The 142,141-nt window shown below is 39.1% G+C and overlaps 14 protein-coding genes and 1 pseudogene across 21 annotated transcripts in view; 9 read left to right on the top strand and 6 right to left on the bottom strand.

The window, feature by feature from the left end:
* Window positions 1-12,363: 12,363 nt before the first annotated feature.
* On the bottom strand, window positions 12,364-14,313 carry LOC113036183 (spastin pseudogene; annotated as a pseudogene). Its single transcript, XR_013901385.1, has one exon. The product of XR_013901385.1 is annotated as a spastin pseudogene (transcript).
* Window positions 14,314-26,771: 12,458 nt separating this feature from the next.
* Window positions 26,772-33,733, top strand: LOC113036797 (cytochrome P450 2G1-like). The gene is made up of 9 exons (XM_026193296.2): window positions 26,772-26,960; window positions 27,089-27,251; window positions 27,393-27,542; window positions 30,419-30,579; window positions 31,413-31,589; window positions 31,790-31,931; window positions 32,076-32,263; window positions 32,390-32,531; window positions 32,704-33,733. The coding sequence occupies exons 1-9, from the start codon at window positions 26,793-26,795 to the stop codon at window positions 32,883-32,885; spliced, it is 1,473 nt and encodes a 490-aa protein (XP_026049081.2). The 5' UTR covers window positions 26,772-26,792; the 3' UTR covers window positions 32,886-33,733.
* Window positions 33,734-34,867: 1,134 nt separating this feature from the next.
* Window positions 34,868-38,439, top strand: LOC113036184 (cytochrome P450 2A9-like). The gene is made up of 5 exons (XM_080289080.1): window positions 34,868-34,891; window positions 35,813-35,975; window positions 36,116-36,265; window positions 37,637-37,797; window positions 37,972-38,439. Exons 1-5 carry the CDS (start codon window positions 34,868-34,870, stop codon window positions 38,161-38,163), a joined length of 690 nt encoding a protein of 229 aa, XP_080145206.1. The 3' UTR covers window positions 38,164-38,439.
* A 3,191-nt stretch (window positions 38,440-41,630) lies between these two features.
* LOC113036673 (cytochrome P450 2F2-like) lies at window positions 41,631-45,500 on the top strand. Its single transcript, XM_026193098.2, is given in 9 exon segments — window positions 41,631-41,801; window positions 42,118-42,280; window positions 42,367-42,516; window positions 43,341-43,501; window positions 43,644-43,820; window positions 44,048-44,183; window positions 44,432-44,616; window positions 44,707-44,848; window positions 45,076-45,500. Coding segments are annotated over 9 exon segments (1,467 nt in total). The 3' UTR covers window positions 45,258-45,500.
* A 6-nt stretch (window positions 45,501-45,506) lies between these two features.
* On the bottom strand, window positions 45,507-51,016 carry LOC113036675 (cyclin-dependent kinase-like 1). Of its 6 annotated transcripts, none has more exons than XM_080288845.1 (11): window positions 50,682-51,016; window positions 50,520-50,597; window positions 50,160-50,349; window positions 49,875-49,996; window positions 49,065-49,137; window positions 48,055-48,145; window positions 47,535-47,735; window positions 47,125-47,207; window positions 46,976-47,032; window positions 46,645-46,797; window positions 45,507-46,475 (listed from the first exon to the last, which is right to left on the bottom strand). In XM_080288845.1, exons 3-11 carry the CDS (start codon window positions 50,325-50,327, stop codon window positions 46,380-46,382), a joined length of 1,044 nt encoding a protein of 347 aa, XP_080144971.1. In that variant the 5' UTR covers window positions 50,328-50,349; window positions 50,520-50,597; window positions 50,682-51,016; the 3' UTR covers window positions 45,507-46,379. The 6 variants fall into 6 exon arrangements, with proteins under 6 accessions (XP_080144971.1, XP_080144972.1, XP_080144969.1 ...); XM_080288846.1 differs by having other exon boundaries at window positions 50,870-51,013; XM_080288843.1 differs by having other exon boundaries at window positions 50,509-50,597; window positions 50,682-51,012.
* Window positions 51,017-54,704: 3,688 nt separating this feature from the next.
* tgfb1a (transforming growth factor, beta 1a) lies at window positions 54,705-65,230 on the top strand. Of its 2 annotated transcripts, none has more exons than XM_080288441.1 (7): window positions 54,705-55,041; window positions 56,266-56,684; window positions 61,960-62,244; window positions 62,379-62,610; window positions 63,016-63,166; window positions 63,852-63,962; window positions 64,062-65,230. In XM_080288441.1, exons 2-7 carry the CDS (start codon window positions 56,360-56,362, stop codon window positions 64,107-64,109), a joined length of 1,152 nt encoding a protein of 383 aa, XP_080144567.1. In that variant the 5' UTR covers window positions 54,705-55,041; window positions 56,266-56,359; the 3' UTR covers window positions 64,110-65,230. The 2 variants fall into 2 exon arrangements, with proteins under 2 accessions (XP_080144567.1, XP_080144566.1); XM_080288440.1 differs by having other exon boundaries at window positions 55,979-56,684.
* A 14,494-nt stretch (window positions 65,231-79,724) lies between these two features.
* LOC113024804 (uncharacterized) lies at window positions 79,725-86,392 on the bottom strand. The gene is made up of 11 exons (XM_026172148.2): window positions 86,209-86,392; window positions 85,142-85,228; window positions 84,661-84,801; window positions 84,377-84,516; window positions 84,124-84,260; window positions 83,925-84,018; window positions 83,682-83,781; window positions 83,305-83,564; window positions 83,028-83,214; window positions 82,726-82,853; window positions 79,725-82,639 (listed from the first exon to the last, which is right to left on the bottom strand). The coding sequence occupies exons 1-11, from the start codon at window positions 86,327-86,329 to the stop codon at window positions 82,322-82,324; spliced, it is 1,713 nt and encodes a 570-aa protein (XP_026027933.2). The 5' UTR covers window positions 86,330-86,392; the 3' UTR covers window positions 79,725-82,321.
* A 603-nt stretch (window positions 86,393-86,995) lies between these two features.
* Window positions 86,996-94,431, top strand: ppp5c (protein phosphatase 5, catalytic subunit). The gene is made up of 13 exons (XM_026192722.2): window positions 86,996-87,125; window positions 88,846-89,087; window positions 89,710-89,857; window positions 89,972-90,093; window positions 90,203-90,268; window positions 90,476-90,574; window positions 90,721-90,826; window positions 91,435-91,577; window positions 91,891-91,978; window positions 92,083-92,123; window positions 92,241-92,419; window positions 92,507-92,588; window positions 93,298-94,431. Exons 1-13 carry the CDS (start codon window positions 87,029-87,031, stop codon window positions 93,358-93,360), a joined length of 1,476 nt encoding a protein of 491 aa, XP_026048507.1. The 5' UTR covers window positions 86,996-87,028; the 3' UTR covers window positions 93,361-94,431.
* Window positions 94,432-95,554: 1,123 nt separating this feature from the next.
* On the top strand, window positions 95,555-99,872 carry LOC113036392 (THAP domain-containing protein 5-like). The gene is made up of 5 exons (XM_026192723.2): window positions 95,555-95,807; window positions 97,675-97,858; window positions 98,257-99,074; window positions 99,189-99,375; window positions 99,490-99,872. The coding sequence occupies exons 1-5, from the start codon at window positions 95,734-95,736 to the stop codon at window positions 99,607-99,609; spliced, it is 1,383 nt and encodes a 460-aa protein (XP_026048508.2). The 5' UTR covers window positions 95,555-95,733; the 3' UTR covers window positions 99,610-99,872.
* A 678-nt stretch (window positions 99,873-100,550) lies between these two features.
* On the bottom strand, window positions 100,551-109,796 carry gipr (gastric inhibitory polypeptide receptor). The gene is made up of 14 exons (XM_026192836.2): window positions 109,680-109,796; window positions 108,990-109,086; window positions 108,677-108,784; window positions 107,063-107,181; window positions 106,687-106,793; window positions 106,224-106,377; window positions 105,725-105,884; window positions 105,516-105,576; window positions 105,129-105,198; window positions 104,812-104,900; window positions 103,820-103,958; window positions 103,674-103,715; window positions 103,086-103,178; window positions 100,551-102,271 (listed from the first exon to the last, which is right to left on the bottom strand). The coding sequence occupies exons 1-14, from the start codon at window positions 109,731-109,733 to the stop codon at window positions 102,086-102,088; spliced, it is 1,479 nt and encodes a 492-aa protein (XP_026048621.2). The 5' UTR covers window positions 109,734-109,796; the 3' UTR covers window positions 100,551-102,085.
* An 11,296-nt stretch (window positions 109,797-121,092) lies between these two features.
* On the bottom strand, window positions 121,093-129,890 carry LOC113036893 (claudin-3-like). Its single transcript, XM_080288715.1, has 2 exons — window positions 128,304-129,890; window positions 121,093-122,425 (listed from the first exon to the last, which is right to left on the bottom strand). Exons 1-2 carry the CDS (start codon window positions 128,777-128,779, stop codon window positions 121,768-121,770), a joined length of 1,134 nt encoding a protein of 377 aa, XP_080144841.1. The 5' UTR covers window positions 128,780-129,890; the 3' UTR covers window positions 121,093-121,767.
* On the bottom strand, window positions 123,817-125,346 carry LOC113036279 (claudin-4-like). The gene has a single exon (XM_026192505.2). The coding sequence runs from the start codon at window positions 125,235-125,237 to the stop codon at window positions 124,587-124,589; it is 651 nt and encodes a 216-aa protein (XP_026048290.2). The 5' UTR covers window positions 125,238-125,346; the 3' UTR covers window positions 123,817-124,586.
* A 4,962-nt stretch (window positions 129,891-134,852) lies between the features above and the next one.
* The window catches only part of cldnj (claudin j), an 18,441-nt gene continuing 11,152 nt past the window's right edge, over window positions 134,853-142,141 (top strand). Inside the window, exon 1 of the mRNA XM_026191804.2 lies at window positions 134,853-135,047. The gene's annotated coding sequence lies outside the window, so the exon portion shown is untranslated. The remainder of the gene's footprint in view (window positions 135,048-142,141) is intronic.
* LOC113035928 (claudin-4-like) lies at window positions 135,733-136,983 on the top strand. The gene has a single exon (XM_026191806.2). It carries the CDS (start codon window positions 135,961-135,963, stop codon window positions 136,591-136,593), a length of 633 nt encoding a protein of 210 aa, XP_026047591.1. The 5' UTR covers window positions 135,733-135,960; the 3' UTR covers window positions 136,594-136,983.
* Window positions 139,158-139,966, top strand: LOC113035927 (claudin-4-like). Its single transcript, XM_026191805.2, has one exon. It carries the CDS (start codon window positions 139,251-139,253, stop codon window positions 139,884-139,886), a length of 636 nt encoding a protein of 211 aa, XP_026047590.1. The 5' UTR covers window positions 139,158-139,250; the 3' UTR covers window positions 139,887-139,966.

The raw sequence follows: 142,141 nt of genomic DNA, 5'->3' as shown, positions 1-142,141 counted from the left end.
AAGAAATGCACAAGTAACTATGTAGCACGTACGTAATCCAATTCCACAACACGGTGTGATGGGGAATCAGCTGTTTTCCTGCCCATGTTATTTCGAATCTGGCGCGAACCGATGAACCAGTCCCTGAATCAGTCACGTGGTACGGACTGCCCGCGAGGCCTCGAACGTCACTGCATACGTAATCAAAGCAAGCCTCGATACGCGCTTCAGAAAAACGCCCCCGCGATTACCCGACGCACGATTCGAAGCTTCGACACACAGGACACATCACTAATAAATACCAAAACCCCAAAACATAGAAAACCAAGGAACAATAAACAATAACAACCCAAACTAAAGACAGATAGGAATCAATCAATGAATGCATTTATTGAAGAAGGACCACCAAAATCTTTGTTCTATTTGGTGTACATATTAAGAGTTGCTGGACTAACAGTTGGTTTGATTTGCTTCAGAGAATCCTCAAAGCCTTTCATCTTAATGTTGCGCACCTCAGCAGCAGTTATAATACGGACTTGTTCTGGTCCCAACTCTCTTATTGGGCCAAGTGCAGCATCTTTGGCTAATGCTGTCAAATCGCTCCCTGAATATCCTACAGTCACTTTTGCAAGACAGGACAGTTCGTTTTTGTCACGGCTGCACAGCAGTCGTGTGGTGAATTGAGAAAAGGATCCAAGATGCAGGCACTGACTGGGGTGCGAGTGAAAATTTATTTGCAGAGGTGATAAAGTGACAAAACAGGAAGAGCAGAGCGGGGAGTAAACAAACCTAAACTGGGAAAACTAAAGAACAAAACTTAAACCAGACACTCACGGGAGGAGGAGCGAAATGCACAAAGAGAGATGGCAGAGAGACGCAGAATGAATACCAGGTAACAGAATAATGCAGACTGACATGGAGTTAAACAGACGACGCGACAGAGAGCACAGGAAAACACAGGGCTTAAATACACGGGGAGTAATCAGGGAATGGGCCACAGGAGGGAGACACAGCTGGGAGCAATAAGGCTAACGAGACAGGGGAGAGGTAAAACTGAACACACTGACATGAGACATGAACTTTCAGAATAAAACAGGAAACTAACAGACACAGAGAACCAGACCGGACACTGAACTAGACAGGCAGACTCATGAGCAGACACAATAACACAGACAGAGGGAACACAGAGAAGTGGAAGCAGGCAGGCAAAGAACAGAAACCTAACAAATGGCAAAATCACAACAGAATACACACTCTGAATGAACAAAAGCACAAGGAACACAAAACACTGAGTCCTCAGACTCAGGACCATGACAGTTTTGGCTCAGAATTTGCTTCAGAGAATCCTCAAAGTCTTTCATCTTAATGTTGCGCACCTCAGCAGCAGTTATAATACGGACTTGTTCTGGTCCCAACTCTCTTATTGGGCCAAGTGCAGCATCTTTGGCTAATGCTGTCAAATCGCTCCCTGAATATCCTACAGTCACTTTTGCAAGACAGGACAGTTCGTTTTGGCTCAGTGGACTCTGGTGCATTCCCAAAAGATTTTTCAGCAGTGTAAATCTTGTCTAAAGGTCACAGGAAACCAAAGCAAACTGACAAAAACACTAAGAGAGGGACTGAGACCAAAAAACTATAACTATAACTGTGGTGGAAAATAACAGGCAAAGACTAAGACTACCGTAGAATAACAGACGAAAACCATGACTGTGACTGAGGTCAAATAAACAGACGAACCGACAATGATAAGCAGAAAACAGAAGGCTTAAATACACACATGAGGTGATCAGTGGAAGTGGAGACACATGGGGGAACAGCTGACAGACATAACCCTAATGACAGGACCAAGAAAGGAAAGCTAACTATAATGAACAAGGTACACAAGACACTGTCAAAATAAAACAGGAACACTAAAACTAAGCATGGCAACACAAACTTAACAGACCTAAATACATGATGATAAATACCAAAACCCCAAAACATAGAAAACCAAGGAACAATAAACAATAACAACCCAAACTAAAGACAGATAGGAACTGACACAAAAACTAATAACATATCAAAAATGAAACAAATACAAAAGAGAGGCTCAGAGCGATGGGTCAGAGACCCAGCCTGTGAGAGCTCCACTGTAAACAATTTCATTCATAATTAAGCTGGCCAGTTTACTGTCCACATTCTTTTTCATATCCCTCTTCGGGGGCTGTTTCACAGCTGCCGGTCTTCCATTCTGAGTTTTTCCCACCCGAGTGGTTTTCTTTGCATCAGTTAGTCTTAATGGAGGTACAGAACTGGAGGGTCTGATGGTGGTGGAAACACCTGCGGGTTGACTTTTAGGAACTGACTTTGGCTGTGAAAGAGCATGACGTGATGTCCCTTGGGGGTCATTTCTCCTTTTAGAGGCTAGTGTCGTCTCTAAAAGGGTAAGCTCTTTTTAGAGATCCGGCTCTTTCGGTTCGGCTCACTAAAAAGAGGCTCCAAACCGGCTCTTCAGGTTGTTTTGTTTCTTTAATTAATTTATTATTAACAATAATGTAAAATTATGCACAAAAGGAATTACTAACGTTAAAAAAAAGTGGTTTTATTTATATATGTTTATATATAAATATATGCGGTGGCCCCTGGAGACAAAACACGTACAAACTCCAAAACACATTTCTAGCATGAACTGAACTCCCAAAGCAGAGCTACTAGATCACTTAAATTACACAATTGAAAGCATGTGTGTATTGTTTGTGTATTTATACACAGGCACACATATATATTCAAATAATTTTAAAAAAAAGTTCATTTACCTGTTACTACCACACACCAAATCCGATGGTTGGTACTTGCTGGCTTGTGTAGCCACAAGATAACAAAAGCTCAACACTGCGCCCAGCATCCTGGAGCACTTCTGTTGTCTTTTATACGTGTTTTGAGTTTCTATGTGCTTCTGAGTTTTAATGTGCTTCGGAGTTTGTACGTGTTTTTACGTGTTTTAGAGTTTTTACGTGTTTTGGAGTTTGTACATGCTTCCGAGTTCGTACGTGATTTGAAGTTTGTATGTGCTTTATCTCTAGGGGCCACCGTAAATATACTTTTATTTATTCACTCCACATAAAATGTAATAAATAAATTATATAATACAAAAATCAACTATTCACATTTCAACTTTTAACTATTTAAATTTTCAGCTTTTTCCTTTTACAAATTTAAAGTGAAAACAACACAAAACACTGCAAACCACAACACAATTAAATATAAATCATATATATATATATAAACTAGTCATAAGCGAAAACGTTTAGGCTATATATCGCATTTAAAGGTCTTTCTTTGGGATGTAAAAAGAAAAATACACTCTATAGGGAATTCCTAAAACAAAGAACAATAGATGCTGAAGATAAATATAAAAAATACAAAAATAAGTTGACCAATAGTATACGTGTATGTAGAAAGGAGTATTATAGTAAAATATTGAACAACAATAAACATAATATGAAGGGAATATGGGATGTTTTAAACGGTATCATTAAAAAAAATTCTGGACAACAAAGTTATCCTCAATACTTTATCGACAATGGCAATATTATGGAAAACACTGCTGATAAGGTCAACAGCTTTAATCATTATTTTGTATTTTTTTTTAATATATTTTTTGGTCCTTTTACAACATCCTGCCATGCGATTACATTTGTTCCTGACCACCGAGAACACTCACATTTACTTTTATCGAGTGGAAAAAAAGTTAGCTTGTATATATTATGCTAACATAGCTGTGTCGCTAGCGGTCACGTAGCACATCATTATATACCAGCTAGCCCAACTTCAGTAACCCTACAAACGTCACTGCTGTTTAGTTTTCGGTCTTCATTTATGCTGGAAGTGATAGCAGAGCTGTACGTTTTAATTTGTTTCCAAAACCCCGCAGTCAGGACATGCTATATTGTATTTAGATAGAAGCTAGCGAGCTAACTCCCTGCTAACTTCTAACTCCGTTAAATGTCATAAATTCCGTTTTCATGGATGCCTGGATGTTAAACTCAATTGTTACACCTGGTAGAGCAGAACGCTGATCATTTTATTAAAGATGAAAGACTTTAGACAGTTTTTCAACTCTCAGTAATCCCATAGTGATCGTTTGATATATGGACCTGCAGCGGAGTTTAGACCCAGACACGGCTAGTGACGTCAGACTGAACAACCGGATTACTAACGTTAAAAAAAAGTGGTTTTATTTATATATGTTTATATATAAATATATGCGGTGGCCCCTGGAGACAAAACACGTACAAACTCCAAAACACATTTCTAGCATGAACTGAACTCCCAAAGCAGAGCTACTAGATCACTTAAATTACACAATTGAAAGCATGTGTGTATTGTTTGTGTATTTATAAACAGGCACTCATATATATTCAAATAATTTAAAAAAAAGTTCATTTACCTGTTACTACCACACACCAAATCCGATGGTTGGTACTTGCTGGCTTGTGTAGCCACAAGATAACAAAAGCTCAACACTGCGCCCAGCATCCTGGAGCACTTCTGTTGTCTTTTATACGTGTTTTGAGTTTTTATGTGCTTCTGAGTTTTAATGTGCTTCGGAGTTTGTACGTGTTTTAGAGTTTTTACGTGTTTTGGAGTTTGTACATGCTTCCGAGTTCGTACGTGATTTGAAGTTTGTATGTGCTTTATCTCTAGGGGCCACCGTAAATATACTTTTATTTATTCACTCCACATAAAATGTAATAAATAAATTATATAATACAAAAATCAACTATTCACATTTCAACTTTTAACTATTTAAATTTTCAGCTTTTTCCTTTTACAAATTTAAAGTGAAAACAACACAAAACACTGCAAACCACAACACAATTAAATATAAATTATAATATGAAAACAAAAAGAACATGCATATTCTCTGTCATATGGACCTGCATGAATAAACTTTCTCAATCCTTTATCTTCCACTACTGAAAATAGTTGTGGATGATTATTATACCTTTCTAATGTGATTCATGTAGAGTGTGTGGAAATTGAAAGAGTACTTGAACATAAGTTTCTTGGTGTGATTAAAGATGATAAATTAAACTGGAAGTCTCATATAAATCATATACATAACAAAATTTCAAGAAGCGTCTCAATCTTGAGTAAAGTAAAACACATTCTGGACCACAAATCACTCCACATTCTCTATTGTTCCCTGATTGCACCGTATTTGAATTACTGTGCAGAGGTTTGGGGCAATACTTAAAAATGTTCGCTATCATCAATCTTTATATTACAAAAAAGGGCCATAAGGATAATCCATAAAACTGGTTACAGAGATCATACAAATCCACTATTCTTAAAATCAAAAATTCTAAAATTCACATATCTGGTTCATTTTCTCACAGCACAAATTATATATAAAGCAATAAATAACCTGCTTCCTGACAATATTCTAAAATGTTTTCTAAAAGGGAACAGGGATACAATTTGAGGGGGGAATTAAATTTAAAACATCCTCGTATCCGTACAACATTAAAAAGTTTTTGCATCTCTGTGTGTGGAGTGAAGCTGTGGAACAGACTAAGTAAAGATATGAAGCAATGTCCAAGCATGGCGCAGTTTAAAAAGCGGTTTAAGGATATGGTTTTTACAGGGTACAGGGAAAAGGTAGAGATTTGATAGGGTGTTCTTGTCCAATATTTTCATGTGTGTGCGCGTGCACGGGTATGTTGGTATGGAGATATATATATATATATATATACATACATGAGGTTGTGTATCCTTGAGGTGTTAATGGGGTTATTGAAAATGTGTATATGTGTGTATATACGTATGTATGGATAGATAGAAACATATGTGTGTGTGTATATATATACATATATATATATATATATATATATATATATATATATATATATATAAAAATTACACATAACATATAATGTAATTGCAAGGAGGTATTTCTGTAGTCTATTGATACTAGATAGTGGAGAAGGGGTGGGATTAAATAAGCTTATGCTTCTTCCTGCTCCTTTTTGAACATGAACGTTATTTGGAGTTGTGGTTGCTCATTTTCCTTTTGTTTTGCTTTGTTCATTTGTCTCTTTTAATTCTATTTTGTTGTACTTTTTCAACATGTTCAAAATAAAGATTCAATCAATCAATCAATGAATGCATTTATTGAAGAAGGACCACCAAAATCTTTGTTCTATTTGGTGTACATATTAAGAGTTGCTGGACTAACAGTTGGTTTGATTTGCTTCAGAGAATCCTCAAAGTCTTTCATCTTAATGTTGCACACCTCAGCAGCAGCTATAATACGGACTTGTTCTGGTCCTGTTGTGTGGTGTTAGTTCGCAGGCATTACACACTGTTGGGATTCAGAGATTCTTTTAAGTTTCAGCTTTGCAACCATACTCCCCCCGGAACCCAAAGACTTTGGTTTCCCGGACGCTGCCCGGCGGGTCATGGGAATAACGCCGCCGGATCGCTAGTTGGCATCGTTTATGGTCGGAACTACGACGGTATCTGATCGTCTTCGAACCTCCGACTTTCGCTCTTGATTAATGAAAACATTCTTGGCAAATGCTTTCGCTTTCGTCCGTCTTGCGCCGGTCCAAGAATTTCACCTCTAGCGGCACAATACGAATGCCCCCGGCCGTCCCTCTTAATCATGGCCCCAGTTCAGAGAGAAAACCCACAAAATAGAACCGGAGTCCTATTCCATTATTCCTAGCTGCGGTATTCAGGCAACCGGGCCTGCTTTGAACACTCTAATTTTTTCAAAGTAAACGCTTCGGACCCCGCGGGACACTCAGCTAAGAGCATCGAGGGGGCGCCGAGAGGCAGGGGCTGGGACAGACGGTAGCTCGCCTCGCGGCGGACCGTAAGCTCGATCCCGAGATCCAACTACGAGCTTTTTCGCCAGAGAGAAAAGAAAGGAAAAAGAGACTTTTAAAAAGCCTCACACAGCCAGCCTGCAGGCGCCTGGCACTTTAAATTATTTCAGACAGTTTCCTACGTCACAACCTCAGTTCAGTTCAAGGCGGATATGCACACTGCCGCTCGTCTTTCAGACGCCAACAAGGATAACAACAAAAACACAGCTTTTCACGGACCACGGCGGGCCCAAAAATGCACAGGTAATAGCTCACAGTATTTTATTATCAGACTTCTCACTTTTAATAATCAGCTCACTTCACTACAAAACCTCAAGCTCACGGCTTGGCCTGAGTTTCTCTTCAATCACATATCAACACCTCGGACCTTCTTGTCCGGTATTTATTCTCAACACATGTCACAATTCCTCGGAGCTTCTGTCCGGTATTTACTCTTAAAACATGTATTTATTAAGTGTCTCTCAAGATGATCCTCTGCGATCACCAGGGCTATATCTGAGGCCACAAAGTCTCAGTGGGGCCCCACCCCTAGTTTAATACCCAGGAAACGTCTTTCCCGGGGGTGGAATCCTTCGGTTCCGTGACTTTAGACACTTCTGAATCCCTTTATTCCTTACACACAAATCAGTCTCTCTTCTCTATTTCTTTACCAGCGACGTCTCAAGTTACTTTTAGCTCAGTACTGCTTTTTTCCTAGTGAACCGTGAATGCAACAATTCTCTCAAGTTTCACTTTCGTTGCAAATAAAGATTTCTATTTTAAACAAAACTCAAAACAGAGATCAACGGATGACCACTTGACTACTTGTTTTAGAATTATAATCCAATACAGCACAATTTCTGTTTAAGAGGTTTGTGCCTTACCTTTTTATTCTGTGGGCCCACAGTAGTCAAGAAATCACCCGAGACGTCTGCCCGTCTGACCACTAAATCCGGCCTCAACATCCGCCGACATCAAACACCTGAACCTCGTTCTACTGATCTTCAGTTGCCCGCATCCTCCACCAAATGCTGCGAGATCGATCAACTTTAGACCAGACAACAAACTACGGAGCCTCCGGAAAAGTGCAATCAAACGATGAGTTTTATTATCACAGGAGAACAACCAACCATCAGCATACGGAATGTGTTGCTCTGACAAGAATACATTGGGTTCTGGTTTTATAGGATAAAATATCACACCTACGTCAATACAGTTCAAAAATACATGGTGACAGATGGGCAAAAGTTCAACCCATGCAGACAAGGGTACATCACGTACATATAACCTTACACCGACATATAACTTCTCCTTTCTACATTACTTGCCTTTTAAGGTAATAACTTCAGGTCTTAGCATCTCTGAGAGCTAATAATGGACCCTCGTCATTAATCACTAAGTAGAGTACTTTGCAGCCAGTCTTAAACTGAAGCAGAAGACGCTTAGGCCTTTGCTCAGACCTGCTACTAGATTAATATGTGTATCGTAAGCGTGCATGCAATTAACCTGCTATGTTCTCATCTCCCCTCAGCATGTATCATCTGGACACTCTCACCAGTGAAGCTTAAAACCTTCTAGAATGGAACATCAACTCTAACCAAGCACATTTATGCATTCTGTATAAAATGAACTCAACCTATAAAAATAGAAAGGTCAATGTGAAGACAGACATATTCAATGCAATATAAACCCTGTAGGAAATATTACTGATAAATGATACTGTGAAACATGTTATTAATACATTCTTCATAAGGCAAATTATATGGTAGCAATAAAAGAATCTCTGAATCCCAACAACACACATGCAGGTAGGAACAGAGGATTACCGGAGATGACTCCTTTCTTTATTTTTCTTTTTTCTTCTTCACAACCAGAACAACATACTCACTAGCGCCCTCTAGCGCTTCTGGTAAATGCATCTACAGAAGCAATAGTATGTGTGGACACAACATCTCCCCCTTTGAACAAGGATTTCTTATGTGAACCTGACTTCATCATTCTGATGTATGTCACCTAATACACGTTTAACATATTTCACATTACTCAGTAACATTCACTTTCCCATGACAAAGTCTTGGGTCCAGCAAGGTGGGTTCCTCATCCTGGTGGGCCTAAGCCTACTATCAGACTCAGAGTTAGATGCTAGATCAGTTCCTGGTTTATGACAGTCCATTGTTGTGTCAGAATCAGTACCTGCGTTCAGCTCTGACAGAGCCGATAAGTGTGAGGCGTTCCAGGTCCGTCCATCATCCAGCAAATAAGTGTTTGGTCCTTTCCTTGTCATGACAGTCCTTGGTTTGGAAAACTTTAACTCGCCTTTCTTTACCTTCCACGGCTTCCTAACCCGTACCTTGTCACCAGGCTGAAAGTTGGATGGTTTGGCGTGTCTGCGAGCATCAGTGTATTCTTTCATTTTCATTTGCTTATTCTTAACTCTTTCGCACATGGTATGCCTCTCTGTCTGAGGAACAGGCATATCCATTACCTGTAACTTTGTTCTCATTCGTCGTCCATGGAGCAGTTCTGAAGGGGAAACTCCAGTTGTTGAATGAGGGGTTGCTCTGTAGTCCATCAGGTAAGTTCTCAGGAATGATTTCCAGGGTTGTCCTTGAATCGAGGCAGTCTGTAGGCAGTCTTTAACGCATCTATTGAATCTCTCAACTTCCCCATTAGCTCTTGGGTAATACACTGAGGATCTCAGGTGTTGGATTCCCCTGCTTTTCAGGAAGTCAGCGAACTCAGCAGAGAGAAATTGAGAGCCATTGTCACTTATCAGTGTCTTTGGATTCCCTTCACGAGAGAAAACTACCGAAAGGAATTGAATGATAGTAGCCGCATCAGCTCGGGGAGCAAAAGCTACTTCAGGCCACTTACTAAAGTAGTCTACCAATGTGATGGCAAATCTACAGTCAGAAGGGGCTATTTCAAAAGGGCCTATGATGTCCACAGACACCTTTTCCCAAGCAGCAGCTGGTAAAGGAATGGGTTGGAGTGGAGCATCATGGGTGACAGTGGACTTGTCATTCTGTCTGCACGTTGCACAGTTCTTTATCAGTGTCTCTATGTGACAATCCATTTTGGGCCACCAGTACAATTCCCTCAGGCGTTGTTTGGTACGTACAATGCCTTGGTGAGTTTCATGAGCTATATCAGTGAGTTTTTTCTGCAACGACTCAGGCACTAGCAAGCGATGTGTACCTCTGACAATGCACTCGTTCAAGACCGCGAGTTCATGGCGGATTGGGAAGTACGGCTGTAAGTCAGGTTCCAGTGACGTCTTCCTTGCAGGCCAGCCTTTCTGTATCTGCACACGGAGCTTTGTGAACACTGGACAGGCTTTGCACTCTGACTGGAAATCATCCTCAGACACAGCACTCAGATCAGTGAGGATGGCTGCAACTGACTCCACATCCTCTGCACATGCCATGTCTGTCTCGGAAAGTGGGAGCCTAGAAAGACAATCAGCAACATGGTTCAATGACCCAGTTCTATATTCCACTTCATAGTCAAACTCCAACAGGCGAGCTGACCATCTGGCTATGCGTAGACCAGCTCTGTTATTGCCCTTAGTAGTCAGCAGTGTTGTAAGTGCTTGGTGATCTGTTCGTAGGAGGAATTTTCTGCCCCAGAGCCATGTGCGCCATTTTTCAGCAGCCAAGACGCAAGCTAGAGCTTCCTTCTCAACGATTGAGTATTTCCTCTCTGCATCAGACAAGCTGCGAGATGCAAATGCAACAGTATGTTCTGCATCATTACTGTCAAGTTGAGTCAAAACAGCACCTACACCGTAGTCTGAGGCATCTGTTGAGACTATGGTTGGCTTACTGGGGTCGAACATCACCAGGGCAGGGCTGTGCACGATTAACCACTTGACTTGATCAAACACTGCTTGAGCTGCTTCGTTCCAGTGGAATGAACAGTCCTTACGCAGAAGAGCTCTCATAGGTTCAACAACAGTCGCGTAATTTGGCACAAACTTGCTGTACCATGCACTCAAGCCAAGAATTGAGCGCAGGGTTGCAGGATCAGTAGGGGGCGGAGCATGCAGGATGGCAGTGACATGAGAGTCATCTGGCAGCAGACCTTCTGGACCAATCTTTTGACCCAAAAAGCTCAGAGTAGTTTGACGGAGTTGACATTTGTCAACATTGAGTTTCAGTCCTGCATTGTTGATTCTGTGTAACACAGCACGCAAGTTGGCCTCATGTTCAGCTTCTGACATTCCGTATATGATGACATCATCAAGGTAGCATTGCACCCCTTTCTGGCCGCGTAGGATTTGTGTCATCATCTTTTGGAAGGCTGCAGGTGCTGAACTCAACCCATAGGGAACTCTGCAGTACTGGTACAGTCCTTCATGTGTAATGAAAGCAGTGAGCCCTCTACTCTCTTCATGTAGTTTCAGCTGATGGTAGGCGGATTTAAGATCCAGGGTGGAGAACATGACAGCCCCACGCAGCTCAGACAGTATGTCCTCTATCAGTGGCAAGGGATGACTGTCAGCGACCACCGCTTTGTTAGGTTCTCTCAAATCAACGCACATGCGTATGCCACCAGTCTTCCTTCTAGTGACTACAATCGGGGAGACCCATTCAGATGCATCGATTTTCTCTATGATGCCATGTTCCTCAAGATTCTTGAGTTCTGCGGAAACAGCATCACGGACTGACAGGGGTAAGCGTCGAAGTTTCTGCTGTATTGGCTTCACTTCAGGTTGCACCTTCACTTTATGTACAAAATCCTTTGCACATCCGAATGCAACTGGAGACTCACATTCCTGTTTACATTGAGTGGGCAGAGCAGAGGTTTGCTGAAGTGTAGCACAGACCTTGGGACTGTCAAGAACTAATTGTCCCCCTTTTATGTGTAGCTGGAGGGCAGTCACCAAGTCCATTCCCAGTATGGGTGTTCCTGTTCTCACAATGTAGAGATCAGTGGAGGCACACTTGCCATTGTAAGTAATGTCAGCTCTAAGACACCCTAATACATCCAGTTTCTCTTTTGAATATGTAATAAGCTGAACAGCTGGATTACTTAACTGAGCCAAAATTTGTGCTGTAAACATGTTCAGGCAGTATGGAAACACCAGACCCTGTGTCTACTAGTAGCTTAACAGTACATGCCTGCGCAGTATTTGGTACAGTGACAGCAACAGTGCACATCAATTTAGCCGGATCACCACTGACACAATTGTCAACAGTTAAAACACACATTTCAGGAACAGTCACTTCATTAACAAGCTTATGAGAAGATTTACACACTCTCGAAAAATGTCCGATTTTCCCACACGTATTACATTTGCAGTCTTTTGCGGGGCAGGATTTATCATTGGTTTTGTGATCAGCTGAACCACAACGGTAGCACGTCGGAGCTGTATCCGTCTTTTTAGCTGCTTTGTATTTTGGCTTGCGCATCTTCTTTTGTACTTGAACAGCGGCAACAGGCTTCGTTTCACCAACAGCAATGGCCTTTGCATCAGCTATTGCAGCCTCTGTACACCTAGCAATTTCCAAAGCTCGATCGAGCGTCAAATCCTCCTCCGTTAGCAGTCTTTCACGTATACGAGCATTATTTGTCTTCTCTACAAGTTGATCCCGCAACATTTCATTCTCCATAGCCCCGAACTTACATTGTTTCACGAGCTCACGCAGTGCTGCAACGTAGTGATCTGTAGACTCACCGACAGCTTGGGCTCGTTGCCTGAAACGGTATCTCTCGGCGACAACATTGACTTTAGGATGAAAGTACGTTTCCAAAGCCTTTACGGATCCCTCGTAATCATCCGTAGCGAGTGATAAGGCGCTGTAGATTCGTTGTCCCTCCATTCCCAAGCAGTGAATGAGCAGGGCCCTCTTCCTCTCTGTAGCAAAGTCATTACCCCCGATCGCCAGCAAGTAGTTATCAAACAACTTTTTCCACGCAGCAAATGGAATTTTCGGTTCGCCCGGGCAATCCAGGAACACAGCCGGGGGTTGCAAAGAGAGCAGAGCCATAACTTAATCACCACTACTCTCGTCGCCACTTGTTGTGTGGTGTTAGTTCGCAGGCATTACACACACATGCAGGTAGGAACAGAGGATTACCGGAGATGACTCCTTTCTTTATTTTTCTTTTTTCTTCTTCAAAACCACAACCAGAACAACATACTCACTAGCGCCCTCTAGCGCTTCTGGTAAATGCATCTACAGAACAAATGTAATAGTATGTGTGGACACAACAGGTCCCAACTCTCTTATTGGGCCAAGTGCAGCATCTTTGGCTAATGCTGTCAAATCGCTCCCTGAATATCCTGCAGTCACTTTTGCAAGACAGGACAGTTCGTTTTGGCTCAGTGGACTCCCGTGCGTTCCCAAAAGATTTTTCAGCAGCGTAAATCTTGTCTAAAGGTCACATATACTCTTTTTGCAAAGTGCCTTAATATTGCTTCATCGAGCTCCTGGGGCCTGTTAGTTGCTCCCATTACAAGTACCCTGTCATCCCTTCCTGACTGCAACCCGTCAAACTCAATGAGGAACTCAGTTTTTAAACGGCGAGAGGCGTCGTGCTCCCCCTCCCTCCTTTCACAGAGCAAGCCGTCCACTTCATCGATGAAGATTACTGAGGGCTGTAACTCTCTCGCAACTGCAAAGAGTGCTCGTACGAGCTTCTCGCCTTCTCCCACATATTTGGAGGTCAAACTAGCAGCACTGATGTTGAAGAATGTTGCATTAGACTCTGCAGCAACTGCTTTGGCGAGCATGGTCTTCCCATTTCCTGGTGGGCCAAATAAAAGCAAGCCACGTGCAGGAGCTCTCAGACCAGTAAAGAGATCAGGTCTTAAGGCAGGAAGGATGACAATTTCTTGAAGTGCTTGCTTTGCCAGATCCTGCCCTGCGATGTCATCAAATGACACAGTCGCTCCACTGTATACAATTTCATTCATAATTAAGCTGGCCAGTTTACTGTCCACATTCTTTTTCATATCCCTCTTCGGGGGCTGTTTCACAGCTGCCGGTCTTCCATTCTGAGTTTTTCCCACCCGAGCGGTTTTCTTTGCATCAGTTATTCCTAATGGAGGTCTTACAGAAGTGGAGGGTCTGATGGTGGTGGAAACACCTGCGGGTTGACTTTTAGGAACTGACTTTGGCTGTGAAGGAGCATGATGTGATGTCCCTTGGGGGTCATTTCTCCTTTTAGAGGCTAGTGTCGTCTCTAAAAGGGTAAGCTTGTCTTTTGCCATGGTGAGTTTGGTGACCATTTTATCCTGAAGTCTCTCTGCTCGGTCATACTGCTCTCCAGCTTGCCCAGTGAGCTCTATTGCAATACCCCTTTCAAGCTCAGAAATCCCTTTCTTGTACCACTGCACAGCCTCCTTCTTCTCACCTGTGTCGTCCTTGTCGATCTTCAGTGCCTTGAATATATACTCAAGCGCCTGCTTGTGGATGTTTTTTATAACTTCAGCGCTGTCTTTGGGCTTACTTGCGTTTGTTTTGGTCGACATTTCTCTTGCGCGACTTCCCCCCTGTTCTCAGTAAACTAGTCATAAACGAAAACGTTTAGGCTATATATCGCATTTAAAGGTCTTTCTTTGGGACAACATCACAGAACACAGAAACATCACAGGGCTTTGGAGCGTGATGTTACAGGAGGCGGGCCACGGCCCCCGCCGCCATCACAGTAGGCCAGACAAAGGATACAGCTTCAGCTATGGTACGTGTTGTGTAGTCGGTTGCAACGTTAGAGCTCACGATCGTGAAGGCAAGAAACTGGATTAATCTTTTAATCGTTTTCCATCCTGGCGGCAACGTGAGGGATCCCATGTATCCCATATCACCAAACAAAGACGCCAGGCATGGATTGCAGACGAGCGGATATCGAGTTCCGTGCAATCCCCAGCTTTTTGTTGGTTTGCTCGCGGCATTTTCTCTCCGGTGAGTTCTAAATTAATTCATATCACTATCCGATTGTTCAGTCTGATGTCACTAGCCGTGTCTGGGCCTAAACTCTGCTGCAGGTCCATATATCAAATGATCACTGTGGCATTACTGAGAGTTAAAACACTGTCTTAAGTCTTTCATCTTTAATAAAATTATCAGCGTTCTGCTCTACCAGGTGTAACAACTGAGTTTAACATCCAGGCATCCATGAAAATGGAATTTATGACATTTAACGGAGTTAGAAGTTAGCAGCAAGTTAGCTCGCTAGCTTCTATCTAAATACAATATAGCATGTCCTGACTGCGGGGTTTTGGAAACAAATTAAAACGTACAGCTTTCTTATCACTTCCAACATAAATGAAGACAGAAAACTAAACAGCAGTGATGTTTGTAGGGTTACTGAAGTTGGGCTAGCTGGTATATAATGATGTGCTACGTGACACAACTATGTTAGCATAATATAAACACGCTAACTTTTTTTCCACTCGATAAAAGTTAACGTGAGTGTTCTCGGTGGTCAGGAACAAATGGAATCGCATGGCAGGATGCTGTAAAGGGACCAAACTAAAAGGCTTTTAGTGGTTTTTTTCATAGATAACGAGATAAAACATGCTAATGTGTGATGCTGCAGAACCACGTCATGTCGACTGAGTAGCTTTTGATTTGGCATTATTGCAGGCAACCCAGCATATGAAATGGATATAACAAATCCAGACTGGGCACCAACACTGCACATGGGGCACGACGACAAACCTGTGTCAGACTCGGACCGGCACGCAAGGCGTATGCAACGGAAGCGAAAAAGAGCACCCATTGCAGGTAAACACCCCCCCTCTGAAAACATACTAAATTGCTCTTATGGTACACTAATCTACGGAGCCCCGCAGGGAACATGGGAGAAAAAAAAATTAAGACGGACTTTTGCGAGATCTCGCAAAACAAACTCGGGATCTCGCAAAACTTTTAGCCTCATTCTTCGGATGCCGGCTCGAAGCCAACCGGGAGGTCGAGGCACGATGTGACGGGAAAGCGGTGTTCCACCCGGCTGTAGTAGGTCTCGACCTCCCGTTAGCTTCGAGCTAACGGGAAGAATGCGGCTAAAACTTACAAAAGACCATCTATACACAGTTGTTATCACCAGCTTTGATTCCTATCCCCAGGGCTAGTTTAATCGCCAGGGTTCAGTTCACCAACACTATTAACAGACCAGATCTCCACATTGAAGCACGAGCAGGCTTCAGTTCAGCTGACTGAGCCAACAGGCCCTTTCAGAAGCGACTGGAGTAGAAGGCTATAACAACCCACAACAGAAAACAAAATGTCAAGTTCAAACTTACATGAAATACACTGCACTAAAATTAGGTGTTAAAACATTTATACACAGTGTTAACTGTATATGCTTTGGAGTATAACGAACATTTACCTTTACATAATATTCATAACCCAGAAATAAAGTAAACAGAGCAGAGCACAGAGGTTCGTTTTGCGTCCCTGTACCGTATGTCTGTCTTCACTGATCCACAAAGTGCCCTTTAGTTGTTTTCCTTGACTATATGGTTTAAAAACATCAAAATAGACTAAACAACTAGTCTAAAACTAAGAGACACAGGATAAAGTTGGTGTGAAGGTTTCAGTCTGTGAATGAATCTAAGCACCATCACCTTAACTTTAAATTCATCTCTGTTACCTTCTTTGTGACTGAACTCTGACCGTGAGCACCACAGCCACTGCGCACCAATCACACGCACTTTAAATCCATCACAGTAAACCAGTTAGTTTACCTCAGTTTGTTTTGCAGCACATTTCACAACATGCAAAAGCATAATGTGCCATGTACAGACTCAAAATCTGATTTAAAAACATGAGGACTGACCTGTAAGCTTTACATTTACAGTTTATCACATACCACTGAGCACTTCTTACCTGTAATTCTAAGCCCTCTTCTTCCTTTTCTGGTTTAAAACATCAAATTAGACTAAACAACTAGTCTAAAACCAAGAGACACTTAAATATTAAGTTAAACCTCTGGGGTCGCCGGACGCGCCGGTGCGTCAAAATCACATGACCAATTTAAGACGACACAGCTACAAGATGCAGCGATTCAGAGGCTGTATCCCAATTCAGGGCCTGCAGCCTTAAAGGCCATTTTAAGGCCGATTACGTCACAGCGACACGACGAAGGCCTAAAAATAAATGTTTGTTTCAGTTCTATGAAGCTTTGAGTATTTTGGATTAGTAGCACTGCTGTGTTTGTTGCATCATATTGCTGTAATTGTTTATATGCTTTATATATTCTGAGGTAAGTTGATCTATAGTGTTACATCATATTCTATAAGGATGTTATGTGTTTGTGTACTTTCTGCCCAGTTTGACCCATTTAGCAGAAGTCAGCTTGGTTCCACTTGCCTCTTACCCGTGATTTCAGTGGAAATTTCAAATTCAGGATCTGACACACACTGATTCATGTCCTACACAGTTCTTGCAAGTTCATAGAAATTTCTGTTCAATTAGAACCAAATATTTGAGTTGATGGTTGAAATTGTTGTTTTGTTGTTGTTTTAATATCGGTCTAGCTGCACGCAGCACGCAATTGAACCACATATTTTAGAAGCCAAAGGTTCAAAATAGTTGGGAGCACCTTCACTTAATTATAACAGTGGCTCTGTTAGGAAAACAGTTCTGTATACCGATACTAAATTGCGTTAAAAAGGGCGACTTGTGGTATTCTCACACTAGACACTAGATAGCTGCTACTACAGTCACACACATATACTGTTGCCTCAGTAGTCAGAGTGGCACAAAGAAAAAGTTTGTGAAATCTTTAGAGTTGGCAAAACTTCTGTTTTACTTATTTAAAATAATAGTGCAATATATACATGCAGTAATTACTCTGCAGTAATTACTAGAGATGGACCGATCCGATATTACGTATCGGTATCGGTCCGATACTGACCTAAATTACTGGATCGGATATCGGAGAAAAATAAAAAATGTAATCCGATCCATTAAATATCACGAAAGCACCTCGCAAAACTTGCAACACGCCGTAACTCACCTCAGAACGTTAGCACGTCGGAGCAGTATGCATCACGTGATAGAGCGGCTGTGGCATGCGGGACCTGTCGGTGGTCTGGATAGCATTTGGAGCTTCGCTAGCAACCCGGCATTTCATCTCCCATAAAGTTATCCCCGAGAGAAGTAAAGCAAGTGTGTAAGTCCATCTCTGAATGTTTGTAAAGCATTCCTGCGTTAAGCTTAACAAGCGACTGCCTCTTCTTGCTGTTACTTCAATCATGAAACTGCTTAACGATCAGCTGATCGGCTTTTCTGTCGCGAGTCCGTCTCTCTTGTTTGTTTTTGGCCCACTTTGCACCAGAAAGAGGAAACCAGCGGCTGAACAACAGCAGCACGTTTAAGCTTGATAAGCTGTTGTTAGAATGTATTTAATATTACTTTCTACACCAGGATCTTTTTCTACGTAGCTGACGCTGGTAACTGTGCAGGGGCGGATCTTGCAAAGTTTAGCCAGGGGGGCTGATAGGGCATGAACAGGGAAAAGGGGGCACAAAGACATACTTTTCTTTCTTATTCTCATTTAAAATGTCTAGCTTTTAATAAATAATTATCTGACACCCAAAGTTTTAATTTGATGTAAAATGAATAGAAGTCAATTACTGTATATAGAGATACGTGGAAGCAATTACATTACATATTAATATTCTTATGATAACTTTTATTTTATTTTAATTTATTTACATTGATCGGTAGAGAGTTAATACCATACAGCTTATGACAAAATTTGATCCGAAGTGATTGATGGCCCTAATCACGACCTTTTGACCTCCCCCCCTCCCCCCCGGAAGTGTGTAATGAGCGTGACGAATCGCATCCAGAGAAGGGGGGTGGGAAACCTCCGGAAGCGCGCCATCTGTTGCTAACCGTGTCGAATTGCATCCTGAGAAGGGAGGGGGGAAACCTCCGGAAGCGCGTCATCTGTTGTTGGGAAAAAAAGTTTTTAGAGGGAGGGGGAAACCTCCGGAAGCGCGCCATCTGTTGGAGGGGAATAAAAAAGCAGAGAGGTGGAGTCCGTCACAATTTCTAAGGCACAGACACAAGATGGATTTCCTTCTGCAGCCCAGCAGCGTTCCTGTGTCCGATGAGATCTGCTCTCCCAAAGAAGAAGGCTTTGAATATGACATATTCAAATACAGCATATTTACTATGGAAGGCCTCGATCCGGACCTTATGACCCTACCGGAAATACTCCGGAAGTGTCTAGTCATTTTCAGACCTGATGCGTCATGTTCCCTAAGCACAGCGGTGATGCAGCAGATGATTCTGTGATGTATAGAGAGACAGAGCGGATGTAATTTTACTTTCTTAAGCTGCACCGGCGTTTGTAATGGAAATAAAGAGTGACTTCCTGTAGAGATTTCAATAGTATTTTATTTTCCTATAATACAGACGCTGTAAAAAAACCTTTAAGATACACCATAGCTTGTGATGAAAAGAAGAACTTTCTATCCGCTTGTAACCTACAGGCTGCCTATGTGTAAAAAACGAATAACTATCCCTTAGTGAATACTACTTTTCCTTTTGAGAGACTGAAAAACAAACCATAATTGCAGCGACAGGCGATCTTGTTTCACACACACACACACACACACACACACACACACACACACACACACACACACACACACCCCGCGGGCCAAGGAGGAGTTTTTTTCTTCAATACTTTAACAATAAGTTTTCTCAATAGATAGAAAATGATGACGCTGAGGAGTCAACATCCGATATTATCATTGCTTGTAACCCGGTAAATAATTTCGTACATCTCCCCATAAAACAAGTCTTAGTGGAAAAAAGCTCATATTCGAATAAGTTTATTCCCCTCTGTGGGAAAGAGTTTTTTTCTCAGAGTCAAGTTTTGTCAACAGCAATTGTCCATTTGGTAAAACAAATATCCGCCTCTAAGTCGTATTTTACCGTTGCAGAATGTGGAAAACAGACAGCCCTCACCGGAGGCACCATAGTTAAAATATTTAAATTTCAACTAAATTTGTAGTAATGATCGGATTTCCTCACTTATCTACACCACACTCCTTGTCCAAATGGGCAACAGTTGTCTGACCTTGTTCTTGCTGTTGACAAAACTCGCCTCATGGTTGACTCTTTCCCACAGAGGGGAATAAACTTATTCGAATATGAGCTTTTTTCCACTAAGACTTGTTTTATGGGGAGATGTACGAAATTATTTACCGGGTTACAAGCAATGATAATATCGGATGTTGACTCCTCAGCGTCATCATTTTCTATCTATTGAGAAATCCCATTGTAAAAGTAATGAAGAAAAAAACTCCTCCTTGGCCCGCGGGGTGTGTGTGTGTGTGTGTGTGTGTGTGTGTGTGTGTGTGAAACAAGATCGCCTGTCGCTGCAATTATGGTTTGTTTTTCAGTCTCTCAAAAGGAAAAGTAGTATTCACTAAGGGATAGTTATTCGTTTTTTACACATAGGCAGCCTGTAGGTTACAAGCGGATAGAAAGTTCTTCTTTTCATCACAAGCTATGGTGTATCTTAAAGGTTTTTTTACAGCGTCTGTATTATAGGAAAATAAAATACTATTGAAATCTCTACAGGAAGTCACTCTTTATTTCCATTACAAACGCCGGTGCAGCTTAAGAAAGTAAAATTACATCCGCTCTGTCTCTCTATACATCACAGAATCATCTGCTGCATCACCGCTGTGCTTAGGGAACATGACGCATCAGGTCTGAAAATGACTAGACACTTCCGGAGTATTTCCGGTAGGGTCATAAGGTCCGGATCGAGGCCTTTCATAGTAAATATGCTGTATTTGAATATGTCATATTCAAAGCCTTCTTCTTTGGGAGAGCAGATCTCATCGGACACAGGAACGCTGCTGGGCTGCAGAAGGAAATCCATCTTGTGTCTGTGCCTTAGAAATTGTGACGGACTCCACCTCTCTGCTTTTTTATTCCCCTCCAACAGATGGCGCGCTTCCGGAGGTTTCCCCCTCCCTCTAAAAACTTTTTTTCCCAACAACAGATGACGCGCTTCCGGAGGTTTCCCCCCTCCCTTCTCAGGATGCAATTCGACACGGTTAGCAACAGATGGCGCGCTTCCGGGGTTCACCCCCCCTTCTCAGGATGCAATTCGACACGCGGGGGGTTTCCCACCCCCCTTCTCCGGATGCGATTCGTCACGCTCATTACACACTTCCGGGGGGGAGGTCAAAAGGTCGTGATTAGGGCCATCAATCACTTCGGATCAAATTTTGTCATAAGCTGTATGGTATTAACTCTCTATCGGTATCTTACACCAAATACAAATAAAATATATGTTACCTTGTGAATTTAAATTCTCATCTAGTAAGTATTGGCAAATTTAACTTAAATAATCCTCTGGATATGTTAACAGTGTGTAGAATAAAAATAAATTTCCCAAGGAGCTTCTTGCAATTGCACACATTTTTTTGACAAAACAACTCACCTGCATCATTATATATACTGTAACAAAGGCAGGTTCAGGTTGAGTGGAGTCGGGTATGGTAGTAGGACCCCTAAGCCTTAGCCAGAGGTTTGATCTTCTTGGTCAGGCACCAGGTTGTCAGATACGTCTATATACAGTGGCTTGCAAAAGTATTCGGCCCCTTGAACTTTTCCACACTTTGTCGTATTACAGCCACAAACATGAATCAATTTTATTGGAATTCCACGTGAAAGACCAATACAAAGTGAGACGTGGAACGAAAATCATACATGATTCCAAACATTTTTTACAAATAAATAACTGCAAAGTGGGGTGTGCGTAATTATTCAGCCCCCTGAGTCAATACTTTGTAGAACCACCTTTTGCTGCAATTACAGCTGCCAGTCTTTTAGGGTTTGTCTCTACCAGCTTTGCACATCTAGAGACTGAAATTCTTGCCCATTCTTCTTTGCAAAACAGCTCCAGCTCAGTCAGATTAGATGGACAGCGTTTGTGAACAGCAGTTTTCAAATCTTGCCACAGACTCTTGATTGGATTTAGATCTGGACTTTGACTGGGCCATTCTAACACATGGATATATCTTGTTTTAACCCACTCCATTGTTGCCCTGGCTTTATGTTTAGGGTCGTTGTCCTGCTGGAAGGTGAACCTCTGCCCCAGTCTCAAGTCTTTTGCAGACTCCAAGAGGTTTTCTTCGAAGATTGCCCTGTATTTGGCTCCATCCATCTGCCCATCAACTCTGACCAGCTTCCCTGTCCTTGCTGAAGAGAAGCACCCCCAGAGCATGATGCTGGCACCCCCATATCTGACAGTGGGGATGGTGTGTTCAGTGTGATGTGCAGTGTTAGTTTTCCACCACACATAGCGTTTTGCATTTTGGCCAAAAATTTCCATTTTGGTCTCATCTGACCAGAGCACCTTCTTCCACATGTTTGCTGTGTCCCCCACATGGCTTGTGGCAAACTGCAAACGGGACTTCTTATGGTTTTCTGTTAACAATGGCTTTCTTCTTGCCACTCTTCCATAAAGGCCAACTTTGTGCAGTGCACGACTAATAGTTGTCCTATGGACAGATTCCCCCACCTGAGCTGTAGATCTCTGCAGCTCGTCCAGAGTCACCATGGGCCTCTTGGCTGCATTTCCGATCAGCGCTCTCCTTGTTCGGCCTGTGAATTTAGGTGGACGGCCTTGTCTTGATAGGTTTACAGTTGTACCATACTCCTTCCATTTCTGAATGATGGCTTGAACAGTGCTCCGTGGGATGTTCAAGTCTTGGGAAATCTTTTTGTAGCCTAAGCCTGCTTTAAATTTCTCAATAACTTTATCATCTATCTATCTATCTATCTATCTATCTATCTATCTATCTATCTATCTATCTATCTATCTATCTATCTATCTATCTATCTATCTATCTATCTATATTTGTTCGTGTTTTGGAGTTTGTAATTGCTTTGTCTCTAGCTGCCACCTTAAATATTAAACTTTTATTTATTCACTCCACATAAAATTTAATAAATAAATTATAAAATTCAAAAACCAATTATTTACATTTCAGCTTTTAACTATTTAAATTTTCAGCTTTTTCCTTTTAAACAAATGTAAAGTGAAACAACATAAAACACTGCAAACCACAATACAATCAAATATAAATTAAAATATGCAAAACAAAATGAAGATGCACACTCTCTGTCATTTAGGCCTGGGATGCTTTTTTGGGAGTGTTTTCCTGCTTGGAATTGCATAGGATTCACTGCATGAATAAACTTTCTGAATCCTTTATCATCCGCAACTGAAAACAGTTGTGGACAATTACTGTACCTTTCTAATGTGATCGTGTTGTCTCTTGTTGTCCCTGGCTCTCTTTCTCTCTCTTTCACTCTGTTCCTGTGCTACTGCGAGTGTAACTACCACCCCACCCCCCTCTGCCCAGCGCAAGCACAAGGCTCACGTGCGGAGTGAAGTGAAAAAAAGTGCGAGAAAGTCGGTGAGAGAAAGAAAAAAAAAACGTGTCGTTCACGTCAAAGAGCCAGCTCTAAGAGCCGTTTCGTTCGCGACCGACACATCACTACTGGTTTCCTCTTTCTGGCGCGGAGTGGGCGATAAACAAACAATAGAGAAAAGCCGATAATCGGTTTCATGATTGAAGTAGCAACAAGAGAGGGAGGGTCAATCATGACCAATTGGCCAATCCACCACCTTTCATTGTTTATACCGCCACAAAAAGAAACATAAAAACAAAAAATCTTTCCTGCTTGGCTCTGCGTCTTTCTCTAGTCTCGTCTTCTGGGCGATGCGATGGGCAAGGCCATGAGTACTCGGACTGTGCTTATTGAACGCAATATGGATAAGATCTTGGAGAAGCTCAAGACTCTGCAACAGGGAATCAATAGGTCTGGGGACCAGTGATGGACATTAGATCAGCTGCGAAATTGGATGCAGTTTGTTTGCACTAAACCTAACCCATCCATCCATCCATCCATCCATCTTCATCCGCTTTATCCGGAGCCGGGTCGCGGGGGCAGCAGCCTAAGCAAAGAGGCCCAGACCTCCCTCTCCCCAGCCACCTCCTCCAGCTTATCCGGGGGAACACCAAGGCGTTCCCAGGCCAGCCGAGAGATATAATCTCTCCAGCGTGTCCTGGGTCTGCCCCGGGGCCTCCTCCCGGTGGGACATGCCTGGAACACCTCACCCAGGAGGCGCCCAGGGGGCATCCTTGTCAGATGCCCGAACCACCTCAGCTGGCTCCTTTCGATGTGGAGCAGCAGCTGCTCTACTCTGAGCCCCTCCCGGATGACCGAACTTCTCACCCTATCTCTAAGGGAGAGGCCAGCCACCCTTCGGAGGAAGCTCATTTCCGCCGCTTGTATCCGCGATCTCATTCTTTCGGTCACTACCCACAGCTCGTGGCCATAGGTGAGGGTAGGGACGTAGATCGACCGGTAAATTGAGAGCTTCGCTTTTACACTCAGCTCCCTCTTCACCACGACGGACCGGTGCAGCGTCCGCATTACTGCAGCTGCAGCCCCAATCCGTCTGTCGATCTCCGGCTCCCTTCTCCCATCACTCGCGAACAATACCCCGAGATACTTGAACTCCTCCACTTGGAGCAGGAACTCATCCCCGACCCGGAGTGGGCACTCCACCCTTTTCCGGCTGAGAACCATGGCCTCAGATTTGGAGGTGCTGATCCTCATTCCCGCTGCTTCACACTCGGCTGCGAACCGTTCCAGTGCGAGCTGGAGGCCCTCACCCGATGAAGCCAACAGAACCACATCATCTGCAAAAATCAGAGATGAGATTCTGACCCTAACCCAAACAACCATTATCTTCATGTGGCTGCCCGGGGCCAGCCAGAAGGCTCCAAGGGCAAATGGCTCCAAGACCGAATGACTGGCTGGCACAACAATTTCTCCCAGATTACAAGACTGTGTTTTGACTCTCTGACCCTATCCTTCAAGCCTCAAGGCCACCTACATCGGCTGGAGGACTGTTGACTTTTTGCTTAACCAGGTGAAAGGACGGTCTCTCTCAGTTGAACATGGGACACACACACACATGCATACATATGCATGTGCACTGAAACAGACACACACTCACCCCCCTCCCTGCTTCCAAACACTTGCGATGCTTACTTCCACCCGATGAAGACGATGGGTCTGCGTCCCATACTGGAGCATAGCTGCAGGACAGGCTGTTGTATACACAGGTTCACTCCATGAAATTAAATTCCTTGCCAGTGCTAGTACATCAACCTTCAGAAAACCAAGAAGCCTATTACATATTACTTGTGAACAAGAGCAAGATATTTAAACTCTTCCACTTGGCTGTAATGCATCCCTTGGAGGGATTCCTTCTGAAAGCAATAGTTTCAAACTTGAAGGTGTTTATTCTAAGGAAGTTATAAGGAGTAAAACAAAGACAGAGCTATATATACACAGGGGCCTGGGGAATAGGGAAAAGATGGGAACATGTGGAACTAGTCACTGATAATGACAAAAGGAGGTAAAACAGCCACAAGACACAAAGAACAAAAGACTACCAAAATAAAACAGGAAGTAACATGATAAGGAAAAATGAGAGACAGAGAAAAAGTCTTGACATAATTCAAGAGAACACAGGAGAGGCACAAAACACTGAAAAACAAAGAATTAAATATGAACCACAAGCAGAAAGTAGATTCCAAAGGGTAACAAAACTATAAGACAAACTGAGAACATAATCATAAAGAAACCAACCAGACGTTTTCTGCTGACTGCAAAGAATACAATACTGTAAATGTGGGCACAGAACACAGTGTCCATGACATTGAATGGTTTAGTTTGCAAAAATCAAGTTCTTTCTAAATATTATTCACTGTTAATAATTATAAATTGCAGTTGCAAGGATTTTATTTAATGATAATTCAGTTATACCTGTCTTTAACAGTCATAATGATTATATAACTTTATATGAATGTTTAAGAATGTTATAATCATTTCCACTTTAAAAAAACATATTTAAATCATTAATCAGCGTTATCCTTTCATATAAAATAGAACATCAGATTGTGTCATAATTTATATAAATACATTCTCTCTGCTCTCTGAACTTAATGGATTATTAATTAATTATCCATTTACTAAATTCAGGTAACTTGTTACTGGTTTCTAAATGGATACATAGTTCAACATTTACTATAGACACATTATTAGGGAATTTTTGACTCGGGTCAAAATTGAACCAAACCAATAAGCACAGGCATGAAATATAAACAGTATGTGTTCCAGTTATAAGTTAACTAACAGCTAGTACAAATTACTTTAGACGTGTCAACAAAGCATAAAGGTTTTTTGAACATCAAATTGTAATTGCTGTTTAAACTTAACAAAACTATGTTTCTCCTTAGTGCTGAGCAGGTAACCCCAGTTTCATATGAAAAAGAAAATAAACAATCCAAATAAAGTCTGAAAAAGACTTGATATTGAATAATTTTGTGAAATGCTGCTTTTAGATCATGAGTATTTGCTACTTAAACAGCATTCACTATTAGTTTATATGTGCCTATGCTGTTACAGACAGCATATAACTGTTCAAACAGGTGTCAGAGCAGTTTGTGGGTCAAATCTTGATTCCAGTAGGGGGCAGTGTAGACTGTCAAATAACTGTCGTTCATGTGAGATTTTATTATCAGTTGTTCTTATCAACAAGGTCTGGTTATATTTTGTGTTAGTTGGCATCATTATCAAGTTTGTAGTGCAGCAAATTTACATTATTGCCAATTATTGTTATGGATATTTTACACCAATTTTCTATTTAAATCTAGCAAAGTTTTTATCTTTATTATTCAAATCAAGTATTGCAAAGGATTTTGTCAATGAGAATCATTAATGAGGTAAAAGTGTGATAAGGTGCACAAGATTACAGCATCATATTGGTCATGTGTGTCCAACCAGCCAAACCTCTGTTAAATATAAACTAGCTACAGGAGCCAATCACAGAGAGAAAGTAGGTATATAAGGAAGGGCAAAAATAAAAAAATGATACAACATTATGGAGTTTTCTGCCACAGTGATCTTGGCAGGGCTAATCTTAGCTCTGCTGTGGCTGTTTAGTGTAAAAAGAAGGAAGTATCGCCTGCCTCCAGGACCTGCTCCACTTCCTCTTCTAGGAAACCTGCCACAAATAGACAAAAAAGTACCTTTTAAAAGCATACTTAAGGTGAGTTTGGAATTTTTAATTGTTCAGTAAGAATAAACAAGAGCACCCTCCATTACTGTTCTGGATTTTTATTTTAGCTGCATGTTGACGTTGCATAAATATAAACAAGGCTTTTTACTTTGTCTTAGTTCAGTGAAACCTATGGTCCTGTGATGACACTGTACATGGTCTGGCAGCGGACAGTGGTTCTGGTGGGGTATGATGCTGTGAAAGAAGCCTTGGTGGATCAGGCAGATGACTTCACAGGCAGAATGCCCATACCATTTCTGTTCAAAGCTACCAAGGGCTATGGTAACAAGACACCATATATCATTTTTCAAGACGAGTGATTTCTTTGGCATGACTCTAAGTCAACTTTACATGAAAATAAAGAAATTTCAAATAATAGTTAGTGTAAAAGTTTTTCCTAATCTTGACATTTCATCTTCTCAGGTTTAGTAATCAGTAATGGGAAGCGCTGGCGCCAGCTGCGACGCTTCACACTCACAACCCTGAGAGACTTTGGGATGGGACGCAAGGGGATGGAAGAATGGATCCAAGAAGTCAGCGAACACTTGAGGGTTCACATACGTACATTTAAAGGTGCGTTTTTAGCTATTGTATGGGCACATATTACATACAGGGTGGATTTGAAAAATCATTCATTGCTCAATCATTGCTTCTCTCTCTCTTTTTCCAGTACAGTAGCTTGACTATGACAAAAAAGATTTCAATTCAATATTTACCTCAGAATTGACTGGCAGTTTAAGAAATAAAACATAATAACAAGAACATTTCTAAAACTCTTAATTTGTGCCTGCACAAGAAATAGGCTGTAGTAAGAAGCAAAAATAAATATGTAACAAAATGCACCAAATACACATAAAAGTGTTGATAAAATATGTCAAATAATTCAGTAACATTTGAAGTCTATCAGATTTTGCAATTAACATGCAAATCCTGCTTTGTCTGAACTCTTTAACGTTTGAACAGAAGACATGGAATATTGCATAACATGCTAAAACACTAAAGTATCGTTTATAGCGTCTGCTTGCTGTGACATGAGTGATGCACTTGGAAAGGATAAACTTATCCATGCCAATTTACAGTTATATGTTTTAATAAAATTATTTACTTTCAATTGTCATATCCACCTGAAAACTGAGGAAAAATGGATTTTTCAGTCAAACTTTTTTTGTGATTTGTGTGTCAGCTGCAGAGGACTTAACTGAATAGGCTAGGTCTCAGGAGAATATTATCAATAAAAGTTAATGATCTAACCACAAGTTTGGAGCAAAATCAGTTTATACAGAGTGGCCTATATAACAGAGAGTAAGTAGGCGTGAACACAGATAATTTTGTGCCATGCCTAGGAACTATGCTGCTGTTAATACTTAAAGTGTAATTACACTATAATGGAGTAATGCTGCTCTCTGGTTAGTCTGGGCCTTTATGTGAAGAGTTTGCAGCCTCAGAGTCCTCTCACAGTACAAACAAATGGGTTTCAGTGTATTTGTTCATCCTAACCTGGCTGTAGGTGTGTGTTTGTCTGCCTCTTTGTGTTAGCTTTGTGTTAACCTCGTGACTACTGGGGTACATGCTAGAAACAAACAATCCAAAAAAATACTTAAGTATTTACTCCATAGCAGACAGTGAAGTACAACAAAGTATTTGGCAAGTAGATTCCAATGAAGCAACATAGAAGGGTGGAAATTCAGCAATGGCAGGAGATAGCACATGCTGGTGGTAATAATAACACAGCTGGAGACTTGGATGAGCAACAATGATAAAGTGGACATGGCTGAGGGAGATTTTGAAAGGTAGAATGACAGAAAAACACTGAGATTTACACAGAGCAGAGATTTTTTTGTTATGAAAATCAAATCAAATTAGAGAATCAGCGTGATGATGAAAGAATTCGATTTAAAAAGAGGAAAGCAGAAGTGAGAAAAAGAAAAGAATTGCAATCCAAAAGCCCAAAAATCCAGACAAATGATTTCATTATTGAACTTCATGATATCATCATATGATAATTAACCTTAGTGGACTTCAGTTGATTAATGTGAAGAACTTTTTTTGTTTATCATAATGCTCTCTTTTGTCGGTTGTTGTGAAAGTGTAAACAGCCGAATGGCCAGTATATTTGTGGAGCAGACAAAGAAGCAGAATAACAAGAAACAAGACTGGAGTACAACAAAAAGCGAGTTGTTTATTTTGGCTGATGAAAACACAAAAGCAAAAGGCAAAGGCAAAAACTAAACTATAACCTAAACTGGGAAACACTAAGACTAGACAAGAAAAACATTAACATGAAAAGGAGCGTGCAAAAACTGAGACTAAAGACAACATTAAATCCATGGATCATAAGGAGAGGAAAACAGACGACCTGACAGTGAACAAAGGGAGACAGAGGAGTTAAATACACAGAAGGGTAATGTGGGAAGTGGAAACATATGGGGAACACAGCTGACACAAATCAACATGACACCAAAGGGCAAGCAAAACTAATACTGAACATGGAACACAAGACCGTCAAAATAAAGCAGGAAACGTGGAGAGATGTAAACTGGGAAGCACAAGCTTGACACAAGGTTCAAGAGAAAGCAAACATGAGAGACAGACAGAGGGACCGAGGGAGAACAAGAGTGAGGGAGCACTAGAGAGAGAGGGAGACTTAAACAAGGGGCACTTGAGAAAGAGGGAACGAGACATGACAGAAAGGACAGACATGGGACAGGAAGGGGAGACGAGACACCTGGACCAGACAACATGGAAGCAAATGTAACTAAGCATACTGCCAATGCTAAGAGTAAGTTAATACTAAATAATAGAAAACTACATCCATGAAGTTTTCTATTTTTCTTTTATTTAGTGCCAACCACCCATCCATGGTGCAGCACAGTTGCACGGTGGTCAGCTGTTGCCACACAGCAGGAAGGTCAATTCCATCATCAGGCTGGGATCTTTCTGTGTGCAGTTTGCATGTTCTTGCATGTGTTTGTGTGGGTTACCTCCGGGTACTCTAGCTTCCTCCCACCATCCAAAGACATGCAGTTTGTGGGGATATGTTAATTGATTAATCCAAATTGCCCATAGGTGTGAATGCTGGAGTGAATGTGAGCGCGAATGGTTGCCTGTCTCTGTGTGTTAGCCCTGCGACAGACTGGTGACCTGTCCAGGGCGTACCCTGCCTCTCGCCCTATGACAGCTGGGATAGGCTCCTGCGACACTGAAAAGGATAAGCGGAAGCGAATGGATGGATGCATCATTCCAAACAAAAAATTCACAAAAAGACCATAAACTTGAAAATGCTGGGTCACAGACCCAGCCAACTGACAGAAAGTTTCTTACTGTCAAATCTTTCTTCAAAAGAAACTAAACTAAATTAGATGATTTATTTAAATAAAAACCTAACATTTGCATTTTTAATTCGTAACTTTGCAAACTATTTCCAACTGTCTTTTTCCTTTTTTCTCCAGGTAAACCATTTGACCCCCAATTTTTGTTAAGCAGCACTGTTTCTAATGTGATCTGCTGCCTGGTTTTTGGGGAACGCTTCAGTTTTGAAGACAAGCAGTTCCTGCACCTTCTGACCATCATAACTAAGATCATAAGGTTCAACAGTACTCCTCTTGGTCAGGTCAGTGGACATGATTACAAAAAAATTAACATATAAAAAAAATACAACAAACATACTGATCAGATAGTTCTGCATTTTTTACCTCCAAACCAACAACGCTGAAGTGTCACAGTTAGCACTGGCCAACCGTGGGGATGTGAGGAAGGAGGACCCAAATGCTAGACTCTTTATGATAAACAGTGCCTTTATTTACAGTGGTGTAAATAATACACAGAATAATAAATCCCAGTGTGTTCCCTTGACTCCCATGTCGTGTCTTCCACCCACAAGTCCGTGCTCTTCTGCTCCTGTGTGTCCGCGCACCCAGTGCTCGCTGCTCTTGTCTTCCATGCTCCTTCCTGGAGAAAATAACAAAGAAGCAACCGTCAGGACACTCAGGCATGCACTCACTTAACTTGGCTCACGAAGCCCACTAACATGGAGTCTCACACAACGATCCCACACCAAGACGACCAAGACGCGCTCATCCACACTCTTAAGTAGCTCCCTGACTAGGCTTCATTAGCTGCAGGTGTGTGTGATCATCTGCTTTAGGTGTGGCCAGTCTCCAGACGGGACACACCCACCAGGCCTGCCTGAAACCCAGTGCTCACTCACAGACACATCCACTTGCCTATACATACAAGCATGGAGAACACAAGAACAGCAGCACAGTGCAGCCAACATACATAATATATTATATCAGTCCATAGCTGCTCATGGACCCTGGGTCGCTCAGATCCAGGTCCCTGACACGAAGTGTGTTGTCTAAAGAATTAATACTCAGTAATACTGATTGCATATTTTCATACGTCTTTAGACAAATAAAGCTGCTGTGTTTTTCCCTCCTGAAGATGTACAACATCTTTCCCCGGCTCATGGAGCATCTTCCTGGCTACCACCAAACTATTTTTGGGCATGCAGAGGAGGCCAGAGATTTTATCGAGAGGAAAATCCAAGAGCACAAACAGACACTGGACCCCAGCTCCCCCAGAGACTACATTGACTGCTTCCTCATCAGAATTAATCAGGTTGGAAAGAACTGAAGGATCAGTTGCTTTGTTTAGGGCACTTTGCATTGTGTCGTTCTTTTTTCCGTATTTGCATTAAACAGGTTGGAATTATTTAAACTATATTTCGAGCTGGTCTGTTATGTGCTGCTAAAAAGGCATTTGAGTATTTTAAATTTGGTTTCTGTTGAGACAACAATATTCCTAATTTGTCTCCTTAGGAAAAGGACAATCCCTCAAGTGAGTTCAATTATGACAACTTGGTTTCTACTGTACTGAATCTGTTTGTTGCTGGAACAGAGACCACCAGCTCCACCCTGAGATATGCTCTCAGTGTGCTGATTAAATACCCCAAAATACAGGGTAGGTGTACAGAAAAAAGTATTACCAACTTGCTTTTAGCCCTAAATATATTATAGTTAGGGATAAGTCTGTTTGTGAATCTAAAACTTAGCAGTCATTACAAACAGATCAGAGCGGTTATAGTTTTTGTTTTGCTTTGTCCAGAGAAAATGCAGCAAGAGATTGACACTGTAATTGGAAAAGATCGTTGTCCCAGGATGCACGACAGGAAGTCCCTCCCATTTTCAGATGCTGTCATCCATGAGGTCCAACGTTTTCTTGACATTGTGCCCTTCAGCGTACCTCACTATGCACTGAATGACATATCCTTCAGGGGTTATACAATCCCAAAGGTATTCTTAATTCCAAGACATTATACGTATTACAGTCAGTATTAAGTCCATTGTGCATCATGTCAGGGGTTAATGTCAAAAGTATTAAAAGCATCAATAGACTAACAACATATTTGTTCTGAACAGGACACTGTAATTATTCCTTTCTTGCACTCTGTGCTGAAAGAGGAAAAGCAATGGGCCACTCCCAGGTTCTTCAATCCCCAGCACTTCCTGGACCATAACGGCAACTTCAAGAAAAATCCTGCATTCATGCCATTCTCTGCAGGTACATAAAGTCCTGACACAGTTGATAAATTATACAATTTTCAGCTGTAGCTCTATATAAATCAGCTAACCTGGCCTCAAGGCACTTATTATTGTAAGGTAGAAAGCCTAAATTAATAAGAACAAGCAATTTTGGTTACCATAGAGTGATTTGTGATTGTGTGTCTTTACAGGGAAGAGAGCGTGTGTTGGCGAGTCTCTTGCTCGTATGGAGCTTTTTATCTTCGTAGTCTCACTGCTGCAGGATTTCACCTTTTCCTGTGAAGGAGGCCCTGACAGTGTAGACCTCGATCCAGAGTACAGCAGCTTTGCCAATTTACCTCGAAGTCATCAAATCATAGCTACAGCACGTTAAAATGAGAGCCACTCAGTCTGTCATCATTTGCAGCACTATCACTGACATGGATCTCTACAACATGCTGCATTGCGTTAATGTGGTGCAGTAACATTAAATGCACAATTAAAAGTAGAGTTAAATGAATGTGCAATAAATTTTTGCTGTTATGTCTGTGATATAGAAAAAAGACATGAAATAATAATAATATAAGTGAGATGTGGGGTTTTAGCTGGGAAGGCATGATTTCAAATAATGTGCTGAATCTAAGTTCTAAGAGTTTCTGTAGTGTTTTAAACTAAATAGTGAATTTACTGACAAATTGTTGTTGTTGTTGTTGTTGTTTGTTTTTTTTGTTTCTTTCATTTTTTTTTTTTGTCAAAACACAAACACAGAAACACGATAAAGTTACTCATAGGTTTTATATAATAATTTCAACAAGTCTTTCAGAGTTGATGATAAAGAATATCCACGCCCTGAGTCATTCCTGTGAATCATTAACGTGCAATCTTGGTGAAGAGGACGGAGCTGTTTTACATGTTTTGATTATAGAAATCAGGTCAAATGTTGTAATAGCTGTTTGGCAATGAAATGAGAAATAGGTGTACTAAGGTGAACAGGAAGATCACATGGCTCACCTGTGCTCTAATGCGGTGCTCCTGCCAACTCTCTGTCAAACATAAACTAACTAGCAATGAGTATAAACAAACAAGTAACAGAATACAAAGGTTATCTAATAGATGACAGTTGGAATTTTGCTGTATTGCATAGCTCATGTATGAAACCTGCTTTGCCTGTACTCTTTATTCCTTATGTATATCTGGATGCAGTGGATTCAAAATAAAGATACTACATAACCTGCAAAAGCATTACAGCTTCATGCATACCCTTGCTTTTCTAAGAAATCAAAAAAGATCTTTAAAACAAAATTTTAACTGTAACAAATAGCAGTTAATTGTTGCACCAGAGTGGATCAATATATTCATTGTAACCACACTATTACAACACCAACAGTCACAATATCAATAAATGTTAATGATTGAGGAGCTTTAAAAAGGTTACACTGAGTGACCTATGTGCCAGACAGCCAGTGGATGTCCAAGTAAACACATAGGCAACATTATGTCATGTCAGACAAAGCTAAAGACAATACTGTAAATACTGACAGCATTTACAAGTACTGACATGGTAGACCTAAAGTTAATCATTTGAAAACACAATATAATTTTTGGATTTTTCTATGTATATATTATTGCTGGGTCTGTCTTAAAATATAAAGCGTCTTGAGGTGATTGTTGTTGTGATTTGGGGCTGTATAAATAAAATTGAATTGAAAATTGAATTGAATTGAATTGAAAATGGTCAAAGCATACCATCAGAGCAGCCTGTTATTACTACTTGTAGAGTGCTCCAATAGAATCCCCATTAACTTAAGAAAAACTAGTCATCCTCTAGTATAGAATTGAAGGATATCTATCTTCTTCCAGAAGCACATTGCTTTATTCTTTAAAGTCAACCTTCATATCTGCTTGTTTTTGCATTGTCATCATGATGCTGAAGCACCATGTCTTTATTTTAGGGCTTTATGTTAATATACAACTGTTTTCTATCAATAATTACAAATGTCATGCTCATTGTTTGCAGTATGACATGACTAGTGGGTTTAATTTTTTTCAAAATAAATGATGTAAAATCTAAAAAATATATTATCTCTGTTTATGGTGTTGAAATTAATAAAAAAAAATGAATAGTGCATTTACTAATTTCAGGTAACTTGTTGCTGCTTTCTAAATTGATACATAGTTCAAAATTTGGTATAGACACATTATGACGGATTCCTTGACTCGGTTCAAAATGGAACCAAACCAAATGCAAAAGCAATATAAACAGTATGTGTTGCACTTATAAGTTAACTAATAGCTAGTACAAATTACTTTAGGCCTGTCAACAAAGCATATGTTTTTATGTAAACACCTAGTCTTGAACATTAAATTGTAATCACTATGTTTCTCCTTAGTGCTGAGCAGGTAAACCCAGTTTCATATGAAAAAGAAAATAAACAATCCAAATAAAGTCTGACAAAGATTTTTGTGAAATGTTCCTTTCAAATTTAGATCATAAGTATTTACTACTTTAACAGCATTCACTGTAAACATATTTTATGTTTCTACGAGTGAAGCACAGTATTGGATTGCTTGGATTCATTTCACAGAGTTGATTGGTTTGGTAAGAGAGCAGATTTGTATTAGAAACTGAACCTATTTTATAATAGTTACGTATGCTGTTGCAGACAGCGTGTAAATGTTCAAACAGGTGCCAGAGCAGTGTGTGGGCCAAATCTTGATTCCAGTAGAGGGCAGTGTAGACTGTCAAATGAGGATGGTTTACATGTTTTGACTTTATTATTCAAATCAAATGTTGCAACATCTTTTTGTCAATGAGCATCATTAACAAGGTAAAAGTGTGCTAAGGTGCACAAGATTAAAACATCACATTGGTCATGTGTGTCCAACCAGCCAAACCCCTGTTAAACATAAACTAGCTACAGAAGCCAATCACAGAGAGAAAGTAGGTATATAAGGAAGGACAAAAATACAAAATACAACATTATGGAGTTTTCTGCCACAGTGATCTTGGCAGGGCTAATCTTAGCTCTGCTGTGGCTGTTTAGTGTAAAAAGAAGGAAGTATCGCCTGCCTCCAGGACCTCCAGGATTTTTCATATTGTTAAATTGTTCAGTAACTTAAGAATAAACAAGGGCACACTCCCCAAAAGTGGATTCTGTTCATCTGGACGTAGCGTTTTGTGGGAGAAACGTTTCGTCACTCATCCAAGTGACTTCTTCAGTCTCAAGAGCACACTCCATTACTGTCTGGATTTTTATTTTAGCTGCGTGCTGACGTTGCATGAATACAAAAAAGGTTTTTTTCTTCTTAGCTTTGTCTTAGTTCAGTGAAACCTATGGTCCTGTGATGACACTGTACATGGGCTGGCAGCGGACAGTGGTTCTGGTGGGGTATGATGCTGTGAAAGACGCCTTGGTGGATCAGGCAGATGACTTCACAGGCAGAATGCCCGTACCATTTCTGTTCAAAGCTACCAATGGTTATGGTAACAAGACACCATATATCATTTTTCAAGACGAGTGATTTCTTTGGCATGACTCCAAATCAACTTTACATGAAAATAAAGAAATTTCAAATAACAGTTTGTGTAAAAGTTTTCCTAAGCTTGACATTTCATCTTCTCAGGTTTAGTAATCAGTAATGGGAAGCGCTGGAGCCAGCTGCGACGCTTCACACTCACAACCCTGAGAGACTTTGGGATGGGACGCAAGGGGATGGAAGAATGGATCCAAGAAGTCAGCCAACACTTGAGGGTTCACATACGTACATTTAAAGGTGCGTTTTCAACATGTTGAGGGTGGATTTGAAAAAGGACTGCTGTTTTTCTTTTTCCCTCAATCACTGCTCGAGTCTTTCACTCTTTTTCGAGTACAGTAGCTTGAATATGACCAAAAAATGTTCAATTCAATATTTACCTGAGAAGTTACTGTCACTTTGAAAAAAAGGAAACTTAATAACAAGAACATTTCTTGGAAACACTACAAAACTCTTCATTTGTGCCTGCACAAGAAATAGGCTGTAGTAGTAAGAGAGGTTAGGGAAACAAAACTAAATATGTAACAAAATGCAACAACACGCATTAACATTTTGATAAAATACATCAAATAATTTAGTAACATATGGCGAAGTCTACAACTATCAGATTTTGTAATTCATGTACAAATCCTGTTTTGTCTGAACTCTTTAATCTTTGCATAGAAAACATAAAGTATTGCATATCCTGCTAAAACACTAAAGCATCATTTATAACGTCAGCTTGCTGTGACATGACTGATGCGCTTGGAAAAGATTAAATTACCCATGCTGATTTACAGTTATATACTTTATGTGAAGAGTTTGCAGCCTCAGAGTCCTCTCACAGTACAAATAAATGTGTGTCAGTGTATTTGTTGATCCTAACTGGGCTGTAGGTGTGTGTGTGGCTCCTTGTGTTAGACGTTCACCCTATTACTACTGGAGTACATTCTAGAAACAAACAATCCAAAACAAATATCAAGTATTTACTCCATAGCAGACAGTGAAGTACAACAACATGTTTGGCAAGTAGATTCTAATATAGAAGGGTGGAAATTCAGCAATGGCAGAAAATAGCACAATACCTATGGGCCTCGATGCTGGTGGAATAATAACACAGCTGGAGTCTTGGATGAGCAACAATGATAAAGTGGACATGGCTGAGGGGGAATTCGAAAGGTAAAATGACAGAAACACACTGTGATTTAAAGCACATTGAATAGAGACTTTTTTATTAGAAATTTATAGAAAAACAAATCAAATTATTGAATCATTGTGATGATGAAAGAATTCGATTTAAAAACAGGAAAGCGGAAGTGAGAAAAAGAAAAGAGTTGCAGTCGAAAAGCCCAGAAATCCAGACAGATGACTTCATTATTGAACTTCATGTTATCATCATATGATAATTAGCTTTAGTTGACTTCAATTGATTAAGGTGGATATTTTTCTTTTGTTAATCATAATGCTGTCTTGTGTTGATGGTTGAGACTGTTTCTCATTGTCAAATCTTTCTTCAAAGAGAAACTATAAGCTAAATGAGATGATTTATTTAAATAAAGATTTCACATAGTTGTATTTGTAATTCGTAACTTTGCTAACTATTTCCAACTGTCGTTTTCCTTTTTTCTCCAGGTAAACCATTTGACCCCCAATTTGTGTTAAGCAGCACCATTTCTAATGTGATCTGCTGCCTGTTTTTTGGGGAACGCTTCAGTTTTGAAGACAAGCAGTTCCTGCACCTTCTGACCATCATGCCTAAGGTCACAAGGTTTAACAGTAGTCCTCTTGGTCAGGTCAGTGGGCATAATAAAAAAAAAGACAAACATACTGATTGAATAGTTCTACATTATTACCTCCAAACCAACAAACCTGAAGTGTGTTGTCCAAAAAATTGATACACAATAAAATTTATTGCATGTTTCCACACGTCTTTAAACAAATAAAGCTGTTTTGTTTTTCCCCGGAAGATGTACAACATCTTTCCCTGGATCATGGACCATCTTCCTGGCTACCACCAAACTATTTTTGGACATGTAAAGGAGGCCAGAGATTTTATCAAGAGGGAAATCCAAGAGCACAAAGAGACCCTGGACCCCAGCTCCCACAGAGGCTACACTGACTGCTTCCTCATCAGAATTAATCAGGTTGGAAAGAACTGAAGGATCAGTTGCTTTGTTAAGGACACTTAGGACTTTTTCAGTAGAGATGATGCATTCAAATATGTATTATTTATTCAAACTATATTTCAAGTGGGTCTGTTGCCTGCTGCTGAAAAGGCATTTAGTTGTTTTTTTTTGTAATTTCTTTTGAGACAAAAATATTCCTAATTTGTCTCCTTAGGAAAAGGACAATCCCTCAAGTGAGTTCAACTACGACAACTTGGTTTCTACTGTATTGAATCTGTTTGTTGCTGGAACAGAGACCACCAGCTACACCCTGAGCTCTCACTGTGCTGATTAAACACCCCAAAATACAGGGTAGGAATACACAAAAAATATTACCAACTTGTAGTGTTGGGAAGGTTACTTTTAAAATATATTCCACTACAGATTACAGAATACATGCCCCAAAATGTATTTTGTAACATATTCCGTTACGTTACTCAATGAGAGTAACGTATTCTGAATACTGTCAGTGCGCCCCAGGGTGGCTGTGGCTACAATGTAGCTTGCCATCACCAGTGTGCGAATGTGTGTGTGAATGGGTGGATGACTGGTTGTGTAAAGCGCTTTGGGGTCCTCATATGTGGATCTCATTTTTCTCAGAAACAAAAATCATGTAAAAAAAAAAAAAATAAAATAAAATCTGGAAATTCTTTGTTTTTACATTCATCAGGTCCCAATCTGCCCAAATAGGAAAGAGAAATTAAAAATGCATGCCATGAAAGAGTTTGGGTCTTAGGAGGTTAATATAAGGTGGACATTAGGCATCTCATATAGAAAACTATTCCACGTGTATATAAAACAGGTCCACGGCTCCGAACTGTAGTAAAGGGACCTCTGGATAATACGTCGGGTTCCGTGTCGGGCTCGTAGCCGAAAACTAGCTTTACTTTGTTGTCGATTACGGCGAAACTCGGGCCGATCCCCAAAATGGTCAAACCTTCATTTCTGGTCTTCGCCATGAAGACATTTTTCATTGTCATTGTCATCATGCTGCTGAAGCACCATGTCTGCAGTCTGCAGTTAACTTGTAATATGTAACTGTGTTATATCAATAATTACTTATTATTTGCTTAATAACAAGACTTTAATCAAAAAAAGTGAGTATTGTAGAAGCTTAATTCACAAAGCTTCTACAATACCTGTCATCTATTCTTCCATTTAAAGGTGCATTTCATGATCCAGTTGATACTTAACATTAGATATTAGATAAATATAACCCTTCAACTAGATGAACTGCAAACTGCTCAAATTAGACTCTTTCAGTCCCCTGGCTAACCACGTGACTTTAAAAAAATAATAATTTTGGACCATCAGACAAAGTAAGATAGGGAACAACAAAAGACACACTTAACAATTACAAAACTCTCATTTAACATAACATGGCAGAAACCTGACAATGGGAGACAGACAGGGAGAGGAACCAAAATCACAAAGGCCGAACAAAAATAAAAATTCAAAACACAACACCACAAAACTTGAGGAAAAAGATAAAGTGAGTATTTTGAATTTTGGCTCTATTTTGAGTGTCAAAGCAGTGTTACCAATTTGTCCTCTCAGGACATTATGACAGCTTGCTGTCTGCAAAGCCGGATCTTGGCTGGAAGAGAATCCACCAGTTCTAGCCTACAAAACAAGACAGTTCTAAGGAAGAAACAACTTTGGCATAGCTGAATAACTTTTAACTTTTCTGTTACGGTCATCAAAGAATTAAATATGTAACTTCTATGTTATCTAAATAAATCCATAATTGTGCAACACTGCAGTGACACTGCTTATGTATAAACACAACGTCCTCTACCACTTCCATAGAAGATATTTGTTCCAAAGGTTAATTCTTGGAGTAATGCTACTTGTTTGTATGGTTGTATGTTTGAACATACTATTAAACCCAGTAGAAATATTGTTAACCTGAACCCATATTATTCTTGCTCACTCTTGGCTTAAAAATACTGATAACCATAGCTTCATAGCAGACCTTGATTGAACATTCAGTAACTGATTCAAAAATTAAAAAAACAGGAAAAAAATATTGACAGATATCAATGACATCACTTGTATAAAGAAGAAAGAAGGATTTAAACTACTTGACCCTGTTCTTCCATTTATTTACTACAACTGTAATACTTAACCTTTGATGTACAAACTAAACCTGATAGAACTGGCTTCAGGTACAAACTACAAACCGCAGTCAGTCTAGATTCCTTTATTATGTGTTTTTGTAAATGGCCTGTATTTGTATAGCGCTTCACATAGTCCCTAAGAACCCCAAAGCACTTTACACGTTCAGTCATCCACCCATTCACACACTGGTGATGGCAAGCTACATTGTAGCCACAGCCGCCCTGGGGCGCACTGACAGAGGCCAGGCTGCCGGACACTGGCGCCACCGGGCCCTCTGACCACCACCAGTAGGCAACGGGTGAAGTGTCTTGCCCAAGAACACAACGACTGAGACTGTCCGAGCCGGGGCTCGAACCGGCAACCTTCCGATTACAAGACAAACTGCCAACTCTTGAGCCACGATCGCCCACAATTTTTAATGGAATCTTGTTTCTTTTTCTATTGTTTTTGTCTGCTGAATGTGTTCCTGTGAATGTTCTTGCTCTTGTGCATTTCCTTGTGAGAGGAAATTGTAATTTAAATAAGACAGCTCATGTATATAAATATTTAATACCACAAAATTATATTTTCTTGCTGCCTCTTTGCTGATGCTCCACTCAATTTAATATGACTGGAAGTACTATGTCTAACAAAGAGGTGTTTGTTGTTAGCTCAATTATACGGTAAAGGGCTGACTTTTCATATGTCAACTGGGCCCATTTTTGTTGTTTACATTTTTTCACATTTCTTAATTATTCAATGAAAATACTAACTCGTATTTTTACCAGTCTAAAAACAAAATTATTTTTTAAACACAAACCACAAAGTATTTAATACTTGTACTGAAACTCATTATTTGATCATTTGATTACGTCTGTATTTATTAATGTAACTTGTTCTTTTTTCTGTTTGTTTAACCTTTTCAAATAAACCCAGATGATATGACAGATTGGAGGCTAAACAAAAAGGTGCTTCGTATTTACTATGGAATAATGCAAATGTTGCTGCCACTGTCTCTAAGACAAAGGTTATTCCTTGCAGTACAGTGGCATTTTCTGCAGAGCTGATTTCCTTCGCTCTCATGTGGGTGTTTAGTAACATAAGCATAAAAAAGGGGTTTTCTTTCAGGACTTACTGTTCTCACACCAATCTGAAATTAAACATGTAACCGACAGATTCAAGTATGACTACAAGGCTGAGCATATTGCTCAACAGCATTCTGCAGCACAGCGTGAAATCCAGGCAAAAGGTTGACCAGCGCCTGACAAGCAGCGTAAATGGCTGCATTTCAATTAGTTCTCTTTTGATCTCTCAGCCATTTCAACTCCAGGGAACAGCAAGAGTTTCTGTCCTGGAAAATCATGGAGTTTTCTGGCACGTTGATTTTAATAGGGGCTGTCTTGACGTTACTGTAACTTTTCAGCATCAAGAGTCATAGGCAACTTGCCTTACCTCCCGGACCCTCTGCCCTGCCTGTCATCGGAAATGTGCTGCAAATGGACAAAAGGGCCCCATTCAAAACTATGCTAAAGGTGACTGAATTACTTCTTAACACATAAACCCCCACATAATGTTTAACACAATGTTCTGACTGTTTTGATTGCAGTGTGTATGTGCATGTTTTTGTGCATTCTTATGGAAAAACCACTAAGCTGATTGTTATTTTTATTGTGTAAGACAGCATTATAGTATACCAGTAAACCATTATTTATTTATTTACAGACATCAGCCTCAACTGATTGTCAAAATATTTCATTGCTTGTGGCATAGGATTATGCTTTGGTGTTAAAGATCCCAGGGATTGGTATGTCTGTATAAGCTCACTCATTTTTCCATTTAACCCTTCAGCTCAGTGATAAATATGGCTCGGTGATGACGATGTATCTAGGCCCCCAACGCACAGTGATTTTGTTGGGGTACGATGCTGTGAAGGAGGCGCTGGTGGACCAAGCAGATGACTTCTCTGGCCGAGGACCTATCCCGTTACTTTTCAAAGCTTCCAAAGGCTACGGTAATATAGAGGATTTAATGTTACAATGTGTCTTTTTTGTGAAGGTCATGTTTATGAAACTATGCGTTACTTCTACCTTTCAAAAGGTTTGGGTGTTAGCAATGGAGAGTGTTGGCAACAGCTACAAAGGTTTACCCTGACAACTTTGAGAGACTTTGGGATGGGATGTAAAGGAATGGAAGAGTGGATCCAGGAGGAGAGCAGTCATCTGGTGGGCTGCATTAAAAAGATGAATGGTTGGTATAGAATATGGAAAGGTGACTGTGCTTGTCTTGTGTGTTCAGTTTGTCATATACAGAGTTATAAACTAATATTCACACATTCAAAATAAACTAAACTAAATGATGTTGTACATTTGAGCTTTTGCACCATGTCCATTGTGACTTGCTGTTTGTTTTTTGACCAACACTAAGTGATTTGCAGTCACAAATCATGTGATTATCAAGTTATAAATAAATCAAAAGTTGCTCCAGAAACACCATAATTTTTGGATCTGTTTTTGCACACATATAAGTAAATGTTGCCTATTTTTACATCATCCTAAAAGCTCTCAGGTAAAACAGTGTCATATATTTTGATGCGATTTTGACTGCTGGTAAGCCCAATTCCCAGTAAATATCAGTAAATTTTAAAGTTCACAGTTTCTCAGGGCTGTTGTACGTGTCAGTTGTCATGATGCTCTTTAGTTTTCTGCTGGATTACTGAGTAACAAAAGACAATTTCCTATCATCTGCAGGCGTTTTCTTACACAGGGACTTTTTGTAATGTCTCTGTTAGAATACTGATACTACAATTTTAATCTTTGCATGCCCTACTGCTTCAAATAAAATACAAAATTAGTTAACATTTAAAAATGTACCTTAAACTTAAAAAAAGCATTTAACACAAATAAACATATATTTTTGATTGAGTGCCATTGTTGCAACTGTTTAAGTATTCATATAATTCTTGATAATAATAAAAAAGGACTATAATGAAAATTGTTGACTCCTGACTAGTGTCGGTTTGTTGTTTCATGGGTGACACTGATGAATGTCTTTCTTTCTTTTCTTTTTTTTAGCTAAACCCTTTGATCCAACCTTCTTCCTGAGCTGCACCGTGTCCAATGTTATCTGCTGTTTGGTGTTTGGCCAGCGCTTCAGTTATGATGATAAACACTTCCTATACCTTCTGCAGATCATCTCAGACACCTTGAAATTTGGCAGCAGTTCTCAGGGCCAGGTAAAAGCTAAAGTAACAATAACATGAAACTGGCATGGCGGGTGAGTGATTCAATTAAAAACCAAATGTGCCCAAATAATAGCTAGAGTTCAGCAACATTGCAACACAGCAATCGAGTCTTTTTTTGTTTCTCTCATCACAGCTCTATAATATCTTCCCACGGTTGATGGAGTGGTTGCCAGGTTCACATCACAATGTGTTTGCCAAACTTGAGGAGATGAGAGCATTTATTATGAATAAAATCCAAGAACGTCAGGACACACTGGACGCAAGTTCACCCAGAGATTACATTGACTGCTTCCTCCTAAGACTCAATAAGGTGTGACAGAACTAAATTTAATAACCAGACTAAATCTTTGTGAATTACCTCACTTAGGCTTCTTTTATTTACTGCTGATAATTGCTCTTTTACAAATGTGCATGCCCCCTATTATAAGACAATTCCTTTGCATTGGTATTCCCCTGCAAGTGCATTTTAAAGTCTTTAATTTTAATCTTGAGGTTGTATTGTTAAACTGATAAAATTGTTTTTACTTTCTGGAAAAGCACATTCCTACAAGCCAGTTCCACTATGACAACTTGGTGTCAACAGTGTTGAATCTTTATCTGGCAGGAACTGAAACCACCAGCTCAACTATCAGATATGCATTAAATGTTCTGATCAAATACCCCCAAATACAAGGTAGAAACAGAAAGCAAATGAAATTCTACACACTTGCTCTGATGATTTTCTTCTCTTAAAAATAAATAAAACTTCAGACTGAATGACATTATAATTGGTAATTTGTGTTAATTGTTCACTCTAAAATTCTTTGTAAAGCAGCACTAAAATATTTGAAAGTCTTTATTTAATCTTATTTTTTGCTGATTTGCTACTGACTTTAGAGCTTTCTCCACTAATTATGTTGCAATTTTCTTCTCATTCCAAAGAGACCATTCAGCAGGAAATTGACACTCTAGTTGGACAGCGTTGCCCTTGTATGGAAGACAAGAAGTCCCTTCCATATACAGACGCAGTCCTCCATGAAATTCAACATTTTCTAGATATTATCCCCTTGAGCATCCCTCACTATGCACTACATGACATTTCTTTCAGGGGTTACACAATTCCCAAGGTATTTTGATGTAATCTATTTTAGTGCTGTTTATGCAGAATGTTCCCAGATAAGAAATGTCCCATCTGATTGAACATCTTTTCTCAACAGGATACACTAATTATTCCCTTGTTGCACTCTGTGCTAAAAGATGAAAAACGGTAGGCAACTCCACGGTCTTTTAACCCCCAGCACTTTCTGGACAACAATGGGAACTTTAAGAAAAACCCTGCATTTCTGCCCTTCTCTGCAGGTAATGATGCACATTTCCTTCTATCCTCCACGCCTTTAGAAAATGTGCTCCTCATTGGATCTACTTTATTAACACATTTTTGTGGTATTATGCCCTTTCCTGGAATATTCTGAGTAACTATTTCTAAGATTTTTTTCTGTGAACAGAAGAATCATAAAAATCTTTTTTTCCATCACAGTTAGATGTATATTGTTTCTCTCATTGACTTATTTATGCTCTTCTTCCAGGAAAGAGATCTTGCATTGGAGAGTCTCTTGCTCGCATGGAGATTTTCCTCTTCCTGGTGTCACTGCTGCAACATTTCACTTTCTCTTGCCCTGGCGGGCCTGACAGCATAGACCTCAGCCCTGAGTACAGTGGCTTTGCCAACGTGCCTCGCAGATACACAATTATTGCAACACCCGGGTAGTAATGCTGATTTAAACTATAGTCTGGGTTTTCAATCTTCTAAACTTTTAAGACTGATATCACTAGCTGTTACAATCAATTTTCATGCCCCGTGCTTCAGTGTGTTTTTCTGTCTATATAAATTCTATCATCTTCTTTACAGCATATCCAATGTTGTTCTGTGTGGTATATTTTCTTTTCCCACCTATCTTTCCATGAAATCTCTTGTTTTTAAAGAAATCATACAATAAACCACGAGAAGAGATCCATATGAAGTAATTTCATTGATGAATGGGAAATTTTATTAATCATTATGTGAAAAGTTGCTTTGACCAGGAAAAAAAAGTAGGGCTGTTTATAGTGTATGGTAAACCCTGTCTGTCTACAGCACAGATCACTGAACTATATAACAAGGAGTTAAATCTGTAATTTGATAAGTCAGGTGATGAATCAAGCCATGTGTCAGGATGCTGGTGTGCCGATGCGTACTCCAGTGGATGGCTGAGTAACAGTGGATGCCTGCATCTGACCTTAGGTATCGCCATTGAGACAGTGGCTGGAGTACATTAAGAACCCATCAAATTATTTAAAGTATTGGCTTTCGTGGTGGGTTTTTATTAAACCTTAAGACTGTGTGAGGAAGTTAAACATCAAGTATACAGGCTAATATCCAGTACTAAACGCTCTTTTTTTGGTTTACATTAACAACATCAACAATGTTTACAGAATCTGAAGATAGATGCATTTGTTTCTCTTATATATGGTAAAATGCTCAACTATTTTAATGTATGATTAGTAATTACTGGATGTATCAGAAAACCGGTATAGTCTTGTAGCCAATTCGCAATGGCACAGTGGTGACTACAAGACATTTGTTTCAATCTTGTAGATGTATCTTTAGCTATGATACGAACAGATTGTGCATTCTTTGCCCTAATCTCAGCTCATAATATATAAACTATTGTTTTTTGTATGAAGAATATCGTTTATATCTATAAGTAATCACAGAATTAAAATCGTATTTTACTTACCACAACATTAACGTATGTTCCTTCAAATCAGCTTATTTAAATGACTGCGCAAAGCAGAACTTTACTCCATCGTTTACACATTTCAGCCACTAAACACTAGATGCATTTATTTATTATATGTTGGGCAGGTGATATTTTTGCTTCACTTGTTTCTTGACTTCTGGTGCAGGTGAGATGTTACTGTTTGGTAACTGAGGGAGGTACTGAGCCTAGAGAGTGAAAGAGAGAAGGAAACAATGTATTAGGATAATGTCTTGTCAGCCTGTGTAGAGTTGCATTCACCGGTTTAAGGACATTTGTAGCTGTAGCAGTGTGGACAATCTCTTTGGGCTTTGGATCATTTTCTTGCACGATTAAACCCCTGTGTGTCACACTGACCCCAGCCTGTCTGCGGCGGGAGCCTCTGTCATGTCGTCTTCCTAGGCGCTCCCCCTCACGGCCATAGTTGAGTCCTCCTTCCTCCTGGAAGTAAGGCAGCTCTAGCAGCTCTTCACAGGACAGGCGCAAAGAAGGATCCATCACCAGGGATGACTGTTAACACAGAGACTTAGCATGAAGCAAAGGCTTTTCAAAATATGTGGACAAAAACTGACTCGCTTATACTGGCTGGGCCTGAAGGACTGATTTGGTTAAAAATTGTCTTTGACAAATTGTCCAGTAGCATTAATCATGATGCTGTATCAGCCAGTCTGTATTACACTAAATATACCTTCATAACCTGAAGGGCATGGGGAGACACTCCATGGAAGCGCTTTTCCAAAGGTTCCTATAGCAAAAAAAAAAAAAAAAAAAAAGTATATAACCCCATTCATTATGACTTCATTACGAACACAGATTTGGTTTTAATAGTTTTCATACCATTGTATCAGGTTCAGGAATGCTAACTCCACTGAAGAAAACATTGGAGCGGAAGACCTGCTGGTGATGGGGGATCAGGTCACCTACGGTCAGAAATTTGATTATTAACCCAGCCTGTCTGTGAAAAGTTTCTTGTTGTCTGAGGGTGTGTTCGGACCTAAACCAGTTTGGCTCAGTTCACACAAAATAGCAATTTGCATGCAATGGGTGCAATGAGCTAACAATATTGTGAAAAAATTTCAAGCAACTAAATAAGAGGAAACAGCTCCTATTTTGAGCAACTAGTTCTCTAGTTAAAAAAAAAAAAAGCTACCAGACTGTCTGACAGAAGACAGTTCTCCTGATTGTAGATGTAAATTTATGCTGATGTTACTGATGTCATTAGTGTTTTAAACAGCTCTTCAGTCTACCCAGAGTTTTCCTGATGAGGTAGAGCTGGTCAACGTCAGACTTCCCGGGCCAAAGTGGGTTCCCATTGAGGAGCTCGGCAAAGACACAGCCCAAAGCCCACACGTCAACAGGAGGCCCGTACTGAGTATCCCCGACCAGCAGCTCAGGAGCCCGGTACCAGCGGGTTGCTACATAGTCTGTATAGTCATCCTCTGGTCCCGCTAGTATACCAACACAAATACACATGGTGACAACTTATACACATAAACATTAATATACTGAATAATGCACACTAAATAACACATACATAATTGAGGGAGGGATTACAAGACATGGTGAAAGATTACATGTTAATGTATGGAAACATGACACTGAAACGTTACGCAGCAGGGGTAAAGAGAGACTGTACAGTGTCATTTCACTGTACAATGCATTCACTGGAACTCTAAAAGTGAGGTGGCCATGAGCAGGGCTGACATATAGGATCTGTGTTGAATAAGTCATTACAGACAAATTAACACTCTTCCTTGAATGACCTACTCAGAATACGGGCGAAGCCAAAGTCACAAAGCTTGATGACTCCGGTTTTAGTGAGGAGGATGTTCTCTGGCTTTACATCACGGTGAATGCACTGTGAGACAAACAGTCATTATCAGGGATTTAGGCAACATGATATACAGTCTCTTTGTGTCAGAGCCACAAGCTTATGTTAAGGCTGGCAAATTAAAAATGAATGGGGAAGAACAAGAGCAAGAGATTAGAAACCGTCACACTTTTAACTTAATACTGTATGGCTAAGAGTTTATTTTATTTTTTATTTACCAGATAGACTGCCTATGCTTGTCTATCTATCTATCTATCTCTCTCTCTATATATATATGTGTGCGTATGTGTGCGTGTATAGGAGGGAGCAATAAGGCGAACTGCTCCCCCTACAGGCACCAACTAGTTTTACAGACTGACATTTCAGAAGGGAACCTATTATGACGTGTAACAAACATTGCAATAAAAGCTTTGAGAACATTAAAAATGACTATGAAATAGTATATTTGCTACAATGATGCACAAAAAGGTGCTTATATAGTCGGTAGTTAGATTTAGCTACAGAATTAAGCAGAACTGTGTATCATAAAGAGCAATATATAACATTTAAAAACAGATAAATGTTTGGGAAATAACAATCACTGAAAAAATATATTTAAAAAATGAATATGTTACGGATATCAGATAATTTAACTTATAAAATAACTATATACGTGAGATTTTGCTGAGTAAAAAACAAAAAACACAAAAAAACCCCCCCAAAAACAACAAAACAGCATTTTTATATAAATCAAATCAATAAAGACTTGGTTTGATTAATATAAAAAGGAATGCGTCAACCATCCTCCACAGTAAGTCATTTGCCACTAAGTCAAATACCAGTACAGAGGAAAGGAAGTATTACAGCAATGAGTAATTTAACAAAAATAAGGCATGTGCTCACCTGCATCAGATAAATATATGCAAATCATTTAGATGAAGTGCAACATATAATAAAATATACTGACATTGTGTTTGTGGCAGAAGCTGACAGCCTGCAGAGTCTGCCATACTATACTTTTCAGCTGAGCCTCAGGTACCCTAGAGACCACAAGAGACAAAGGAAGGAAAAACAGACAAACTATTTACAAATTACAATGTCCTCATCTGTCATTCCAGTCATTTCAATAAAAGAAGTGGTGTTTTACTCGGCCCTGCGGTCACCCGGGTAATCCTAGGCCTGTCTTTAAAAGCAGCAGCGCCCTTGTTTTCAAGACCAGCTAGAGTTTCTGCTGCACAGTCTCGTGGGAAAAAGAAAAATGGTAAGACAACAGATAGCCATTGTGGTTTACGTGAGTTCACGTGACAAAAGCTAAACTGAAATCTTGGCTTGCGACCATACATTGCTCAAAGTGCAGAGAAAAGACAAGAGCTATTTTTTCCTCCTTTTTGATCCTTCATGTTAAGACTGCCTATTACGCCCTCATTCTACTGCCAGCATTTTCTGTCACCAGAATTTCTTAGCTACAGTCTTGCTCCCTCTTTCTAATTCACCCTGTTCCTTTCTTCTGTCATTCTCCTGTTAGAAATACCAAATACTTCTTTGGCAAACTATTTGCCAAATAGATGACTCCTTAAACCTAAATTCCTTAGTTATAATGTTACTTTATCAACACATCTGGAGGTTGAAGGGAATGATTATTTGAATTTCCAAGTATGTTACCCTTCAGCAGCTCTACCACAACAAACATAACCACTAATCCCAAACTGGCAAAGAGTGAACAGATATTTTAAAAAGTTAATTTGTCACATGCTGTTCCTGTGCTGCTTTGACTTACCCTCGGGGATGTTTGTCAAGCTCATTTAGGACTGTCTGTTCACAGAACTCAAACACCAAGTGGAGCCGCCTTTTCCTCCTGAACACCTCGAGCAGGTTGACCAAATTCACGTGTTTGAGTTGCTAAAAGATGAGCACACATCACAGACACTTCAGTGTCAGTGCTTCACAGCCTGACAAGTTTCTTTCATCAATTCATGTAGCATGCACATGTGTGTGTGTGTGCAAGTGTACACGTGTGGTGTGACATGTGGAAAACTTGATACCAGAACTAATGTCTTCTCACCTTCAGCATACGTATTTCTCGCAATGCAATCTTCTTAATAACTGGATCATCTTCAGACTCCACAAACTTCTTGATGGCGACTATTTGGCCAGTATCTCTGTGCCTGCATTTGAACACCACACCGTAGGAACCCTCACCAATTTTGGACAGCTTTTCGTATTTCTCCATTATGGCAGCTGAAAACTGTCACCTGTCAAAAAATAAATGTTCCCCATTTTATTTAAAATCGCTATCGGTGCCATACTTCATCAGTTTTCACTGCAATCTTTCATTACTGGGGATATTTTTTTAAAGGTGGGCCCAAATAAAAGTCACAGGGCAAGATATGTATGTTTGAAAATTAACTCACGGAGACGTAACCGTTTTCAACGTCTGAGAGGCACACAGGTCCAGAATCTGTCTTTATGTCAGTAGTGAGTCCATCAAACGTCCGCAAAGCTACAAAGAATAGCCATCTCTGGTATTACCTGTCAGGCTCCTTGGTCTTGAATTTACTAATGTCACACTAAAGAGGACTCTCGCCTTCTCGCTTTCATTGCTATTTGCTGTTTCCTCTCCCGATGCGTCGTCACCACCTTGGTAACCCAACAGGTATTATTTCCAATCGGCACAGTCCACTAACTCAGTGCGAGTCATTTTTAACGCAGTGTCCCTTTAAAACGACGCCTCGGAAACGTGTCGACACAGAAATAATACTTCTATAAACTCACCTTTTACCTTACTTGTGGCAAAATGCACAAAAAGGGCAGAAATGCGTCCCAAACACAGAACATCAATTCACAAAGCCGCCTGCGTAAGACACGCACGTATACACTTTCGTTGTAACTATGGAGACAGGTGACACTAGCCTGAGAAGAAGCAAGTAGTAGCAAAAAGTTAATGAGTAGTTTAAATATGTATTATATGGCACATTTTTGATGCATATTGAAGATACAAAAAGGAACTTAACAACCCCCCCTCCCCAAAAAAACCCCCCAACCCTCGGCCACTTTATTAGGCACACTTGTTCAGGTGCTTGCTCAAGTTTTAATGTGATTAGCAGCAATCCATTGCATTTAGGCATGGAGACATAAGTAAAATCTCATATGTTGAAGTTCAAATTGAGGATCAGAATGGAGAAGAAACGTTATTTAAGTGCCTTTGAACATAGCATGGTTGCTGGTGGCAGATGGCCTGATTTCAAAAAGTATTTCAAAAAGTGATAATTTGCTGGGATATTCCTACAAAACCATCCCCTGAGTTTACAAAGACTGGTCCAAAAAAAAAAAAAAGAAGGTATCCAACATACTACAGTTCTCTGGGAAAGGCAACAGTAACTCAAATAACCACTTGTCACAACCAAGGTATGCATAAGAGCAAATCTGAATGCACAATGTCTTGAACCTTGAAGCAGATGGGCTGCAGAAGACTACACTTAGAGCTAGTCCTGTAGACTAAGAGCAGGAAAATGAGGGTACAATTTTCTGCAATTGGAAAGTTATAAAAACATTGCCTGTTCTCACCAGTCTTGATTTCTGCTGGAACATGCAGGTGGAAGGGTCAGAATTCTGCTTATATAACATGAAAGCATGGTTCCATCCTGCCTTGTATCAGTGGGTCAGGCTGCTGATGTAAAAGTGCGTGGGGATTATTTCTTGTGACATGTTATGCCCCTTAGAAGAACTGAGCATAATTTAAACACCACATCCTACTTGACAATTGTTGCTTCAAGTAAGAACCTTCACCATGTCCATCCATCTATACCAGGGGTGGGCAACTTCAGGCCTTGAGGGCTGGTGTCCTGCAGGTTTTAGATCTCACCATGGGTCAACACACCTAAATCAAGTGATTAGTTCATTACCAGGCCTCTTCTAGACTTCTAGACATGTTGAGGAGGTCATTTAGCCATTTAAATCAGCTGTGTTGAATCAAGGACACATCTAAAACCTGCAGGACATCGGCCCTCGGGGCCTGGAGTTGCCCACCCCTGATCTATACCCACGTCCCAATCCAACAGTGCAGGTTTGGGATGTGATGGAACAGGAGATTTGCATCATGGATGTGCAGCCAACAAAGCTGCAGCAACTGTGTGATGTTATCATGTAAATATGGGCCAAAACCCTCTAAGGAATGCTTCCAGTACCTCGTTGAATCTGCGCAATAAAGAATTAAGGCAATTCAGAAAGCAAATGACGTCCAACCCAGTGCTAGAAAAGTGTACAAAAATAACCCCAAGACTTGTGACAGCTAAAATTAATTTCCTCTAATTAAGTTTTAGATCACACAATCAACAACACCCAGTCAGCATCAATGATTTATTATAAAACATTTAGCATAAAAACGAATGACCTCAGCTTTGAGAGTAAAAGCTGTTATCCAAACCAAATCCCAGAGCAAACTTCATGCCAGTTCTCAATATTGTCATCAGTTGGAAAGACCTTTGTAAGACCTTACAACATCTGATGTGGTGATATGATTCATATACTATCTGTTCTCTCTGTTGACTGTGAATCTTTTACCTCACTTCTTTCAGAGACTTCAGTGTTTACCACAGCTGTGTGGGATCTTTAGCAGAATAACACAGAGAATCATTTAGCTCTTCAATGTGAATGATGGGAAAGCAGTCCAAGTTGCACTCTTGTGCTCAGAGACACACAGACACCTTGAGCTACTGCCATGCGGGCTATGTGGTGACAGGTATGAAATGCCCCATGGCAGACTGGTCAGACAGGATGGCTGTGCAGTGTCAGTAAGAGATGGATGCCATCTTCTTAAGCACTTATGTAACTGAGATTTCTTGCTACAGCAAACTTTCACACAACTTCTGTTCAGGGGTTTCCCAAAATACTCTATCCACTGTGACACTCTTAATTGTATTACAGAATACACATCCAGTTAAAAGCATGACGACATAAAAGGTCTTTTTTAGCCATTATAAAACAGTCTGTCTCGTTTGTCTTCAATCGCACTTCTTCTGGATTTGCGTGTTTATTAGGTCTGCTTCTTAAGGCTGTGTGTAAGATTTTTTCCTCTTGTAATTTTCAATCGTTACTCTTGTCTATCTTGTTTTCCTGTTGTTAAAACAGCAGTATACATTTGTAATGGATATTTTTGTAGGGGAAATAATTTGAAATATCCACACCAAATATCCATACCACCAAACTTACTATCGATAAGAAAGTCAGTTCTATAACCGTTATACCATATTTGCCCACCAGATGGCAGTGTATGCCAATCAAAGTTTAGGTGTCACAACACAAACGACATAGATCAGCAACAACATTAAAAACAGACACACAGGTAACAGTAAAAGCATAATCTGTTTACAGTGCTGGGAAACCTTGGGACCTAGGATTCATATGGCTTTTACTTTGACATATACCACCTACCTAAATTCCAATGTAGATCCCCCAATGTCATAGGGACTCCATGATGGCAGGGGCCTCCCCCAGCAGGACAACACACTGCAAAAACCTGCTCAGAAATGGATCAACAACACAGCCAAGATCCACAGGCTTTGGCTTTGTTTTCCATACTCCCAGTCAGACTGAGCAACCGCAGGATTCCATAGAACAAGCCCAGTCCGTGAAGGCCCAATGGACCCAAAGACCCTACTTGTGCCAGGCATCGGCGGACAGCCCCAGAGGTCCTGTCTCCATGCCCAGACAGTGTATGGAGGATTTAACAACACTAAATAAGATGCTGTTGATGTTGTGGCTGACTGGTTTACAGTAATGACTGCTGACATTTGATCACCCTTTTTTGTTTTTTTCTCACTATCTTATCATTAATGGTAATCAGAGCCATGGAAAAGCTGACACTTAAACAGCCTTTAGGTTCCTTGTTTAACTGACAACTGTTGTTATAGTACTGCTGAAATACAAGGGGATTTTGCCCTGACTTTCCCCAATGCTGAATGTCACTATTTATTCTCAGTTTGTAATGAACAGCTTATTCATGAGCACATTTGGCTAAACCTTAAAAAATTCCAAGAGTCTCCACTGTGCAACGATAGTTTGCTATCTTTACTTCTCTGTTGAATCATCCATCAGAATGAGACAAAAAGATTGAAATAATCTAAGTTTGTTTTAGTCTAGCCCTTCTTTTGAAAATATACAATCTAACCTCTAAAAAGCACCCAGACGCAGAACAGTGCACCACACAGCCCTGCCCTGTTGGCTCCCAATGCTTTGAAATTCACTTTTCTATTTTTAAACCAGCTTGTCTCAAGTGGCTCAGTTCTTTGACATGGTTTGGCTTACACCTTTTTATCCACCAGGTAAATGTGGTGGGCATTCGGTGAAAAATTTGTATAAGACTTTATTGACATATCATCACTGCCTTGGTTGCAGACATCGCAGTGTGACAGAGGTAATGCTTCTAAAGTCAGTTATTAAGCATGTTCAGTTCCTGGCTTCCTGATGTGGACAGAAGTCAGCTCTGTTAAACAGCAGATGTTTTACACTGCGGCCGTTACCCTCATTTCCTGGGCGGAGAGCTGCTCGCTCTAATAGAGTAACAGGAACAAGAGAAAGAGAAGAGCTAGAGGGGGGGAGAGAAAGAGGCAGAGCAAGGCAAAAGAAGTTATCTAAGCGCAGAGCTCCCACAAATCACTTTGTCACCAGCAAGCTCTGACAAGCAGGAGGAGAGAGAAAGAGTACGAGCAGAGACTCCGAGTTAAACAGAGGTGCGAATAGGGAGTCTTGTCGGTGGAGCCTCGAAGGAAGAAGGTGTGAAGAAACTGTAGAGGAAAATAACGAGGCGATACTGCTGGATGGACAGAGGGAAGATAGAAGAGAGACGAGACTAAAATCCAGTTCCCAAAACAGCATAAGTTAAGAGGGACGGCTACTGCTGTTGTTACTGCCGCTGTGTCTGGATGGTACATCACCATTTAAAGAAGGTGTGTCAAACTTAAAATCTGTTACCGGAGGACACTGTTTCATTGAGACTGACATTTTAATCTTCTGATAGCAAACGCGCTTGAGACATTTAATCTCACAAGTGGAACCCAGAGAGCATACACTATCGTATTATCATGTTTGAGAGAGAGGAGAGGGATAGAGAGACAGCTGCTCTGTCTGTGAAGTAGGCATGAGACAGAGGCGTTGAAAGCAATTTCTGGTGTAGTGCAGCTGTACACAGATCACATGTTGTTACTAGTAAAAAGAGGTAGTTAGAGCCAAGAGCAGTACATGTTTGTGAAATGTTTTTCTATAGGGGCATGTGCAGGTTTGTGACTGGTATTGAATAAGTTGATGAAAGTAACTTCTTTGAGAACAATTTCTTTCTTTTAACCATTGATATGGTTAAAAGCGCCTGAGAGTTTTATCTGGACTGTAAAGGTTGAGGTCATCTCACCAAACCTAAAAAAAATAGGAAGATCATTTTCAAACTTTTTAAGCAGAGACTATTATTAATATTTTCTCTTTATTACAGAACATTACAGGGGAAATATTTGTCATTAGCACTAATAAGAAATTGTGCCAATTTAAACGTCTTAGTCTTAGATAACAAGTAACTTGGGCTCTGTAAACACCTGTCTTCATTTTGCTGAGTGCCATACTACTCTTTTCACATTCACTTAGGTTGCCTCTGTAAGAAAGACTGTGGTGACATGTGGAGGATGATATGCTAGCTCTAAAATAGACAGGATTCAGTTTATATAATAACATAATATAATCTTGGATTTGGAGGTTTGAAAACATATCAGTCAAACATTGGTCTGTGAGCACAGAAACAAATCTGCTGAATCCTTGATGGGTAGTAGTTTGTTTTGGACCTAGAGGTGTTGAAGAAACTTACAAAAGGGCACTGACTGTGTGCATGGGCTCTTTTAGCATTTGACAGCTCTGTTCTGGACTTGCTTCATCCTGTGGGACGTAACTGGGTTACCTGTTTGGCTGAGTCAGAGGCTGGGTCGTCACTGGATGTCTGTCTGCTCACTGGGATTCTTTCCACCTGTTTCTATGCAAATAAGACAGATGTGTTAGGTACTTTTTACAGCAGCAGTGACAGTCGTGGTGGTGAATTTTCAGGACTCTCCACACTGCTGTAATTGTTTTGTCGTGTGTAAACACTTTGCGTCAGTGACACCTCTCCACTGAGTGATTCACTGTTCCCAAAGGATCCCCGGTTGGACGAAGGCATTGAAAGGGAAGTTGGAGGAGCTTTTACTAAGAACCAAAGAACACAAGTGACTGCACAGACAGGCTGTCAACATGAAATTGTGGTTCTTGATATTGATGGTAGTGTACATGGTGGGCAGTGTACACAATCTGTCTACATGTAACACTGTGGACTTGGAGATGGTGAAGAAAAAACGCATCGAGGCCATTAGGAGCCAGATCCTCACCAAACTGCGTTTGCAAAAGGCGCCAGAAGAGGCTGGGGAGAAGGAAGAGATCCCTGCCAACTTGCTATCACTCTACAACAGCACCAGTGAGATTCTGAAGGAGCAGCAGGTTCTGGAAGAGGAAAACATCCCCACAGAACAAAAGGAGGAGGAATACTTTGCCAAGGTGGTTAACAGGTTCATCATGAAAGGTGAGTATAAAATTACCCTTAGCAGCAATATATAAATCTTGAATCTGTGAATCCTGATTGAATATTAAGAAAGGGGGCAATTCCTGATGGCTTAACTATAGTTGAATGTCAAGTAATGACTGTTATTTATGCTACTACATTTACAAGCTGAGACATAATTCAAGGTGAACACTAGCATTGCACTGACACTTTCCACTCTGAAAAAATAGTTATTGTCCAGATGTCACATGAAGTGCTGCTGTTAATCCCTCCACTACGGCAATACTGCGGTAATAATGTTGTTATTACTAGCAGAAACACAACAATAGCATTGTTTACAGTCCCCCTGTACAGTCCTTACTGCTCTTTGTCTGGTTGATCAACACTAATATTAAATATAGTGCACACAGTGCTGTCCAGAAGTTTCAAGCTGCACTCCCAAGCATTCACCGTATGCCTTATGGCTGGTGTCAGTTCCAATCTTGACCATAAATTCCCTCAACACGTGTAACCCTTATGATCTCCACCAAAGATCCTGAGGCAGTTTCAGGGGTTCAGAGATCACAGGCATTACAAGTTAGCAGAACTCTGTGCAGCATCTGGTCTGATGCTGTGTTGCTTACATGATATCTATGGCATTTTTACTGCTTTATTACTGCTCTTTGTCTGGCAAGGCTGCATATGATGTTTGTTCAGCCAAATGGTTTCTGGCTGTAATTGCCTAATGATTCCCAAACTATTACGATAAACATATTTTCTAGTTTTGCTTCTATGCTCCATTGTTCTCTGCATGTCTATACTCATCACCCTATCAGGCAGCCATCCACACTATCCCCCTTTTATCCACCACTTCAAACAGCACACTTTAGTGGATGGACCATGCTCAGGAGTGTGTAGACCAAAGAGAGAACAAAGCAACCTTCAAAATGAAGAGCACAATTTTGTTCTGCTTAGGTAACAACCAAAGAACAGGATGAAAAGTAGAAAAGCCATAGGAAGAGACATGAAATGAACTCCTTCACCCATGCTTGCTCTTTTTCTCTTTCATTTTCTCTTTTTTCTTTCTCTCTGACTTTGACCCTCAGGGATTGGGGTTTTCCTGTAACTTGAGCATTGAGTTCTCCCTTGCTTAACCTGTCACTTGTTCTCCATCACTTTTGCTTCTCTTTGTCACTGACTAGTTTCAGTGTGTCCCTTGAACCATGATTATCCATATTGCACGCTCTCTCTCTCTCTCACTTCTTTCCTTTGCACTCCTCTATCTGCGGGTTTCCTGAGCTTATTATATCAATGTGTTTGCAGTGTGTTTGTGACAGGGCAGCTTGACAGGAAGGAAGACAGGCTGATGGCCACTGAGATCTTGAATGACTCAGGTCCGGTCCGGTGCAAGCGGTGCCCATGGGGAGCATGTGTTTCCTATAGCTCTGGAATGCCACAGAACACCCATCCACTGCCTTATCTATCCGCTGCCTTGTTTTGAATCAGCTAATAAGGGAACAGCTGAAAGTAGCTGCCCCCTTACTCACGAGGGGTCACAACAGCATGTAGCACCACGTATTTGATTTGGCAGGTTTTTATGTCGGATGACTTTCTGGGAGGAGACACAAGGGATTTGTCTCCTCCTGGGATCAAGCTAGGGATTTTGCTGTTTCAATCCTGGGAGGTTCGCTTGCTAGGGGAATGTGTAAACCATTACACTATGGAGCCACTGTTGAGTCAACCTCTGCACACTGAAAAAGGAGAATGACAAATGTATGAGGATAAATGTTAAGGCCATCAAGTACTGCTTTGCAATTGTGAATTTAAAAAAAGCCACACATACACACACGCAAGGATTTTATCCAGCTTCTGCTTTTCTGTAATACGTTGTTTGAACGAAACAACAGAAATAGAATACAGGGGGAAAAATATTTTTATTTCCATTAACAATTCTTTTCTACATTTAAATCTTATTGGGCAGCAGACACTTTCCTGACTCTCAAAATCATTCTACGGGGGAAACATATTTGTGTGCAGAGCATTTAGAACATAATAGGTTTAGTCTTCATTGTGGTAATTGTGTGGTAGATTAAGCTAAATTCCTTTTGCTGTTTAGCACTCATATATCTCCCTTGAAGCCCACACAAGTTATCCTCCTATTAAAAGGAGTTTTGGTCCAATTTACACGAGGGAACGCTTTTCTCATTTGGAAGCTAGCCACTTTGTGCTATTCTGGGATGAAAGTAGTTCACTTCTCTGAAGTAATTATTGTAGTTACAAGTAAATGAACTTAAAGCTGTATTGTAGAAAGGAGTAGCAACAAGGGACCAAAGTCAAGTGTGAAATAGGGTGAAGTGGGGAAACAAGACATTGATGAGGGGGCTGTGAGAAGGTGGAGCTGAGAGGGAAGAAGGCCAATATTTAGTCAGTTGCTGGAATCTGGTTCCTCCTACTGGTAATTATAGAGCTGTTACTCAACCTGTCACAACAGCTGTCCCCGGCTTACCTGTGGATAGGCCTTGATTCAACACACAAATCCCCCCACACCCACATTTATATGCAGGCTAGGATGCTATCTCTACCCCGTCTAGCAGAGAGAGAGATTTTTTTAGCTGAGCATGGAGCTCATTTCTTACACTTTCTACTCTAAATGATTAATTTTGATCACAGAGCCAATGCAAACTCTGTTAATTGGAAAGTAGAAGTGAAGATAAAGCGTCAACGTAATTATGGTGCAGCAGCCAATATGCTTCTTAGGGGAAGTGACTTAATTTCCTGTTTTGCAAACACTTCTCTAACCCTTAACACATTTATCTCACTTTTCTCAAACTAAATGGAGACTCTGACTTTCCGTGCATGCGTTTGCCTGGCACACCAATTCCACTTGACATACTGTACGTTGTTGTGACCGTCTGTGTTTCCATTCATATGCTTCAAACCAAATATTTGACTGCTCTGGGTGGTACCAGTAAACTGTCATCTCATTTCCCGTTACACTCCACATCAGTTCTTTTTGGTTTCAGTTCGGCCTCACTGCAAGGGGTGAAACACTACCTCAGCCACAATGCAGATGGTAGATGATATACAAGCAGCCGTGACATGGAGTATCCTGGTACAGCCTGGGCTGAATATGTAGCACAAGTATGCAAGGCTGGGTTGCAATTCCTATCAGAGAGTAATTCCCGGACTTGAGAGCAGAGAACCCTTGCTTTGGCAGGCTGAGACAGAGTAGAGGGTTTGGGTCCTGGCCAGTACTTGCGCTCCATTGATACACATCTCCAATTTCTCCACACCCCCACTCACACCCTCTCACCCCTCACAACTGTGAGTTATATTCAAGAGTGCATTCTTCCCTGTGCTGTTTCCTTACCATTGTGTTTAACAGTTACATTGCCCCTCTCTGAGCCTCTCACTCGCTTTCTATAGTGTTTCACTCTTGATCTTCTGCCTTCCTGTGCTTATCTTTGCGTGTGACTGTTCGACGTAATCTTTTCGATCGTAACACTCATACATTTATGGTGTTAAAGCCTCCAGTAGCTTGTCTCTGTTTTTTATCAAGCCCTCTAGGCATCTTCATGCTATGATTAAAGTTGCGCATATGGGCAGCAAAACTGTAAAAGAACAAAATATTCATGTTGGTCAACTTTAGCAACAGCTGGAAGAGATGAACACTTGGCTGCAGTTATGATTATTGAGTAACACTGAGCTCAGCCATTTTATCTGATTAATGTGTAATCCTGACAAGCACTTATGAAAGAAGCCTTTCATTTACTTTATTCATAAAAAACATTGATATACATCTAAGTGTTGTAATGTTTACTAAATATCAGTGTTGTTAACAGTTTAGAAGTTAAAAATTGTAATTAACTTGGCTTGATTTGAAAAATCTGAACCCGCTAATTCGAGAGTCCTGATGTTTTTGAGCCATATGTCCATTAATTCTAACCTTACAATGCCCAGTCATCCCTTTAATAATCATAGTTCTTTTCTTTGTGTTTACAGATATTACACTAAAGACCATTTACATTAAATACCATTTACCAAATACAGTAACGATAGGATGACTTACCAAATAAGCTCTAGGAGTGGTCTCACAAAAAAAAAACAAGTAAAGATTCATGATTAAAAATAACCAAAACGTGTAATGAAAAATTAGTAAATCCTAAACACAAATAGAATGTTTTAATGCCAAAACTTGTTGCCTTTGCCTAATGTTAATGAATTCAGAGGAAAATGGCAAAATGAGGGAGAGCAGAGAAACAGCAGAGGTGTAGAGTGAAGGTTTTTTGGGACTAGCTCACATCTAAGCATTTAAATATACTAGTGCAGTGCCTTTTAAAGTAGGTCATAAACCATCATAACATTACTGTATTAAAAAGAGATCAGCTATAAGGTTCGAACGTGTTTGAATGATTGCATACGTTTAAATGTGGTAGACAGGCAGATTGTGGGTTGCAGCTTTCTTGAGAACTGCACATTTAAGTACCAAGAAGTTGTCTGTCACAGGAAACCACAGACAATAATCATCATATAAAGTTAAATTGAAAATTGAAAAAAGGTATTTTGTGAGAGCCTTTTTAGTTTTAAACTAGGCGTGATGACATTTAGTAACATTGTGGCTTATTCTTATTTTATCACATTCTACAAAAAGGCACTTTGAGGGTTCATTCCTGGCTTTATGCTTAAAGTTATAATTAAATTCATGTTAGGGTAAACTTGGCCTAGTTGGAATGGTTCAACGGAGAGGTCAAAGGGTTGGCAAAGTTAGCCAAAGAAACATGCCTCTTTTGTACATATGTGCCCCTCCCCCTAAATACAGAGTGGAGCAGCAGTAACTGTAGGAGAAAGACTGTTAGCAGAGAACAAAGCACAGAGAACCCCTCATCTGAACAACATCAAGTTTAACACTGCACCCACTTGGGTCTGCAGCAATACAAATGCCATGTTTAAAGCAAGTTTGATACGGAGTTATTGAGACAGTCAAAGAAAAGATTTCTTGGAAGTTCTATGTTGTGCTGACTGACATTTGGTCCTGGTCCAACATTTAAACTGTTCCACATTAGCTTTCTTTACGTTTTTAAATATAATAATAACTCCTAAAAGACTAAAAACACATTACAACTAGCTTTTAATAAAAGACAGTTTAAAGTACATCTACCATGAAAGTTGGTTCCCTTCGTGATGGATGAAGTTCTTTTGAAATATTGTACCACAAGATATACATGAGATGTACATCTGCCCATTAAACATTAAATGCACTTAGATGGGTTGTTTGTCAAAATATCAAAACATAATTTCCTCTTCTTACATCATACAGAAAAAAACAACTCAAACACCAACTACAAGCCCACGGTCATCTCAATGAGCTTCAACATCGCTCAGATACGGAGTAACGTCGGGGGCAATCTGCTACTCACCAGAGCAGAGCTACGGATGCTCATCAAGGAGCCCATGATTTTGTCTGAGGAGAGAGTGGAGCTATACTATAGCCAGGGGACCTCGACTCGTTACCATGCGTCTCGCTTTGTCACAAACATGCTGAAGGACAAATGGCTGTCCTTTGATGTCACTGAACCTCTGCGGACCTGGCTCCAAGGGAATGGTGAGATAAGCATTTATTTTTACTTCATCATCATGTATTTGTCAATCTTTCCATTTATTTAGTTCAGCCCATGTGTGATATCATATAATTTCTAGGTAATATTTCCCTCCTCCATGATTTTTTTCTGTTACTAGAGAATGAACAGAAGTTTGAACTTCGGCGGTACTGTGAATGCGGCATGCCGCATGACGATGGTACTTTAAGTTTTATCATCTCTGGGACTACGAGCAAGAGGGGAGACACTAAAGAATTAGAGAAGCTGAACCAGCAGCTACCCTACATCTTTACCATGTCCATCCCTAAAACCAACCACTCTAAGAGTTTACGCACAAAACGTTCCACTGACACAACGGACAGCTGCAGCACGTAAGCAATTCTGAACTTAATGATTTATTCCACTCCATTTCTGCTTTAAAGCTGCAATAGTAACCTACTAAACCACGAGCAGCTTCAAAATACAGACCACTGAAACAACAAACATCAACTATCCCTGTTTATCCATGCTGTAATTCTGTGGTCGTTTTAGTGGCTGTATAATAAATGGACTGTAGCTTTAAAATGTTTTATAATCTTAGACAGATTACAGTGTGCCTCTCATTTACCCCCACACATATACACAAGATGGAGTATACCTCCAAGGCCCAGCCATAGGGTTAAATTGAGTGTAATGTTGTCTCCCAACATAACAGTTATCGTCCTACAGCTTTAAAACTGACTTGATTTCAATACTCTTTGCACCATCTCATCTTCACACTGTTTTCTCTTTTGCAGCCAATCACACAACTGCTGTTTGAAGAAACTGTACATTGACTTCAGGAAAGATCTAGGATGGAAGTGGATCCATAAGCCAACGGGGTACTATGCCAACTACTGCATGGGGTCCTGCACCTATATCTGGGATGCAGAAAACAAATATTCTCAGGTACTGTGTGCATTTTCATGAGTGTTATTTCTCCCAAATCCCAGGAGGCAATTTCTTAAAGTCTGGAAAAAATGTTAATGGCAATGTTGTATTTATATGTTGCCATAATAATTCTTGATGATTTAAATAAACCAAAATGCAAAGCTCTAAGCACTACGGCACTAGGACTATCTGAATTTAACCGGTTATATAAAATTCTGGTAGAGACAAATCCCACTCAGAAGGAAAACCAATGGTTTTATGAGAAAAACAAAAACACAAATCCCTTGCAGGTTGCAGGAAGGGGATGTAGTGTGAAAAATCCGCCAAAAATCAGTATACACAGAGCTACCTCATGCGTTGCCCCCTCGTCAGTAAAGGAGCAGGAGCTTTGTTTGTGCCAAACCTGATTAGGTTAGGGCTGAAATGATGACAAAAACTTTGTCTCTGGTTGTTTTTACTCTTTTAAAAAGCTAAATATCCTTTTTATGGCCCTTAATACTTTTAACACTTTCCACTTATTGAGGAAACTCTGGGTCTTTCAAAAACTTGTGCAAAAATGTCTTTAAAAAGTAAAGTATTGTAGTTTGTATTAAGATTTTTCTAAAATCACACTGAAAATTCTTAGAAATGTTGTGCTTATGTATTACATTTGCTTCGGACCATGTTGTCTTGGTGAGTAAATTCTCATAAATCTTGCCTACAGATTCTGGCACTGTACAAACATCATAACCCCGGAGCTTCTGCCCAGCCCTGCTGTGCTCCACAGACACTAGAGCCACTGCCAATCATCTACTATGTGGGGAGGCAACACAAGGTATCTATACTGCAGTCACTTTCAGGTCAAATGTTTGCAGAACATTTTATGTGAAAACAATATATAATTGATCACATCACTGTTATTTTCTACTTGCAGGTGGAGCAGCTGTCCAATATGATCGTGAAGTCTTGCAAGTGTAGCTAAAAATATAGTATGGCACACAGCTCTGCCTCCTCTTCTCAAAACACAGAGGGAAAGAAGATGTTGTGTTGGAGACTACAGATAAGAGCAAGTGACAGAGAATTTGAGATAATGTGGACATGGGGAACAAAATATTTTAAAGCTTTTCTCCAACAATCCCTCAGTTGTCACATTTGATGCACATTAAGCCATGGACCTCTTTTTTCTTCTTCTACATATTAACGATTATAGTTTTTATACGTACATTTACCTTGCAGTAGTAAAATTGTCGGTCTTGAAATGAATTAATTTATTTGTTGCACTGACAGGTGTCTAAAGAATAATAATGTACATAAAAGAAGTGTGTGAGACAATAAAATTTGGACAAAAAAGCACGAGGACAATAATGAACGTTCATGGAAGAATATCCATATTCAGGGATGAAAACGTGGGACATTTCAGATGACCACATCATCGTCCTGGTGAAAGGTGCTGAATTACAGGTGGAAAACCAGGGATGTTGGGGTTTTCCTCAAAGATAAGGCTGTAGGTGTTTTTGCATGGCTACATCATAAAGGACAGAAAAAGACACAGGGAGAGTCCAACCTGGGGAAAATCCCTTTTGACTGAAAGGCTGGACTTTCATTTTACAAGAACCGTCCATTAGTTTTATTTTCTTTTTTCAACCCACGTGACTTCTAATATGCATTTTATCAGTATGTTTCTGTTCATAATGTTCATAACTGAATGTCAGATTGTCCTTTAACCCCACTGGTTTTTCAAAGCCAGAGGCACTATCAGCTGAGAGTGATGACATCATGCTTTTAATCCCTCTGGGGACTTACCGCCATACATGTTCTCTATTAATGGACACATGGTGGTAGTGCTGATATGAGTAAGGCTATTAATACTTATTGTTTTATTTTATTTTGTTTTAAAATCATGGTAAATTATTTTAATTTCAGGAAGTTTCACAAGGATGTTTTTTCTTTCAAACTCATGAACTGGTCTGGCTTCTATGACTCGCATTAGGAATAAAACCAACACATGATTTCAGCTTTCTATGTTTTTCTGGTGCACCTGCTTTTATAATGTCTATTTGTAAATATTCAAACAAAAAAAAAGAAATAAACATGTTAAATTATGTTGTGATGGTGGAAGATTTTATGAGCAAAATAAACCACAGGAGATGTTTCCACTTGGCAGAGAGTTGCCTTGATTAGGTGTGTGCGTGTGCGGGTTTGCGTTGCACTTGTCAGTGCATGTATGCGTCTGTTTTAACTGTAAGCCGACTTGACGAAAGCATAAACTGAAACACACCTAAAGTGATGTAGACGTGAATTTCATCATCTTGTCTTTGTCATCACAAAAACAGTTCAAAAGAGTCGTGTTGTTAGACGTGGTTTTCCTCAAAAAACTGTAACTAAAACATTTTTAGAGTACAGTCATGTTAGGTAAAAAAAATAAGATGAAAATGTAACGCTAGTTGAGATAAAACTGTGACTTCAATTTGAAACTAAGAGTGATTTGAAGTTCAGGGCCGTTGCCGTACTTGACAGACTGGGACCCCACCCCTTGCACCTCCTTTTCCTTCTACACTTCAGTGTGTGACTACTTCTCTTTCTTGATGTCTTTCACAATCAGTTTTTTTAAAACACTACTTGTACTTGTGTACTTGTACAATGACTTTCCAGTGTCGGGGAACAGATCGGCCGATGGAAAAGCTTGGCTTATGGCACCATGTGGACTATTTCAGGCCAACTGCAGGGCAATTATGGGATGACTGAAGAACAGCAGCAACAAGTCCTATTTGGCTTCACCAGTGGCAAAGAATGCTCGGATGTACAGGTTCTTTAGTTGCACTGTCTTAACCTGAAGGGATGGATGCCTTTCCAGTTTTTATGCTATCTCTGTACACCACACCCCCACCGTCCCAACCCCACCCCTCTCACTCTGTACTCAAGGGATTATTGTCAGCCCATGAGGCTGAATTGGGAATGAGGAGAGCAGGTCCAGACCCGTTGGTAAGTCCCAGACTTAAGGGCAGTGACTACATGGAAAATTAAACACACATACTGTGCACATGCATATGAAAACACTGAACCCACTGACACACAGACACAGCTCAAGCACACCAACATCAAATGCCTTACATAAGCTTTGTGCTAGTGACTCGTGTGGGGGATGCTTGTGCTGTTAACAAAGTGACAGTGATCAGTGCTATCTTGTTCCAAGGCTGGTCATGTTACCCAGAAAGCACAGCAATTTTCCCCCAATGAAAGAACACACAAAGCGCCTGTTTGGAAAGGCAGCTAAACAAAGTATAATGAAACATCATCAAAATAATTGAATCCTCTTCAGTCTCACCTCTCAAAATGATTCTGAGTGATCTGTTGCCAGGTCATAATCTTGCCAAAGTACAATGTGTACCGTGTTATCGTGACAGGGGAAATGTAATTGGAATGTTAATGGGGCTTTTTTTTCACCAAGAAAACAGGATCATTGCCCAACCTAAACAAGGAAAACCCAAGATCTGATGCAGGAGACAAGATCATTAACATTAGACACTAAAGGTGCTTGAACTTGAATTTTGCTTTTTTCACTTTCCCTCCTAAAGATGAAACAAAGAGTAAGAATGTCAAGAGACTCATAAATCTATCTGTGGTGCTAATGGAACAGCCCTATGGGGGAAGTAAAACTTAAGTAGCCTTGTTCCTCCAAGTGATGTTCATTTCTCAGCAGCTGCTTCCTCTCAAGCCCTCTGGCTTTTCATGGGACTGAATTAAACTGCTGACACCTCCTGCTAAAAATGAAGCACATCGCAGAATACGGCCCACCCGAAGAAAAATAAAGGATTGAACTGAACACAATTCAACCCAACAGAGAAGATTTAAGACAGATGGCGGCAGCTTTTGAAGGTCAAGCAGGTGTTCTTTTACAGCTAAGTCCATGTGTTGAGTTTATACAACTGCATGAGTAACAAGAAAATTGTTCTGTTGTTGCTATTCATCAATTTTGACACAACTGGTCCTTTAATTACATCCAAGTGCAGTGTTTAACCCTTTTATATCTGTTGATGTGATGACTTTCGAAGCATTCTACCTGTATGCTACTTATCTAGGTTCATAATGCAGTCATGCTAAATGTGAGCTCATTCGTCATGCCGCTGGTCTTGAAATGTTATTTTGGGTTCGCGTCTTATTACAACATCCATGAAATGTGCGATTATACGTCCACCAGTCTTCCAGCACAACTGCTCATTAAAAGTGGAGCAGGAAAGCGACCTGGTATAATTCCTGTGAACTCAGACGGAGCTGACTGCGACCTTAATAACAGACGCTGATGTCCTGCTGCAGCTCAGCTCTGCCTTGCAAACACACAGCTGTGCAAATCCATTGTTGCTCCAGGTGCTGAATCTGTGTGCAAACACACACAAATACACAAACATCAACAAACATGCCTTTCTGTTTAAAGACGCAGTTTTGCAGTTTAAGATTTTGGTTTTATTTTCGCATCAGTTTTACACAAGTCTAATTAAATTCGAGATTTCTCTCTTAAAATAACAGGGTAATTATGTTACCATACTTACTGATATAAGGGGTCAGGCTGAACAAATTTACCACAGTACTGACTTTAATTTTGTACATGTTTAACTTACTTTTATGCCTAACTTATTTTTTGCTTCGCTGTACAGGCAAGATTTGAAATAACTTTAGTGTAGATATATATGTTACTGCTCTACCTGTATTTTTATTAAATAAAATGTTTCTGATACATATAAATTAAACTTTGATTTATAAGTCCCCAGAATACCTGGGTGTACAGATCAACAGAATATTGACAAGTTTACTGGAACATGTTAGACATGAGCTGACAGCGATTTCCTTCTCCACCTGTCAGGCTTTTATTGCCATCTTTTTCCTTCACACCTGCAGTAGATGTTTATCACAGTCTGAGTCAGCCGCCCATATCGCTCGCTTCGCCTCCTCTTTTCTCTCCTTTTCTCTCTGATCTTTTTGTTAGCCGCTGCCAGCTCTTTGAAGATTCCCTGAAAGTTTTGTGTTATCACCTGCACGACACAAAGCAAGTGATAGGGGATGAAAAAAGATGAGTGACTAAATGAGGGACAGAGACAGAATAAAATACCACACACGTTTTTCTTTCTAGCTTTTTTTCCCTACAAGCTAAAAAGAAACTAGGGTAGAACAAACATTTTTAAAAGAGAGTAGTTAATTTCCACTTCACCAGATGGCCGCTGTGCTCCTTTGTCATGTAAATAACCAGTAGCTAGCGTCATAGCTTAAAATTCTAAGGATCAAAGACTGAGGAAAAACAAAAAAAGCCTCTTCAAAGTGAAGCCCACAAAGGGAAAGTATGATAAACCATATGACAGTGAGTGTGGTTATAAAGCACGCTGGGCCCTGACTCATTTGCTGGACCTCTGTAAGTAAGAAATGTTTTCTAAAAAAGGAAAGGTACCAATTACATCTCTGGACTGGCTCCTTCTCGTGGCACCGCCCCTCCGTTTCCTTCCTTCCTCCTCTCTCTCTCTCTCCCTCTGTGTGTGTGTGTGTGTGTGTCCCTGGACACACAGGGACAGATATGCCGCTATAAACAGCTACCATGTCCCTGGGTAATAAACAGAGGAGAGGACCTGGCTCATGGCTCTGAAAAAACAACAATGTCCGAGCAGGATCTACACCCAGAGGAGAGGCAGTCTCTAAATAGCAGTTTAATCATACAATCCCAACTGAAGAACATACCCCAGTGGGTGATGGTGACGGCAATGGGGAAGACGAATTGGTGAGGGGTGGTGTTTGAGGGAACCTTAATTCCCCTGGTGAATCACTATCAAGCATTTATTGCAATAGCATCTGTTGCTCAATGACTTTATAATTGAAAAACTCCAAACATCATTCTGGGCTCTATAAAAACTAAACGCTTCTAATCTAGATCTAGATATCCTGCTGTATTGGGCTGGCTTGTAAAGTCCGAACACAGCAGTAATTTTAATTGTATATCAGTTGTTGTTGTTGTTGTTGTTGTTTTGGTTGCTTGGGAAAAGAATAATTCTCAAACAAGCTGTTGACCAGATGGCCTTGATATAGTCTAAATGTTTATTTCTAACAATAATTTAGGTCTAACACTCAGTCTTCTGCTAGCTCTGTATTGTTCACCACCATCTGCTGTATAAAAATCTAGCTTTTGCAAGACGTTTGACTTACTAGTCTAGCGGCATAAATACTGCAATCTTTTTATTTTGGTAAACAGCTGCCTGCTGTTGTTGGACATAAGGTTGATTGAAAGCAAAGCAATGTTTTGGCCACTATTTTCAGGGGATTTTCCACTCTGAATGACACTTTTCCCATGAACCACTAGTTTAGTTCATTCACTGAATAGCTCAACTGTCCTGATATAGTTTTTAAATAAAAACACTTGTCCCAGTTCCAGTACTTCTTTTGGAGTTTTTTTTTTAACCATTTTGCCTTATGACCACCTTTTAGTTGGAGAAAACAGTCATTATGAAAACACACCTGTGTAAAGTAAAAAGTTAATGATTTTAGGCAGATGCAGCCATGCGGCTTCAGAATCCAGTGGAATAGAGGCATGCTGGGAAAGCGTACAAGGCATAATCTCTTTACAGACCCCATAGTAAGCTTGGCCGAACCAAGGCTGTGACCCATACCTTGGGCGTAAAAGTTCATTCACACACTATTACTCATCCTACTACTTCACTTCATCCACGCACCCTCACGTCCACATAGACACACACACGCACACACACTAAAACACGGGCAAGGCTGCTGACTCCTATTAAGTGAGGTGTGACTGAACTCACAAATCACACATTGGTGTTAAACTGACATGGTGGACAGAAAGAAATATCATCCCGAGAACATGCACACACAAATTTGGGTTAAATCACACAGTAATATGAATCTTCTTATTGGATAAATGGGAGGTTAGGGAGGTGTGAGGTTTTCAAGGTTAGCTCTGCACAGGGTCTGTTTTAGATTAGTCTGCCATAGTCTGTGGCCTACTGTGTCAGTGGAGCTCTCAGCTGTATTGATAGGTGCAAGGGTTATGACAGCAGAGAGAAAAACTTGGCAGCCTGTTCCTCCATTGCCTTCCCTCAGAGGGATACTGGTCAGCACGCTCCCACCCCTCCTTTCTCTCCCCACTAGCTCTGAATTCCCCAATGAACAACACATTCCTCCTTCCCAGTACCACTGTTTATGACACGGTATCCTTTGAAGCAACATGTGAGTGTTTGTGTACGTGTAAGTAGATGGGTGTGCAAGTGTGTGTGTGTGTGTGTGTGTGTGTGTGTGTGTGTGTGTGTGTGTGTGTGTGTGTGTGTGTGTGTGTGTGTGTGTGTGTGTGTGCGCGCGCACAGCCTTGAGCAACTGAGCCTTGGTAAATGCATAAATGTTCCAGCATGACAATAACAAAGTTGGACTGTGAGTTTAATAAAGGTCTAAGTGTTCTGTGGAACACCTGAGCAGGTATGATAAGGGCATACATCTGTGTGACAGCTGTTTCCTTGCATCCCTCAAGTGATGGCAAAATCTAGAATCTAGGCCAATTGAATTACACATTGAGATGGAGAGTCCATGAGAGCAATGGGTGGAGGAAAAAGCTGTGAGTCATCACCAAACTTGGGATGCGCTCATTTTAAAAGGCAGAGAGAGAGGGGGGAAAACTGGGTGTTGAGACAAAGAAAAACAAACGAGTTGCTTTTCTAATTAAAGCAGCCCTAAAGGAGAGGGTGGGGGTGTTAGGGAGCTGGGAGGGGGGCAGAGGTCAAAGCTAGCTGAGTCATTTCTAAAAACACCCATTTCCTGTGATTGGGGTGCTTCAGGAGCGGGCAGAAATTACTTGTGGTTTATGCAAACCCTCCTCACATTTCCTCCCAATCAATGCACTCTGACACGCAACGGTAATACGCATTTACCATGTTTTATTCAGGCACACATTGATGAGTAGACCTGGAAAATGTATAGAAGGTGCATCCGAAAATGCAAAAAAATGCCTTTTTTTTCCTCTCTCTCTTTTTTTTTTTTTTTTTTAGATCTTTGCACTTTTTATAACAAGTCTTCTTCATAAAAGTTTTATTCCACTATTTTATAGCAGCTTTGTAATATTGTTATATAGAGTTCTAACCTTACAAAGTATCAGTCAAAAGTTTGTCCCAAACCTTTGATGTATGTTTGAATATGTGTATAAAATAGTAAATGTTATTAGCTGCATGATTAAACATAACTAAAAAAAAGTCAGTGTTTCTAGAAAATCAGCAATGGAACAGATATATAAAAAAATACCAATTTTTTATAGATCATATTTGTTTTTATATTTTTTATTAATAACAACATTCCACATCTTAAAGCATGGCAAAACCTTTTGTGTTTTAATAGTTTTATAGAGTTCAACTTAAATATGTCATTATAACTAAACAAGATTCTGAACTTGGATTACATTTTTGTTCTTGATATTTTTGCAAATTAGTACAAATTTAACAAGATATATTAACTTAGTTGAATATAAAATATTGAACAAAAGCCTTGAGCCATTCCTCGTTTCTTTTTCCTTATATTTTGCTTTTCAGAGGTTAGAACTCTTGTAATGCTCTAGGATCGTTTTTGGTTTTTTTTGTCATTTTCAGTCTAATTCTTGCACCTAATTATTTTCAGAGCACTGTTTATTTGATATGTTAAGCCAGATGATGTGCATCATTCAATCATAAAAAAGACTCAAACTAGACTTGTATCTGCACATAACACACAACTTGGCAAAGAAACTATTTTAAACTCTATATTAGACACTTTGTTACTAGCAACCACAAAAGCATATAACTTGTTCACATTTCTTTTGCCCAATCTATAAAAAATGCTAAACAACACAAAACAACAAAAAACAGGGAGAGTCCCAAAGAGCTATTGGCAAAAAAAAAAAAAAAAGAAAGAAAAAAAAGCAGAGGGCAGAAGAAGAAGTCTGAAAGCAGTACCTGAAAGTCATGTTCTTGAAAAATAAGAAAAAAATATCCAGCAAAGAGGACATGAGAGATACAAATGGCCCTTCGGCTGAGCTACTGTTTGCTGGAGTGTCGTGAGAAATGACTTCAGGGGAATGGTGGCTGTCAAGAAACCATTCTTAAGGAAGGGAAACAGGGAGAAATGACACAATAATTGTACTGAAAATTATTAGCAACGCATCTTACACTGCGATGAATCAAAACTAGAAATCCTTAATTAAAATTGCCATCTTATATAGACTAAATCAGAAAAAGGGTGCAACACATTGGAGGCTCTGGAGGTCTGAAGCTGTATTTAAGTTAGTGGTGTTGGGGATTTTTGGATGGAAATGAACGCTGAAAAGTACGGTCAGATTTTGATGCACTGTGCAATATCACCTGGAAGGCTTTAGACAGAAAACAGAACAAAAGGCAGCCAACATCAAAATAAGAGCTTTTAATGTTCTTCAAGAAGCCTGGAAAACTATTCCTGAAGACTGCTTAAATATTATAAGAAAGCTTGTCTAGCAGAGTTCAGGCAGTGTTGAACAATGGAAGTAGTCAGTTGGTGACGTTCCCTGTCCAGTCTGAGTAAAAAAAAAAAAAAAAGAAATGTTGAAAAGATGCTTTCATTTTTAAAATAATTCATAACTAAAGGAGTTAATGAAGGGTTTTCCATAACATGATTTTGCTGCTTTTTTTTAAGTAAAGCTTTTTCTTCTGTTTTTGTTCTTTTGGTTTGGTCCTTTCTTTTTAGCCTGTAACAACCAAGATTTCTCCTCTCACAGGCCCGACAACAGCTTTGGCATCCTCACATATACACACGTGCTCAACACACAACCAGGGGGGAAAAAAGGCATTTTGTCAGAGAGGTATAACAGAACCCAGACTGTGAAAGAAGGCCCTAATTCAAGCCAGTCTATCCTAGCATCAGCACCACAGTCCCGCCCCTCTGGCACTGCTGAATCATCAAGACTCACCCTTAATGCACTGGAATGGCCGAGAGTTTCACACACACCATGCCTTCCATAGTAGTATTTGTGACTAAATTAATTTGGAAGGCCGACTACTTGATGATAAAGGCAAAGATCATAAAGTCTGACTCATTCTACTGAGGTCCAGTGAGAAATTGGAAGATGATATCTGTGGTGGATTTTTGGTTCACAGCACCTGATGAACACATGTGACTAAACGACTGAGTGTGGTCCTCATTTTCCTTTAGATACACCCGCTGGTCTGCACTGCAAATAGGTAGAAAGGGCCATCTGGTGCAAAAGGCACCTACATCTAATGCTGCCTCCTCTGACTGGCCACCCAAGAGTTCAGGATGTGAACTAATACTTTGCTGTAATGAATTACTCCCTAGAGATACAAAAATAAAGTTAAGGGATGAGTCTGGAAGGCTCCCAAAGTGCTGTCAGTAGTCAATGCTAACTGACAGGAAAGTCCAACAGTAAGAGCAACAGGAAGAGGAAACTCTCCCCCACAACATCCTGGATGGCCTGCCCATGTGTGACTGAATATTTTCAGATATTGTTCAGGGTCTTTGTTTGTGCCTCATAGCTGGTATTGTCATGGCAAAGTTATAATGTCTAATTAGTGATTTGCAAACATCTGTGTGTACACTATAATGCTGTGGTTGGCAAAGTAATGTTATTCTACTGACAGATATTTACAGCTTGTTTTGAATACTTCTAACTGTCTGCTCCGCTGCTTGTTTGTTACAGCTATTCTAGTCTCTTGAGATAATTCCACCACATTAGAAGAAGTCTGGGGCAGATTTTTCAACAACCCGTCCCTCTTTCCACCTTATTTGCAGAGTTCTGTTGAAGTCTTCCTTTCCTTTCAAGTCCCATAGTCATCTAATGGTCAGAATGTGTGTACCCAGACATCCTGAGTCACTTATGATGCCGGTTCCTTTCTGTGGGAAAGCGTGACCATGTGTGCTGTGCTCAGTCGCTCATTGCTCATAAACAGTAGGAGCACAGCCTGCAATGTAAAATAAACTAGCCGCCACAACATGCTGTCACTACCGCTAACTAGCGTGAAAACAACAACCACAGAGCCAGATCAAAGGGGTGCAGCCGGTCACACAACTCCTCGGCTTACGTGCCACTCTCGCTTTGATAGATTATCCTCTTGCTCTTTCTCGCTTTACGATAGAAGGTTATTGTGAGATTTAAGATGTAAGTCTGTCAAAGAGTTGGCGTCACATCCAAGTGAAATGGGCGAGCTGGTAATGAACTCTAAAAAGGTGAAAGCCTGCGTGTGTTAGATGAAAACTTGCCAAGTTCACCATGATGGTTGATATCACAAGGCAATGAAGAGCAGCGTCATGGGTGGTCACTGTGTATAAATACTTTTTACTGAGGATGTTCCTCTCCTTGCCTTTCTTCATGCTCACATACAGACTATAACAAACTTTTCACCTCAAACATTCATAGCATGTTGATTCAGCATGTCTATTTCACATCCTCCGCTGTCTGCTATGCTCTATCTATCTGCATTCCTCCACATGAGCTTCTGTCTTTCTCTCTGAGGCGCAGAGTCATTGCCCTATTTGCTTGAATTTCTCATTTCCTGTTTGGGGTGTGTATCCGATCCCTTGTTCTCGTGCCCAGCACACATCAAACACTCAAAGCGAGAAAAAGAGACCGAAAGAAGGGCACACAGAAAGTATATAAGTGAGGGAATCGTGGCAAAATTTGAGGTGAATGGGAGAGGTTGACTTTGAAAGGAATCGGGCTGAAGATGTCAGGACAATGGAAAGGAAAAATCTTGACCACTGTCAGAGAAAGCAAATGGAAAACCAAAAAGGAGTAGGAAACACAAAGCGGTTAATTATAATATCCACAGATATGCCTCAAAAAAGGTCAGGCTCATGTCAAAGGCGTTGTTCATTCTGTAAGATCACGTTTCATCTTTATCTAATTTATAAGGAATCTGAGCTGATTTCACTTCCCTGTGCAATTTGTTTTTATTTACTCAAATTATCTGTTTAGTCAGTCATTTTCCAAATTTCCTTTAACAAGGCTGTGGTGCCAGTCAAACAGGAGGGGGTTGCTGAGCTATAGCCATTAAAAATACAGCTTCCCATAGTCTGCTTCACATTTCCATCATAAAGGACTGATTCCACTCAGGCTGTGTGTGGGCTTACACTCAGGTATGGAGTAGTGGTTTCAGTAGCTAAAGCAACTAACTGTAGTGTATTTGTTTCATGAGACAAAACTGCTTGTTTTACTGGAAAATATGCTGTCATTCGTTGTAGCACCAAATCTGATATTAAACTTATAACCCAGCTTTTAAAAACTGAAGTGAAGAAATAAAGCGAATGGAATCCTGATGCAAAGTTAAAGAGTTTCCATTTATTCTGCTAGTCGTTTTCATTTTTCATGGCCGGGTTTTTTGCAAAAAACAAAACAAAACATAGATTTTCTTTGTCTATGTATCAGAAAATGATAAAAAAAAAAAGTCAACAAAAACAACTTAAAAAACAAATCAAAACTAAACATAAACTCAGCTACAACCGTTGTGTGTTTATATATCTTCAAGGTAAGGAAAGAACAATAATTACCAGTAAATGTTTGCCCTTTTGAATGACTTCATACTTAAAATCTGTGTTTGAATGGAAGAGTTACAAATTAAGAAATAAAACAAGCAATAAAAACCATCATCAACATGAAATCAGATGCTCATTTAAGGATTTCTAGTCATCAAAATTCAAACTGTAGCCGAAAGGTAAAATTTGTATTTTATACTTAGAAGAGCACTGCAAGAAATGCAAACAGACGCTCAACAGAATATAAACACTAACGATTTCTATACCCTCCTTCAGTCTCCACCCTAACCACTGTGGTTACAAGTCCAAGAAACACAGGAGAAAAACAGAAGAGGATTTTAATGTGGAAAGGTAAAGCAGCAGTGTTTTTTAAGCAGGTATGCATCACGTTTCTTTTCCATTTACATAAAATTTCCAACACTTTTCCTGAGGCACAAGTGAACATGCAATTTGTCATTTTGGGATGTTGGTTGACACACTAGCTGATGGCTACACCAATCAACAGGAGACTTTGTAATGCTGCTGTACAATGTGGGCAATCCCTGCAATTTATGACTCACACTGTCAGAAAAAAGCAGCAGGTTACAGTCAAAGCCAATGTCTAAACTAACCATGACGGAAATGAGAACTAGGATGGTAACTGAAGCTCATGGGTTTTTTTTTATCACAACTTATCTTCAATTTGGCTTTAAGTCCTGTGCCCTGCCTACTAGAAAAACATGTGGTTCAAATAAACGTGACCCCCCACAGACTCCCTGAAGTCAAGCGCTCATTAGTGAATTATTTTCACAGAGTAGAGCAGAAGAAACTGTTGTTGTCTCAACTTATACATAATACTCGCCAGGTCTGATAAGATGGTTAAAGGGATATAGTAAAAGAGTTGGGGGGTAGGGCACAATCACACAATCGCTACTACTATGCGCTACAAAACAATAAATACTAAGAAGGTCTGGAACAAGCCTATGTAACAATATACTCCAAGCACTCTGAGACCTCATCATTTATTGGCTTGTGGACCTGGAATGTCACTCACATTCCCACTGACCTTCATCAGTGTCTGTCTCTGGTTGCTCGTATATCTCTGTGCTCCTCCGTTTGTGTTTGTTTTAACTTTCTCAGGACCCCCCCCCACCACCAAAACGCCCATGCATCGTGCACCCGAGAGGACAGCAATTTCCCTCTTCCCTCCTCCCACCAAGCCAGACTTTCTCTACCTCTCTCCCTCCCACACTGTCTCTCCCACTCACTGTCTGCGTTTACTCTCATGTGTGGCTGACGCTATAACGTCAGCTCATGCTCAGTCAATCTTGACGTGTTTTTTTTTTTTATATATTTTTTTTCCATCCCTGAAGCGCTACTAGTAAAACCATCACAGACACGCCATGGCTCAGAAAGGCGGGCGAGTCATTGGTAATCTTCTAAGAGAAAGTGAACTCACACTGAGGTTAGTAAGTGTATGGTAGAGGTCACGGACAGTGAGTCACCCAAGTACTTGGCCTCTTATTCTTCATGGTGGGATGTCGCTTGTGAGTCACTGCAACAGACTGGACTGGGTTGTATACTCTGTGTCATGTGCTTTTCTTCACCATGTCAAGTTCTGTTGAACTTCTAACCCTAACCAGTTAAAACCCAAATACACCAAACTGCAAAGCTATATCTGAAAGGGCTGATGTTCTGGTACACAAGACATATGTGACTATGTACATTGCTACTAGAAAAGGAAAGGTGTTTCTATTTAAATTTAGGTTCATGTGACATTTTACAAGCCAATTATATGAGACTGAGGTGCATCAGATGTCATGTGTGAGTGAAAACATTGTGGAGCTATGCACCTGTGCCTTGTCCCCTCATTAGTGTGTCTTGTTGCGTGCATACAACAGTGACAGAGAGAAATGTAAACCCCACATAGCCTGGAGGCATATGTAACATAAACAAAGTAACTGTGCCAGAGGCTGTACTTTTTTGTTATTGAGCCAACAATTTATTAAATGGGGAATTTTCTGTAGCTCAGTCAGGTGCATATTTAAAGACAGGGTATTTAAAGCAGTTATTCCAGACAGACCACGGCAAATTGTCCCACATATGAATCATTAAGTCAGTCTTTCACTAATTATTCTTTTGAAACAAATTACTCATCATCTTAAAATTTCAATGGTTAACCTCACGCGAGGCTTAAGGCTGCCTACAAAACAAACCGGTTTTATGTCTATATCAGTGAATGTATTTACTGACCCCTGCTGGCTGATAACCTAAAATAACTCAAACGTGGATACAATTTGACATTGAAATTAGATTTGCAAGTCAAATGAAGAGCTGAACCAATATCAGCAAACACACAGTTTATGTGCAGTTTGTTACATAATGTGTCTCAGCTGAGTTAAATACAGATGCAGAATTAACTTTAATATGTGAAACTCAGAAATTGAGAAATATGTAAGAAAGAGAGGAAGGGAGAGTGAGAAAGGGTTATTTTCAAAGGTAAGGATTGTCCAGGAAGTAGATCTTTTAAAGGGGAAACTTAAAGCATAAAATCCTCATTTATTTTAGAGTTGTTGTTTGTTTTGTTTTATAAATTAGTTATTGGATATTGAATCTATACATTACTGCGGAAATTTTGCTTTTGCACAACATTTTGGAAAACAAATTGAAGCCAAATTTTGCTTGCCTAAAGTTCATGGTGAAATTTAGGTTACACTGAGGGTAGCAAACCAATTTAAATAGAAGGTGATGATACTGATTACATTCACTCAGGGGAATTCTACCTGTCACATTAGCTTTAAAGTGTCTAAAGAATGAAAAGAATCTGTGACAGCTTATGTAACATCTGATTATCTCATTATTTTTTAAGGGAATACTGGAGTAGCAGCACAAGACAGCTGATCACAGCCTGCACACATATAAAAATCTCCTTGAATTGACAAAACAATTCACTATGCGACTTATTTCCAGGTGACTATTCTCTCACAGTTTCCCCAGCTACCAAATCCTACTTTAAATACTGTAGAAGGGAGAACAAACACTAGAGGGGCTTTTTATTTATTTATTTTTTATCACGGATGTGAACCTCAATTACAAAACCATACTTTCACTATTTACTGATAGGACACCAAAGGAAGTTATTAGTGGACACTGAAAAACACAAAAAACCCAACTAGCAAAATATTAATGTAACAAAGAAATGCATTTACTTTTTTAGGCACTCAAAGCACAAAACGTGCTTATTGCAAACTAGTCTAAAGCAGTGGTAGGAAACCATGTGTGTATGGGATTTGCATGTGTTTTCCACACTCACTGAAATCACTGCTCAGGTAACTAATCTTATAACCCCACAAGTTCCTCTTTTGATTTTTATTGGAATCTCAGCTGACTCTAAATTATATTAATTTCAGATAAATCAGAATAATTGGAATCTAATTTGGTTGTTATTGGGATCTTTTAAATTGTGGGTAGTTTTGCTTTCATTTGCAAAGCACAAATATATATAGCACTTACATATTTATAATGCACTTATAACATGCATGTCTTCGGACCCTGGCAGAAAGACAGAGTACACAGTAAAAATCGGAGTGTTAAAATAACACTTAAAGAGTTAAATTTAACACTGGTCCCGAGTCTATTTGGTCCCATTCGGAATTGGTGTTAAATCAACTCTTTCTATAGTGTTAAAATTTTAGAGTAAAATTAACTCTAAATAGAGTAAAAATTTAACACTGAGTAACACCGCAGAGTGTTAAATGAACCTAACACTACTAGTAGTGTCATATTATTTACTCTAACATAGTGATAAATTAACTCTATTTGAGTAAAATTCCACTGATTTCTAACACTGAATTGAGTTATTTCAAGTTAACACTGGGGGTTCAAATAACTCTGATGAGAGTTGATGTTACTCTATACTGTGTTATTCATACACTTTTTCTTGTGAAAAATTAGCTCTCATAGAGTAAAATTTTAAATTAATTTTACACCAAGTAGTGTTACTAAAACTCTTCCTCTTCCAGCATGAAAACCTGGTTTCTACTAATGCTTTAAAATATAAAACAAGTAAGCAAAAACCACAACTAGATAATACGTTTAACGGCTTTATTTTGATGTCAGGCTCAAAATATTAAAACATCTCATGTAGTGTACATAAAACACTACACACACAAAAACAGTCATAAAACACTTTAAAACAATGAATTTAGTTCGGCATAAAATGACAATATGGAACCACATACAGGGAGGAATCAGAAGTGCCATACTTCATTTGAAGATCAAATGGTTTGAAGTAACACAGCTCTTTTATGTTCAACACCTTCAGCACCATATTGGGGTGCATTCTGACCTTAAATGCATGATAATGGTCATCAAAACACAGGGTTTCCATCAGTTTTCCACAGAGCAATGCAATGTCATCTTTCACAACAATACATTTGATCTTATAAAACACTGGAATCTCAGACACTACCTCTGTACAGATGATAAAGTCAGGGCGGTACTCTGTACCATGATGTTTTATCCACTTAGCTGAAAAAACACTGGTAGACAACGCAGCTCCAAATTTTAAAGCAATTTCTGGACCTTCTTTCAGCTCTCCAAGTGTCACCATCTTTCCTGGTCCTAAAGCTAATCTTTCGAGGCTAAAAGACTCCCAATACATGGCCATACAACTTTGGTGTTTCTTGGCCAATGTCATTGTAATGTTTTTAAAGCTTTTTAATTGCTTCTTAAAGAAGTTATGTTTGGCTTCGTAACGCATGCACCACATGTGCAGAATTGGGCCAATATTTCGTATACTGCGAGGGTAATGTATCATGAAGTGATGCTTTGGTAGGAGACTGAGTGTAGGAAATAACTGCTTAAAGAGCTGATGATGATCAATAATTAAATGTTTGAGGTAGATGGTCATACCTTCTGACAGCACTGGTGAAAACACAATATTGACAATTTGTAGAAGCAGAAGTAGAAGATGCCAGTAGCTATCACCCACCTGTACCAAATCGCCAAACATCAAAGGTACATTACGCAATAAGCACCAAGATTGAATTGCATTTAGTCCTAAATCATTACTGCCATCAAACAACTTTACCCTTGGTGGGCGATTTCGCTGCTGATTGAAGCCATAGTCAAAGGCATGTATTCTACCAGCAAGTTGTTCAGCACTTAGGAAGTTCTCCTGAATGTACTGCAGCACAAGTTTCACCTCTAACTGAGCAACTCCCTCCAAAATGTCATGCATGATATCTACAGAAAAATTGTTGGCTGTGTTGAAATATTTAAGTGAATTCAAGAGACAAGTGCGTTTCACACCACATACATGAGGTAGCGTAGGATCTCTTTGTACACTTTCACAGTGCTGCTTATGCATATCAAGAGTTCTTAGTGCAACACCAGAATCATCTTCACAGAACACACTTTGAAAACAATCCTTCTCAAGCAGACAAAAACGACAACAATATCGAGCTGCAAATGACTCCACGAACCCAAACAGACTATGCAAGCCAAGATTGTCCCCAGTGACCTGGATTACAGTGCCATGAACCAAGTGTTTAAACATGGGAAGTTTCAGTCCCTCTGTCTCAAGAACTTTCAGATCATTGACAAGTGGCTCAAGGATTGAATTAAAGCCATAACGCTTTGAGTCTTGTGCATGAAAAAGAGCACACAAATGAATATTGACCAACAACGAATTAAAGATTGGAGGAAAATTCCTTAGTGTAAAGTATATTGCACCTAATTTATGTACACCCTTTTTAGAGCCCAGGGGATTTGCAGTTTCAAAGTCATCATAAAACAGTTGAATTTGTAAGGCATCTTTTTCTGCAGAAAATAGGGGACATCTTTTAACATAGGCAGCATCGATTAAGTCTGCATACACACCTTCTCTGGACATATTCCTCGACTTGAACATGTCGACAACATGGTGGTTTTGAAAGATAGTTTTCAGTGTTTCCAAAATAGGAACATATGCAAACCTATCGGTTACAATGACTTGATCAAAAGTCCCTGTGATCTTGTTTCTTCTACTGTCAAATCTTGTGCCAAGCACCATTTCAACAGGTTCAACAGTTGCCCATTTTTGTTTAAAGTGCCTATTTCGTTTAGCTTCTGAATTTAACAGTGTGAATGGGTTTTCAAAGTTTTTGAATGACTGCTCTAATTTCTTTTTACTTGAAGTGTCCTGTGAAGGTAAGCTCTGTAAAGCTGCATCTTTAGCCTGAGTATGAATCTCAAAAAACACTTCCTCCATTGAGGAGACAAAACTATTCACAGTAGATTGGCTTAATCCAGCTGCCCTGAGCTGTGCAACAGTAGAGGCACACATATCCAAAGTGCTCTTATTTGAACTTTTCAACATTTCAGATGTTGTGGGTGTTTCTTCTACATTAGTTGACACCACCTGCCCTGTAGTGATAACTTCTTTAATTGCCACATCAGGCTGTAAATTAACATCAGTGTCAGCCTGTTGGTCGAAATAGTTAAGGTGTTTGGTATTTAAATGTTTTCTAAAACCTGAAAAAGTGCCAAACACACAGCCACAGTCACGCTGGGCACATTTAAGGCGAAGATTTCTTCCGGGTAAGTAACCATGGACTAACCGTAAATGCCTAACAAGCATGTTTGAACCAGTAAACTCAGCCTGACAGACAAAACACTTCATGATGGAGAATTGACCTTCAAGCCCTAACGAAGCAACCTTGTCCTTATTTCAGCAACTCTGGGACTTTCTTTGATTTTGCCAACATCTATATTGTACACAGTGGTTTGGATGAATGTGTACATGTTGTGAAGCATGGTGTTGTAAGATGTGCCAAACACAAAATGTGCTTTAAACAGTTCATCAAAAGCACCAAGTGAAGAGGTAGACTTGCATGGTATGGCATTCTTGTCAAGAATAATGAAGAACTGGTGGATGTCATGCTTTTTCACCCCAACAGCCAGGAGGTAGGGTTGAGTGCTGGTAGTGATGGCATCAAGGTGCTCTTGGATATTTGTTCCAGTCTGAAAAGACAAATACAGACAGGCAATAAGAATCAAGTGTTTCTTAAACTGGTAATTCATACCATAAAAATAGAAAAGAAACAAACCTTCTTGAAGACCACAAGATGCCTTTCTGCTTGAGAAGCTGACACCTTTCCTGGTCTCTTCCGACCCTGACCAGATGGTGGAATCAAATGTAATAGCAATAGAATCGCTGAGAGGTCACTGTCCCAGCCTGAAAAAAAAAAATTGGTTTTATAATAAAGTTGAATCATCCTCATCAATAACAAATTTCAATGCATCTGCATTGACAAAATGTTGGAGTAGACCCAAAATACAAAAGGACAGCTGTTCTGTGACAAACATTATATATCCTGTGAATGTTCTAATTAAAGAAATAACAGCTCACCAATGTCAGCATTAACTTCAGTGGCATCCTCAGGAGAGTCAGCTGCCAGCAAGAGTTCTTCCAGGTCACTGGTAGAAGGAAGCTTTCTGCCTTGTTGGATAATCTTTCTTTTGAATGTTGTTGGCCACCTCTCCAGCAACCTGCCTGATACATCCTCACCAAACATCAGTACAAAATCCTGTTCAATCTGTAACAGGGATAGAGAACAGAGAATTATATCTGCTATCTGCAAAAAATAAAATGTGTTTACATTGTCAACGTAATGAAAAATATTCACCAAGCCTTTGATATCTTTGAAACGTGGAAACACAGACAGTATGTTGCTTGACAGCAGGGGGTCAAGGACCATGTTGTGTCGATAAACAAATGTCAACTTCATCTTCTTCTTGACTGTGTCTTCATCAGCTGAATGTTTCATCAGAGAGATTGCTTCCTTGCACTCATCCTCACTCAGCACGTTCTCTGTAACAAACTGCAACTCTCGTCTGACAGTTGGTCCACCACACTGGTCTTCACCCGATGATCCATCTCCTGGTGCTAGACAATATGAAATACAACTTTATCAAAACTAATAATAACATTTGATAACCATTATTAATACTGAACCACAATTTGGAACTGTATTATACGTTTCCACTGAATTATAAGTGTTACCTCCAGATGTTAATCGCCTCTCTTTAGCAGTGCATCTCTGTATGGTTTTAATCCTCCAGGCCAAGTACCCAGTGCCACTCTCGCCATCATAATAATGTTCCTTGGAGAGTGACATATACAGACATTTTGTTTATTAATTTATCAGTAAGTTATGTGACCATGAACAGTTGATAAGGACATACATTTTGGCAGGATTTAAAATTTTGATTTTAGTTGTATCAGTTATTGCTGTTAGCTACTTACATAGCCATTTTTTGAGTACGGGTCACTGAGGTAAGGGAAAAAGGTTACAATTCCTCTGGCATACATTTCTTTTACCTGCCGTGGTGGTGATGTACTGCAAGATCAAAAGGAAAAGAACTAGTCAGCTTCGCTGGAATTAATAGAGATTTAAAATAATTTGAAAATGATAGTAAAAATCACAGGGCCAGAAATAAATTACCCATTTTTTTCTGTCATGTCAGCTACCAGTATGTTGACCATTTTTCTTCTGGTTTCATCCACCAGGGACTTGGTCCAATTGTACTCATTTATTATACGTTCTCCACCAGGTTTGCTTGTGAGAATGGATTCCACCAACTGGAAAACACAATAAAAACATTCTACATGTTGATATAACCACTACAGTTCAGAACACTTAAACTACAAACAAAAAAGACACTATTAGAAGAATGTGGAAATCTGTTAACTCTTACTTGCTTAGCTTCTGCATCCAGCTTCTGACGTTTCCTCAAAGGGCTGTCTGAAAGGATGACCGTATCCTGTGAATCTGATGAATGTGGCGATGATAACTGGAACTGCTCAGGAGACACTTCTGCAACAGATGTTTCCAGACCTTAAAAATAGGAGCAAAACAAATCAGTTTACATGGTCCCTCCATAGACTCATTTTATACACTCTTTGATTAAACAATGTAATAATGACACCAAAAAAAAAAAAAAAAAAGACATCCAATGAAACACAAATCACTCAAACAAACCTGTTTCATATTTGATGGTTAGTACCCCGGTTGAGGGATCTGTTACTATATCCTCAAAAACATCCTCATCCAACTCAGTCCCTGAACTATCAAAAACTTTCACTCCTTCTGTTACGGCTGGCGCACCAAACTTTGCAAATGCTGGAAACAAGCACACAAGTTTGTGTAAACAAAAAGACATGACATTTAATGTTTTGTAGCTTAAAATGAAGATCATTTCAAGATACTCTTTCAAAAATGAGTCAGATAAACAAAGCCTAAATTATTAAGCGCCTCTAACATGCTTGATAAGTGGTAGATTAAAAGGAGTGACACTCACATTATGCAGTTTTCCCCCCCACTAAATATACATTCATAACTAAGATGCTTCCAAAACACAGATCATTTTCAATTAATCATAAAATGCAGTTTGAAGAGACTAAATAACAAAAAGAACTTAAAGCCTCTTGTACACCTTTTTAATACAATGTTGGTTTCTTACCGGCAATCAAAAACTCCTTAAGGCTTGGCTCAGATACTCTAACAAATTTCTGCACACCTCCAAGTTTTGCTTTAAGCAGCATGCTTCCTGTAGACAGTAATTTCTTATAGTCAGTGCTCTTCATTGAACTACAGTAAACAGAAAATGTGAATATTAAAACAGTCCCATAAACAGCCTTGCAATGTGATTTCTTACACTGTATGTTACTTTTATGTCAGTGTAACAAGGTGTCAAGATATAATCCTCAATACAAAACTAAAATAATAACTACTACTTTTTACCATTTGTCTGACCTAACTTAGCACTAGGGAGCCAGTATTTTGTTCATCTTTAGTTTAACATACTGAACAGTCTGGTAACCAAAATGGAAAAAGCAGCAGGGTAACTTTTGTCAATACCATCAACTCACAATAAATACAAACGCTGTCATCTTAAATTCAAACTACTAAAAAAATGCATTAAAAACTGAATCCTGGACATTTTGGATATTTTATCAAGCTTATAACACCTGCTGGTTGTAATCCTGTAACTGTAAAATCGCTGAAGACAGCCGAGTTAAAATAAGACAATAACCTTACTAAAAACGACCTCTATATCTGGTACCTAGGTATCAAAAAAAAGAAAAAAAGAAAGATGTAACATTTAGTGTACAATTTTAATTAGTTAATGCTTGAGTTAGGTAATTTAAAATTTAACGCTAACTAGCGAATTGCCCGCGCACTGAGGTTAGCCAAAATGCTAGTTAGCTAGCTAATGTTAATATATAGATCCCAACACATGGAGGGTTTCATTTAATGGAATTTCGAACATGCTAGAACACAACACAATCACCACTACACACTGAAATAAATTTTGATAACAAGCCTTACAGTCCAACACTGATATCAGTCAACTTTTTTAGCTAATTAACAACCTTACATTAGCATACAGATAGTGTCACATTTGCTTCTGGTACAAAATGAAATATATAATAAACATGGACAAAAGGAATGTAACCTTATTTTAACGTGCTACCTGTGCTTAAAATGTCGAATTGTTGGTTTAAAAAGTAAATATGAACAACTTACCCTGCAACTGATGTGAAGAAAATGGCGTCGTGAAAAATCCTCTCGGTTTGAAAACCAGTCTGTGGTGGGAGGAGCTTTCTAGAGTAACGTTGACACTGTCTCTTTTAACTCCAGGAATCATCACCCACACTGGGGGGCGTTTTGCTCCAGCTGTTGTTATAATGACTCTATTAGAGTAAATACACTTTAACACTGCTGATTTAACACTGGGAAATTTACTGTGTACTAAGAGGAAATCACTACAGGTACTTTAGAGTGAGTCAAACATGCAAACTACACACAACGAGCCCCCTGCCAGGATTTGAACCAGAAGCCTTCTTAACTAAGGACAGCACTAACCACTCCACCACTATGCTAACCTGTTTCAGATCTCCTGGCACCCTCTCAGCTCGGTTCCTTGGGTGCACCATATATGATAACGGCTATGCTGTTTTAGTATTTTACTGTTTAGAAATTCTTCCACGATCAGTCAAACCAGATGGTGTCTGTCCCTGCAGAAACCTGGGCAAATGTGATGAGAACACAGATATCGCTCATGACAGTGTCAAGCTCTACCACTTGTCACCACTATCCCATAGAAATACACATGTAACTCATAATAAATCCAGAATTATTTATTCCAGAAATAATTTAACCCACATTGGTGGATCTGAAATTGGGTATAACATCAATGTTATTAACTTTGACCCGAACAGTGTGCAAGGGTTACATGTTGTAGTTTCGTAATGTCGCACGTATGATCACCCCGTAAAATTACTTTCAATATGACAAATGGTAAAAACTACACCTAACTTTGCGACCTTTACGACAGTCCATCCCAATGGCGCACATATCGGAAAACGGCAGTGAGAAGAAGATGGCGGAGGGAGGTAACGATGCCGAGCTACTCAAGGAGAAGGCGAATAAGTACTTTAAAGGTAATTTCTAAAACCTGTCAAGTCAGTGTGTTTTTTCAGTATTTTTTTTATAATTTGACACTGTGACCATTGGTTAGCAGCGGCGTGATTGTGTTGCAGTACACCTCAAGCAAAGCCGGTCGCAAATACTAAGCTAGTGTTGCTCAGAGAGCATGCTAATGGTAAACCCCATTCATTGGGATCCGCGGCACTGATGGGTAACAGCAGCTAGCTAGTAGCCACTACACTCAGCAGCGACAGCACCGACGTTAACCCATGCCGTCACTCGTGTCGTGTATATTACACCACCAACTTCCCTATTTATCCAATGTCTCGAAGTTATAAGGTTTATGACCATGCGCTGTGTTTAACAGTCACTGATTTGTTTCCATTTAGCCGCCGCAGCGGGTTAATATTGTAGTTTAAGGTGAGGTTCACATAGAACTAGAATTTTCTGTTAGCCGGCGGCTGCTTGAACAGGAAGAGCAGCGAGGCAGAGCTCCCTAAACTCATGGCAGCAGTTACGAAATCTTCAATGCAACTCAACTCTTATTCGTTTATCTGAAATGCAATTAGATTTCAAGTCACTGAAGAGGCGCTTTTAATATCGTACGATTAGCATTGAAACGTGGTAGTCACGTTGCGCCCCCATTCAAAACACATAGATAATGAAAGTGTCTGTTAAGCAACCGGCGCTAGGGTTTCTAGTTCATTTAGGTAGATTCCTTAGTAAATCAAAGCATATAAAATCCAGCTTGGACACAGTGGTGATCTGTGAAACATGCATATGAGGTTATCAGCCGTCATTCACATTTTGTATTAAGTACATTGTCCAGGATGTATTTTTCACGCCCACGACAGGTCTGTCTGTCGCTGGTTAATTGGGAAACTTCTGCGGGGTTGATACTGATGAGTCAGAGTACCGGTAGGTGCAAAGAAAAGACTGTTATGTGAGGGACGGGGTGGTATTTTTCTGCTTTATAATTCATATAACCATGTTAGACATGCACTCCCCGGGGTTGCAGTCCCATTACTTTCCTAATATAAGACACATTTTTTCCTGGTGTCAGATTCTAGAATAGAATTGTCATTTTACATGTACAATGAAATTGTGGGTGCTCCACACCAACTGTGCTGGAATGAAATATAAATGGTAGATAGCAGGAATAAATAGCCAACAGGAGAAATATATACAATCAAGAGGGATATATATAAACAAAAGAAATATATGGCACACATTAGAAAGCAAATATGGTCTAGAACTAGTACGTTTTGGCAGTTTTATTTTCTTAGTTGTATATATTGCAAAACTTGTAAAACCTGCTTTAGTTTGTTGTCTGTTTGTAAAGGTGGGGATATGATTTCTTCATAAACAATGCTGAATTAAAAAAAAAAATTCTTAATATGTTTGGTGACTGGTCTGCATATAGTTTATGCCCTTCAAAATAAACCCATTAAATATATATGTGTATATATTATGTTTGTGTGTGTGTCTGTGTGTATAAATAGTTATGTTAAATAATCGTGATTGACCAAAATGATCAACAATTTATTTTTGCTATAATTCAACAGTCCTATGATTAAGAAAACCATGTATCATGGCAGTGATATACACTGCTAAACACACACCATTGTAGTTTTTACAATTTCTTTCACTAGTGGGTAACTCATTACGTTATGTTTGAGTGTATGATCAAGGTCCAGTTAAACTCCAACTTTGTTTTTTCTTTTCCTTATTCAGAAAAAGACTATGAAAATGCAATCAAGTACTACTCAGAAGCCTTGGAACTCAATCCATCCAATGCCATATACTACAGCAACCGAAGCCTGGCATACCTACGCACAGAGTGCTATGGTTATGCCCTGGCGGATGCCACAAAGGCCCTGGAAGTAGACAAAAACTACATTAAGGGATATTACCGCCGTGCCACCTCCAACATGGCACTGGGCAAATTTAAAGCTGCACTAAAAGACTACGAAACGGTAAGAAGCAATAGCATTTTTTATTATTAGAAGACACATCATGTACACTTGCCATCCAGTCTAACCTTGAATAGAACAAAGTACAGAGCTCTCCACTTCCATCTGTTGCTCTGTCACCACCAGTTAGGCTCTTTGTGTTGCCTTAACAGCACAAAGTGGGGATTATCCTGTAATCCTGTCATGATGCCAATTAGATCCAGTTTGAAGGCTCTCATACCACAGTTAATGGGGTTTGTGCCTTCCTCATAATAAGCAATATAATTTAAATATAACGATAGACCTTAGGGATCTCTGAAGTTCTGTCTTAGTCTCTAGTTTATTGCACAAACCAGACCACTAACCATGATATTTCAAAAAGCATATTCAACGCTTCTGTAAGCAAAGAAGGGTTGGGGCTAGATTTAAATGTGTATAACTCTTAAGAGATATGGGACAGAACATCATGTGACTAAAACCATTGTTCATTTTACGTATGTTAATTGAGAGATTTGATCCTTTATGTTTCTGTTTCTATTTATATTCTCAGCTTTGCATCTATACAAAGTCCTTGTCCCTATGTATGCTTTAATGCCAGTTAAAGGTTAACCAGGGTGTTTATTTCATGTCTCTGTCCTGATAATAGGTAGTGAGGGTTCGACCGAATGACAAGGATGCAAGGATGAAGTATCAAGAATGTAACAAGATTGTGAAACAGAAGGCTTTTGAGAGAGCCATTGCCAGCGACGAGACAAAGAAATCTGTTGTTGACTCTTTGGACATTGAAAACATGAGTATGTTTGCTTTCTTATTTGAGGAATATACATTAGTGTCATATAATAATATTTAATTCAGAAGGTAATAAGGTGAAAGATGTGATGTGAACCATATTAATCTTGACTGTGCAGCGATTGAGGATGACTATACAGGCCCAAAACTTGAAGACGGGAAGGTAACATTGAAGTTCATGAAAGAGATGATGGATTGGTTCAAAGATCAGAAGAAACTGCACAGAAAGTGTGCTTATCAGGTAACCATAGTTATTTATATGACATATAGTAGAGTAAGACAAGGAAATGGAAATATGTGTATGCTTCAAATTAAACTGGTATGTATGTATGTATTTCTTTTTTTCCCAGATTTTGGTGCAAGTTAAAGATGTTCTGTCAAAACTGCCAAGTCTTGTTGAAATCACGTTAAAAGAGGTGAGGATTTTTCTTCATATACTCAAGAATGAAGTGAAGTTTTTTAGTTCACAAGTAATGAGTACAAAATTAGAGCGTGGTCATATTTTCTAAGTGCTAACACTAACAAAACCCATAATGGGAGTACAGGTAGTAGATGATTGTACATGGCCATTTTTTAAAGTTCTCCATTCTTTGTTAAAGATGTTCTGTTTCTCTTTGTCACAGACAGAAAAAATAACTATTTGTGGGGACACTCATGGCCAATACTACGATCTCCTCAACATCTTCAAGTTGAACGGCTTACCTTCTGACACCAACCCTTATGTATCCTTTGTTTTTGCTGACGCTCACACACATTGGTTTTAAATTTGTGTTCACTGGAGTACTTTTCTGTGTCTAAAATTGTAACAGTCAGATGCCACAAACTTGTCCAGAACTTGTGCGTCATAATGCTTAACCACAGCATTCAGCTGTTCAATGGTGACTTTGTGGATCGTGGCTCTTTCTCTGTTGAGGTCATTCTTACCCTTTTTGGCTTCAAGCTGCTCTACCCCAACAACTTCCACTTGCTTAGAGGTGAGAGCGCTCAAGAGTGTTGTGCATGGATCTCAGGCTGCTGTAACGTGCCATATTGTACATCATGATAACTACATATCTCTGTTGGCATTGGGTTTAAAGGCATCTACTGCAAAGTCCTATAATTTATCAGTAATTTAACACCTTTCATGATTAACTGAACATATTGATAGAATATCAAACAACAACTGCTATGGCATTATGTTCAAATAGTCTATGTATTGTAAAAATATTGTTTTGAAGAATAGTCAACTAAACAAGAAAGGTTCATGTTTTACTTTAATGGAATACAGACCACTAACCACACAAATTTGTACCATTAGATGGTGCAACATGTCAGTGCAACATTTATTTAACCACACAAGAAACTGGGAGTAAATTCTAGTTCATAGCAGCAATGTGGTGAATGGCAGAAGTTGTTAAATAGGGGGTGAAATGCTGTCACCTAGTGGTGAAAGTTTAAATTCTGCAGAAGGTAATCGCAAACAACTCTTCTAAAGAGCGATACCCAGAAGTCTTTTGCTGGATAATTGATCCTCCATAGTAATGACTGATTAAAATATTTAAGTGTCCTGTGTAATCCGCAGTAACCACTTTTAAATCTGCAGGTAACCATGAGACGGACAACATGAACCAGATGTATGGATTTGAAGGGGAGGTCAAAGCCAAGTACACAGCCCAGATGTTTCAGCTTTTCAGCGAGGTCTTCCAGTGGCTTCCTCTTGCACAGTGTATCAACAATAAAGTACTGGTAAGCTTTGAGAATGTGAACTAAAAGGTGACACTGGCGAGTAATTTATTTGTGCTTAAGGTGTGAATATGTATGGATTTAATTCTTATGGTTGTCATTTAAGTGGAAGTTAATTCAAAATGATGAGATATAAAGTATATAGGAGTATGCTAATGTATGTAATTTCTGTCACCTCAGTTATGCTTCTGAAATAGTATGTGTTGTTAAGATAACTTACTGATTACTATTTTTTTGTATTCATCACTTTTCTTGCACAATGTTTCATGTGTTTTTATTCCTGTACTCACAGTTCTAATTAAATTCTCCATGTCAGGTTATGCACGGTGGGCTGTTCAGTGAAGATGGTGTCACATTGGAAGACTTAAGGAAGATTGACAGGAATAGACAGCCTCCAGACTCAGGTGGGGCCAGACTCTTAAGTCATTATCAGTTTAAATTGCTATAAGAAATAACCTTTAAAAGGGATGACAAGTATAATTTAACACTTTTCCCCATGCGTTCACAGGTCCTATGTGTGACCTCCTCTGGTCAGATCCACAGCCACAGGTGAGTTCTCACCCACAGGTTTATACTGAAGCATAATTCAGTGCTTCCTACAGATCTGGATGCAATTTGTGGCAGTACCTGCTTTATAGTTTGTGTCTCTCTCTCCCTCTTACACAGAATGGCCGGTCGATCAGTAAGCGAGGGGTGAGTTGCCAGTTTGGGCCCGATGTGACGGAGCGCTTCCTGGAGCAGAACAAGCTGGATTTCATTGTGCGTAGTCATGAGGTCAAAGCTGAGGGGTACGAGGTCACTCACTCAGGGAAGTGCATCACCGTGTTCTCAGCACCCAACTACTGGTAAGTAATCAAGTTACCTAACTTAAGTGTTGACTGTTAAAAAAGTGGCACATTTTAACTGTTGTATTCTCCTTTTTTTTCCCTCAGTGATCAGATGGGAAACAAAGGAGCATATATCCACCTCAGGGGATCAGACCTCAAACCAGAATTTCACCAGTTCACAGCTGTGGTTAGTGTCCTGTTATCTTGAGTTTAATAAAATCAATATAATATAATAATAATAATGATGATGATATAGAAATAAATAGTTATTTAATAAATAAAACAGTGCAGGCAGTGTCTCCTAAAAGATTAAAAATTTACCCGTAATACATAAAGTGCATGTTGAGGTTTAGTCAGTAAGGTACATCACTTTCAGGTCCTTAATTAAAAGAAGCGATATCTCAGATGTTTCTACATGAAACAGGGATTGAATTGCGCTAATGGAAAAGTGGTTGAAGTGTAACAAAAACTTAAAAGTACTTCATTCTCATTAACAAAAATTTTAAACATAAGAAACCTAGAAACAACATTGATATTATATCACTTAAGTGGATAGTTTAATGAAGATCATCACTATACAAATTTTGAATATGTGGTTAGCTTAATGCACAGTGTTACAGTGACATCTGCTGGACTACTGAGATGAACTTCTCCCTCATGTTTAGGCCATTTTTTTCCCTATTCCTAATTTATAAGTAATCTGACAATTTGTGAAAATGATGCATTAGAAATCATAACACCCTGAGATGAGCAGTGGAGTCATATATTATCCTAACCAAGTGGAATAAAGCCGAAAACATTAAACTACTATTAACTGCTAAAAGTTTAGCTAGTAGTGTCTTAAGAGTTTTAAAAATCTTCTTAAATTGGAATCTAATTCTCATCTCCTTTTACAGCCTCATCCGAATGTCAAGCCCATGGCATATGCCAACACGCTAATGCAGTTGGGGATGATGTAGAGACCCATCTAATCTGTCTGTGACACTGATGACCTCTCATCGGATCCGAACCATCCCAGCCACCTCGTTCCTTCCAGCGCTCGGACATGCTGTTGTTCATGCTTAGCCTAAGGGATCCCTCTCCCTAAAAAACTTCAGCTAGTTGTACGCATAAAGTGTGTGGTTTAGTTCGGATGGGAAGAGATCACTTAGACCAGCCCAGGCCTGGATATACTCCTTCACATTACCGGCTAAAACTGAAAAATTACAATTTCCGTTGTCCCTTTGCCTGCTTTTGTGTTCCATCAGTGGGTACAAAAACAACCACAACATTTTCTGACGAGTTTCCTTCAAGCTGCTTTGTTTCTAAATATGTGAGCTCCTCAGACGGCATCATATAGCTGGTATTTACCAAAGATCTGTAATGAAAATGATTGTTCAGTTTTTGCAAGGTGCATCTTGTGACTCTGAAACCTAGCATTGTATACTGTTGGCCTGCATACACAGAGATTAGAGCTTTGGAAACTGGTTGAAAAGCAGCATGTCTATCAGTGTTTCTCAAACCACTCTGCAGTATGTCGGTTTATTTCTCACAAATCCAAAATCTTATTACATGTATGATTCCAGTCTAAAAAACAGATATTGAGTCTCTGGGTACACACTGAAAGGTGCTGTTTGCCATTAGTGGTGTATTTAGCTGGTTCGGTCACGTGCACTGCTTCCCAGTAAGGAAGATACTGCTGCTCTCCATGTGTTCATCTCCTCGGTCGTCATTGTGCCACTGACCCAGCGGTTCCCGCACAGTCCACTCTCTCCAAACTAGCTTGTAAAGCAAACACTGTTGGCACTCTAGTCTCCAATACATGTTCAATTACCAGTGACTTATTAACCCCGTATGTGAATTTCTTCAGTACACAAACATCAGAAATGCAATCCTGTCTTGAAACGCACAGCTGCATTGTCCAGTGGCCCTCAACTTTTTAGATAAAGAAATACACTGATGTGTATGTATATAACTGTATCATTTAAAGATTCTGTGTAATGTTTGGAGAAAAATATTGAATAAAAAAGCCAGTCCAGTGATTTTAGAAACATGCCTATATCTTTATTTACGTCAGCTAATAGTCTAAGCTTGCAGCTTTGCAGTTTCAACAAGCTTCAAATATATTACCTTGTTTTGTTTAATTACAATGATCAGATTGTTTTTTTCAATAAAATACTTAATATATGTTTCAGAAACAGCAAAGGCTACAAATAAGAATGCTATGGAAAGTACAGATCACAAAGGACTGGAAAAGCAATGGAAGACAGCAGGTTTGATAAGTTTTTTTTCTTCAAAAATTATTCATTTTGTTTCTGATTTCATATCCATGGAAAATATGGAAGATGGCAAGGAGTATTAAATTGGAGACTAAATGAAGTAAATAATAATCACAGATCCAAACTCAAGCCAATACGTGGGTAGCAAAGAGCAAGAGTGGAGGAGATGCTATTAGCTATAAATACATTAGCTAATATTTAAAACAAAATGTAAAAAATAGATGGGGACAAGCTAGCAGAAAGAGCAGTGTACAGTACTGTGCAAAAGTTTTGAACCCCTCTTAATTGCATCATATTTTGCTTCCAAGGAACTAGAGCAAATAACTTATCCAGGCTTACTGAAGATCTGAAGAGTCACACAAGAACTGAACTAAATATCAGTGGTAACAGGTTTACTATTGTAATGAATCCAAATGTGAAACTCTTCTGTACGGAGGATCTCAGGAAAAAGGTGCAACACTGGGTGTCTACAGCCATCTGTAAAGCATGGCTCTGTCATGGTCTGCATTGTTTGGAAACAAAATGCTGGAAATATTAATACAGTCAGAGTTTGATGCACCATCTTCACTGAGAAGGAAACAAACGGCAGACAATATCAAAAGAGCTCCGAAGCCTGGTGAGATAGTCCTGAAGAAATGACAAGAAAGCAGCCGAACAGGCTGTGTTGAAGAATAACAGCCTGAACCCATTTTCCCAGCAAAATATAAAGAAACGACGTCGTTTTTCACAGTACTGTATATTTATGTAATTCTATCACTTTTGGGTTTACTAACGAAAGAGTCCCATAAAACAACGAAACAGCTTATTTCCTGAAACAACGTTTAAAATGTATACATCTAGAAAAAGTCAAACAGTTTGCCAACTCATCCGCGACTCCTCAAGCAAAGCTGCCTGCTTCCTGTGGGCGTGGCGGTCGCGCTCGTTTGACGTCGCAGACTCCAACAGCTGATCCTCCTTCGTCACCTAAGGCGCCACGAGTTTACAACACAGCACGAGTTTCACAGACCTGTTTCACCTTGTTATGAACTCAGCGGGACACGAAGACAGCAGCAGAAGTTACCGTAGCGCTCCGAGATGCCAAAATATTGTTCGGTCCCAAACTGCAAGAATGACTCCGCGAGCGACAGCGACAGGAAAAGCTTCTACAGGTGAGCAGGTGTTTTAAAACGGTGTTAGCAGGCCAGCTAAACGCGATGCTCAGATGAGACAGGTAGAGGCGCAATCCAACTTCCAGCAACTTTTTCCTGTTCGACGGGTTAGTCTCACAATCTCGTTTTTACTGACGGAAAATAACAACCGAGGTTAGAAAATCTCCGCACAGGAGACGCTTTTTATACGTTTGATAAGTTTGTGTCTTCTACTTCTGACTTTGAAGAAGCCTTCATTTAATCAACACAGCACTTGACTTGATTTAAGCCAGGCCGTCAACACGGTGAAGTCTCGATTAAAGCAAACTTTTAATCAAGACATTTTTGTTTATATCAACGCTGTCTGATTTGTAGCTCTAAGGTATTCTGGTGAGTAAGTTATATTGACAAGTTGTGCAGAAGAGCAGGCAGAAATAGTGATGTGTCATCCTTATCTTTAAGCTGATGCACTCCTAGAGCTGCAGAACCATTGTACGATATTGCAGCCAGTATCAACGATACTTTTAACTTATAAAGGCAGCTTATGTAGAGGACAGCAGTGGATCAATATGCTTAATCTGAATACTTTGACAGCTAATTTTATTTTATTTTTTTACACCTTATATTTTTAATTAATTAAGTAGTTAAGTTAAAACACACGTCTGTGAAGGTTCTCAGTCATCCAGGTCATCGTAGTCTAAAGGAGCTTGGAAAGAAAAAAGTCCGGACTTCTTTGAGTTGCTTCAGTTCAGAACCGAAGAAGCTTCTCGGATGAGAAGAAGTCCAGACTAAAAGAAAAGAAGCCCTTTAGACTAAAAACACACATCTCAAAATGCTTCACCTGTTTTGAAACATTTTATTTTATTTTATTCTGGAGAGTTTGAATGTGCCTGCTTGGAAAGCACTTTGTGTTGGTTTCTACTGTGCTGTATATGTGAATAATGCCTTGACAGTTGACACAAACGGTATTACTACGTTATTATCGTAGTTAGTTCATACTTCATTTGTTAAGTTCCAATAAAGTATTTCATATATATCATTGCCATGGTAATCAGTCTTCTGGTAACATCTGTGATGACCAAGAAAACTTTGAAAAATATCTGACACAAAGATACTGAAACATCACTTTTACCACACCATGATGATGTTCGTCTGGGTCTTTATTAATTCCTACACGGATATTTGCAGTATATTTAGTTACAGCCATAAAATACCTCCACAGGATGCTCCTCTGCCTCACTCACTACAGCCTACACGTGTCTACTCAGTCTGGGTCACGTGACTTTACAATAACAAAACATGGCAGCAGGAGGGGGGAGGGGCAACATGTGCTGGCATGTCTGTTAAAGTATCAATCTGCCCACCGCTAGATTGTGTAAGTCGCTATAGCATGCAAGTAAAGATTCAAAAGATGAAACATCCTACGAATAAAATAAACTTTTCAGCAATAATAAGAGTACCTCAAGAATATTGCCTAACACCTTGGCTGTTTTGGGGGATTTATTATTTTTTTTGTTGTTGTTGTTGTTTTTGGCTGTGTAATTTCAGTATCAGTTAATGTCTAAAAGAACATGCAACAACTTCACAGATTTCACAACTTTACAACAGGTTCAGAACAAAAGTAAATATGAACACAGTTACACTAGCTGCAAGCTGCTGCAAGATGTAGTTGGTCAGAGCAAGCCAAAATGTGATGAGTCCACAGAGTCAGTCAGTTACCTGATCAGATCATATCAGATGCACTGATTTGCACTGTCCAATCACTGACACACACACAATGTAAACTGAGTTTTAGGAAGCTATTTTCTAGTTGCACATTAATATGAACAATTTCACTTGAAGGAAGCGTGATCAGTGTTTTACGTGTGTAATTTTCATTGTTTTCTAGGTTCCCTCTTCAGGACCCAGTCAGGCTGCAGCAGTGGCTGAGAAACATGGGACGTGAGAACTGGGCTCCCTCTCGGCACCAGTATATTTGCCACGAACATTTTGCACCTTCATGCTTCAAAGTGCGATGGGGGATCCGTTACCTTGAGAGAGACGCTGTGCCCACTGTGTTTCAGGAGGCTGAGGTAAAGCAAAAAGAAACTAAACTTGATTTTTAGTGTTGCAAAGTAGCGCCAATTATTTTACTGAATGCTGAGGTCTTGTTTTAAAACACAGGAAAGTTTCATTCTCCTACCTGGATTTTAGTTTAAGCAGTTTACCTTAGTTCATAAGGCTCGAGAGCAACTCTTGCAGTATTTTAAGTAGTAATAGTGTTATTGTAATTGTGGAGATTCTATGCTAGAGTCACACAGCATTTGTTTTTTCTTGAACAAAACTAACCAGAATCATACAGAATGCTAATACAGAAGTTTTTGTTGCGTACCAGAATATACAATAACAAATACATTATTTTATAGCTTCTATCTTAACATGGAGAGTTAAGATAAAACCTTGTTTTATGCTTTTTGATTTATCTTTTTAGAAACGGAAAGCCACAGACGATGGCGAGAAGAAAACAAAGCGTCTTCGAACTATCTGTAATCCAAGCGTATCGGTATCAGATGACAAGACCATGGTTTTTGACACAGCAGACATGCAAAACAAAGTGCACACTGTGCACCTGTATCAGATTGCTGTCGATCCATCGCAACAAGAAGAAACCAGCTTGGTGCAACTGAGTGATGTTGGAGAATCTGACTGCTCTTTTGAGCCAGAACTAGACTCACTGGCAACAGTAGACAGATTAGAAACGGGGGTAAACTTCCCTTTAACTGTTTTACACACAATAGATCATCTAAGTAACAGTGGGGAGAAGACAGAGGTTGTACTTATGTCTGAATGTCCTGCTGGGGAAGGGCAAGATGAGCTTATGAATGAAATAACTGCGGCCATTTTAACTCAGGGACACAGGCTGGTAGTGAATGACTCCACCCTTGAGTGCACAGATGAGGCTGTGGCTTTAAGTGGAGTTGAAGATGTGACGCATACCACAGAGTTGTTCTCAGATGGCGACGACGGCAACCATGAAACTCAAGTCATTGCCTACTTCGAGACGATACCGAATGTTTTACCCAAAGACACCTTTACCCAGTTTACCTTTTCACCAGAAACGGTACTATCATCGGCTCTGAGCTCCACACCCATCACATCCACTCTGCCTATAGTGTCCAAACACGCAGCACCTCCCCCCACATCCCTGGTCCTCACTTTGGAAAGACTGGATTCTGAAGGAGGAGAGGGAGATGAAGGCAAGTCGGAGGACGACGATACAGAGCAAGATTACCAGCTCGAGGAGCACTGGTGAGTTCTGATGCTTAATTTAAATTTCTTTTTTTTCATTCAATGAAAGAGTCTTTCTTATATCCCTTTGCAGTATTATGGTTTTTAGACTCTCTATTTTTATTACATCATCAGCTACCACAAGAACAGTTTGAGTAAGGAGCAGCTGGAGGGAATTGTGTGTGAGCTACAGAAAAAGGTCAAAGTGCTGCAGCAGCGGCACCGAAGACACCTGGAAAAACTCGTTGGACTGGAGAACACGGTCAGCCAGCTGAGACAAAGCAATCTGCTGAATGAAGAGCGACTGCAGTTACTTGAGAGGGTATTTATTGGAATGAAGTTCAGACTGGCAGCTGTAGCTGTCTTCCAATATATCACTTGAAGTCATTTAAGTTTTCATTTAACTGAAATAATTTTTTGTCTCTTTGTTTCTCAGGCGTACATGCAGACCAACGGAGCAGTGTCTGATGCTGGTGAGACGGTCACCATCATCTATGAGGAGGACGATGCTGCTTACTTGTATACACCACTGATAGATACAGAGGCAAAGCTGTGAGGCCTGACTGACTGCGGATATCCCATCTCTGCGTCTGTGCCAAATAAATAAATAAATGAAAGAATAATGGAGCTTAAGCTGTTGAAAACAAAACGCTACAAAATTTTGTTCTTTCCAGTTTTGTCTCTAATCCAGAAAAAAATATATGAAATGTGACTGTGGGTTAGTCCATCTGCTGTGAACTTTCAACAAATACGGATAAATAGTGGGACAGTGTGGTTTGTGGTAATGTACATATAATTAAAGTAACTTCAGTTTGGGTTCCTGTTTGTGTAGTTTTTATGAATCCATATATTTATTAAAAAAAACAAACAGATTATTCAACCACTGAAGTGCATCTCATGAGAAGGAGTTGGATATAATTATCACTGACGGCACTGAAAGGCAGGCTGAAACAAAACAAATGAGTCAACACAGAACACACCCTGTTTTCTGAATTGCAGTTTTGGTTCTTGGAAGTTCACTCTCATTTTCCATTACACCGAGAACACCATGTAGTGATTTGATCTAAAAGGCATTTCTTATATATTTATGTGTAAATATGTGCCTGCTTGTCTCCTCCTACCTTTGTCCCAGAGATTAAAGTCGCTACACTTTATTGAAGGATGCCCCAAATCCCACTTCATTTCAAGTGTCTTTGTCTAAAAGAACTGATAGAGAGCCCCAGGTATTTAACTAGTTTGTTTTCCCCTTGGTGGTGGTCCTGACTGTTGTTGACCCACTCTGAGCTCACATGTGTTGTCACATGAGGCAAAGTGTGACACAAGGCGTGGGTCATTATGTCAGAGGAGCCACCCTTTGGGTGACATTTCCTCGTCATGTGAGTCTCAGAAGTCAAAATTATAGTGGGGTTTTAATCCCCTTGGTAGGGTTCTGAAGATTGCATTGTAAGTGGCTGACAGCTGGTGTCGTTAACCATCACTTCTTTTTGAAAATGGTCGTCCTTTCACTCCTCTGTCAAAGCACGCGCTTCCTTGGTCCAATAAGCACATCACTCAAGACTCTACAACTAGTCTTTTTATTATTCATGTTATTTCAGTTACAATCACTGTATGTTTGTGACATTTGAATATAAACAGTATATCTAGTAACACTATATTATTAAAAGTAAATCGATAAGAAAAGTCACGAACACTGTTACATCTTATATCATAAAACACAGCAGTAGTTGGACTAAAACAAAAAGTATATATTTAGGCCAAATGTCACATTTAACTAACCTTTCAAAATCTGACTTTTAGACAACGACAATTTAAATGTACATTACCTCACCTACTCCCCTTTTTTGGAAGGGGAGCTAACATTTTTTTCCCACATTTGCTTTACTAGTATTTAAAAAGAGAACATAAGTAGTTTTTGTTTTGTTTTTTCCCCTATGGAAATGAACATAATGCTAATAGAGAATCTATGCTATAACTTTGTTCAATAAAACCTGTAGCAAATTATGTATATGATGTAGAGTTGAGACATTACTCAACAGTAGAACTGCCAGCAAAATAAGCAGTTCATTAAACCTGCATGATTTCATAGGAGTGTGAAATTCTCCCTTTTACAGTGTGTTTTCTGTTTCTGTCACTAGATGGTGGCAGTGCCAGTAAAACCTTACTGGATTGTTCATCTGGATTGTTACAATTTTAAGTTAGTTTTACACACATTTACAGTGACAGATTATTTCTTGAAAGAGGGATTTAACACAGTCAAAGTGGTTCAAATAAGACCAACACATCACATTGCTTTTTTAAATAAATGACTGCAAACAAGTTTTACCTTCATTACCAGTGTAATATTTTTATGCAATTAGTCTTGTTCTGAGTATTCATTTTTTGCTTAATTGCTCTCATTTATCAGTTGCATTATAAAAGTGGAAATGAATGTCTAAATATGTTCTGTGGGGAATTGAATGAGCTATTATAATAACTTGCAAAAGTACCTTGGATGGCTGCATGGAGAGTTAAGATCCAACCGTGCACAGTAAGATAGATAATATTGTTAATTGAAAAAAATTCACATCCGCTTGAATAGCAAAAGAAATAAAATAGTTATTTCCTCTGTGTGAATAAAATGAGAACTGCTTTTTTATGCTGCAGGATATGACCCTTTAATTGTCCACAAAGTGACAATGTCACTGTTTTATTTTATGTTTAATCAAGTGCTCAGAGAAGGGAGTCATACTTGAGATTCACTCTGTTGCCTTGAAGAAATACAGAGCAGTCAAAAAAATGCCTGATGCCTAAATACAGATCCACCTACAGAGGATAACATAATATAACCCTCTGATTGTGAAAGCCATTTGTGCTGTGAAATCTTGACCTTAGTCAAAGAGTGTCTTGATTGGACATGCTAATTACTTAAAGTTTCAAATTATTTAAGAAATATTAAGACCATTTTGAATTTTTTAGCAATACATTTCATGTAATTTCTCATCATCCTCTCCTCTATCCTTAGTATGAGCAGCGACATGCCAGGAAGTTTTCACCTATTTGTCTCCCATCTTGTCTTGGTGGTAGGCGTAGCAGTCAGTAGTGGGAACCTGAGGGTGAGGAGCTGGTGAAAGAGAGGTGTGGGGCATAGGAGAGAGGTGGCTGACCTCTGGGCAGCCGTCAGGTAGCTTGTAAAGAGACAGATGGTGACACTGGGAAGATGGAGGCATGCTGACAGGAGTCTGCATAAAAATGTAAACACAACTATAAGCACAAAAAGGAAGAAACCATTTTAATTAATTTTATTTCACTGAGTCAGTGAACAAGCATTGTGCTGATTAATAGCTTACAAATGGGCACATAATCAAAATGTGTGGCCTTGGGAAAGGACTAGGCTAATATTTATATTACAGCACGTATTATTTTCAAATATTAGCTGATAATCACATTTGAAGAAACATCAGTTTTATTAAAATTTCTAGAAACTTACCAGCACAGTGTGAAGGTACAGGCAAGCCCCTAATCAAAGGATAACTAGCTACCTTCTCTTACAAAACAGAAATTCCTATATAAATCACATGTTTTTTGCTCTGCCTGTTTTATTAGCCTTTATGCAAGTTTTCAGTTTCTCTTTAATGCACAAATTATATAAATAACACAGCAAAAACCACTGTAAAATAAGTTTTTTTTTTACATTATTATTATTATTATTACATTTACAGCATGTTATTGGCACTGGTTGCCACTGGACCCAGGTCAAAATTTATCCTTTATCTGAGGGCTGGCAAACTTTAAATTGAGGCAGTGGCAATATAGAAAGCTTTCAGTGACAGTAGGAGAGACCTTATTTCCCTAAGGCGACCCCTGACTCCACTCACTGCAGAGGCAAGTGACATGCATGATCCTATTTAAACAAACCTAAGAGCAACAATAAAAGCCACAAAAAGCACAACCAACTAAAGCAAGATGGCGGTGAGAAGAGGGGAAATAACGATTAAATATGATGCTGATTAGCTAAATGAGGTGGCTTCCTATGTACACTGTATTGACACCCACCTGCAGTGTGTTACTGTCACTATTTCTCAGTTCATCTAGGTAAGTCAACCACAGCTTCAGCCTCTGCCATGTAGCCTTTATTTCTGCTTGCACCTGTAAGAAAGGGGAGGAAAAGAAGCTTGAAATAGGATAATAACGAGAACTGAATTTGGAAACTTGACTTAGAGACTGGGTTAACGACTAAGAAAATGAAGAGGCTAAACACTGCAAAGAGTGTTTGCAAGTAAGGGAAATATCTCAAATGCAAAAGCTAAAATCTGCAAAAAATGAGTAACACATCCTCTGCTGAACATGAAAAACATTTACAAGAGACGCATGTCTTGATTCTTAAACTGTAGAACATATGAACGACATCAAGACCAAGAGGGCCTGCACCTTTTCTAGTGTCACCTAGTCCCTTTTCACTCCAGATGGGCATTACATTGACTTACATGAATTTCTCGGCTGTCCATTCAATTCAGCTAACTATAACCTGTACGCTGACCTTAAACAAGCCCCGCTCTAACCTTAAACTGAGGCTTCATTCAAAAATGTAATGATTAATATTATGAGAAGTTTGTTTTGTCCACCACATCACATGCTACATACCTCCTTGTTGACAAAACAGTACAGGACGGCTACAAGTAAACCCTGTAAAGAGTTTGTATTAGAGGTCATTTAGTAGTGTTTTGCTACTTTTATCTGCAAATTATTATGATGGTAAATATTATCTAGGTGCAGATTCTTGATTATACCTGAAAAGAGTTCAAGAAGAGCTGGAAGAAGAGGTTGATATTGTGAAAGACTCCATCTGTTTGCACATTCGTCAACGCCGCAAACACAACTTCATGGATCCCCAGCAGAGGGATCAGGGTCAATGTGGATTTGGCCAGTCTGGAGAGAAACATGAGAATCAAATGTTCCCTGGTGTTTACTTATTGAACTGTTATTAAACTCACTGAAGCAGTGATATGCTTTTGTAGGCAAAGGTTATGTCAAGCGATGTAACAGAGTTCCCTCACTTGTCTTCTCTTAATTACTGTCTGTATATGTGTGAGTTTTGATCTTTACACTTACACACAAGATTCTTACAAAAAAGTCTATCAATTAGTTAATTCATGTTTTATTTTCACCTGATTTTTGTAGTTGCTAAGCAAAAACGAAAGGAAAAAAAACTAAAATTAAACTAAATTAAAGATAGGTGAGCAAATTAGGTCAAACATTAGATAATTATGTCAAGACAACAAGGAGATGAAAGCACCTTCACTCATCTTAGTGCTAATAAAAAATTCTCACTATACATAATGCAGTTCTCAAATCAGTAACGCTTTCCCTCACCCACATTAGACATTCCAGGCGTTTTTACACACAATGCTATGGTTACTACACATACTTCACTACTAAAGATATTTGTTACTGTGTTGAGGCACTTCTAACTTGAATCTAAAAAACTCATCAGCACACTCTCTCTCTGGAGCTCTCACTTCTCTGGATACTGTATTAGTATTTCCAGTCAAGTTACTTCAAGTTTTGTTCAAATATTTATACTGTCAGAAGTTTACACACTCTCACAGGTTTACTTGGAACACATAGAAATACATACTGTCAGTCTGTGTCACAGGTGCATGTGACAACATGTTATGAAAAATGCCAGAATGACTTTTTCTGCTGTGAGAATTGCGGCGATCGAGAAAAACCGTATCTTTTGTCATTGTCAGTGTTCATTACTTTGTTGTTATCTACATACCTGAATTTATAGTCAGTATATCTCATCTGATGGGCTTTCAGTTTAGATATAAGGATCAGAATGATGCGAATAAAGATGAAGAAGTTAACCTGAAAAGATAAAATAAGAGAAACAGACTCATTAGTATATTTATTTTGTAATTATTATTTTAGTCATTTTAGTTTTAATTTGAAAGCTGGAGGTGATATGTAGGTGACTATGATGTACAGAGTGCCCCGCCCCCTGTAGGTCACAGGGCTGTTTATGGTCACATAACTCACACATGATTGTTCATACTGACAAATTTACTTTATAACCTTTATATTTGTGTCTATTACCATTATGGCCAGGAGAATAGGGATACGGATTATACACCAGTAAGCCATGTTTTCATTTATTTCCCAACACCTGAAAAACACAGACATTGCATGAAGATGATAAGCAGTTTTTATTTACTGAAGTGCTCCATTCTGACTTCATGCATTGTAATAACATATGCATTATGTATATATTACCATTACATCAACACTTTTTTTTATCACGGTAAAAGCATGGAGACTTACTACAGAACAAAATGGTGTTAAAACTACTGCATACATATACTAAAGCTATGATGTAGAGTGTAGTTAAGAGATTAAAGAAGAGACGAGAAAAGAATACAAATAAGTACAAGGCAGCACAAAGTCAGCAAAATAATTATTAAAAAAGTCAGACTAAAAGTTCACCTTGTGTCTTCATACATGTAACGTACAAGAATCCAGGGAAAGACAAATAACACTGGGGTGCCTGAAACAACGACAGTTCAGGTAAGCAGAGAAAATTCAGGATTGTGAGATTGACCTAACCAATTTTGCCATAATGTGAGCCAAGCCTTTAACTACTTCATTTCCTTTGTGTTGTATGTAGCTACTTTTGTCTGGTGTCCTTGGCTTACCCCAGCCTATCAACAGATATCCACCAAAAAAGCAGTTTTCAGAGAAAGCCATCAGCGCCAGCAAGTTGTGCAGATACAGGCCTTCCACGAGAAGCCAGTAGTAGTTGGCTCCCACACAGTAATGCATCAGCACTTGAGCCACAAGGCAGCTGGACAATGCCTAATATTTAAGTGTGTTTTTAGGAGGAGATACAAAAAAGTAGAATTAAGAAATATCCGTCACTTCTAACAGTTATGAATCTTCAGAGTCCCTGGCTATACTTAAGTCTATATGAGGAAATTAAAAAAACTGCCCGAGTAATGAACACTTTTATTTTATAATGTAACAATTTATAAAGTCAAATTAATAACTAATTATCACTTAGTATTACTATATGTTATCTCGCATGAATGATGAAGCGGTCCAAGGAAGGGGTGTGAAATATATTCAACTATGTCATCTGTGAAATGACACATATATTAGTATCACTGAAATAATACAAGTTTTTATGCTTATAACCTGGTTACTGTTCACTTCAAAGATTTCCCTGTTGTCTGCGAACTCCAGGTAGGTTTTACCCAGTAGAGCATCTTTAGTCAGGATGGAGAGAGCTCGCAGAATGAACGACGCAAACAAGTTGCTGTGGATGTAGTTTCTGGTACAGTGGAGCTTACTGCAAGTTTCACAAAGGTTAAATAATGTTAAAAACATAATAATCACAAAACAAAGTCAGCCTGCTAAACATGTGGCTCATAGAGAGTGAGATTGATTTCACTTTTCGTTTCAAATTTTTTGTAACAACAGAGCTTATAGCTGCAGTGCTAAGGCTCATGTAATTTCCCCATGTTTCATGGATTATTGTTGTTATGGTATTTGCACTTGCAAGAGCTTCACAGCTCTAGTTAAGAAAAGTTGGTTTTGAGAAGAAAGTCTGCTTAAATGCTACTTGGAGAAATGTTAGAGTATGAGACAGATTACCTACCTGAAAAAGAGAAGAATAATCAGAGCCACACAGAGACTGACCAGACTGAGAGAGTAGCCCACTGTGTACATGACCCGAAAGCAGGCATAAATAATAATTTGCTTCTCCTACACAGAAGAAAACAAAAAGACAAGGGTGGGTTATTACTGTGAGGCCACTAAATATGAACCTACGTAACTTCCTTTTACTAAACCCTAATTGTTTTAAAATCTGTTATTCAGAATAGTTGTGCACTTTCAAATGGAAAAATAAAGCATTGATTCTACTGATTTTGCAGTTTCACACTTTTTAAATTAATTTTAAATCAATTCTACTTTGGTGACAGTTTTCTGATTAATTATTTTCTGACCAATTTTCCCATATGCTCCTGGCATACCTCCTCCTGTTGGCTGTCCTCAGGTTGGCACTGAGAATGATCCCTCCAGGTTTGACTGGAGTTTCTGGTGGCCCATTTGCCATCAGGGCCACACTCACGCAACACAAAGCCACTACGCACTACAGGAAAACAGAAAAGAGGCTAAAACACATGCCTGTGATTAAAACAATGCTTTTATCTGTGTGTATATAGCCTGTTGCTATGTCCATGTGTTTTTGGATAGCGATATTTTTTTTAATCATTTATTATCTGTACATCACTACAGCAGATTTTAAAATCAAATATTTAACATGGGTTTAAAATACAGTCACTTATTTGGACATTGGATAGAAGTATTGTTTTGAATATTTGAATAAGTATCAGTTGTAGTCATTTAAGTCACCGAAGTCTAGAACCCATGGACATGCCCAAATAGTGGATTTTGTTTCTTGAAATGCTCTGCCAGATTTTTACTGCAGCCATCTTCAGTTGCTGCCTGTTTTAGGTCTTTTTGCATTCAGTTTTTTACTGAATAACGGAAAAGCTGCTTTGCTCTGGTGGGTTTAGTTGAGGCGACTGACTTGAAGAATATCCCATTTCTTTGTTTTGAGAAGCTCTTGGGTTGCTTTTAAAGCATATTTTAGATCACTAACCATTTGCACTGTGAAGTACGGCCCCATCAGTTTTGCAGAAATTGTCTGAATAGCAATGACTGTGAGCAAATAGAATAGCCCTGTACACTTCAGAATTATCCCTGCTTCTTCTAAGAGCAGTCACCACCATTTTATCAGTAATCAGCAGTTATCAGTAACCACCAGTGACCCGGTTCTAGTGGCAGCCATACATGCCCATGCCATAAAGTTATAGCCTCCATATTTGACAGATAATGCAGTATGCTTTGAACTGTTTCTGTTTTCCCATCATTCTGGTACAAATTAATCTTGGTTTAATCTCTCCAAATATCAATGGTTTTCCAAAACTGTGCCGGCTCTTTCATGTGTATCAGTTTGTATCAGAAGGTGGCTCTTAATTGTAAACTTTTACAATGGTACCTAATCTGCATTCATCCAGCTTAGTTATGCTCTGTGGTCTTTCTGACCTTTTAATGTTGTTGAGTTCTATACTGTGTTCCTTCTTTTGGCACACTTAAAGTTTTGCCGTCTTTCTTATAGGTTTATTTTGGGTTTTTTATTTTTTATTTTGTCATAATGATGGCCACCATGTCTGTCACCTTCATCTCTTTGGACCTCATATTGAGAATTGTAATGAACAGTTATCAAATACAAGTTCAACACTTAAAATCAACAATCTTTTATCGGCTTAAATTATCCCAACATAACAAGGGAACAGCTCTCACATGGCCATGAAAGTGTTTGTCAGTCCAATTATTTTTTGAGCTTCTGAATGGCTGTAATTCCAAAACAGTTAATAAAGTTTTTTATTAAGCTATTTGAATTGAATCGCTAAAAGCTAAAGGTTTGCAAGTCACATAGTCACATCTGAGTTGTTTCATTTAAAACTCATTGTTGTGGTGTGCTGGGAAAAAATGCAGGAAAATGTGTAATTGTAAAAAAAAACAAAAAAAACCTTTACCTAAATGTATCTATATATGTGTGTTTGCAACCTGGTACCTACCTTGGTTGTACCAAGGTAGGTACCAGGGGCAGGGCACCTTGACTGTAGAGTTGGGTTGTCCATCTGACCAACAAGCATATTCGTCAAACATACGACTGCATACCAATTCTGGAGACAGAATAAGAATGAATGAATTGTGTTTTATAATCAGTCGGTGAGATGGATGAATGTTCTATAAAACTTTCACCATGTTTGCACATTTATTCTAAATTAAATGATTTAACGCTTAAATTAATGGATTATATTTAAGCGTTAAATCTAATTAATGTATGTTTTAGCATTAATATGATTATTGAGCATATGTGTGGATTACCGTCTGGTCCGGGTTCTGCGCTCATCCTGACCAGACACTCATTTCTGTAGCGGATCCATTCTGCCACCATATCTTCAACAGTCCTCGCTGATATACTCTACACACACACACATACACACAAATTACCTGAAATGATCATTTATAGCCACTAAATACTAAACCCAACCTGTACCCTCAGTCAGACCCAACCACTTAAGCCTAATACCAATTTTAACCCTTAAACCAGGTCTAAACCCACAAACACCTCTTTGAATGTGGAATGTGAAAATGAGGACTAACAGAAATGTCCTTTTGGTTTCAAATTGGTATATTAAAATACAAAAGTGAACATATGACAATATTTTAGCTTTACATTAGTCAACACTTGCATTTAAATTACATGACGATAAAGGACACAAGTTCTGTGGCTTACAAATGACTGAGATTTAAAATCATCTATATACTTTTTTCCTTTGCATGCTTTTCTTTTATAGACTTTTAACATTATTATGGATACTCTTAGACCAATGCTTACTATCTGTTCACAATCTATATTCATTCTGGTAATCCCCACTAGGGCTTTTTGCAAAGAGTGCCTAATAAACTGGCATTTCACTGGATGTTGTACAGCTGCAGTTCTACAGCTACAGAGCTTTTTTTTTCAAGTATCAGGTATTGTTTGGTCATTGCTGGCACAATAAAATACTTTACCACAGTCCTGTCGAGTAGAAAGAGGATGATGAATATGTAAGAAGCCTTCATCATTCAGAGGTGCACCAGGCTGGCCATGCATAGGTCATCACAAAGCTACAGAAGGTCACTCAGAGGTCATTAGTGAGTAAACAAAGATTAAATCAGGATGTGGTGTAACATATTCTATTCTCTACCTGTAAATACAGAGAAAACAGTTTGACCCCATGAACGATTTTAAACGAATTTCTATTTGATCTGCATCCAAAAATCTAAAAAGTGGAAGCAGCATGCAAAGACTAACAAGAACTAAAAATGAAAGTGATTTCCATTTACTCCATGCTCTTACACCGTAACCAGCTGTGGACAATTTTACAGCAAAATAGAAAAAACTGTGGTGGTCAACCCCACTGACAGACATATTAGTGGAGCTCTGCCTTGCTGTGGCACAAATGCATAGTTGTGTTTTCATTTATATTTATAGAGTTTTTAACTATGACAATAACTTGTCATCATGTAATTTCAGCTGTGGGAATTTGCTGTTCTTCTTCATTAGTGAGATGAGCCTCCATAAAGTGACTCTGTAAACACATTAAGATCCCCAAAGCATCAGAAATACCCACACAACTACACATGAGCCCGCATGATGCTGCACCCAACAGGTTTTAGTTTATGTAACAGGACTAGCAGGCTTTTGCTTGCTCTCTCTCTCTCACTGCACACATGATGAAACACATACAGTTGTGTTCAAAAGCTCATATACACTCATCATGCATATCATGGTCATTTTAGGCTTTTAATAATTTCTTTGAACTGTTCCTTTTGGAACGATTGTACACCATACATTTCTAATGACTTAAAAAACAAGAATTGGTTGCTTAAGTTTATTTATTTTAGATTTTCTCCAATCCACATAGACAAAAGTATCAATACACCCACTAATAATATTTGGTTAAACATCCCTTACAAAGTTGCATCCAAACCATATGGTTTTGTTTGCCTTCAAGACGCTTCTGACATAATTCTGTCTAAATATTTGACCACTCTTCTTTGCAGAGTTCATCTAAATTGAATGATTTCCTAACCTCTAGCAGCCTTTAAGTACAGTCAACAAATTTTAAATATTGTTGAGGTTGGAGCTTTGGGAAGACTGGTGTAAAAATTTAATGTTAAACCACTTTATCCATTCCAACACGAGTTTTGATGTGTGTTTGGGATCATTGTCCCATTGGAATATTCAGTTGTGTCAAAGTTTTGACTTTCTGGCTGCTGATTTGAGGTGAAGCTGAAGAATTTGGGGGTAGTTCTCCTTCTTTATTATTCAACCACTTTTTGGATTGTACCAACATCGTGCTTGATAGCTGATGCAGTGTTCTTTGGTTTGAAGAGCTCACCCCTACTCCTATAAAAATACCTCTTGTCATTTTTAGGAAATCGCTCAATCTTTGTCTGTCATGCTGGTGTTCCAGGAGTTTTGAGTTGTTCCTGAACATCCTAACCAATTTGGACTCATCTGAGGGTGACAGTTTGGGTTTTTTCCAGACCTTTACAGGAAAGAGGTGACACATCCAATAAAACTGATGATCCTGGATTCTGCAGGAAACCAACTGATTTGAAGGAACTCTACGAATTCTTTCAAGAGGACCTGAGGAATATCCAGCCAAGGTCCCTATGCTGTTACTGTGAACTGAAACAATAGTCTTAATAATATTTTATGCCATTACTGTGGCAAAAAGATTTTAAACTATCACTATCTAAAAATACTGTTAATTCTTAATTGGTGAACTTGTCTGCATTCATTTGTTATTTTATATGACTCTAAGGCTGAGAGATCATTGGAGAATTTAATGAACTATTATTGTCTTTTTTGATATTACTCCAACTCCACTCCATGGAGGTCAGAGGTCAGGAACTCAGTGTGCTTATCGGTTTCTACAACCATTAGACTGATTAGAATCAACTTTAGAAGGAGAAATTTTGAGAAAACAAATCAACACAGGATCTGTGGACATAAGCCAACATAAGGCTGTTGGTTATGGAAACACTCACACAACACTCTGAAATAATTTTGTCATTTGACATTGCCATGACGATTATAATTAAGGATTGATAATTATTAGGAGCTACCTATTAAACAAAGAAATATGACGCAGTCCCTCCTGCCCCCCTCCCAAAAAAAAGAATAAAACGCAAGGCACAAGTTGTCTTGTGTAAACACAATTGAAAAGTCGAAACATACCTCACCTCTGGGAAAATCACGTTTCTCCGTCAAAGAGACGAATGTTGAACAGGTCTAAATCAGTCAGCGGGAACTGTTCCTTGAAGCAGAAATCATATTATGCCAGTGTTTATATCCAATCAGCGCACACACGACCTCCCTCTGATGACTGCCAGCAAATCCCACCTTTCTCTCTCCCTCTCTCTCTCGCTCTGTATCTCTCTCTGTTTCTTAACCTTCAGTAATTTGTATCCTACCAGCCTCGGAGGAGAGATTGGGATCACTAGCAAACCCCCAGAATGAATGTTAGAAACTATACATCCATTGCCTTAACTGCCTTTCCAATAGCGAAAGGGGGCTGGAGGCTATCACACGTGTTGTCATCAAGGGGTTGCTTGATTCTGGTTTTATTTAGTTTTTGTTAATTTCAAGTAAATATTACTTAAACTATATTAATTAATACTGTACTATATTAAATTGTGTACTTACCCTGTGAGGTATATATCCCTCGGGATGAATAAAGTATTCTGATTCTGATTCTGATATATTAAGTGTTATATTAAGTATACCTACTCCTGCCAAAACATCTGAAGAAAAATATTTAAACCTAAAAGATAAAGAGAGATAAACTGTTTATTACACTAATGCAGGGTAATGTGGCGTGATAGTCTAGCTGTCACTGTAAAAAAAACAACAACAACAACAAAAAAAAAAAAACAGGAAAGAAACATTTGTGGTTTTAACTATGGAAGTTGTAAAAAGAAAGGTACCATTTTTAGCTAGCTGGGGAAAGGTTTTGCACACAATGCCTAGCTTAATTTACAATTAAGAACATGTATTGAGATTATAGCAATTATTCCTTAACAGCAGCCACTAAGTAGTAGTACTATCAGCTCACGACACCCGTTCATTTCATGTTTTTGTGAGAAAACTCTACGGCAAATGCTTCTGTTGTTGGAATGAAGCTTGAATAGAAGTTGAAACTCATGTGTTTAATTTCCTGGGTTATCAAGGGTTGTGCATTCGGTCATAAATGCATGTACTGAAAATTAATCAATCACATCTCTGTGGGAAGTAGGAGTGCTGCAGCACCCCCTGTCACAAAATTCAGTCATGTCAGCTCCTGAAAAATGCAAAAAGTTGTTGAAACATTTTCAATTATCCAATAAGTTTATTGTATGTCTTGACTGCTGTGTCTTAAGAGGCCACTCAGTTAGAAGACTGTGTATACCTGACATGTTTGTCTTAAGTTTGAACTGTTTATTCTTGTCTGCTGTGTTCAGCGGAGTCGGAGCCCGTCCACGGCTCTGCTGGGGCCTTTCTCAGATAGATAATTGAACTGCATTAAAAACTGCAGGCCACCTGGTTTTAACTGCACCACAGACAATCCAGTATAAGGTTTGAACATGGAAACATGGATGTTGTACAAAATACCTGTGGTGTTATAAAGATCAGCAAAAATGAAATGACTGATTTTACAATAAATCACTTTGATGTTTACTATGTAAGAAACATTTAAACGGTGATAGCATTTTCTCGCAGAAACATTGTAACAACATGAAATAAATGGGTGCTGTGAGCTGATAGTGCTTTCAGGAAATGACTTCAAGTCTACAGTTGTGAAGGTGGATTATATGTGCAATGTCAACTATGTGCTGTACATTGTACATGAAGAAGTGTTCATTCACTATTGAAAATCTTATGCAAACAAAGCTCAAAGTCTCATAACTTCACACAGGTGTTTCCCCATTGCTGGTGAAAACTGTATAATATATAGTTTGCATTTAGCCTTTCTAATAGAAAACATTACTGTCAGGGCTGTGTGTGCGGGCAGGTGGAGATGTGGATCCAAATGCAGAACTCTGAGACGAAAATGTAACTGAAGACCACAGCTTTATTGCTGGCACCAAACAAAACGAACCAAACCATGAAACCGCAAACTGGAACACACAGGAATAAATCTGAGGGTGCGACGCTAAGCAAGGGCAAACACAGGGCTAATATACACAGGAAAGTAATCAGGGAATGGAAGATAGGAGGGAGACACAGCTGGGAGAGATCAGGGCTAACGAGACAGGGGGAGCGAAGCTGGACGCACTGACATAAGATACAATCCTTCAAAATAAAACAGGAAACAATACACAAGGACGCAGACTAAGAAACACGGACCTTACACGGGAAGAACTAAACCTAACCAGAATAATCTGGAACATAGAACATCATCAGCATCATCATCAAGAAGATAACCAAAAATACAAAATCAAACCAAAACATGAAAACTCAAAATACTGGGTCAAAACTGACCCAGAACCGTGACAATTACGCAACATTTTCTGTTCAACCGGCATTTTTCTTGGATGCGATCCAACTAGGTCCTTCTTTGAAAAGGTATGGTCTTACTGGGGGACTTATAATTCTGGTATATTTTAATAGACTAAATAAAACATTTTAAAAGCGCTAACAGTGGTCTATATGCTGCTATTTTTAAGCCTTGTATATCTTTACATTAAACTATAAGAATTGTGTATCTTACTTTATTACGTTTATTATGTGCATGCCTAAATTTTTTGACTGACTTACACAGTCTATTCATAATTACTGCACAGAATAAAACCAGTGGTGAGAGTAGTGTACCAACTTTGATTTTTTTCTTAAATAAAGACAAATCTTGCTAATTTTATTTTCAACCACCAGAGGGCAGAATTCTATTTTTTCCCCCTCTAGGTGTTTGTCCAGGACACACTTTTAAATGTGACAGATTTATTTTTGCAGTAATTTTACAGCGAGGAAGAACAAAAATGTAACCCTTCCATACAATTCAGGTCAAATTTAAATAGAGTATAAATACTGTTTTGAGAGGAAACTGCATTTCCCCAGATGCCCAGAGAGAAAGGCACCTGCAGGTCTTTGAAGGATCATGGGGGGAATCTCAACAGCATAAAGGGCCCCTCACATACAAAACTACAACAGCAAATCCATTATGTCTGATGACTTGCCACTGCGTTAAGCAAAGTGCAGCTCACAACAAGTAGGCTGTGCTCTGGGGCACAATTTCAATGAAGCACATTTGCTCGAGCAATAGAAGCAAAAAGTGACAAGGAGTTTGCGCATTTAGGACCATGAGGGCACAGAGCACAGCACATCCGCTTAACTTAGCTGTCAGTGTAGCCCGTATCACTTTCTTTGTGAAGAGGCCACAAATTTACTCACATGTGGTGCACATGCAGCTAAGAAATAGAGGTCATAAATATGTTAGACGGTGTCTTGACTGAGAAAACCTTGACACAGAGAGTAGAGCTACACCTGTAAGTACAAACACGTGCAATGTAACTAAATAATCTAAAAAACAAGAAAATTAAAAATATTTACTCTGAGGTAACTGAGATTAAATTACCTGAAAAATAACTGAGAGTAAAAAAAGAGACCAAAAGAGGTGTGGGGGATGGGGTCTTGCTGCTATAATGGTACCTAAACTGCCATTCTGCAGGATGTGGGAAACAAGTCCCACAAATGCAAGGATTCCCACTGATTTGACTAAAAGGACTACTGTAAAACAAGCACGTTTTAAGTGTTAATTGCAATTGCATGAATTGTTATTGATAATTAGAGATATTATGATTTTTTTATGATAAAGCAGTAAGGGCCTTGTTATCAGCTCTAATGGTTATATATGGTTATTATAACAAATCCCCCAAATTTCAGAATGTTCTTGCCATGTTTACCTAGTGTTAGGCTATTTATACATTCTAAATAGAACTATAATTCAAAATTTGGTATAGACAGTTATTATCAAAACTAACCCGAACCATAAAGTGAAATATCAATATATAAGGAATTAATCTGTTGAGTCAAAGTCCGCTTTAAACTGTAAAACCAGGATCCTCAAATCTAACTGAGAAGAACTTAAGTCGATCTCCTGACTCACACAGAGAGTGTCAGATTTGTAGCAGTCTGTCTACTGACATGATATCACTCTTAAGTGCTTTGCTACTTGGTCTATGAATCAAAAAGACTCCCCATTTTCTCAGCCAATCATCTCCATTCTTGTTGTGGTTGAGATTCTTTTTTTTGCAACTACAACTGTTCTCCTCTGTCGTTATTCCACTACCACGCCAAACTGGCTTCAACCTGTTTTATTCTTCCAAAGAACTGAGGAGTGAGCAGTGCTTATCTCTGCTCTGCCTGAGGTTATCCTGGAATGTAAAAGGGAGGAATTCTCTTATCTGCTCCACTTCAAATCAACTTCACCAATGAACTAATAGGCCAAGATTCCAGTGAATTGTACCCTGTACCTTTATGCACAACCATCCACCCTCAAATTCGTTGGAACTTTCTTGGTCAAGATAAACCTCAGTATTACTTATAATCTCTTCAGAAATCCTGTGCAGCTATATGGACCTAAACCTCCTTTTTTCAGCTGTGTTCAACAAATAAAGCCAAGCAATCTATTTTTATAAAGCACTTTAAAAACAGCCAGTGCAGACCAATGTGCTGAAAATAGAATAAGAAAAAATATTAATATAAATAGTATAAATAAAAATACAACAACCGTAAATGATATAGAACACCAACATCAGAAAAACAATAAAATCCAAATAAAATGAACATTTCTATACTGGCTTCAAAGCCAAACTGAAAAACCGGGCCTTCAAACCAGATTCAAAAGTCTTGCGTCTTCGGCACATCCAACAACAACTGGTCAGCTGAACTAAGAGACCAAGAAAGGGTTTCCAGGTTCAGTAGCTCAAATAGGTAGAGTGAGGCGAGACCATTTAAGGCTTTAAAAACAAATAAAAGGACTAAAATTAACTCTAAAATGAATAGGCAGGTAGTGAGGGTAAAACGGGAGTAATATGCTTTGTGCACCAGTTAAAAGCTGTGCGGCAGCATTTTGCACCTGCTGAAGACCCGACAAGGATGACGGGCTAATACCAAGGAGTTACAGTAATCCAGCGGAGTTGTAATAAAAGCATGGATTACTGTTCTGAAATCATCTTTTGACAAGATAGGTTTAATTTTGGCCAGTTGCCTCAGCTGATAAAAGCTGGATTTCACTACTACTCTCACTTGACTGTCAAGCTCAATATCTATTTTAAAACCCACATTGGTGATAGTGGGCTTTTCATGCTGTGCTAGAGGGTTCATGTCCACAAATTGCTCTCCCTGTCACTCACCTTGGTGGCCTCCTCCATTTGTTGCAGAGTGGATCATGAGTTTTCTTATTTCCAGCAGCTTTTATGAGTTTCATTCCACAAGACCTTTCATATATTATTATTATCATTATAGTGCAAATATGTAGGTCCTGCTGTGGGATCTACATGCTGTAGGCCTTTGTTATATGACAGTGAAACAATCACACTAATGGCAGATTGTTATTATGAGGCATCAAAGTTAAATTAGCTTGAGAAAAAAAAGGCTACAACATACAGTAATCACATTACACGTCATAGATCAGGGGTTGGAATTTTTAGTACAGCATGTTTTTGTACCTCACACATTGATGTGTGAGGTTTGTTTCTTTTGGAATATTGGTCTGTATTTAGTTTACTTTTAATCAACATATTGTTTTTATTCAGTTGTGTTTAAAAGTATTCTGTAAAGCTACTGTGACTTTCTGGAGGTATTAAGTTCCCCTTTGTCTGATTTTGGTTCCCGTCTCATTTCTGTGTTGTGCTTTGTCTTTCAGTGTCCCTTTGTGTCAAGTTAAGCTTTTTTCCTCATTCAGTGGTTTGAATGAGGAAACAGGTTTTACCTTGGTAATTTTGATCCCTTTTGTCTTGTGTTGAGTCAACTCTGTCTTGTTATGTTAATTGTCTGCAGCTGAGTTCCCCACCTATTTCCACTTCCATCAATACCTCTAATGTATATATTGTCGCTGTTTTTTTTGTTAAATGTTGAGTTGTCCTCATAGCTGTATGCGCTCTAGCTCTGTGTTCTCTATGTTCCTAGTGATTTCTGTCATTTTGGATTGGATTTGCTCCTTGTAACTTTTGGACTTTTTTTTTACTCCTTGAACTTACCAGCATTTAAGGCTTGGTTTATGGTTTTATTTTGATATCCTGGATTCTGCTATAGGTCCCAAAATAAACACTCTAAACTCCACACAGTGCAATCATAACACAGCAAGACAATTATGACACTATTCTTGAACTTTAGATAGATCTGATAGCATCAAAAAAGTGCCACATGAATGTGCAGACACAAAGTTATTCAAACCCGATTCTGCATTCTGCTAGCTTTACTTCAACTTACACAAGAGTGGTTTAAATATCTTTGTTAAATTATATCAATAGGATTTCCCTCAACTTAAACAAAGTGTGAAACTTTGGGACTTATTTGGGGTCATTTTCCTGTTGGCAGTTCTGTCAAAACCCAAGAGTCAGCTGGCTCACTGATGGCATGATGTTATCTTCCAGGATTTTCCCTGTTATACAATGTGGGTTTCCAGTTCTGGAGAAAATTTGAATAAATTTACTTTTTACTTTTTTTTTAATTTATGTATGCTGTATGCATTTTGTTCATTCCTAAGTTGTGAGTCGACACCAACCAAAATACTGTCTTTAGTTATTAACATTAATTAACATTAACATTTGAAATGTTGAAGACACTTGAAAAGTAACACAAAAGTAACACAAAATTAACTGCTTTTCCAGGAAAACTTTTCAAAAGTACTTAAGGTTTTGTGAGGGTACAAAACCCTGTTCAGTCTTTCCCTCCCAGACTTCTAGACTTCTGATCGGCACACATTTTGTTTTTAGCGTTATTTAGCAATATTTTTTCAAAACTGCACATTTAGACTGGATTTTTTTAAGAACAAAACCCGAAAAACGTAGTTTTGTATGTGTGGACGTAGCCTTAGATGCTCCTGAGAATACTGCAGCCAAGGTTTTTGTGCTGAGCATTGATCCATTAAACGGAAACGTCAGTGATTGCTAACACCAGGTCCTGTGTTTGTTTTTACTTTTGCAGACACACACGTGATCTGCCTTTGATAATGTCCTCTTTCTGCTATGCCCAGTGGAGCCACAGTACATTTGATTTAAAACTTGTAAAGTTTACTTCCAGTACTGGAAACATTTAGTGGCTTTGCTCTCCTTTTTTCCATTCCTGCTCTTGTTTCTGCAAAGTAAGATTTTGGCAACTTTCTCATCCTGGCCATATTGTTAATAATAAATTTAGCTGATAAAAAAGTGTTAAATTTAGGTAGGAAATGTTTCTTGAAGATTAACAGAATTTCTTTTGTTGGTTCACTAACTTTGTTATCCTCATTGTTTTATCATTGATATGTGGATCTGTTGTGCTTTGGATTTGCATTTCTTGCTGTTACTGGTAGGAATCTTGGTGAGTTTCTGTTCACAGTGAGTGGACACAGTGAGTCTGTGTAATTATCAGGTAAGGGGGCTGTTTTCCTTTTCTGCCTCCAGGTGCCAGGCAACCTCACTGTCCTTCACATTCCCCAGTTTCGGTCATGTGACCAGAGTTTGGCTAGAGCCAGCAGAGCATGACCAGAAACACTCACAGACTGCCCTTTCTTCTTTCCCCCCACTCATCCAGGTTTAGGTATTTGATTAGATACAGTTTTATTAGACCCTCAGGAACTCTGGGGTTGGTTGGTCCCCGTTTGCTTCTTAATTCCAACTCCCTGGGTTTTTCCCTGTTTATTTATGGTATTATTTTGAATTTGTTTTTTGAGTTAATCACTAGTTTTATAAAGTTTCTGTGTTGTAATTCACCAGCTGGGAGTAGGGCTCTTAGTAGGACTTTATATTTTGCAGAGCAAATAAAGAATTGATTTTGTAATAAGTATTATTTTAAGCTGATACTTGACTCCTTTTATACTTCTCGTCAAAAATAATTCTCCTTCAAATAAAAACGATTAATTTCATTTCACTTCTTTCCATCGCTAAAGTGTGGTACCTGATCTTAGAATGGTTTAAAGTGCACCTGTGTGTAAATCACCGATTAACAGCAGCCAAACATGCCCGAGGCTCCTAGACCAGTCACTGGAACAACACACGGGAAATGGTGCTCAGTGGTAAACAACTTTAGATGATGATCCTCTGTCACATGTCTGAGAAAAGAGCTCATTTGTTTTATTTATTTGATATTTATTTCATTTAAAACTTTCAAGTTTAAAGAAAATTTCTTGTAAATGTCTGAAACTTTAATATTTTAGCCATTTGAGAGGGATGTGTTTGGATGCCCACATCTATTATAATGCAGTTATACAAAAAGTTAATCTCAATTAGTTTAAAAGAACTTTTAATTTAAATGAGCTCTAACCTGTGGTTACAGGGATCGTGACCAGATGTCAAGCAGCTCCTTGTCCATTGTTGAATGTATAGGACTAAGAGACAGCAGTCAGTAACATGATACAGCACCAAGGGACCTCTTCCATATTTACTGTGAGATATTCATAAATTTTTAACATTCCTGCCTTCCTCAGATGTGTTTGCATGCGTTTTGAAACTACACTGAAAAGGATGTCTGTCATTGCATGGAAATTCTAGTTGGTAGGAGTTTTTTTAAGCTTCTGAGTTAAGATCACTATGTGCTCCTTTGCTGCATGTTTTTATTAAATAAAGAGACAAAATGAAAAACTAGGTAGTAGAAGATTGAGGAGAAGTTAAAGTTTTACTGCAATTGGTGAACACTTTTAAATCTTGTTTTTACTTTCATAAATTTGAAATATTTTACTTTGTTTTAGTGTTATACATGCATTTTTATTTTGTTTTGTAGTATTTATTTGGATTTCAGTTGATTTTACTTCATGAAGGACGTTGTTTTATTTAATTATTCAAGCTATTAGCTGTAGTTAACTTGTCTTAGCTGCTGTACCAAAGATATTTCTTTACATCCTGTTACGTGACGTATAGTGAAGGTGTGTGTTGTTAATGGGTACTACCTGCAAACAGGTGTAGCAACAAGAAATAAAAGAAATGCAACTTGCCTGGAATGACTCCACTGTTTTGTGCTCACATTCTCACCTCTGCCAGTTAACTGATCCTGTGGCTAATTGTTTAGAGCGTATGTGGTAAAGCTGCCAGCTGGAGGTAATTTATATCTCAGGATTGAATATCAGGGTTACTCTCATGAACACACACCTTCCTTTTTTGTTACTGGTTTACTGACTCATGCAAGAGTCTGTATGCTGTTAAAAGATTAACAAAAGCATTTTTTATGTTCTTGATGAAAACATTTTTTTAAAGAAAGGGGTAAAATCTTAAAAAGTCATTTTATTTAGAAAAAAAGGCCATTGAAAAATACATATTCATCATGTAATACAGCATGATTAGCTCAGTGACAAGTTGCCTCAGAACCCATGTTCTTTTATTCTCAGTACACACTGTGGACACTGTGTGTCCTGCAACCTCCAGTCTCTCAGCAGACTTTCACCCTTTCCACAATGTAAAAGAAACTCCATTTAATGCATGTTAACATTTGTCTTGGCTGGTACAGGTCATTATTGATATTGTTTCTACAGTATTTACCTCTGTGTGCTATTCAACACACCAAATCATTAAATTTTCTACAGAGGGATGCTTTAGTATGAATGTGGCAGTGGTGGCTTGTGGGGAAAAAAACTTTCTTTGTAAACATGTAAAGAAGTTGGTACCATATAAAATGTAACAGTAACAAAAAATAAACAATATTAATCTGAAAAAGATGGAGTACTAAGATATGCACAGACATGTCTCTTTCATCCTTTTTCAGTCTCTTGAAAAGCAAAAGGTCCATCACAAAAATACTTAATATTACAGGCAAAATCAAATGCATCCCTCATTGAACAGTTCTCATTTTTTATGAGCTCTTCGTCTAAAGACAATCTCACTTTGATGGGGTGAGCAAGTTCAAGATTGAGTACTGTTTTTTTTTCTTTTTCTTTTTGGATCATACATAGTCTTTCCTTTCTAAACCTGGCCCACCGACAGACCGTGGGGCAGAATAAGCCATTCGTGAAGGGTTGTATCGTGTCTCACGAGGCGGACAGGAGAAACAGAGCAGTCCACCGCCCAGAATCAGGAGTGCAGCGGCTCCCCAGCCAATATACATTGCAGCCCCCAGCTCCCTCCGCTGGGCATCAGTGAGTAACGGATTGTAGAAATCCCTGATTATGGTGTTCGCAGACCAGGAGACAGGAATGAGCTGCATGACACCGGATACAATGAAGAAGACTCCAGAGATGATCATCACTTTGGCCTTGGATGCCTCGTCTTCAATGCAGTTGGTGCACTTGGCCCCAGCAATAGCAATGAGCAAAGCCAGGATTGCTAACAGGATGGAGATGACTGTGAGAGCTCGGGCAGCTTGAAGATCTTGGGAGAGGGCGAGCATAGAGTCATACACCTTACACTGCATCTGTCCAGTGCTCTGGACCACGCAAGTCATCCACAGGCCCTCCCAAATGATCTGAGCTGTCACAATGTTGCTGCCAATGAAGGCTGTCACCCTCCACATCGGGAGGGCACAAGACACAATGGCAATAAGCCATCCTATAATGCAGAGGGAAATGCCAATCAACTCCAGCCCTATAGACATGTTGAGGGTCCTTTTTCCTTTTCCTGCTGAATGTCACACCTGAGGTAAGATCCCAGAAAAGAAATCTAATACAGGAGAAGAGCCGAGAAGAGAGCCAGGTATGGTTAATTTCAGGCCTCGCATTGGTGTGTGATGATCTTTCACCTCGACTTCACTAGAGCTGATTTTATAAGGCTGGTCAGGTGCAGGGGAGGAGTCTGTGATGAAGCTGACATCACTAAAAGGGGAGGGATTACCTGGACACTCAAGTCTTTCTGCTATCGGCTTACATGGCCAACTTCACAATGGGCCTGACCACAAAGAGGTCTTTTACAGCTAAAAGTGTTTTAAGTTTAATGTACAAAAGTATGGGAAGAAAAAAAGATCTTTGTTGTCAAGCAAACTTATTAAAAAAAGAATATAAATGGAATTTTACCTTCTCAGAAAACGTTTATGTAATGAAATTTTGTGAAACCAGTGAAATCTTTCCTTTCACTTTGCAGCTGCTCTTAAAGCTGATAAACCTTCAGCCCAGCCTTCCCTCTGTGATATCATGTTGCTTTTTTTGAAATGCCTGATAAATGAAGAATTCTGGTCTCACTACTTCCAAAACAAACTGTTACTCTCCTGATAATCACTGCAAAAGCCCTTGCTTCTCCTAAGCGAGGGAGTGAAGATTCTCTGCAGCTTTACGAGAGCACAGACTACCTCGGTTGAAGTTAAATCCTTACACATACAAAGAGTAGACTTATGAGGCTGGCTTTCACCTGGCAGTCCTGTTAACCTTTATGAGTCTTAATGAATCCATCTGTCTGTAGAATGTCCTTGAATTTCTTTTCGTCCAAGACTGTCTCCCTAAGAATGCCCCCATCCCCCAGCACTCTGTAACCCAGGAGTAAAATGGGTTCATTGTTTGGAGTGAGAGTTCAGATAGTTGTATGTGTGTAAGACAAGGTAGCGGTTCTTGTTATCACAGAGCCTGCAGACATATGGGAGACAGGGAGATGAATAAGTGCTGTGACAGAGACTCTGAGTTGTCTAATGAATCTGAGTGTGCAAAATTAATGACATTGTTCTTCTTTACACCCCTACAATATCAAGCTTGACCATTTTTGTTCTAAATTAGTACATTCTCATTTTAGTATGAACAGTAGAGTATAATTGACCAGTCTACCATCAAACAGAGACTTGGTTAATTTTATATCATTACCATTAGTTTATATAACTGCTGTGTAATAGAGCACTGCTTCTCAGCCAATGATGGAAGCAACTAGATTTTGAAAAAGTCAAAACATACATTACTTCGTTGATGCTATGAAATATTATTAATGTGTGTATTTTGCATGGTTTTTCTCAAATGTTGATATACCAGATAGCTCACTCTCAAAAAAGTAAAAAGGAAGAAAAAGCTTCTTTTGGGTGTTCGCTTATTCACATTCACTTATTTTTTATTTATTTTATTTTACACTGCATACCCTATCTCACAGTAACATTCATCCAAAGATCATCGTACACCTCGGATTTCTTAAAAAAAAACAAAACCCACTGACATCGATTATTTTGATTGACATTCAATTTCATGTATTTGTTGCTTACACTCTTTTTTTCCTGCCCTTTATACTTTTTAACTTAAATTTTTGCAATCACTTAAAACAGTCATAGTCACGCATTGATTATTTTTTACATTAACTGCAGGATCCTTTATAGACAGATAAATAGATTATCTTGAAGCCTTAGCAATCCGTCATTTTCAACAGTGAGGGCTCATTGTCAACAGTCAAAATCATCACAAGAGGTTTGTTTAAAAAGGGCATTAAAAACATGTAAACCAAGAAAACATTCCAGAGAAACAGATGTAAAAAAGCATATAGATAGATACAGACAGAACACAATGACACCTTATTCTAATCAAAGCATTTATGTGTATTTAAAAATGCGTAATCAACACAATTTAAACTTCAGGCATATAAATGAATAAACTCTCTAAATTTGGACTGCAAATAATAGAACTTTAAAGTTGTTAATCTCCAACAGCAACATGTCTGCACTTAAAATGTAGGACATGACAATATACCAAGACAGAATATGGAATTTCCTTCTGAACATGAAAGCAGAGCGATACCAATTTCTAAGAAATGGCTCTTCTCCTCAACCATGATGGCAAAGATATGATAAAAGAGCAGATGTTTTTTTCAGACGTAGTCTTTCCTGTCATAGTCACTGGGGACGACGGACTTAGGTTGAGCGTATACCGTTGATGGAGGCCCATGCTTTTTCTGAGGCTTCTGGGGCCGGCTGCACAAGAGGATGGCCCCTCCTATGAGAAGAAAAGCAGCTGCTGCCCAGCCCAGGTACAAAGCTGCACCGAAGTCTTTCTTCTCCCCCGATCCCGTTGAATTGTGGAAGTCCATCAGGATATTGTGGGCAAACCATGACACGGGTATCATCTGGCTCAGAGATGCCAGGATAAAGTTCACACCAGCAACAATCATCACTTGAGCCTTGGTTGCCTTTTCATCCACACAGTTGGTACACTTTGCTCCCACAAAGGCTGCAAAAAGCCCCACAATTCCCAAAAGAATGGAGAGGATAGTAAGGGCACGCGCGGCCTGAAGCTCAGGACTTAGATCCAACATGGAGTAATGAATTTTACACCCCATGTAACCTGTGCTCTGGATTCGGCACTCCATCCAGATGCCCTCCCAGCTCGTCTCAGTAGTGATGATATTACTTTGAATAAAAGCTGTTACTTTCCACATGGGCAAAACGCAAGACGCAATGGCAAAGATCCATCCAAGGAAAGCCAGGGCCACTCCAAGAATCTCTAATCCCATTGAAGGCATGTCTGCACTGTGTGTAAATACGAAGTGTCCACTGTCAAGTGTCAAGTGTCAGATGTCCTCAGAGTAGTTTGAAGAGATGTGAGTGATTTATTGAGATTATTGCTGATACGAGAACAGATGGTTTTAAATAGGTGGAGTCACATGGATATTGATTGGAGGAGTTCAAATAGTTAACTGCCCCACCTCATTTGTACTGCCAGAAACAGCCGACTCAGCTTAATGATTCAACTTTCACGGCCTTAGCAGCTCTCCCACCTGTTTGGGTGAGGGGAGAGTAAACAGTGGCTTTTTCTCTCAAGTCTACAGTAGTTAAAGAATAACAGAAAAGTTAAAGGTCGAAGGATGAATGCTTGAAAGTAGAGGACAACTTCAGCAATAGTATCATTGTAGTAGTGTGTGGCAAATGAATCAGAAAGAAAATTTGTTAAAAATGCTTATGCAAGTTGCACAAATGGGTTTGTGAATGCCATTAGTACTTTATTACACCTTATTTGGATAAACAGTAGTCACTGAACCCCGAACATGATGGAAGTGGTGAAAAGCAAATGGGGGGGGGGGGGGGGAGTTCTCTGGAAACCAGTGGGAGTTCTCTGATTATGTGAAAGTTGTATTTGTATATATGTGAAAGCCTCTGCATACCTCTGATAAATTTGATTAAAAAAAAAACATCATCCCAAGTTCTATGGAAAGCTTTCACAATTCCACCTAAAAATGTTTAATCTTTAAAAGTTTAGAGATATAAATGTTTTGGAAAAAGCGCTTTCATCTGGCCACAAAAAAGACAAGGCCTAGGTTTCTTTCTCTGCTTTTTATAGAAATATCATTTTAAAAAATGTCTTTTTAAGACAGGTGATTGATAAGAATGTTGTTCAAGTTCATTTTCTCTTAGTGTAAAGCACACACTGAGTTACTCAAGCAGCCTCAATTTAGAAAGCTTAAATTATTAGATATTATGTCATCATAATAGGGTGTGTAATGTGCTGATATGTACTGCTGAAAACAGCTTCACTGCATCTGTTCAAATGACTAATCTGTCCTTCTGGGAAGTTCTTGACTAACACTACTTGTGGAACTGCAATGCAACACAAAACCCCTCTAACATAATACAGTGTGCACTGAATATATTACTTTCGTGAAACTCTTTTAGGAACATCTGTATTTCTCTCAGTACACACACGTGCTCGTAAGAAAACACTATATAATAGGCCAGTGTGTTGGAAAATGCATAAATAGTCTGTTTAGGTGTCCTGTGGGTGGGTGGAATGGATTATCAGTGTCCTTTTTCAGAAAATCATTGCATCATTTATTTCAACTTTTATTTCAGTGTGCTGTGGAGAAAAACTTACACTCTGGCCTCCAAGATTTAGCAGAGCTTCCTCATCACACTAACACAAACTGCACGGCATCATTTTCACTTTGTAAACCATTTTACTAACATGAACATTATTGACATGATCATAGGACCACAGCAGTCAAACGCATGGCCTTCAGACACTTGAATGCTTGGGCTTAAATCAAACATTATTCAAGAAATTTATATTTTCTTGAAGTTGTTGAGCAAGCCTTGGCCCATCAGAATAAGAACAGTAAAAATATAAAAAGCCTTAACATTTTATCCTGAGTCAACCTCTGCTGGGAAATGATGCACTCATAGTTTGTCCACACCTCATTTAACCAACAACAACATCATTTTTCTCTCTTGCATCTGCAGTTTCTTTGAAATGGGAGCTGGTTTGTACTAATATGTTTTCCATCACTTCTGACTAGCACCCGATTGCACTGTTGTGCTGAATGACACATTTTGTAAGCAGCTCTGTGGCCACTGAAAAGGAATTTCTAGTATATTTAGAAGCTCGTAAATATACTTTACTGTATACTAATAAATATATGTAACTTCGTATCTAATGCCTAAGTTAAGAAGAGATGAAATGTTTTCTAATTTGTGTTTCTTGTGGATTTTTAGCTCTTCTTGTTTGTCGAACGGATTAAATCACATGGGTTGGTTGACCTTAAATGAAGCAAGTCGACTATTTTTCTGTCTATATTGTTAAAGTGTACTATTTAAGCATAATTTCTTTCATAGTAAATCTTTTTTATATAGTGTTTGCTTTTTTAAAAAAAAGAAAAAAAGAATTGACATACCCTTTTAAACATTCAAACTATATTTTGAGTCTGTGAATCCAATGCCAAGCAGAAGTGCACAGCAATTAGTTGCAAACTAGCTGATCAATAGAGTCTTTGTGGCTCAGTTGTGACTCGGCAGAGGTTACATCCCCTGCAGATGGAGACTGTTATCTCCGACTCAATTTCACTTTGCAAATGGAGGGCAGGCTACAAAAGAAAGGGAGCACAAGGTGCTCTTCTGAAACAAGCCATCTATTGTTAGTTTCTTCCATCTACATTGAAATAAAATATCCAAAGCTGGAATGCCCCTGAACTGCACTTCTTGGTCAAACATGGCTGAACTCTATAGCCGGTATATGTCCCTGCCTCTGCACACCAACAAACCTTTTGGAATAAAAAGCACAGCACAAAGTGCACTATAAAGAAAAGTTGATAACAAACCAGTTACTGAAAAAAAAGTTTTACTTTTCAACTGAAGTTGTGAAACTTCCTCTTGTCAGAATTTACTTCCAAGTACATTGTGTGAAGATTTCTAAAGGTTAGAAACATCTTGATTTCAGCTTTTTGAGGAAAAAAATGTGTTCATACTTGCAAAAGAAACAAAAAAATGCACATCATTTTAAAAAAAATGTTCACGACTAAAACATGAAACACGGATCAGTCATTTAAACATTTGAAGCTAGCACCAAACATGCATCTACTAACCACAAATTTATAAATGCAGTTCATCATTTCCTCATGTCACACAGTCATACATAGTCTCTTCTGGTGTATCCATTGACTGATATGGTTTTTACAGCTGAGTAGTCAATGCGGGAAGGTGCAGAACCACCACCACTTGGTGCCGTGGTTGATCTGCGAGGGCAGGAGCAGCAGAGCAGGGCTCCCCCTAGAATCAGCAGGCAGGAAGCAGCCCAACCAAAGTACAGAGCATTACCAAACTCCCTCTTCCCTGTCTCCTCCAGCATGGGGTCATAGAAGCCCAGGACAATGGCGTGAGCTGTCCAGGACACAGCCAGCAGAAGCAGCAGTCCAGCCACCACAAATGTCACCCCAGCAGCCACCATGAGGCGAGGTTTACTGCTCACATCCCGGCTACAGTTGGTGCACTTGGCACCAGCCACTGACAAAATGATGCCCACAATGCAAAGAACCAGAGAGATGATGACCAAGGCACGAGCTGCTTGCAGGTCAACTGGAAGCCCCAGCATGGAGTCATGTACCTTGCAGTGCATCTGTCCTGTGCTCTGTACAGAACAGTTCATCCACAAGCCTTCCCAGATAACCTGAGAGATGACAATGTTCTGGCCGATGTAGGCAGCCACTCTCCACATAGGCAGGCCACAGGTCACCATTACTCCCAGCCAGCCAGCCACAGCCAGAATGATCCCGAGGATCTCCAAGCCGGTAGAATACATAGTTGGAGCAGGGGATGAGGAAGGAGCTGAACAAAATTCTGTTTCAGTACGCTGTGAGATGGGAGGGCTTCTGTGTCGGTGAGCTCAACCCTCTTGAGATGAAGGTGACATTGGATCTCTGTGGCTCAAAGGCCTGTGCAAGGCTTTTAGCGAGAGAGGAAGAGAGAGGGAGAAAGAGATTCTACCTTCTTTATTCAGTTTAGATGACTGAAGGTGGAGTCAGCTTAAGGTGGCATCATTTCTACCTCCAAACTGAACTTGGGTTTCTGGAGACATCAAAGTTTTCTTTAAAATCTGATACAAAAGGATGTCTTATAATATGAGACAACCACAAAAATACATATCATTGTTAATAGAATAGTCCAATGCTGAAATGTACATGAACCCAGGGAGTGTTAGTTTATAGTAAAATGCTGTAGATTTTTTTCTGAAAAACAGTTTTATCTATTTTTACACCAATTAAACATTTACATTTATTTACTGAGATGCATAAACTGAATCGAGTAAAGATACTTTTAAGTGTTTTGGAGTTTGTTTGTTTTTTTAAACTGGATACACAGTATTTTAGTCCATGTGTGCATATTTCTGTGACATGTGACAGAATGATGAAAAACGCTGAATCATTCCCTGAATGAGACCCATGAAGAAAAAAAGAGGAACAATGCCAGCCTTGTTTTTTGGTGGCCAGTCACACAATCCCTTATAGCACAGAAAATACCTACTGGCCAAAAAAAGAAAAAGAAACAGGCATCTAATGAGTCCTCTTTATGTCATTTGAGACCTATCTAGAGATTCTTGGATGACTTTATCCAGTTATATTACCTCATTTTAAGCCAGTTTCCTTAATGATGGCTAGGTAATACTGAAATAAAGTGTGATGGGCAAATTAAACTCTTGATAATCTAACTGACCAGAAAATAAAAAAAATACAAATCAAGGTGTAGTAATGCCCAGATATTTTCCCATTCAAAAAATATTCACTCACAGCTGTTATGTCTTTTTTTCTTTGGTACTGTCTGTCCTGCAAATACTTTGGTCAAAGGACTAGAAAATGCCTAACAGTTAGGGATATCTTCTAAAAAGTCTTCACATCTTCTTGAGAATAGGGGCTTGGCTAATAAGTGAACTCTGTGTCATTAAAGGCTATCCACTAATATACAGAGGTCACATCGGGTCAGTGATTGGCTACAACAGCATTAAAATGATTTGTTTATCAGCACTAATTAGATTGACCAGTGCTCAGAACAAAGAGTCCAAAGAACTGACTGAAGATTTAAGAAGGAGAAACATAGGTTTGCACAAGCTGGGAGGGTCTCTTGGGGCTATTTCTAAATAACTGCAGATCTGAAAATCTTTGGTTCAAATAATTTTACGTGAATACAAGTTATTCAGATGTGTCACTCAAACTCTTACCCTCAGATGAAAGAAATTTGTTAGGTTGCTCAGGAACAAGAAAGTAACTGCCAAGACTCAGGCCTGCAATGAACAGTAAACTACTGGAATGTCAGATCTCAACCTTAATGGAAATTTGTGTACTTTGCTTAAAAGTCAGGCCTATGCTAGGAAATGGACCCATTTAAATTCAAATATCCAGAAAGAATTATCCCAGAAGCTTGTTGATGGCTACCAAAAGCATGTGGTTGAGGTGCAATTTAACTAAATTTAACTAAAATTAATAGGGGAGTATAAGTCAGTAAAGATGTATGCTATGCAATCATTCCACCCTGAAAAAGAACAATTCAAAGAAATCATTAAGAGGCCAAAATCTCCTTGAAATTCTTGTGCATCATCAGTGTCTGAAAACGTCTGGCCACAACTGTAAGCTGGGAGTAGTAATAGTTCTCCATTCTGCAACCACACAGTCTTTCATCATCATGACACATGCCTGCCAGAAGTCTGTTGTTAGTCAACAGAAATATACTGAATAGTACTCCCTTTGTTGCCAAATAAGTATTAATAATGTGACTTAAAATATAAATAAATAAATACAAAAGCTTTATCGGTTAGAAACAATAGTAGCACAGTGGTGATGCAGTGATTTACCTAAACATGCAAACATACATGGAATACAGTACATAAAGAAATAACTAAAGAATTTGTACATACAGTACTTTGCTTCATTTATTATTTCATCAGTTTTGACAAAACCACCTCTGTGTTCTAAAGACGGCTGTAGGGACTCACTGTTGTACCTCTGCTTACCTCTTCTGTACAGATTGACAATTTGTACAACTTTCCCCCCTACCTTGTTCAAATTTTTACACATTTTTTGTCCTTCCTTGAGAATGTCTTCTTCACAGACACTTTTTCCCTCAGACCATTTCTAATCATACTTCAATGAACAGACTCAACTGAAGGGCCTATTTCTTGACTATAAAATACTGTTCATCTGCTGTAGTTTCTTTTTGGGCTTTTCCCTTCTACTTTTGTCCTACACTTTTTCAGTTTCTTCAGAACTTTTAAGAAATATCCTGCGCACAATGCCAAGGTATGCACAACTATTTTAAGTAATGTAACTATTTGGCTAATAGCTATTTGGTAAACACCTTGTTGGTGTGAAAATATTAAAATATTATTTTATGGCTGTCAAACTGTGTTATATTTTGCATCATATATTATATTTCGGAGATTCAAGTAAGGAAATGCTGCGTGTTGTTACAACAGGTTGATAGTATGTTAGTAACAAAATACCTAAGTTACCTGTTATGTGTAGACACAACACTGGTTCCTCCCTGAGTTCTCTTTTTATGTTTGTATAAAAACAAAACTCACTCAGGTGTCTTCTGTACAAGCCTTTTATGCTCGACTGATTCATATTATCAGATACAATGACTGGATTGAAAAACAGTGAAAAAGCAGCCAGTTTCCATATAAACACTGTGAAAGAGCTCAGAAAGCCTGGAGCACTACTCAGTATCACTTTAAAATTTACAGGTAAGTCCGGTTCCATGGAGGAAACATGAAAAGAAATGGGGAGTGGCTGGAGACTTTTGCACAGTACCATGCATGGATAATATGTTATGGGAGCTTTAAGATGTTCTTTCCTGCGTGCCTCAGCTGTGGTGACCATTTCTTGGTATCACACATGTAGCAACTCGCACACCTTGCTCAACATTTACCTGTTATGGGAACCAGTCTGACCTGTTCAATGAAGGTGCTCCTGGTTGTTGTCACTGTACGCTAAAGTGTACTAATCCTAAGTATAAATGTATACCAATTATTGTTAACATTAAGCTGAAGAATTTCTTTTGTTGTTTGATTTGATTGCTTTTTAATTGTTATTTAAAAACAAGCATCTGTTGTTGAAAAATACTGTAGTGAACTAATCCAGTTTAAGCTAATACAGCTTAGTGCAATCAGCATTGTTACAGTGATTGAAAGCACCATGAATCATGTAAGGAAATAGTAAAATAAAAGGAAATAAAAGCTGTTCCTGTATAGAGCTGTAACGGTCTACACAGACTTTACGAGTCTTTCCCCAGGGCAAAATACAACCTGACAACAATTCTTATAGAATTCAAAACAACACCTGCATGCTTGTATTTATCATAGAACAAACAGCATTCTTTTTTTTAGGGGGGGGGGGGGGGGTAGCTCTCATCTCAACCATATGAGCATCATAAGTTGTAAATTAGCAAACCAAAAGTAGATCCGTCTAAAACGGGCCAACTGTCGTTTTAAGTTTTCTTGAAACCTGTTCAGTCACAAAGACATCCATATTTGGTGCGTTGTTATGTTGTGTCGTGCAGACTAGTCTCTGAAGTTGCGAAACATTAAAGGGCACGTCGATGTACTCATTGAGATTAGTTCTTAGCATGTCATCCTCTTGGCATTACAATGCCCACAAATGCAGTTCGCTCTAAACTGAAACTGGGCACAAACAGTTTGCATGGTACTTTTATTTATTGCATTACATCTGATCAAGCAGTTTAAATTTAAGGTTTAGTAGCGCTGGGTGGTTAGCGCTTGCGTTCATCCTCATGCCCTGGATGTTTTTGTTTATTTGGCAACATAAACAGAGCAAGCACCTTCTGTTTTTCTAACACAAGTTGCAAGTGGCCTGTACTTTTTGAACACCTGTTAATTAATTTTGTGTGTAATGTGGTGGTTTGTATTTAACGGCATTGCTCAATGAATCATTGTATAAAAACTAAATATCCTGTTGTCATCTCTTTGAACAGAGATATTAATAGAATGTATTAAGGGGCTAATAGGAGTGCTACTGTCAACAGACCTGACTTCAGTAAGCTCCAAATAACAGATTAAACAAGAAAAAGACCACTGTGAACAACAACGCACAAACACACACAGACATCTTCCAAGAGTGTGATTTTAAACCACTGCCCTCTGAGAGTAAATATTAACAGGTGTGTTTTATACAGGATGTTATCATTTCGGGTCTAAAGAAGCTCCTATTTGGCAGACTGAAAGATTTCAGGTTCCCGTTGGTGTCATGTGATAATAAGACACGGCAAAAATGAGTGAGTCACTGAGCAACACACCATGTTGTGCCTAAATCATCTGTCATGGTCCTGGGTCATTTCGACCCAGTGTTCTTAGTTTTTCTGTAGTTTTGTATTTTGTTTCTTATGTCCATTGGATTGTTTGGTTTGGTATTTGGATTCCCCCTGTGTCCATGTTTTTATTGTGGTGTTTGCTCTGGTACCGTGTTCCCATCCTATGTGTTCTGTGTTCTCCTCATCCCCTCGTATTCATCCTTCTTCTCTGCCTCTCTCTCTGCCTCTCTCTCTCCGTGCTCATCTCTGTGTACTGTGTTGTGTTTAAGGTCCACATCTTGGTGTCAGTATCGTCAGTTTCGTGTCCTCCCTGCTCGGCCATGAGTAATTGTCTTCAGCTGTGTTCCCCGTGTGTTCCCACTTCCCTCGTTACCTTCTGTGTATTTATGTCAGAGTGTCCCTCTAGGTTGTGTGCAATTTCCGTGTCTTCCCAGCGCCTCAGCTTTTAGTTGCTCCCAGTATAGTTTTGTATGACTTCTTATGTTCCTGTTAATAAAGACCGGCCTTTGAGTTCATCCCCGTGTGTCTAGAGCCGTGCATTTGGGTCCTCTCTTGCCTTCACACAGCCGCCGCATGACATCATCCACTGAAACTGTGACGCTACCTGAGCAACTGGCACGCAGCCCCCAGTGATGATGTCATACAGATACAAGCAAACCACAGTTTTATCTGATGAAAATCCTAGACAGTATAACAATTTCCCTTACATCAGAAAATCTAACTTTTTCCATAGGAACCAGTAACAAAACATTGATCTCATATACAAGAAGATACCTTGAGCATATGACAACTTATAACTTATAAACAGGTGCAAAAACTATTAAATAGGTCAGGTAGGTTTTACATACAAAGCTTATGGGCCTTACAGCATATAAAATAACACACAATCCCTCATCTGCAGTTTTATTTTGTTTATTTCTTTGCATCGTAACCCTTCAAGTTTGACTAAAGGGTTGGGCAACTGAATAACAACCAAAGGCAGCCGTTACTGTGAAGTCTGAGCTTGTTCCAGACAACTCCCTTTGTCATTTTCCCACAGCTCAAGCATTCAAGTCTCTTACCTGTTGTATCAAAATTTGTACTGTTGGCTTTTGCAGGGATACTTACGCATTGTTATGCTTTTTAAGCACAGTTTAATTACTTGATCGCATGTCTTGGCAGTTTTTTAAGTAACATTTTTTAACAGTTACATTTAAATTTTGTTCACCATCTGAATCTTAAAATGATCTTACATGTATGTGAATATTTTCTTATTACCCACGAGTTTGACACGAGGAGTCATGAGGTAAATGATTGCAGCATAAGGCCTATCAGGAGTAATCTGGCCCTGAAAAATCTCTCCTCAGAGTCTTAATTGTGAAAATTCCTCCCAGCCTCCTTGTGTCTGGAACCTAATCTCCATAGCCAGGCTCAAGTACCTTTAATGATCCTACCTTGGAAAAAATAGAGGTATTATGGTCCTTACCGCAGGTCTGGCTCTAAAACACTGCCTCTATTCATTTCGGGGACAATCTGATTCTCCCTCTACCTCCCTTAGCCCCCACTCACTATTCCCTCTTTTAGTAATAGTCTGTCACCTGAAATCACTGTTCCTGGTGTTTGCTATTTCTCTAACATCTCAACCCTGATGTCTTCAGAATACTGTGGAAAACTATCTGTAAGTCAAGTGGGATCTGGACTGCAAAATATACATTCTCTCTGAGGACATCCTGTAAGAGCTGCAAGTATTTAAGGACTGACATCACTGCAAGGTCAGCTTTAAACCTTTTTACTCTTTTCATGCTAACTAATATAAATTATTTTCTTGAGGCTGTAAAGGAGGTTGACAACAAATCTATCATTCTTTTTCATTCATTTCAGCATGAAATAGCATTCTCTTTACATTTGCTGACAAGCAGGGCATGTGTGCTTTCAGTGAATGATAAGAATGGTGTGAATGCACCTGCACAGTGTAAAGTTTATGAGAGTCTTTTCTAAAAAGCTGTTTTGGAAGACATTTGGGTTCAGCTAATGTACATTTAAACAACTATTCAATTCAGATTAAGTATTATTAATATTAGTTTATATTATTTGGACAGTCAGGATTTTCTTTCTCTAGACTGAGGCATTATTGAATTTCAGAAATAACTTGTTTTCAGTGGATCTGTTATCCTGACTTGTATAGTTAATCAAAAAAAAGGTTAACTATACTACAAAAAAGTATAACAATTCGATCTGTATATTTAGGAACCAGTTGGAGAAGCTTTTTTTTTCATAGTTCCTCAAAACCTGACATTTTACATATGCATGATTGTTACTTCACAACAGTAAAGTAGTTTCAGTCATTGTTACTGCAACACATCAAAAAACATGGGACAAAAAATATCTTCTATGGGCAATGCTTCTGCCACACCCGTGAGTCATAAGGTAGCTTTTCCACCTGCAACGATTACCCAACTGAGACCAAAACTGACATGATGATACATGTTTGGGGTTGAGATTAGGGATAAGAACCGTAAGGACGTCACAGCTCTGTGTAACTTTGCATGTGTCAAGCCCCTCCTCAGTTAAGTATAAAAAAGGCTCGTTCCAGACTTATTCAAACATTTACACTTGGGGATCTTTCAAGCAAGACTAACTTTCTGGACATTTTTTGAAATACTGCAAGAAATTTTCTGAGGAAATATGGCTTCGGCTGGCTTTCAGATGCTGGGCACTGCCCTGTGCATTATTGGATGGATTGGGGTCATTGTTATCTGTGCTTTACCTCAGTGGAAAGTTACAGCCTTCATCGGCCAGAACATTGTCACAGCTCAAACTACATGGGAAGGCATCTGGATGACCTGTGTAGTCCAGAGCACAGGCCAGATGCAGTGCAAAGTTTATGATTCAATGCTGGCCCTGTCTTCAGACCTCCAGGCTGCTCGAGCCCTTACTATCATCGCGATCCTGCTTGGTGTCATTGGCATCCTACTGGCCATGGCTGGAGGGAAATGCACCAACTGTGTGGAGGATGAGAGCTCAAAAACCAAAATTGGCATTGCAGCTGGAGTGGTCTTCATCATTGCAGGTGTTTTGTGCCTTGTCCCAGTGTGCTGGACAGCAAACACCATCATACAGGAATTCTACAGTCCAATGTTAATTGCTTCTCAGAAGAAGGAACTGGGAGCTTCTCTGTTCATTGGCTGGGGAGCAGGAGGCCTCCTCATCATCGGTGGTGCATTCCTCTGTGCCAACTGTCCTCCCAAGGATAACTACTCTGCCAAGTACTCAGCTCCCCGTTCATCTGCTCCAGCTGCAAACAAGGGCTACGTTTGAGGAGAAACAAGGAAAAGGAAAAGCTGAGAAAGCCAAGAGACTAAAAAAAAGACATGAATCAAATGCGTTGTGGTCTTATTGATTGATTCATGTTGACACTTTAAATATTTCAATATTTCTATCGTGCTTGTTTGAAAATTGCTAAGAAAAAAAGCCCACCGCACCCAAAACTGGGCGTGGTGCACACAATGTCCCATACGGTGGAGTCACAAAATGCTGTAAAGTTCATCATGCTACTTGGATTTGTTGTATTTTTCATTCATTCATTTTCCTTTGATATTATCCATTTGTATCTTTTTGCATAACATTTCATGTGTGTTCAGTGTGTTTTTTATTCATAGACGTTTTTAAACTGTAAATAAAGATGCGTTTTAAGCACTGCTCAACCAACATATTTTGTGAGTTTATCCTTTTTTTTATTTATTAAAACTGTATAATGTTAAGTTTAAATGAAGTCTTATAAAAGAGGATATGAGGTAACACCTCTGTCTTACAACAGAGGTGTTACCACCCATAACCATATTTTAGTTTATAGAACTAAATCAGTGTTTCTTTTTGTTGGCCAAAAAAGAGTCCAAGCAGATAAAACTTATACAAATCAGAAAACAATATAATTATTAAATATATTGTAATATAATTAAATATAATATATCTAAGCACATATTTTAAAAAAAAAAAATGATTAGTAGATAGTTGGGATAGGCTCCAGCGCCCCCCGCGACCCTGAAAAGGATAAGCGGAAGCGAATGGATGGATGGATTAGTAGATATATATAAGATACATATTTATCAAATCACTACTAGGAAACATGACTAATTTTTATGTAAAAATTCTTTAGTAGATGCATGAGCAGCTTAAAGATTTCCATAATGTACTTTAAAAAGAACAGTACAATACCGTGAAAAAGTATTTGCCCCTGATTCATTGGTTTTTGCATATTTGTCACACTTTCAGATCATCATGTTTCAGATCATCAAATAAATTTTACTAATAGTCAAAAAACTCAAGTAACTACAAAAGTAGTTTTCAAAATTGGTTTCACTTATTAAGGGAAAAAAGCAAACGTGGTTTGTTTAGCCGTCGATAGGACGACTTACTGAGTTTCTTATCATTGGCCTTCTGCATAACCCAGTTTTACTCGTGCTTCAGGGCACAAACTGTTTGCCCAATTTAAGTGTGAAAAATGTGCAAAAAATAAGAAATCAGAAAGGGGGCAAATATTTTTCACAGCACTGTATTCTAGGAAAATAAGGCACTCCTTTTCCCTCCAAAACTGCTTCCTCTGAGTGACTCTTTAGTGAAGCGCTCCCTATCTGAGTAATTACTTGGCCAACACTGCCTCTTGCTGCAAAGAAGATATCACATCTTGCAGTTTTTTGTCTGACTGCTGAGTGAGACAAAAAAACTGTTTCAACAGTCAAACGGTAGCATTTTAACCTTAAAAAATCTGTTAAACCTGAACCTTCAATACATCAGTATAGTATAAATGAACAAGGTTAGTCACTTATCTGATTAAAGATTTAAACATTTAGCATAATGTCTGTGTAGGTTCTCAGTCATCCAGATCATGATATTCCAAGGAGCTTGAAAAAGAAGCGACTGGACTTCTGTAAGTTTTTGACAAGAGACCATCAAATAAAACAGGAAATTGCTAACACACTCAAACATATGAACTTGTCCCAGAGACAGGAGATAAATACAAGACAGCAGGAACAGAATGGGAACACAAAAGAGGATTAAAACCCTATAGCCAAATTCAAGCAGTAAAAACACAGATTTCAATATCACAAGGAAAGTAAAGCTAACATGGAGCTCGAACATAAATCCAATCTCAAAACCAAAAGAAAGTCATAAACCCCCAAAACACAGAATAAACCTTAAGACCTTTGGAACAGGAACACAGAACTAAAGGCATGAATTAGCACCAAAAGGAACTTGTATCAGTTGTAAGCAAATCAAGGCCAACTCAAGTAAATCAAAATAAACACTAAGAAATAACAGAAATCTAAATATCAACAATACCGACTAAAACTAAAGAAAACTTAAATATTCCCAAAACTCAAAACTCTGGATCCCAGACAGAAAGACCCTGACATTTATAGCATATTTAAATCAACTGACCAAAGTGTTTAGAGGCCATAAAAAAATATACATACAATTAAAAGTGCCCGAATAAAGACATTAGAAACATAATTAAACAATAATAGAAATAAATAAGACTCTGCTTGCACAATGATAAACCAAGAATATTCTTTTAAAAGTCAGAGAAAATAAATAGGTTTTAAACAGCGTAGCGTGGCTTAGCATATTTGATTCTGCATTTTCAGCATATTTTTACACCAAATGTCCTTGCTATTGCAACCCAAAAAATTAAAAAGAAATAAAAGAAACCACAGAAGCAAAAAATTATTGTTGTTTGCTTTTTCATTTTTTTATCCAACCTTGAAACTCTGGATTTCTGGCTGGTCAGCAATAATGAAGGTCACTAGGTCTGTTTGTGTGTAAACTCATCTGGCCAATGGCAGTTGACGACTGTGGTTTCGCATTCCCTTATGTCTGTGTCTCTTTTATTTCACACAACAAACTTTAAGCACAAGCTTACAGCATTTCCTCTGCACTCTTTTTGACCTTAATGTTGGAGAAATTAAGACAACAAGATGGTTTCTCAGGGGATTCAGATCACTGGTATAACAATGGCTATAGTTGGCTGGCTCTTGGAGATCACAGCATGCGGCTTACCCATGTGGAAGGTCAGTGCTTTTATTGGTGCCAACATCGTCACAGCTCAAACCTTCTGGAAGGGCTTGTGGATGGACTGTGTGGTGCAAAGTACAGGCCAGATGCAGTGCAAGGTGTATGACTCGATGCTGGCTTTGGAATCTGACCTACAGGCTGCTCGTGCCATGATTATCATCGCGATCCTTGTTGGAGTCTTTGGACTGATCTTGTCAGTTGCTGGTGGAAAATGCACTAACTGCATCAAAGAGGAGCGATCCAAAGCAAAAGTCTGCATCTGTTCTGGGGTTCTGTTCATCATCTCGGGATTTCTCTGTCTCATTCCAGTCTGTTGGTCTGCCAACGCCGTCATCACCAATTTCTATAACCCAATGATGATGAATTTCCAGAAATATGAGCTGGGATCTGCACTGTATATTGGCTGGGCCGCTACTGGGTTGCTCTTAATGGGAGGGGGGCTCCTGTGCTGGAACTGCCCACCTAAATCTGAGCGCCGCCACTATGTGCCCAAATATGCACCTGGAAAGTCAGTCTCCACATCAAGAGAATATGTTTAAGGTGGTATTCCATTTCCACATGGACTCTCAAGGTCACAGAAATAGCAAAGGTAGCAAACTGGAGATTGCTTTAAAACTAAGATATAAATTATCCACATATTTGAGATAATGTAAATATGGCTTAAAACTACTGCTTGTTGAACGATGAGGTTTGGTCATGCTTTGTGTGGTTGTCAAGGTGATCTTTTCCACATCGGATGTTTTGTTTGGCCAAACATGTGAAGCTTATATCATAAACAATGGCTGCATTCCATTTGGAGGTACCGGCAGGGCTTTGCGACTGAGTCATTTGATTCATTGTCACATCTGCATGAAATGAAATGTTATTATTGTTACCGCTGTACTATTCCTTATGTGATTTCTCAAAAGGATTGGTGTAAAATACTTTCCTTAAACACCAAAGTATTCTGTGAAAGGGGCTTTTGTAATGTCTAATTTATAATGGAATGTAGCTGTGTTCAGAATTTCTGTTATTTGTAGCATCATTATGATCGGTGTAAATTTTAAGTCAGTTTTCTGTCAATGACAAATTGATTAATATTTATATCTTCTCTCACATATTACCTAAACAACCAGCAGCACATATATAACTGCTACTCAAGAAATGTGTCTTTAAAATTGTTTTCTTTTGCAAAACACTCTTTCTTGCCTTTGATGTATTTTCCTGAAAATAGAGAATTCTCTCCATTTTTCTGTTGGTGATCACTTGTAACATTTCAGCACTGCAAATAAACTGAAGTTTGTTCTGCATTCTTGATTTTTATTTTGGTCAAATTTTAGTGTATAAACTATATTATGGAGACAGGTGAATGTTGAGGAGTAGTAAAATGAAAGTCAAGCAAAAGGTGAGGCAAGTACACAATCCTCTACTGTAACTAAAGAGCAGATTAAGTACATCATTACTCTGATAATCTATTTTGCATGCCAGTTTGTCTCAAAATATGCCATAGATCAATACTGAAATATAGTATAATAAAACTATCAACGTGAGCAATAGCTGTAATATGACATAGTGAGGATTTTTTTTTATAACTTAAACGCACCCATTGTTGTGTTAACAAGCTTTAGTTTCAAATTTTTATAAAAACCTAAATCATATATCACTCCGTAAGAAAAAGGTGTGTTCTACTAACAAGCGAAAGTGTGAAAGTGGTTGGTAGAGCAGTATCGGGTAACTGGTATAACATGTGAGCACTTTGTTTTTACCCAACAGACATCTCGGTCATGGGATGTTATGGGTTTTCTTTAAAGTATCACCGTCAGCTGTATTTTATCCCATTCCTTTTATGTGATTATTATCAAAACGAAAACAAATAATCCAGTTTCTGTATGTACCTTTGATCGCCTGTCAGATTGGCATAAAGTATATGAGAGAAATAACTATAGGCAGGCAACAGAGAAAACATTGTGAGTCTAAATGTGTTTGTTTTGTACTTCATCACGTTTTTTCAAAAGCTTTTATTTTAGTTTTAATTTTAAAAAATGACAGCTAACAATTTAATTACTGAACCACAGAGAGAAGCAGCATGTCAGCTTTGTTATTCCCTAAATAAATGAAATGAAGAAATACTGGCGAGTGTGTTAAACAAAATAAATAGATGAAAATAAATAAAATTAAACCATGTGTTTCATTTTAGCTTATGGCCATACCACCTTGAGCTCACAAATCCGTCTGAATTTAGAACTAAACATTTAAAACAAATTTTCCAGTAAAAATCTATTTAGCTTCAAGTTACTCAGTTTTAGTGAGTGTGTGAAGGATGGAGAGGGGTTATCCCAGTTTCAGGTACTTTAAACTTGACGAGTGATTGTTTCATCCAAAAGACTTATTATCACTGTGAGAAAAAGATCCACATATGACACTGTGTTTTGTTTTGTTTTGTTTTGTTTTGTTGTAAAAGGAAGCACTATAAACATTTTGTTTGCCTGATTATCTAATCAGCTGTAGGCTAATTATCCTTGTGTGTGTGTGTGTGTGTGTGTGTGTGTGTGTGTGTGTGTGTGTGTGTGTGTGTGTGTGTGTGTGTGTGTGTGTGTGTGTGTGTGTGTGTGTGTGATCACCAGTGAAGGGCAGGGAGGGGGCATCACAGTTTAAGCTGGTTTCAGGCACGTTAAAGTTGATAAGGGATTGTTACTAACCAACAGGCCAATAATGATTATGAAAAGAGATCTGCATATGAAACTGTGCTATTTATAAACAAAAGGCAGGCACTGTTTAAAAAAATCTGTGGCAATCCTTCAGCTTTAGAAGCAGA

Source organism: Astatotilapia calliptera, chromosome 14 (genome assembly GCF_964374335.1).
Source record: "Astatotilapia calliptera chromosome 14, fAstCal68.1, whole genome shotgun sequence".
In the NCBI taxonomy this organism is placed as follows: domain Eukaryota; kingdom Metazoa; phylum Chordata; class Actinopteri; order Cichliformes; family Cichlidae; genus Astatotilapia; species Astatotilapia calliptera.
This window is presented reverse-complemented; position numbering and strand designations above follow the sequence as displayed.

Bases quoted from the DNA above. Each gene is read 5' to 3' on its own strand.
- LOC113036675 (XM_080288845.1), bottom strand. From the start codon at position 50,327: ATGGAGAAATACGAAAAGCTGTCCAAAATTGGTGAGGGTTCCTACGGT. The intron at 47,736-48,054 runs GTAGGTCATTCA...TTGGTATACTAG, and splicing joins TGGCTTCGCCCGTATTCTGA to CGGGACCAGAGGATGACTAT. The intron at 46,476-46,644 runs GTCAGTGTGACA...TTCACTCTCTAG, and splicing joins CCCGCCGCAGACAGGCTGGG to GCTCAGTACCTCCCTCAGTT.
- LOC113024804 (XM_026172148.2), bottom strand. From the start codon at position 86,329: ATGATTCCTGGAGTTAAAAGAGACAGTGTCAACGTTACTCTAGAAAGC. The intron at 84,019-84,123 runs GTAATTTATTTC...TTGATCTTGCAG, and splicing joins GACATGACAGAAAAAAATGG to TACATCACCACCACGGCAGG. The intron at 82,854-83,027 runs GTGAGCTGTTAT...TTTTTTTTTCAG, and splicing joins TGAAGTTAATGCTGACATTG to GCTGGGACAGTGACCTCTCA.
- LOC113035927 (XM_026191805.2), top strand. From the start codon at position 139,251: ATGGTTTCTCAGGGGATTCAGATCACTGGTATAACAATGGCTATAGTT.
- LOC113036797 (XM_026193296.2), top strand. From the start codon at position 26,793: ATGGAGTTTTCTGCCACAGTGATCTTGGCAGGGCTAATCTTAGCTCTG. The intron at 31,932-32,075 runs GTAGGTGTACAG...TGCTTTGTCCAG, and splicing joins TAAATACCCCAAAATACAGG to AGAAAATGCAGCAAGAGATT. The intron at 32,264-32,389 runs GTATTCTTAATT...TGTTCTGAACAG, and splicing joins GGGGTTATACAATCCCAAAG to GACACTGTAATTATTCCTTT.
- LOC113036184 (XM_080289080.1), top strand. From the start codon at position 34,868: ATGTTTCTCCTTAGTGCTGAGCAG. The intron at 36,266-37,636 runs GTGCGTTTTCAA...TTTTTTCTCCAG, and splicing joins TCACATACGTACATTTAAAG to GTAAACCATTTGACCCCCAA. The intron at 37,798-37,971 runs GTCAGTGGGCAT...TTTCCCCGGAAG, and splicing joins ACAGTAGTCCTCTTGGTCAG to ATGTACAACATCTTTCCCTG.
- tgfb1a (XM_080288441.1), top strand. From the start codon at position 56,360: ATGAAATTGTGGTTCTTGATATTGATGGTAGTGTACATGGTGGGCAGT. The intron at 62,245-62,378 runs GTGAGATAAGCA...TTCTGTTACTAG, and splicing joins GACCTGGCTCCAAGGGAATG to AGAATGAACAGAAGTTTGAA. The intron at 62,611-63,015 runs GTAAGCAATTCT...TCTCTTTTGCAG, and splicing joins ACAACGGACAGCTGCAGCAC to CCAATCACACAACTGCTGTT.
- LOC113036279 (XM_026192505.2), bottom strand. From the start codon at position 125,237: ATGCCTTCAATGGGATTAGAGATTCTTGGAGTGGCCCTGGCTTTCCTT.
- LOC113036392 (XM_026192723.2), top strand. From the start codon at position 95,734: ATGCCAAAATATTGTTCGGTCCCAAACTGCAAGAATGACTCCGCGAGC. The intron at 97,859-98,256 runs GTAAAGCAAAAA...TTATCTTTTTAG, and splicing joins CTGTGTTTCAGGAGGCTGAG to AAACGGAAAGCCACAGACGA. The intron at 99,376-99,489 runs GTATTTATTGGA...TTTGTTTCTCAG, and splicing joins GACTGCAGTTACTTGAGAGG to GCGTACATGCAGACCAACGG.
- gipr (XM_026192836.2), bottom strand. From the start codon at position 109,733: ATGATGAAGGCTTCTTACATATTCATCATCCTCTTTCTACTCGACAGG. The intron at 106,378-106,686 runs GTAGGTAATCTG...TGAAACTTGCAG, and splicing joins ATTATTCTTCTCTTTTTCAG to TAAGCTCCACTGTACCAGAA. The intron at 103,716-103,819 runs GTATAATCAAGA...AACTCTTTACAG, and splicing joins TCTTCTTGAACTCTTTTCAG to GGTTTACTTGTAGCCGTCCT.
- LOC113036893 (XM_080288715.1), bottom strand. From the start codon at position 128,779: ATGTATTCTACCGGCTTGGAGATCCTCGGGATCATTCTGGCTGTGGCT. The intron at 122,426-128,303 runs GTTTGGTAATGC...AAAAGGAAAAAG, and splicing joins GAGGAGACAGGGAAGAGGGA to GACCCTCAACATGTCTATAG.
- LOC113035928 (XM_026191806.2), top strand. From the start codon at position 135,961: ATGGCTTCGGCTGGCTTTCAGATGCTGGGCACTGCCCTGTGCATTATT.
- ppp5c (XM_026192722.2), top strand. From the start codon at position 87,029: ATGGCGCACATATCGGAAAACGGCAGTGAGAAGAAGATGGCGGAGGGA. The intron at 89,088-89,709 runs GTAAGAAGCAAT...TCCTGATAATAG, and splicing joins CACTAAAAGACTACGAAACG to GTAGTGAGGGTTCGACCGAA. The intron at 92,420-92,506 runs GTAAGTAATCAA...TTTTTCCCTCAG, and splicing joins TTCTCAGCACCCAACTACTG to TGATCAGATGGGAAACAAAG.